The sequence below is a fragment of the Oryctolagus cuniculus genome, chromosome X, assembly GCF_051225735.1.
Source record: "Oryctolagus cuniculus isolate XC-2025 breed Fujian yellow rabbit chromosome X, ASM5122573v1, whole genome shotgun sequence".
Lineage (NCBI taxonomy): Eukaryota > Metazoa > Chordata > Mammalia > Lagomorpha > Leporidae > Oryctolagus > Oryctolagus cuniculus.
In genome coordinates this window covers 31,469,372-31,613,550 of record NC_142888.1, presented here as the reverse complement: position 1 = coordinate 31,613,550, position 144,179 = coordinate 31,469,372, and the positions used below count along the sequence as shown (strand labels likewise).

Here is a 144,179-nt window from a genome sequence, read left to right as displayed (position 1 = left end):
ATTACTGTGTGTGTTGTGTTCCTAAAGTGAATGAAGTTCCCCTAATGCCTGATAATTTCTTCTCCAGCAAGTCTCTGGTTGCAGTGAATGGTTGTGATTTTTTAAGGACCTCAAGTTGAGTTTCTCCGGAGTGTTTTTACAGGAACTTTTTTCATGCTTTTCCTCTCTTACTAAGGTCTTATGCATGCAGTTCTTGCTGGCATATAAGAACCCTTTAAGATGGAATTCCTGAGCATTTCTGTAAAATGTATTCGTTTCTGAGACAGACTGTCATGGGAGCTATTTAGAGCCCACATCACTCTGTTTGAGAGCTGCATGATGCACTTTTCCAAGCATATCCTTAACTCAAACTACAAAAGACTTCAGTTTGCAGAGTATTTTCAGAGCCTGGGCAATGTCAGCCAACTGTAGATCTTCAAGGTCTTCTTTTGGTTAGCAGCCCTCCAGAAGTACCACTCGAATTTCTGGAATAAGTTCTCAGTACACTGAAGCCCCATGGCAGGATTCCAGGTTCCCTGGCTTCCAGGAAGGCCCTTTTCTCTGTGTTGAAGTTACCCCTGCAACACACTTAAGTGAGAATGTTTGGAATTCCGAAGTTAATATAATAACAAGGCAACCTCTAGGTTTCAAAGATTTCAGTTCAAATGTAAACATCAGGAAAGTGAAGAGTTCAGTCTCCTGGGTTTTGGATTCATTACAGATGTGCAAGTCTTAGGGTGCATGGGGGATTCACAAAGTCCTCTTTCTCACTGAGGAATTCAGTTGGGGCAGGTACACAGTATCTATGCTGGATCCTGTGAGTGTTTGATGGGGCAAGAGTGTTCCCATGGTAATTCCCCGAGGTTAACCAGCTGTGACAGGGGAAAGTGATAGCCGCATGATTCATGAATGTGTATGACCACACTGTCCCAGGCCAGGTTCATGGGTCACATAATGACCAGTATCTGAGGTCAGGTTTCAGGTTGCTGCATGTTCTGTCCTCTAGCAAAAAGAAAGAGAAACAGTATGTGTCAACTTAAATAATACCCATATGCTTGATTCAACACCAGTTAGGAAGGGAATTTTTTTAAGAGCAGAAGATGAAAAATTGTTCCCCTTTGCTATTGCATGTGAATGGACTAGGAGAAAAATAGAAAGCTCATAAGTTTACTTGGATTTCATTGCATGTAGGCTGGTATCATTTAATTTATTTGGATCTTATAGAGCCTTTCAGATTCACAACTGGTTTACTGGGTTTGTGAATTGATTATTTTACAACTTGAATGATGGATGGGAACATTCCACGGTTCATTGTGGGAAGACTATAGAAGAGAAAACAATGACTCATGGTGTAAGGCCATAGGCACGTCAAAATCAGAATCTGTACCAATTAAAATAGCTTCCTCTTGAATCTCATATGACCCTGGGAAAGTGTATGATTTTTTTGCACCAGAATTTCAAAACATTTAAGCTTCTGTAATGACTGCTTTATTTAATTCCAAATGCATTAGCTCCTACAAATAGAACATGAGAGTGGGAATTGACCTAGTAAGTAGCATAGATCAAATGAGAGAGGCCCAGCGACTTGCCTAAACTAATAAGTGGCAAACCCCAAACTAGAACATCAGAATGCATGGCTTTGTCTTTTAAAGAAGACTGCCTTAGTTTTCATTTCCTTTGGCCACCCAAACAGTGTTAACATTTTGAGGTTATACATTTAAAAGCCATTCAGTGTGATATTTTGCTCCTTTTCTTATAATCAGTAGTACAACAAAGAAATGTTGACATTCTATTTTCTGCTCTGTTATTTACACATTGCATCACTTGAAGCATATGCAAAATCAAAGAAGACACTTTTGGGTGCTTCTATAGTGCTAGGTTCAAAAATCTTAGTGGAATACATATGTTTATAAATATTCTTGAATTTTTTGAATTAAACTAGCTGTATTATAAGGAACCACTATTTAAGGCAGTAATTGAAAAATTTGATTTCCTATAGGCATAGGCTTAGAATAAGCTGAAATTAAATTGGGGCAGATTTATCAACTGAAGTTCAAGAGGCATTGCTGAGCTAATCTTCACATGTTTCTATTTTGACAAACAGCTAATAAATTCTTTACTTTTATTCACATTCCATTAATGATAATGTTTAATTGAGACTGTTTAATTCTGCAGCATTAGTTTTGCCCTGTATGTTCATCTTGTCCCACAATTGATAGAGAAAGGTCTTGATTTATAACATGTGACGATTCCTTTTATTTAAAAAAATTTATTTTGGCATTTTATGTTCAAGTAACAGTATGATATTTCAACAATTGCTGAATGCCCTTTATTCTTTCTCAAAGAATAGAAATCCTACCTGTTGTCCATGACTTTGTTCAAAGAGTAGTTTCTTTTTGAGGCAGTATCGATTTCTGCCGCTCCATAAATAGCAGAATAAATTTCTTCCTTTTTGACATTATCAAGGCTGTTTCATTATACATCTATGCTAGCACTTAGTTAAATCTGCCTTCTGAATTCATTTATTTGTTGAATATATACTATGTTCCAGGCATTGCTCTAGGCCTAGGGATAGAATAGTGAACAAAATAGACAAAGTCTTCAATCCCATGAAGATTATATTCTAGTGGATGTGCACAGATAATAAAATTAATAAGTAAGGGAATTAGGGAGTACCAGCCAAAAGTGGGTTGCTCTATTGTATTGGGTAAAAAGAGAATATCTTTCTGGGAAAATGACATTTGATCAAAAACCATAAGGAAAGGAGGGAGTGAGCTATGCAGATTTTTTTTTTGGGGGGGGGAGCATTGCGTGCAGAAGGAATAACATGTATGAAGGCCCTGAGGCAGGATTCTGCTTGGCAAGTTTAAGGAATAGCAATGTGGACAACGATGTGGAATGAGTGAGGGGGATAATGGAAGGGGATAAGATTAGACTATGGAAAGGATTTGGAATTTTACTCTGAGTGGAAAGTGAAGTCATTGGAAGGTGTTGAACTGATGAGTGACAGGGCTTTGGTGTTGAGAATACACCATGGGTAGGCAAAAGGAGAAGGGGAGATAATGGTGATTTGCACAAGGAGTGATGAGATGTGCTCATATTCTGGTTATATTTTGAAGGTAGAGCAGAATTGCATAATTAATGAATTGGACATGAGGGATCAAAAGTCAAGGATGGTTCCAGTGACTTTTCCCAAAGCAGCTGGAAAAATGGAGTTCCCAGATACCAAGAAGAGGAAGGTGGTACATAGAGCAGGCAAGGGGGGTCAGAGATCATGAGTCTTGTTTTCTAGATTTGTTAATTATTCTTTTTATTTTAAATATAATTCTTAATTGGGAACAGTGTTGTGGCACAGTGGGTTAAAACACCATCTGTGACACTGGCATCCCATATGAGCAACAATTTGAGTACAGGCTGTTCCACTTCTAATAGCGACTCCCTGCTAAGACACCTGGGAAAGCAATGAAAGATGACTGGAGTGCTTGAGCCCCTGCTATTCAGGTGGGAGACCCAAATGGAGTTCCAATCTCTTGGTTTTGGCCTGGCTGAGCCCTAGCTGTTGAAGTCATTTGGGGAATGAACTAGCAGATGAGAGCTCCATTCTCTCTCTCCCTCTCTCTCTCTCTCCTCACCTTCTTTCTTTACCTCTGCCTTTTTTTTTTAATTTGACAGGTAGAGTTATAGACAGCGAGAGAGAGAGAGAGAAAGGTCTTTCTTCCATTGGTTCATCCCCCAAATGGCTGCTACGGCCGGGGCTACACTGATCCAAAGCCAGGAGCCAGGTGCTTCTTCCTGGTCTCCCATGCGGGTACAGGCGCCCAAGCATCTTCCACTGCCTTCCTGGGCCACAGCAGAGAGCTGTATTGGAAGAGGAGCAACCAGGACTAGAACCCGGCGCCCATATGGGATGCTGGCACCGCAGGCGGAGGATTATTCAAGTGAGCCATGATGCCGGCCCCTACCTCTGCCTTTCAAATGAATAAATAAATATTTTAAAAAATAATTATTAATTGAAATATCATATTCTAATCGAAAAGTCCTCAGTGAATTTTCACAAAGTAGCTGCACTTGTACCAGACATCCAGTCCAAGAAATGAAACACGATCAGAGATCCATAGATAGAGATGTGGATCAACAAGTCTGTCGTTTGGGGAGATATAAATATGAGATTTGGCAGCATAGAGATAGTAAAGTTGTGAAGTGAGATGCAGTCACCCAGAAGTGGATGTAGATAAACAACAGGTCTGAGAATAAAGCTGTGGGACTTTATAACATTTAATAGTTGGATAGATGAAAGGGAAACAGCCAAGGAGGCTGAGAAGGAGTAGATGGTAAAATAGGAGGAGACCCAGGAAAGAATGAAAACAAAGAAAGAACATCTATCAAGTACAGGAACTCTGGCAGGTATTGGGAACACAGCAGTGACCAAGGTCAACCAGGTCCCTGCTCTCATAGAGCTTGTCAAATGAAGGAGACAGACACATTAAAACAAAGTCATATGTATCAAACCCATTAGGAAATATAATACAGGTTCTGAGAAAAACAGTAGTGGAAAAATGTAAGGAGGGTCTGATTCAGTTGGGAATGGCTTCTCTGAGGAAATGGTATTTACGTTGAAGCTTTAAGGATAAAGAAGGATTTTACATGTTCAAATTTGGGGAATGTAATAGTTTCCAGGTGCTGCTATAACAAAATGCCATCAGATGGGTAGCTTGAGCCAACTGAAATCTCTTCTCTTACAGTTCTGGCAGTCGGCGGTCAGAAATCAAGGTGTAGCAAGGTCATGTTGTCTCTGAAGGCTCTAGGTAAGGTTCCTTTCTTGTTTCTTCCAGCTTCTGGTAACCCCAGGCGGTCCTTGTCTTATGGAAGCCTAAATTCCAATCTCTGCCTCTGAATTCACATAGCCTTCTTTCCTGTGTGTGAGTCTCTATGTAGTCTCCTTTTTATAAAAATTAATTTTATTGATTGGAAAGGTGAAGTCTCTCTCTCTCTCTCTCTCTCTCTCACACACACACACACACACACACACAGAGAGAGAGAGAGAGAGAGAGAGAGAGAGAGATTCCATCCCCTGATTCACTCCCAAAATGGCCACAATGGCCAGGGCTGGGTCAGACCAAAGCCAGGAGACAGAAGCTTCCTTTGAGTCTCCCACGTGGATTCAGGGACCCACGTACATGGGCCATCTTCTGCTGCTTTTCCAGGAGCATAAGTAGGGAGCTGGATCAGAAGCAGAGCAGCCAGGAGTTGAACTGGCACTCTCATAGAGCATGCTGGTGTCATAGGTGGTGGCTTAACTCATTACAACACAATATTGGCCCCTCTCCTCTTCCTATAAGTATATTAATTAATTATTGGATTTAGGACCCACCATGCATGTAGGATGATTTCACCAGAAGATCCTTAAAGAAACTAGAAGAAAAGATCTTGAATGCTTTAAATACAAAGAAATGATAAATGTTTGAGGAGAAGATAGGTTTATTGTGATTGAACAGTGCACAATGTACACATGTATCAAAACATCACATGGAACCCCATAAAAATGTACAATTTTTATGGCTCAGTTAAAAAAAAAAGATCCTTGGAGTAGCTTTGTGGCATAGCAGATTACCCGTGGCACTGGCATCCCATATGGGTGCACGTTTGTGTCTCATTTCTGATCCAGTTCCCAGCTATAGGCCTGGGAAAGCAGTGGAAGATGACCCAAGTGCTTGGGCCCTTGGCACCCACATGGGAGACCTGGAAGAAGTTCTTGGTTCCTGGCTTCAGCTTGAATCCGTCCTGGCTGTTGCAGCCATCTGGGGAGTGAACTAGAGGATGAAAGATTTCTTTTTCCCTCCCTCTGATTTTCAAATAAATAAATAAATAAATAATATGAAAAGATCCTTGGACAGTGACATCTACAAATGAGGTCATCTCCACTGAGTGGAGATGAATTTAGGGGACACTATTCAACCCACTATAGGGAATGGACACAAAAGATAGTATGTTTGAAGCCAAGGTATGCTGTTGCTGATTTGAACCTGCTCTCAAGAGTCAATCGTTAAATTTTCAGCAATTTGGCTGTCTGGTTCACTTTACATTGATAGCTTGAAATGGGTCACAGTTGGGAGAATTTGCATCAAATCCCCAGGATTGTTTTTAATTTTTTTTGTTGTTTTTCCTTCTGGAGTGACAGTTGTGAAACACTTTCCCTGTGCCACTGGTTTGAAGGCCATGAGTCCAAAAAAAAAAAAAAAATGGTGCTTCTAGTATGGCTGGGCCCTGATGAAGTGGATCTGAATGGAAAGGCCAGGGCAGGCCATAGAGAGTCTTGAGGATCGCAGCAAGGGTTTTGGATTTTAACTCTGCAGCAACTGGAGGATCCTTGAGAATTTTCATTAGGGGCCACTTGTGGCAAAGCAGGGTCAGATTTATGTCACTTCTCTAGTAGTTTCTATTTTTATTTTTATTTTTTGACAGGCAGAGTGGACAGTGAGAGAGAGACAGAGAGAAAGGTCTTCCTTTGCCGTTGGTTCACCCTCCAATGGCCGCTGCGGCTGGCGACTGCGGCCGGCGCACCACGCTGATCTGATGGCAGGAGCCAGGTACTTCTCCTGGTCTCCCATGGGGTGCAGGGCCCAAGCACTTGGGCCATACTCCACTGCACTCCCTGGCCACAGCAGAGAACTGGCCTGGAAGAGGGGCAATCGGGACAGAATCCAGTGCCCCAACTGGGTCTAGAACCCGGTGTGCCGGTGCCACTAGGTGGAGGATTAGTCTAGTGAGCCGTAGTGCTAGCTCTCTAGTAGTTTCTAAACCAGAGGACAGGTAAGAAATCTTTTGACAGGTATTTTATCATCATCTTTTTGTATCTCCTTTGAAGTGTTCCACATAATAGGCATTTGATAAGTGCTGGTTGATCTAAATGTGGTTTTATAAATACCATGCAGGTGGTCAAAACTGATAAATAAGCCAGCAAACATAATCAAACCATAGTGTATCACGGAGACATCACAAAAACTGTTCTGCCATTGTCATATACTATCCATTTAATGCACACGTATTTAGAGCTGACTGTCTACAGGCACTGTGGGGCAGAGCAATGAAGAAAGCACAATCCTACTGTCAAGTTGGGATCATTCTTTAAAGGATGCATTTGCTTATTTGAAAGCCATTGTGTGTGTGTGTGTGTGTGTGTGTGTATGTATGAGAGAGAGAGAGAGAAAGAGAGAGCGAGCTGCCATCTGCTGGGTCACTTCTCAAATGGCTGAAAAAGCCAGGTCCAGGCCATGCTGAAGCCAGGAGCTTGGAACTCCATATCGAGGTCTCTCCACATAGGTGGCAGGGGCTCAAGTACTTGGGCCATCTTCTGCTGCTTTCCTAGGTGCATTAGCAGGGAACTGGATCAGAAGCACAGTTGCCCTCCAAAAGGTGACTTAACCAGCTGTGCCATAACACTGGTCCCTTAAGTTGGAATCTTATAGAGAACATACAAAGCCTATCAGATAATCTTGAAATAAACTGGGTAACAAGGTAAACGTGGAAGGCTTCTTTGAATTTGAGGGGCTTGGGGAAGCTCCAACAGGAAGCAAACTTCTAATTTTTAAGATGTATTTATTTTGCAACCTTATTTGAGGCCAACAGACACACAGAGAGAGATGGAGACAAAGAGGGCTCCCATCCTCTGGCCTACTTCCAAAATACCTGCCAATGGCCAGGGATGAGCTGGAGCCAAAACTGAGAGCTGGATCTGTATCCAGGTCTCTCATATGGGTGGCAGGAACACAAATTATTTGAGCCATCATTGCTGTATCCCAAGGTGTGCAGTAGCAGGAAGCTGGAGCTGGAACTAAATTCTAGGCACTCTGATGTGTGATGCAGGCCTCTTAACTTCTAGGTTAAATGTTTGCCTCACAAGCACATTTTTAGAGACAGTAATGCTACATGGAACTATGCACTGAATTCATGATTGCCCTCCAAAAAAAAAAAAAAAAAAGATGGTAAGCAAGCTGGGAGGACTAAGGGGCTGGAGAGCTGTGTGCCTTTGAAATGACCCTGTCAGTGTGTTATATCCTCCACTCACCCACAGTCACTGTTTCTGTCACCTTTATTCCTTTTAGGCTGTGGTAGGCAGGCTTAGAAGGTGACTCGAAGTGAGCTTTGTCCCGGTCTAATCCTCTCCCATTAGAGTGTGAGTGAAACCCACAGTTTCATGATAGTGCTCTTGAGCTGATGGTCTACAGTTGGCCCTCTGTATCTGTGGGTTCCACATCTATAGACTCAACCAATCAAGGGTCAAAATATCCTAAATATGTCGTATCCATGCTGAACACGTGGACTTTTTCTTGTCATTATTCCTTGAGCAGTACAGTATGACTGCTATTTATACTCTATTAGGTAGTACAAGTACTCTAGAGATGATTTAAAGTATATAGGAGTATAGTATATACAAGTTCTATGCAAATACTATGTCGTTTTATTTAAAGGACTTAAGCATCAGTAGATTTGGATCTCTACAGGGCTCTCCTGGAACCAATGTCCCATGAACACTGAGAGTCAGTTGTATAGCAAAAATATTATCCTGGGTGGGCCTGGCCTAATCAGGCAAGCATGCTAAAAGCAAAAAGTGTCCTTGAGCTGTTTGAAGAAGAGGAAGTCAAAGATTTGAAGCACTAGCAAGATTCAATGACCATTGCTGGCATGAAATGGGGAGGCAGTGTCAGAGAGTAGGTACATTTCTAAGAGCAGAGCATGGCCCCCAGATGAGAACCAGTAAGGCAAATAAGGAAGTGGGGATCTCAGTTCTAGAGCCACAAGGAACTGAATTCTTCTAACAATTAGAATGAACTTGGAAGTGGGTTTCTTCCCCCAGGTCTTCAGACAAAAATCCCAGCCTTGATTTCAACCACCGATACCCTGAGGATAGAAGTGGCCACACTGTGGATGCTGACTCCTGATGTAACAGCACTGTGAACTAATACTTAGTGTTGCTTTAAGATATTGCACTTGTCATTTCTTAGCCCACAACAGAAAATGAATGCCAGAGCCTCCACTCTGAAGGACCAGCTCAGGAATAGCCCAGAGAAGTCTGTGACGAATCATAGTCACTTAAGGGGGCAGGGGTGACACTATTACTAGACGTCATCACATATAATCATGACTTCACGACTTGCCTGTGACTTCCAATCACATTTACGGCTTTCCTTGATGACACTTCTGGCCGTGCTATGACGAGCATGCTGTACTGTGGGCCATGCAGTCACTGAGGCAAATCGTTGCCACAGAGTAGGAAGCCACATGAAATGCTGAATCATGCTCTTGCAGAATCTGAGGTGCTTTCTTGGATGATAACTGTTTTCTTTTTGCAGGTTAAATAGGCACTTGAGGCTATAGTGCCTTGGACAGTGTCCAGACTTCAATTTGCTATACAGAAGCAGCAGCTTGTACAACAGAATCTAGTGACAAAATGAATTGCAATATTGATAGAAGTTTCTTTTTTTTTTTAAAAAGAGATTTACTTATTTATTTGAAAGGTAGAGTTATAGAGATAGAGAAGGAGATAGAGAGAAAGATCCTCCATCTGCTGGTTCACTCATGGGCCAGGTCAAAGCCAGGAGCCAGGAGCTTCTTTGGGGTCTCCCACGTGGATGTGGGGGCCCAAGGACTTGGACAACCTTATGCTGCTTTTCTCAGGCCATTAGCAGGAAGCTGGATCAGAGTGGAGTGGGAGTTCCAAGATGGCAGAATAGGAGCAGGACAATCCAAATCACACAGGGCAAAACTGATAAAAAGGAGAGAAGCTACATGCCTGAGACAAAGCCATGGAAAATTTGCAGTGGGAAACCCAAGAGAACAGCAGACTGAGCAGGTCCGTGCTGAAAGAGCAAATAAGAAAGGGAAACGGCAGAGGCTCAGACTGGGAAGGTCAGCTCCGGCCCCACCAGACCAGGTGAGATGGGAAACTGCAGGTCCATGGAGCTGCAGATAGCAGCAGGAGGGAGAGTTTGGCAAACTGCTCTTGAAGTCCCACATGGGGAAAAAAGAGAAAATACAGAATAACAAATAGGGAGATTGAGCACCTCCCTGCCCACCTCCCTCCCCTCCCATGTGGACTTGCAGCCAGCTGGGGGAAACCACTTTGCCCCTTTGTTTGTTTACATTTTTGGATGCAAGCAGGGAACTGCCACCCTTTCCTCCTGTGGTTGCACCCATCAATAGTGGGGGCTCACCTCATCTCACCCCCCACCAAGGAATGAGAACCACAACAATTCAGAAGAATTTCTTCCCCCACCAGGCAAGTGGTACAGCAAGGAGAAGCCCTGACTATCAGAAGCCCCACCACCACTGAGAAGTGAGCCGAGCTCCAGTAGGCAGGGCTCTGCACAGTCACTTGCAATGCACAGACCCATAGCAGCTCGTAACAGAGGGAACCGTCCCCACAGAAAAGTCTCCACAGGTTAGAGGTTCAGTTCATTAAGCAGGGCACACTAGAGCTGAACACACCAAGGACTAGCATCAGGAAGTCCCACAACTGTGAGGAAAAGGGCGGCTCACACCAACAGAAAAGAACAGCCTCCTCCAACCAAATAACCAAAGTTAAGCCACAAAGCCTCACGGGGGCCTTGCCTTGGATACCTGTTCCACTCTGGGATACCAAGCAGAATACCCTGGACACATCCAGCACACACCTCTTTGGTACTCACTGAAAGTGAGTCCCATTAAAACACAAAGACACAAATCAAGGAGAAAAGCAACCAGAACTATACACACACACACACACACACACACGCTCGAAAACAAAGGGAAAACCCCTAAATAAGAATAAAGAAGACACTATGAGCTCTCAAAAGGAACACTTCAGTATTTCAATAGTAGAAGGTGAAGATGAAGGGATCAAGGATATGCCAGAAATAGAATTTAGAGAATTAAACATCAAGTTACTTAGAAGCAATCAGAAGCAAATTCACAAACTAAATGAAATGTTTTCCCATGAAACTGAGATGTTAAAGAGAAGTCAGAATGAAATACTAGAAACGAAGAATTCAATAGATCAAATAATAAATGCAGTGGAAAGCCTTAACAACAGAATAGGTGAGACAGAAGAGAGAATAACAGAAATAGAATATAAAACTCTGGAATTTTTTCAGTCAGACTGAAGAAAAAGAAGGAGAAGGAGAAGAAGAAATTAGAAAACTAAAAAACGGGCTGGCACCATGGCTCACTTGGTTAATCCTCCGCCTGCGGCACTGGCATCCCATATGGGCGCTGGTTCTAGTCCCAGTTGCTCCTCTTCCAGTCCAGCTCTCTGATGTGGCCCAGGAAGGCAGTGGAGGATGGCCCAAGTGCTTGGGCCCATACACCCACATGGGAGACCAGGAAGAAACACCTGGCTCCTGTCTTTGGATCAGCATAGCTTCGGCCACAGCAGCCATTTGGGGAGTGAAGTAACGGAGGGAAGACCTTTCCCTCTGTCTCTCTTTTTCACTGTTTATAACTCTACCTGTCAAATAAATAAAAAAAGAAAGAAAACTAAATAACATAGTTGGAGATCTACAAGATAATATCAAACGACCTGATACACAGGTCCTAGGAGTTCTGGAAGGCGTGGAAAGAGAAAAGGGATTAGAAGGCCTTCTTAATGTAATAATAACAGAAAACTCCCGCAATATGGAGAAAGAAGGAGACATCCAATTGTAGGAAGTACACAGAACTCCCAATAGACATGAGCAGAAAAGATCTTCGCCACGACACACTGTAGTAAAACTCCCCACAGTAAAACATAAAGAAAAGATCATAAAATGTGCATGAGAGAAATGCCAAATCACATTCAGAGGAACTCCAGGTAGACTCACTGCAGACTTCTCATCAGAAACACTACAGGCAAGGAGATAATGGCAAGATATATTTCAAGTCCTAAGAGAAAAAAACTGTCAACCCAGAATACTGTACCCTGTAAAGCACTCATTTATGAATGAAGGAAAAATAAAGATCTTCCATAACAAACAGAAATTGAAAGAATTTGTAACTACCTGCCCAGCCCTAGAAAAGATGCTCAAGGATGTGCTACACACAGAAACAGGAACATCACTATGAAAGAAGGTGAACGCAAAAAATGGCCCAGTAAAAGTACAAAGGAAAACCAAAGTAAAAAATAAGGACTATTAATGGAAATATGGCAGGGCAAAGTCATTACTTAACAATAGTCACTCCATTACTTAACAAAGTCATTCCTTAACAATAGTCTCAATTCCCCAGTTAAAAGATACAGCCTGGCTGAATAGATTAAAATAGAAAATCCATCTATTTGCTGCCTACAAGAAACACATCTCACCAACAAAGGTGCACCCAAACTGAAAGTGAAAGGATGGAAAAAGATAATCCATGCTAACAGAAACCAAAAAAAGAGCTGGTATAGCCACCCTAATACCAGACAAAGTAGACTTTAACACAAAATTTATTAAAAGAGACAAATAAGGTCACTATATAGTGATTAAGGGGTCCATTAAATAGGAAGATGTGATTATTATAAATGTATATGTACCTAATTACAGGGTACCTGCCTTCTAAAAGAAATGTTAAAGGGTTTAAAAGGAGATATAGACTCAAATACAGTAGTGATGGGGGACTTCAATATCCCACATTCAGCAATGGGCAGATCAACCTGACAGAAAATCAGCAAGGAAACAACAGAGTTAATCAACATTACAGACCAAATGGACCTAACAGATATCTACAGAGCTTTCCACCCTACAGCCACAGAATACACATTCTTTTCACCAGTTCATAGAACTTACTCTAGGATTGACCACATGCTAACCCATAAAGCCAGTCTCAGCAAATTAAGAAAAAACTGAAATCATACCATTCATCTTCTCATATCACAGTGCAATGAAGCTGGAAATCAGCAATTCAAGAATCTCTAGAACTTATGCAAACACATGGAGACTGAACAACATGCTCCTGAATGAAGAGTGGGTCATTGGAGAAATCAAAAGAGGAATAAAAAAAATTTCTGGAAAGAAATGAAGATGACAATACAACATATCAAAACACAGCAAAAGCAGTGTTAAGAAAAAAGTTTATAGCAATTGGAGCCTACATCAAGAAATTGGAAAGGCACTAAATAAATGAGCTATCAATGCATCTCAAGGATGTAGAAAAACAATAGCAAACCAAACCCAGAAATAGTAGGAGAAGAGAAATAATTAAAATTAGAGAAGAAACCAACAAAATTGAAACAAAAAGATACAAAAGATCAGCAAAATGAAGAGCTGACTTTTTGAAAAAATAAGCAAAATTGACACACAATTGGCCCAACTAACCAAAAAAGGAGAGAGAAAACCCAAATTAATAAAATCAGAGTTGAAAAAGGAAATGTAGTAACAGACACCACAAAAATAGAAAGAATCATCAGAAATTACTACAAAGAGTTGTACACCAACAAAACAGGAAACCTAGAAGAAATGGGTAGATTCCTTGACACATACGACCTACCTAAATTGAAAAATGAAGACATATAAAACCTTAACAGACCCATAACCAAGACACAACACTATTCAGCAATAAAGATCCTCCCAACAAAGAAAAGCCCAGGAGCAGATGGCTTCACCACTGAATTATACCAAACATTTAAAGAAGAACTAACTCTGATTCTTCTCAAGCTATTTAAAACAATTAAAATGGAGGGAATTCTCTCAAATTCTTTGTATGGAGCCAACATCACCTTAATTCCTAAACCTGAAAAAGATACAGCTGAGAAACAGAACTACAGACCAATCTCTCTGATGAACATAGATGCAAAAATCATCAACAAAATACTAGCCAATTGAATCCAACAACACATAAGAAAGATCATCCACCCAGAGCAAGTGGGTTTTATCCCTGGAGGGCAGGGATGGTTTAACATTTGTAAATCAACCAATGTGATACATCACATTAACTAACTGAAGAATAAAAGCAATATGATTATTTCAATAGACAAGGAGAAAACATTTGACAAAATACAACACCCTTTCATGATGAAAATTTTAAGCAAACTGAGAATAGAAGGAACATTTCTCAACACAATCAAAGCAACATATGACAAACCCACTGCCAGTGTCCTATTGAAAAGGGAAAAGTTGGAAACAATCCCACTGAGATCTGGAACCAGACAAGGAAGCCCACTCTCATTGCTGCTTTTCAATATAGTCCTGGAAGTTTTTTTAAAAATATTTTTTATTTATTTGAAAGGCAGAGTTACACAGAGAAAGGAGAGGCAGGGAGAGAGAGAGAGGTCTTCCATCTGCTGGTTCACTCCCCAATCGGCCACAACAGCCAGAACTGCACCAATCCGAAGCCAGTAGCCAGGAGCTTCTTTTGTGTCTCCTACATGGGTGCAGGGGCCCAAGGACTTGGGCCATATTCCACTGCTTTCCCAGTCCTGGAAGTTTTAGCCAGAGTCATTAAACAAGAAAAAGAAATTAAAGGGATTCAAATTGGGAAGGAGGAAGTCAAACTATCCCTATTTGCTGATAACATGGTCCTTCCTATACATAGGGAATCCAAAAGACTCCACTAAGAGACTATTGGAGCTCAAAGAAGAGTTTGGTAAAGTAGCAGGATATAAACTCAATACACAAAAAACAACAGCCTTTGCATACACAGACAATGCCGTGGCTGAGAAAGAACTTCTAAGATCAATTCCATTCACAACAGCTACAAAAAATCAAATATTTTGTAATAAATTTAACCAGATGACAAAAATCTCTACAATGAGAATTACAAAACATTAAAGAAAGAAATAGAAGAAGACACAAAAACATGGAAAAATCTTTCATGTTCACGGATTGGAAAAATCGATATCATCAAAATGTCCATACTACTGAAAGCAATTTATAGATTCAATGTGATACCAATCAAAATACCAAAGACAATCTTCTCAGATTTAGAAAAAATGATGCTGAAATTCACATGGAAACACAGGAGAGCCTGAATAGCTAAAGCAATCTTATACAACAAAAACAAGGCTAGAGGCATCACAATACCAGACTTCAAGACATAATACAGGGTAGTTGTAATCAAACAGCCTGATACTGCTACAAAAACAGATGGATAGACCAATGTAACACAATAGAAACACCTGAAATCAATACAAATATCTAAAACCAAGTAATCTTCAACAAAGCAGCTAAAACCAATCCCTGGAGTAAGAACAGTCTGTTCAACAAATGGTGCTGAGAAAACTGGATTTCCACGTGCAGAAGCATGAAGTAAGACATTTCCTGACACTTTTTCACCAAAATCTACTAAAAATGGACTAAAGACCTAAATCTATGACCCAACACCACCAAATTATTAGAGAACATTGGGGAAACCCTACAAGACATCGGTGTAGACAAAGAGTTCTTGGAAAAGACCCCAGAGGCACAGGCTATCAAAGCCAAAATCAACAAATGGGATTACTAAAAATGGACTAAACACCTAAATCTATGACCCAACACCACCAAATTATTAGAGAACATTGGGGAAACCCTATAAGACATTGATGTAGACAAAGAGTTCTTGGAAAAGACCCCAGAGGCACAGACTATCAAAGCCAAAATTGACAAATGGGATTACATCAAATTGAGAAACTTATGCACTGAAAAAGAAGCAGTCATCAAAGTGAAAAGACAACTGAGAGAATGGGAGAAAATATTTTCAAACTATACAACTGATAAAAGATTAATAACCAGAATATATAAAGAGATCATGAAACTCAACAACAACAACAAAAACAATCTGGTTAAGAAAACCGACGTTTTTCAAAAGAGGATATCCAAATGGCTTACAGACATGTGAAAAAATGCTCAGGATCACTAGCCGGTATTGCAGGTGGCAGGTTAACCTGCTACACCACAGTGCCAGCCCCTGTAGAAGTTTCTAATGTGTGCAAAGGGCATAATGTAGCATAATGTAGCATTTGTGTGAACATATCCCAAAAGACAATTCCTTTTTTTTATAGAAAAGAGAAATTGATTTATTTATTTGGAAGGCAGAATTAGAAAGAGAGGAGAGACACACAGAGAGAGATATTCTATCTGCTGGTTCACTTTCCGAATGTTTGCAACAGCCAGTCCAAAGCGAGGAGCCAGGAACTCAATCTGGGTCTCCCATGTGGTAGCAGGAGCCCAAGCATTTGGGCCATCCTCTGCTGCTTTCGCAGGCACATTAACAAGGAGCTGGATAAGAGGGGAATCTGTGTTCATATGGCATACTGATGCTGCAGGCAGTAGTTTACCTACTGCAACATGTTGCTAGTGAACGTGTGTAGTTAACGCAGTGAAGTGTGTAGCTATGGTTTCCTTCACTTTTGATGCCTTGCTATCACTAAATTTATGAAGACTGCAGTGATGAACAGGATTGATGGATGATAGGTGGATCATAGCTGCCCTTGAGGTTTGTTTTTAGATGTTCATTTCTAAATGAATCTAAAACTCCTATAGATGAGTTCTGACTTGGATTTTATGCTACTTAGCCTTTCTCCTTTAAAGTTAAGTCTCTATAACAGTAATCAATCTCATTTGATTCTATGTAAAATCAATGCATCTGGGGGGTGTCAATGATGTCAGGATGGCTTATAGAGAAGCTTTAAAGGAAATAGAAGCATCTGCTCCTTCTGCCATGAAGATGTCCTCATAATAATATAATGATATTATCTTTCCTTGCATACCACTATCACTTTTTCAAGACTGCACATTCATAGAATGAATCATAAGCAATTATTTAATCCATTTCACAGACAGTGAAGATCAATAATTTCCCATCAAGAAAAAACAGGTCTAATCAAATATCTGAAACTTGATATGTGAATGAGAAGAGAATTATAAAGCAGAGCACAGGAGCTGGTTCTGTGGCATAGTGGGCTAAGACTCTACCTGTGATCCCGGATCCCATATGGACACCAGTTCTAGTCCCAGCTGCTCCTTTTCTGATCCAGCTCCCTGCTAATGTTCCTGGGAAAACAGTAGAAGATGGCACAAGTGCTTGGGTCCCTGCACCCACATGGGAGACCTGGAAGAAGCTCCTGGCTCCTAGTTTTGGCCTGGCACAGTCCTGACCATTGTGGCCATTTGGAGAGTGAAACAGTGGATGGAGGACCTTTCTCTATGTCATTCCATCTCTCTGTCTATAACTCTGCCTCTCAAATAAATAAATAAAATCTTTATTACAAAAGCAGAGTATCAGTGACAATGACAATGATCATGATTTTGGAAGAGGATTGGGATGAGAGGGACCTTGCTGGATGTGTAAGGTGGATCTTTAATCCAGAAATTTGCTTTTCTCATTTCATTTAATTTCTAGTGTTGGCTGATAAGGAAGGCCATCTCTTAGTTGATAAAGATAAATTCAAAGGTGGAAAATGAGCTTTATTAACTTAAAAATATTTCTTGCAAAAATATTTCATGGTACCTATATACTATATCCCTATATACTAAGTTATTTTAGAACAGAAATCTACCAACAATAGATGCTGGCAAGGATGTGGGGAAAAAGGGACACTAACCCACTGTTGGTGGGAATGCAAACTGGTAAAGCCACTATGGAAGTCAGTCTGGAGATTCCTCAGAAACCTGAATATAGCCCTACCATACAACCCAGCCATCCCACTCCTTGGAATTTACCCAAAGGAAATGAAATTGGCAAACAAAAAAGTGGTCTGCACCTTAATGTTTATTGCAGCTCAATTCACAATAGCTAAGACCTGGAATCAACCTAAATGCCCATCAACAGTAGACTGGATAAAGAAATTATGGGACATGTACTCTATAGAATACTATACAGCAGTAGAAAACAATGAAATCCAGTCATTTGCAACAAAATGGAGGAATCTGGAAAACATCCTGCTGAGTGAAATAAGCCAGTCTCAAAGGGACAAATATCCTATGTTCTCCCTGATCAGTGACAACTAACCGAGCACCCAAAAGGAAACCTGTTGAAGTGAAATGGACACTATGAGAAACAGTGACTTGATGACTTGATCAGCTCTTGTCCTGACAACTTAATACTTTATCCCTTTTAGTATTTTTTTGTTCTACTTAATACTATTGGTTGAAGTCTGTAATTAACACACAATTATTCTTAGGTGTTTAAATTTAACTGAAAAGTGATCCCTGTTAAATATAAAAGTGGGAATAAGAGAGGGAGGAGATGTACAATTTGAGACATGCTAAATCGGACTTGCCCCAAATGGTAGAGTTAGAAACGTGCCAGGGGATTCCAATTCAATCCCATCAAGCTGGCATGTACCAATGTCAACTCACTAGTCCAAGTGATCAGTTTCAGTTCACAATTGATCAGAATGATAGGATTAAGAGTCAAAAGGATCACATAAACAAGACTAGTGTCTGCTAGTACTAACTGATAGAATTAAAAAGGAGAGAATGATCCAACATGGAAAGAGGGATACACAGCAGACTCATAGAATGGCAAATGTCCCAAACAGCACTCTGGCCTCAGAATCAGCCCTTTAGGCATTTGGATCTGGCTGAAGAGCCCATGAGAGTATTTTAGGCATGGAAAGCCAAGACACTCTGGCAAAAAAAAAAAAAAAAAAAAAAAAAAAAAAACCCTAAATGAAAGATCTCTGCGAGTGAGATCTCAGTGGAAAGAACAGGTCATCAAAGGAGGTACCTTTCTCTGAAGGGAGGAGAGAACTTCCACTTTGACTATGACCTTGTCTAAAGAAGATCGCAGTTGGTGAACTCAAAAGGCTTCCATAGCCTTGGCAACTCATGACAAGAGCCTAGAGTGATTACTGACTCCATAAACAAGAGTGTCAAATTGTTAAGTCAACAACAGGAGTCACTGTGCACCTACTCCCCATGTAGGATCTCTGTCCTTAATGTGTTGTTCAATGTGAATTAATGCTATAACTGGTACTAAAACAGTATTTTACACTTTGTGTTTCTGTGTGGGTGCAAACTGCTGAAAGCTTTACTTAATATATACTAAATTGATCTTCTGTATATAAAGATAATTGAAAATGAATCTTGATGTGAATGGAATGGGAGAGGGAGTGGGAGATGGGAGGATTGTGGGTGGGAGGGAAGTTATGGGGGGGGGAGCCACTGTAATCCAAAAGCTGTACTTTGGAAATTTATGTTTATTAAATAAATGTTAAAAAAATAAGAAGTGACTTTTGAATGTCATTTATTTTGCAAATTGGCTTTTCCACATATTTTTTGCCTTTTTAGGCTTTAAGGGAAGCTTCATCAATTAATTTATATCCAGATTCCTTTATTCATTACTTGGGGTGAGGCATACTTAGGAGAACACTTGGGCGGGGATAAAGGAGATACAGGCCAATTCATTTGACAGTTATTAAGCCAATTGTATAGATAAGGTACCTATCCTCATGTAACTTACATTCCAGTGGGAGTGGGAAGAGACAGAGATTTAAGAAGTGAAATTTAAATAAGGTCCTCCAGTTTCTTTTTTTTTATAGTAAATATAAATTTCCAAAGTACAGTTTATGGATTACATTGGCTTCCCCCCCCCCATAACTTCCCTCCCACCCACAACCCTCCCATCTCCCGCTCCCTCTCCCATTCCATTCACATCAAGATTCATTTTCAATTATCTTTATGTACAGAAGATCAATTTAGCATATATTAAGTAAAGATTTCATCAGTTTGCACCCACACAGAAACACAAAGTGTAAAATACTGTTTCAGTACTAGTTATAGCATTATTTCACATTGGACAACACATTAAGGACAGATCCCACATGAGAAGTAAGTACACAGTGACTCCTGTTGTTGACTTAACAATTTGACACTCTTGTTTATGGAGTCAGTAATTTCCCTAGGCTCTAGTCATGAGTTGCCAAGGCTATGGAAGCCTTTTGGGTTCGCCGACTTCGATCTTATTCCAACAGGGTCATAGTCAAAGCGGAAGTTCTCTCCTCCCTTCAGAGAAAGGTACCTCCTTCTTTGATGGCCCCGTTCTTCCAGGTTCTAAAGGAGATCAGAATATGCCACATTGGCCTAAGGATTATTCTGATTTGATGGCAACTAAGAAATAGCAGACAAGATTGGCACTGTGGTACAGTGCTGCAGCAATGGCATCCCATATGGGTGCCAGTTTGAGTCCTGGCTGCGCCACTTGTAATCTAGCACCTGCTAATGCATCTGGGAAAGCAGCAGAGGATGGCCCAAATGACTGGGCTCCTGCACTCACATGGAAGACCCAGATGAAGCTCCTGGATCCTGGCTTCTGTCTGGCCCAGCACTGGCAGTTGCCACCATTTGGGGAGTGAATCTGCAGATGGAAGATCTCTCTCTCTCTCTGTCTTCTCTCTCTCTCTCTCTGTAACTCTGCCTTTAAAAAATAAGAAACAACAGCTACAAGAACTCTGTGACCATTTTTTCCTCTACTTGAAAGCAGGGCATAACTTTCCACTTATAAAGATTTCTCTTAGAGCCAGCACTGTGGCACAGCAGGTTGTGCCACTGCCTGTGATGCCATCATCCCATACAAGCTCCAGTTTGAGTCCCAGCTGCTTTGCTTCTGATCCAGCTCCTTACCAATGTGTCTGGGAAAGTAACAGAGGATGGCCTTAGTGGGCCCCTGCCATGCAAGATACCAGGATGGAGTTCCAGGCTTCTGACTTGGCCCCTGCCCAGCCCTGGCCATTGCAGCCATTTGTGAAGTGAACCAGCAGATCTCTCTCTCTCTCTCTCTCTCTCTCTCTCTCTCTCTCATAGCAGGATGAGAATGACTCTTTTTGCTGGAGACAGCACAGCCTTGAGTCTGCATAACCGATCTCACTAGAATATCCCTTATCTATCATTAGTTTCTACATTCCCACAATTTGCTACCCCTAGGAGCCCAAACCCCTTCTCCTTTGTTTAGTTAGTTCTCCATAATTCATCACACTTTTGTTACAATGGTATATAAACCCGTTCTAACTGCCTCCTTGAAGCTTTCCCTTCTTTTCTATCTCCTCCATTCCTATGTATATAAAACCAAAATCATTGATTAAATGTATATGCCTTTTTCTCTTGATAATGTCTTTTGTCAGTTTAATTCATATGCCTCAGCTACTAAACATGAGAGTAAAGGAGAAGTTTTTTTTTTCCCTACAGTAGTGATAACTGTTATGAAGAAAGCAAGAGGCAGAAATGAGATAGTGGATGGAAGAAGGTGACTTTAGATAAGGCAGTTAGGCAATGTTCCTCTGAGGTGATGACATTTTAGTGGAGAACTGTAAGATGAAAAGGCATGGGCCATACCAAGATCTTAAGAAGTGAATTTCAGGCCAGTGCCGCGGCTCACTAGGCTAATCCTCCGCCTGTGGTGCCAGCACCCCGGGGTTCTAGTCCTGGTCAGGGCGCCGGATTCTGTCCTGGTTGCCCCTCTTCCAGGCCAGCTCTCTGCTGTGGCCCGGGAAGGCAGTGGAGGATGGCCCAAGTGCTTGGGCCCTGCACCCCATGGGAGACCAGGAGAAGCACCTGGCTCCTGGCTTCAGATCAGCGCGGTGCGCCAGCTGCAGCGCGCTGGCCGTAGCAGCCATTGGAGGGTGACCAACGGTAAAGGAAGACCTTTCTCCCTGTCTCTCTCTCACTGTCCACTCTGCCTGTAAAAACAAAACAAAACAAAACAAAACAAAAACAAACAAACAAACAAACAAAAAACAAAAACCAAAAAACAGAAGAAGAAGAAAAAGTGAATTTCAGGCAGAAGAATTAGCAAGTGAAAACTTCCTGTGCCAGATAACAGGAATATTCCAGAGGGAGAAGAGGCCAGAGTGGATAGAATGGAGTACACAAAGTTGAGCTAGAAGATGTCAGAAATGTCAGGCAGAGTCAGACTATGGAGTCTTACAGGCATGTGGTTCCTAAAATGGAGCAAGCATCAGAATCACCAGGAGGGCCCATAAAAGCAGTTTCTTGGGCACCATCGCTAGAGTTCCTGATTCTGGAGGTATGGGGTAATCTTCAGAATTTGCATTTCCAAGTTCACAGGCAATGTTGCTACTGTTGGTCTAGGGAGTGCTCTTTAAGAACTATTATCAGGGTAACAGAAGGGCATTTGTATCTTATTTCAATAACAGTGGGAAGCTATTAAAGTTATTTCAAGCAGGATTTTAAACAGGTTTGAAACTATTTTTAAGAGGTTCATAAAATGTCACCCCCCCAAATATGTCACATTAGCTATTGATTATTTTGAACTAAAATGAATTGAGAACCAGCCAATGCAGTAAAAGATCTTTACCTCCCCCTCAACTGCTTAAAATAAAATTCCCCTTTGGAAAGGAAATTTACATTTATAAGAAAATCTTCATTAGTAAAGATATCTGTCCCAGGGAGAGAATTATTCCTAGAGGACTTTTATCACCTAACAGATTTTCGTCTGAATAACAAGGCAACTTTTTATGCAGCATATATTTTCTCCCCTTACCCTTGCCTGATTTGTTTCCTCCTGCCCATGTCTTAATCCATTTTCTGTTGCTATAACAAAATACCCAAGGCTGTGTACTTTAAAAAGAAAAGTTGTTTATTTAGCTTACAGTTCTGGAAATTGAAGAGCATGGTACTGGCATCTGCTTGGCTCTGGTGATGGCTCATGGCTGATGGCATCACAGTGAGAAAAGCACATGTGGAAGGGTTCTTATGGTGAGAAAGGAAGCAAGAGGGCAAGCTGAGACAACTGAACTTGCTTTATAATAACCCATTCTCACAGGAATTGATCCAGCCCCGTGAGACCTACATTAATCCTTTCTGGGTAAATGACTCCATGACCTAATTAGCTTCTACCAGGCCCTACCTCTTAAAGCTTATACCACTTCAACACCACTACACTGGAGAAAAAACTTCCAGTACATGAACCTTTAGGGAACACACTCCAATCATATCCAAACCATAGCACTCCAGAAGCCCAAATCCATATTCATTCCTATAGCTTGGAATAACATGTAAGCCTTAATCAATTGCTTATTTCCTCGAGTTTCATATTTTTGTAGAAATCCTGTGAGTAGTTTTGCAGCTAAAATAGTTTTTTCCTATTAATGAGTCTAAAGTCAATTTAAGTTGTAGACCAGCCAAATGCCCTTGAAGGGTAAAAAGAAGCAGTTGTTCCTCCCCTAGGGTTCAAATGATAACAAGGTCCTGCCTTTGGTGCTGCATGGAGAACAGACTGCAAGCAGAAATGAAAGAAGAAACCATCATATTTAGTTTTGGCTGAACTTCTGGTAATCGAATATGAGGCTTCTTCCTACTATTGTTAAAGACAGACTAAGTGATCTAGATATAATTAAAGTGGCAAAAAACAGATTTTATTCAGGACTGTTACAGTAAGGGAAAAGAGACCTCAGTATGGGACTGGACTCAATTCTGAATACAGCAAGGAAAAGCTGGAAGGTATAGTCAAAGAGTAGGGGTGCAGTCAGAGAATGAAAAATGACTAACAGGAAACATCAGAGATAAAGAGGATTCTGGCAGAATTCTTCCTGGAGGGTGATCAGACATCACCTGGGAGGTGGTGGAGGAGGAGAAATCTCATCAAATATTGAGGCGGATCAGATGTAGATGATGGGGAATTCTGGCCAAACTGAATTTAGCAGGATTCTTGCTAAAGTTGAGTTTTTCAAAGATGGACATGAAAATTCAAGAGTCCAGTGCTAATTGGGAAGAGGATTCAGAGGAGCTCGACTAAAGTTTGGTTAAGAGAGATTCTTGTCACTTACATAAGTACAACTTCATGCTGAAAACTCATCTCTCAACGAATTTATCCTACAGAAACCAATATCTCTCAAATCAAGAATCTAGCCACTTGCCATCTGAACCATCTTGCATATGCATAGCAGTGCACCTTCAAATTTAATTCAGTGAATATATATCGAACTTTTACTCTGTCCTAAAATAAAGGAAATACAAAATGAATGGAGGACAACTAGAGTGAATACAGCCAGTTGGGGTATAAGCTACCTGTCCATTTCAGCATAGTATTCCCAGTATCAGGCATAGTATCTAGCATAAAGTAATTTCTTAACATTTGTTTAAAAATTCCATGAATAAGTACAGATCTTGGAATCAGATGGACTAAGTTCTTATCCTACTTTGCTACTTCTTGAATGAAACCATTCACATCACTGAGCCTCAATTTCCTAATTGAATATTGAAGATCGTAAATAAAACCTTCACATGGTTGTTAAATTATCTCACGTATGTGCTGTGACTGGGAGAATTTATGAACAAAGATTACATTTTTGGGGTTCAAACAAAGGAAACCACAAATGTAGTTGTGGGATCTGGTAAATGAAAGACAGATACAAGCAAAGGAGAAGGAGGAGGCAGGGAGTGTTGTAGGCAGGCATGGCTTTACAAAAATTAAATATTTGTTAAGTTGAGAACCCAATTTTGGCCAGAGGTTAGATTTTTAGACTGAACTTGAATGCCTTAATCTTGAATTCACTTATTCATGGAGTTGTGTAACTTTGATCTTTCAAGAAATAAAGCACTCTGTTAAAGGCTCAAAAGGCTTTTGTCAGAAGAGACCAGCAAGCAACTCTTAAAACTCTTTTGAAGTAGAAATTATTCGAATTATCCAAGATTTCACCAGCAGGGGAGAGAGTGTGGTGAGGCTCACCTTAGAGGCTGTCTTTGATTACACCTCTAAATGCTGATAACAGCTAGGAATTTAACTTAAAGATATTTGAACACAATATATATGTACTGGAAGAGTCAATATTTGTATAATTTTTTGATAGCACAATTAAAAAAGACCATATGTGGAAAAGAGGTGTGTGTGTGTGTTGCCATATATATGCAGGACACTTCTGCTTCTAGTCTGATACTAGTCAGAAGAAACATACCTGTTCCTTTGGGAAGCTGAAGATGAGGGTGGGAGTTAAAGCAGCTCCGTTTTCTGAAATATTTTAACACCAGTCCTCACATATTTATAAGAACAGAGAAGCCAATAACCTTACAGTTTTGTGCTTAGGACATTCTTCTATGCCTTGCTTTGGTAAGAGATTGGTGGTAACCTTCAAGTGTCTTAATTTTGAAATTTTTGAAACTTGAACCTGAAATCAGTAGAAATTTTTCTGAAGATTTTCAGGGCAAGAGTAGATTCATTTCTTACAGGAATGGTATCTGTCTTAAGCTTTATGGGTGTGGACTATATCAGGATTTTAGGGTATATAAACAAAATGGCCTATCAAATATCAAGAAAAAAAAGTGTGTGGGAGGGGGCTTTTCTTGGGTATTCCTCAATGAAATTCAAATATCCTGGGAGGAAAATCATGGACAACATAGAAACCCCCATTCCTTGCTAAACAGCAAGCTTCCTGAGGCTGCGTAACTTTCTAACAGCCCATAATAATCATTTGCCTATGTGTTGCCTAGTAAATTCAATTCCATAATAGTTGCCTTTACAAAAAAAATGTGATGAGCTGTCTTTCCAGGGTCCCTGATAAAACTGGACAGAACTGGCCACAACCAACATGTAACTGGAGACTGCGAAGATTGATTTAGACTGACGGGAGGGTTACCTTGTTGTTCATTACAACATTACATAACAGGCCTCCAGTGCCATTCAGCAGCCATCTGTGAACATAGCATGCATAGACAGAAGTGATTTGTCAATGCACATGCTTAGAGGATTTTCCCCGCCCCTTTCCTCTGCACCTATCCCACCCTGTATTTCTGCTTCACCCTGTCCCACCCCAATTACCCTAACTCCTGAACCCCAACACCTCTTTCTGTAAGGGGAAATTGAGTTGGGCTCTGACATGACCCGCCACTTTCTCTTACAGGCCTATAGTTAATAAAAATGTTCTCTTTCTCAGGAGGTGAATTTAGTGTTTTCATAAAAGTTATAGTGTATACACAAGTAGGAGAACCTGCCATCTGATAACAAAACCATCATACATTAAATTCTGACGAATTAACAGGGATTGAGATTGACACATAGAGTGGGCATGATGAGAACCCATGAAGGAAAAAGGGGCTGATATTAAAAGCAGTCACCTGGTGCCAGAGGATAAACTTTGACCATTTCCAAGCTTGGCCTGGAGCTTCTCCTTCACCCCAGACATGGCAGACACTACATGATAGTGGGAGAAGTTTTGGGTAATACCCAATTTACTTAGACTGAATACTGGCTCCATCCTGACCAAGCTTCTTTTTGTTTTACATTGTATAGAATAAATATTCACTCAATCTGTTCTCTTGACATCTCTCATGTGTCCATGTCTAACAGCTATAGAATGTGTTTTTTGCCTCTGAAATGTTATATTCTAGGACTCATTCTCCTCATGCCTCTTCTAATCTCACTTCCTGAACTCAAGCATAAAAATAAAAGGAAAATAAAAGCAACCAGGAAAGAGCTTTCAAAAATGCAGTTGGGAGGAAGCAGCACTTCTGCACATCTTCAGCTAATGCCTAAAATATGAACTTTGGTTACCTCCACCTTTTGACTATGGGCATTTGGAAGTGGCCCCACTGACTGGACAATTGCATAGTGCCTACAGGATTAATTTGCATACCAAGAGGTTATCAGACTCTTGTTGTATGGACATTTGCATTCTGTTGATATATTATTTTCTTTATTTCCCATCAGTCACATAGCCCCTCTTCCTTCTCAGCATTCAATAGCCCATATAAGTTCTCACTTTTACTGCCTTTCTTTGAACACTGATTCGAGCTATCTGAATCTATCTCCTGAATTGCAATTCCTAAAAACATAAATAAACCTGTTTTACTTTTATAATTTCTCAGTTTGAATTAACACAAGACTTGATTGAGTCAATACCTGGAACAAAGGAGCCTCCATGTAAGAAATCAATCCAGAGGCCAGCGCCGCAGCTCACTAGGCTAATCCTCCACCTAGTGGCGCCGGCACACCGGGTTCTAGTCCCAGTTGGGGTGCTGGATTCTGTCCCGGTTGCCCCTCTTCCAGGCCAGCTCTCTGCTGTGGCCCGGGAGTGCAGAGGAGGATGGCCCAAGTGCTTAGGCCCTGCACCCCATGGGAGACCAGGAGAAGCACCTGGCTCCTGCCTTGGGATCAGCGTGGTGCGCTGCAGTGCGCCAGCTGTGGCGGCCATTGGAGGGTGAACCAACGGCAAAAGGAAGACCTTTCTCTCTATCTCTCTCTCTCACTATCCACTCTGCCTGTCAAAAAAAAAAAAAAAAAAAAAGAAAGAAAAGAAAGAAAGAAATCAATCCAGAAAGGAAAACCTGAAAGGCAGATACAGCTGGTGAACTAGGGAGGTCATAGAGTAGAAGATACCCTTTTCAATGGCTGGGGCCTGCAAAATCAAACTGATGAAAGAGGTTAAAGAGAGGAAAAAAAAACAGTTTACATACTTACTGGAGTTTCACAAAAAAATGAGGCTCAAGGAGGCATCCAGATGATTGAGGCTTATACACTATCTTTGGCTAAACAATGGAAAAGGAGCTTTGGGTTTCTGAGTAGGGGAGACATGTTATGAGAAGGTGAGAGAATGTATGGTAAATAAAGGTTGTCTTGTTATGCAAATGAAAATCTCTCAGGTGATAAGAACTGCCTCCTCTAGAAGTTCTCTTTCTTCTAAGAGATATCTTCAAAAATGGAAATGTCCTTTATAAATGTAAAACATCCTTTAAAAGGGGACATTTATATTCTATTTTTAGACAGCTAGGGGAAGGCACAGAGCTTTTCCTGCATCTGTTGGGTATCAGTTGCCTTTAGCTCAAAATAACCCATATGGCAAAAAAGCATATTTTGGGTTGGCATGCTCTGGTACCTTTCATAGGCAAGGAGCTTGGGCTGTGGAATCTAATAGAGCCGGATCCAAAATTTAGCTCTGCAATATTGTTGTGGTCTGTGATATATTACTGTGGGGAGGACCCCCTTACTAGACTTAGTCCAAGTTCTTATCTGCATACAGGAAGGAATTCAAGGAGGTGATGTAGAGAGAGGTGAGCTGGAAAGCAAGATTTATTTAAAGGCAAAGGGTAAGTACACACTCAGACGGAAGTGCAGGCAAGTTCAGGGAAGAGAATGAACTGCAGTTACCAAAGTTCATGGTCATCCTTTTATAGGACAGAAGATGGTATATTGGGCAGGGCTTAACTGAATATTTAAATAAGTGCAGCATGTTGGCAGGACCTGAGTACCATCCATTTCTGTGACACTGTTTTGGAAATTTCAGAAGTGTCATGGCGTCTGGTCCATCATGGGTCTGCATCAAAGTATTGGAATCTAGAAAGTGTCATGACATCCAGTGCATGATGGGGAGTGGCTGTGCTGAGTCTGCAGCCATGTTGGATATTTCCAGCTGGCACAACCCCAGCAGCTGCACCCACATGGAAGAGGGTGGGATTCACCTGACATGGGGCTGTGGGTGCCAGTTCTCAGTTCCTCACTACTTCCTTGCCTATAGCAGTATCAGACACTGCTGTACTACTCAAGCTTAAGATAACAAAATGACTTCAGTATTTCAGTAAAAAGGGATGGTAACACATAGGCTTAAGAGCTTGTTAGACTGTTGGGACTGCTAGAGAGGTGAAGATGAGGGAAGGCCACTACTAGCTCTCAGATTCACTGCTAGCATTCAGAGACTTAGAAAGTTGCTTCTGCTGTCCAGAAAGGGAATTACAGGTTGTTACTCATGATGACAGCTGTTGGCAGCATCAGGGAGGGTGACTAACAAACAAATGCTTAGAGGCTGATGAAAAAATTCATATCTACTGATGTATAAAGCTCTACCTGCTGGTTCCTTTTCATTATCTCTTTTTTTGAAAGATTTACTTATTTATTGAAAAGTCAGAGTTACACACAGAGAGGAGAGGCAGAGAGAGAGAGAGAGAGAGAGAGGTCCTCCATCCGATGGTTCACTCCCCAATTGGCCACAACATCCAGAGCTGAGCCAATCCAAAGCCAGGAGCCAGGAGCTTCTTCCGGGTCTCCCAAGCGGTGCAGGGGCCCAAGGACTTGGGCCATCTTCTACTGCTTTCCCAGGCCATAGCAGAGAGCTGGATCAGAAATGGAACAGCTGGGACTCGAACTGGCACCCATGTGGGATGTTGGCACTGCAGGCAGTGGCTTTACCCCCTACACCACAGTGCTGGCCCCTCATTATCTTTCATATCTTACACAAATCCATTTCATTAGGGAGCCAAAAATAAATTCAGAATACTACTGGCATGGGAGTCTGGGAAATGTGGTTTCTAGATGTCTAACTTCTGACAACCATGAGTACACAGAAAGGGTATAAGAATGGTAAATGCCAGTGCTGACTATGTCTAGCACCACAAAGTATTTGTCCTTGAACCTGTGTCCTCATAGAAAGCATAGTATTCATACTGCAGTCATCACAAAAAAAAATTTAAAGTAACTGTCTTTGTCTGTTTTGTGTTACTATAACAAAATACCTAAGACTGGGTACTTTATAAGAAAAGATGTTGATTTTTGCTTATGATTTTGGGGTCCAAAAATAGACATCTGCTCAGCTTCTGGTGAGAATTTCATGTTGCTCCATTCATAATGCAAAAATGGAAAGCTGAGCAGGCACATGTGGAAGTGAGGTGCAATGCAAGAAAGAGGCAGAGGGGAGCCTGACCCACTCTAACAAATCACTGTCATGATTACTAATCCAATCCTACAAGATCTGACTGAGTCCACAAGCCCTAGTATCAAAAGAACTAGCCTAGTCTTTCCAGAAAGAAATTAATCCTTTCATTAGGGTAGTACCCTGATGACTTAATCACTTCCTACTAGGCTCCACCTCTTAAAGATCCTACCATTTCTCAATATCATTACAATGGGGTCCAAGCTTCCAGAACATGAAGTTTTGGGGGATAAACCACATCCAAACCATAGCACTGAGACTGAATTCCCACATGGTGCCTTGAATGCAGATGCTAGATACCAAAAGATCCTGGTCTCCCATGGTCTCCCAAAATCTCCCTCCCTTACCTGCTTTCGCTAAACTTAACTCACTGAATTTAGGGAGTGGAGCCGCAGGCCCTACAAGGTCCCCAGTCTATTTTCCCCTATAGATAACGTCTTGATGTTTAGTCTTATCTTGAGGGGTTTCTTTTCCAGGAACTCCAGACCCTGAACAAAATGTAACTACCCCCACCAGCCCATAGATTGAGCACAGCTCACTTTACCATCATCAAAATTCCCTAAATAATACAATATCTGGGCCAACATAGTGATATAGTAGATAAAGCCACTGCCTGCAGCACCAGCATCCCATATTGGAACCAGTTTGAGTCCCAGCTGCACAATTTCAGATCCAACTCCCTGCTAATTTTGCCTGAGAAAAACAGCAGAAGATGGCTCAAGTGCTTGGGCCCCTACCACTCATGTGGGAGACCTAGATGAAGCTCCTGGCTCCTGGCCTTGGCCTGGCCCAGCCCTGGCCATTGCTGACATCTGGGGATTGAACCAATAGTTGGAAGACACCCGCCCCCGTGTCTCTCTCTCTCTCTCTCTCTCTGTGTGCATGTGTGTGTTTCCCCCCCCCTCTCTCTGTAACTTTGCCTTTCAAATAAATAAGCAAATCTTAAAAAAGAGAACACAATATCACCAACCAATTGAAGGTGATCCATGAGCATTTCAGACCAACTGTTGTGGGGTAAAGGGGTCCCCAGCTAGATTTATTCCAAGTTTTTCTCTACATGAGAGAAGAATTAAAAGCAGAAACATAAAGTGCAAGAATGGGAGCAGGATTTATTTAAAGAGGTAGTACACACTCAGAGATGAATGTGGTCAACCTCATGAGGGAGAATCACCACTGCCCCAGTTAAGTCACTCCCTTTATCAAGACAGGGGTGGTACCCTAACTGAACATATGTGTAATGTGGAGTTTGAGTGGGGTTCAGTGTGTGGGGGATCTCTGGGAAGGTTTCATGGCATCTCCACGTGGAGCTCAGCACACACGTGTTCATTATGGCATCTTTGGCATTTTGGAGGAGGCTCAGGTGCATCATGGGAAAGGGGGTATGCTGAATTAGCATGAAAGGAGGTGGGGTTTTAATAATGTAGGTGCAGGGCCATGGCAAGGAGACAGCTGGCAGCCTCTTAGCTTCTTTCTTCACTAACTAGCTCCCTGTCTATCCCATATCACAGCCAGGAGCTTGGACATGATCTGAACTTGCACCTTTCAATCCCAATTTCAATCTACAAAAACCTTCATCCCTAACCCCTCTGGAAGCCTGAGAATTCGGTGATAGCTATCTAGCTACTTGCTGTGTGCTTTGCAATAAATACCTATTTTTTTTATCACCACCCCAGTGTCCGTAATTGGCTTGCTGTGTGAAGTGTGAGCAGACCCAGTTTGGGGGATTCTATAACCATTCAGTTTTGGGGGTGTCCTACAACAGCAATAGCTGATACATAGGCCAAAACCCAATCGTTCCTTTTCTTCCACTGGAAAGTCATCATTTGATCCAAGAAAACCACAAACACTTTCTGAAAGGAACACACCAAAAGAGGACTTTTGTGCTGCTTAAATTCTTTTTTTAACTGTAAGAATAATACATGCTCATTGGAAAACTTTTGAAAATGCTGTCAAGGGCAAAATGCTCTGAACAATTAAGGAGATGACTTTATTCAGGCTGCTGCAATAGGGAGTGTTTATTACTTACTACTTCATCAAGAAAGAACACCTGAGATTTTATACAGGCAAGTGCCAAACGAAGTCTTGAGGAAGAGTGGGCAGGGAATCTTACGGAAGTCATGAAAAAGGGTGGAGGTGGGTTTTATTTGTGAATACCAATGACAGGGTAGTTCCCCGTACCTACCTTTTCTTGGAACATAAAGAGATGAGCAATTCTTAACTGTTGCTACTTTCTGGGGGCATAGGCCTCAGATAAAATGCAATGTGGTCAGTCCCCTGTTTTGTTCAAGATGGACATCAGGAGTTGCTTTTACAAGTCAGTAATTATAAAATTCCCGAGTAGTAGAGGCAGAATCTAAAAACTAAATCATCTTTTCAGGACTGTTTTTGGTATTGTTGGGGCTAGGGACATACCACCCCAAAGTATGACTGTAGGAGACCAGAATATGCTATCACAAAATGAATCTTTGGGGCATATTGATTATTTTAAGAAACTGCGGACACAAGAGTTGCTATAGAAACTTGCCCTTTTGTCAAATAAATTTACATCTACAAAGAAATCCTCCCTTTATTTGGGTGTCTCTCTCTTTCTCTGCACCAGGAAGACTACACTTAATCACTGGAGACTCTTACACAATGGAGAAGGCATGACTTACATCTGTATAATATGGGTTACTTTTGTTTAAAGTATGTTCCCTGAATCTCATTTTTTTAAACATTTATTTACTTAATCTGAGAGGCAGAGTTATAGAGGGAGAACTCTCTGTTGCAGAGACAGAGAGAAAGGTCTTCCATCTGCTGGTTCACTCCCCAAATGGCTAATCTGAAGCCAGGAGCCAGGAGTTTCTTCAGAGTCTCTTACATGGGCGCAGGGGCCCAAGGACTTGGGCCATCTTCCACTGCTTACCTAGGCCATAAATAGGGACTCACAGTGCTGGCCCCCACACCCTTCTTTCTTTGTTTCAGAAGACAATATTATGTAAACTTGATGCTTAAACTCTTTCCATGAGATTTATTATAATTTTTCTCATGTGTCTGAATTTTCTCCCATATATACATGAGAGATGCATGTTAATAAACTGCTATTTGTTTTTCCCTCCTTAATCTGTCTTTTGTTACAGGGGAGTCCCAGTTAAAAGCTAGAGAGAAAATTATTGTTTCTGTCTTACAGTGTTGCCTGGGTAAAACCAGTTGACCCATCTGTTACCGACATGATGGAGAAGGCAAGTTGTTTCAGAGTTTCAGAGATCAGGCTTTTGAAATGAGGGATGCCTAAGGTAAAAGAGAGGAACGTGGATACGAAAATAAAAGATTATGTTAATCTAAAGAGCCAGGGGTTGAACCCTGAAGATAACCAGCTCATTGGATTCCAAGAAACAGATGGAGGAAAATCTTTAGCTCCAGAGTCAGGACAATTGTAGTTATTCAAAAAATTCTTTGTTGGCTTGTGATGAAGATGTCAGAGAAGTTTCAGGAAACATAGGTGCCACAGTTGTTTCTGACTACTGCGCACGTACTCCCCATGGAGGCCAGAATTACCTGAGTAGCAGTTGCTCAGGCAGCACAATCTACTGATGTTCTTGAAGTGCTCAAGCTATGATGTCATGTTCTTGGTGATTTTGTCCCCAGTCTTGGATACCTCTGACGTAAGAGCTTGTATAACTCAGGCACTTCCTTGGAATTCTTAGTTATCTGAATAGTAACTTGTCCGGGCAGAATTCTGACCCATGCCTGGTCTTCTGTGATAGTGAGTCCTTTGAGGTTTCTATCTAGTCTTTGGGATTCTGCCTGAAGTTTCTTTGGGGCCCAGGGGAAAAAGGACAGCTGCAACAGATCCTAGAACTTCTGTAAGGATCTGAAAAATCGGGCTTTAGTTCTTAGTGATATTGAGTCAGACAGGAAGCAGGAAAATTGGAAACGTTTGTTTGGAGGGTTGTAGCCAGATATTGCAGGCAGCTAGAAGAATTAAAAATTGAGTAAGAATTGACAGTCTGGGCCAGGTAACAGGGTCAGTCCAATTTTCAGGTAGGGACCCCAGCTGGTTTTTTCAGAGGGAGAGGAAGTCAATTAAATCTCCACCAGACATCACAAGTGGCATACCTATCAGTTTGCTGAAATTCATACACACATGCACATTAGTGCAAAGACAGTGAACAGAACTAGAATCCAATGACCCAGAAGGGTGTGTTATTGATGATGTAGAACTTTCCATTGATATGTAATTTTTCTCTACAAAGCTAAAAAATGTTCACTCACCAGTTCTGTGAACATTTGTCATATAGTTGAATATTCAACTAATGAATATTCAGCTCAGCATCCTGACTTAAATTTATGTGCCTTTTTCTCAATTAGAAAGGAATTCTTTAGAAGGGGAAATGTTATATATGAGTGGAATGGCACATCACTCTGAAAACAGAATCTATTTTTTAATGCCAAAAAAATTAGCAAATGAAGTTTAAAAATCAATCCGATATAAATTGGGAAATAGAGAGGAAGGAAATGATACTACAAAATGCCAAATATTTATGGACTGGGCTCTCAGAAGTGACTTTCCACTTACTTGTTTTTGCATCTCTGCAGTAGGAACATGGACCTCAGCACTGAGAAGTGTGTTATTTGAAGCATAGGAATGAGTGCGTTTTAATCCTAATTGGAAACAGTGTTTTGTCTGCCTGGCTGAAAGGAGAAGCTGAAGAACACAGCAGCCATTGTTCCTGATAAATCGGTGTTTGATCGGCCAACTAGAGCCCATGGGCCAAATCTGGCCTACCGCTTACTTTTATAAATAAAGTTTTATTGGAATACAAGTGTGCCCATTTGTATATGTGTGTGTGTGTGTATATATATATACATACAAAATATATATATATGTGTGTGTGTGTGTATATATATATATATATATATAATTTTCCCCCCATGGCTGCCAGAGATCTTAGGGTCCACATAGCCTAAACTGTTTACTCTCTGTCTCTTTTTGAAACATGTTTATTGATCCATGATTTTATATTAGGGACAATTTTGAAACTGAGCCCCTACACAATACCTTTAATGCAGAGGCTAGATACAATAAGCTCCTAGTCTCTCACATTCTCCCAGCCTCCCTCCCTTAGCCTAAAGTTTCTTTGCCCTGCTTTTGTGATTGCAAATCAACCACTCACTAAACTTAGCTCACTGAATTGAGGGAGTGTTGCAGTCAACCATACAAGGGCCTTTATCACCAGCCTCATGAGGTCATTCATTGATTTCTCCCATAAATGACATCTTGATGTTTGATTTGTCTTGAGGGCTTTGTATTCCAGGAACTCCAGACCATGAGCAGAAAGTAACGGCCACCTGCATGTAGCCCCCAGACTGACTGAACCCACTTTGCCCATTGAAATTCTCTAAAGAACACAGTATTGCTGACCAATCAAAGGAAGACCACAAGCACTGCCATCTAACTAGGAACTTGGACACTACTGAACATGCACCTCTCTGCCCCAGGAATCTTTACCACTAACCCCTCAGAGCCTGGGAGTTAAGCACTAGCTACCCAGCTGCTTGCTCTGTGCTTTGCAATGAACACCTCTTTTCTTTTCTTTTTTTAAAATATTTATTTATTTATTTATTTGAAAGTCAGAGTTACACAGAGAGAGGAGAGGCAGAGAGAGAGAGAGAGAGAGAGAGAGAGAGAGAGGTCTTCCATCTGATGGTAGAGCTGTGCCGATCTGAAGCCAGGAGCCAGGAGCTTCTTCCGGGTCTCCCATGCGGGTGCTGGGGCCCAAGGACTTGGGCCATTCTCTACTACTTTCCCAGGCCATAGCAGAGAGCTGGATCGGAAGAGGAGCAGCTGGGACTAGAACTGGTGTCCACATGGGATGCTGGCGCTTCAGGCCAGGGTGTTAACCCGCTGCACCACAGTGCGGGCCTCCCATGAACACCTCTTTTCTTTCACCACCCTGGTGTCAATGATTGGCTTGCCGCTTGATGGGCAAGCAGATCCTCTTTTGAGGGTTCTATAGTAACTCCTGCAACCGGTTTTGGGGATGTTCTATATCAATGTTTGTCCCTAAAGATTAAAATCTTATAAAAGATTAAAACTCTCATACAAATAAAGACCAAGTATATAAGGATGTATTGGACAGTGTGGCTATTATTAATAAACTTCAGTTGAATATACCATTCTCTTTTTGAGCTCCTAGTAGGTGCCAGACTCCATGCTGGCAACATACTCTCTGCCCACCAGGGGATTTTCTATCAGGAAAACTGGTGGCAAGAGAGCTTGTAAGCTGAGGCAGCCAATGGAAATGTTGGAGCAGAGAAGCAGTTGAAGCTCATCAGGGAAGGATAGCGAAGAAGGAAATGATAACACATAGGAACGTATGGGAGAAAAGGACATTCCCTGCATTCATTTAACAGATGTTTACAGCATGTGTAGATGCTGGGGGATATTTTTGGTGTACCAAATAAAATTTCAGTCTCTATGGAACTTACGTGTTAGTGTTAAGTGATTTGAAGCAAAAACTGTCCTCGTTGGAGACTGTGAGGCATTCTGGGGAGACAGTATTCTTTCTTCTGATCTGGAAAAGTAAACAGAGGTCAGCTCATGGAGGGCCATTAGTGCCAAACCAAGAACTGTGCTTTGATTTTCATTTTGTTTTGTGCAGTTTTGTTTCTTTCTGGCCACAGAAACTCCTGGAGGTTTTGGAGATGATCTGTGTGCTTTACGTTCATAGAAGAAAGTGCCTTAGAAGATGAATTCCAGCTTTCTATGACAGAGCAGGGAGAACTTGGGGAAGGGAAGAAAATCAGAGGCAAGAGTTAAGGACCCGAACTAGGATATGAGAAATTGCAACAGAAAGGGAGAGAGAAGAGGGAAAAAAAAAACCACCGACAGAATTACAGTTATTAGCAATTGGTAGAACATTTTCAGGGGTTTAAAGCCAGAGAGGCTTTTTGAAAAGAGTGGAAGCCTGGGGAGAGAAATTGAGGTGTGGTGTATAAGAGATGAAGTCCCCCCACTCCCCCTCCCTGCTTCTGTCTGCCAAAGGACAATCCAGCACTTCACAGTGCCACAGCGTGAGCTTTAGTTGGATAAGTCCATTACACTAATTATTAAAAAAAAAAAGGTGGTTCAGGGGCCGGCACTGTGGTGTAGCAGGTAAAGCTGCCATATCCCATATGGGCACCAGTTCTAGATATAATTGAGTGCCGGCATCCCATATGGGCACCAGTTCTAGTTCCTGCTGTTTCACTTCCGATCCAGCTCTCTGCTGTGGCCTGGGAAAGCAGTAGAAGATGGCCCAAGTCCTTGGGCCCCTGCACTGCGTGGAAGACCTCGCTTCTGATTGGCCCAACTCCAGCCATTAAAGCCATTGGGGAGTGAACCATCGGATGGAAGACCTCTCTCTGTGTGTGTGTGTCTCTCTCTCCCTCTCCCTCTCTCTGTAACTCTGCCTTTCAAGTAAATAAAGAAATCTTTTTTTTAAAAAAAAGGTGATTCAAACAAGCTGTTCTCATCTCTGATCTTGAACTTTTCAGCTTAAAAATGATTTAATCATTGTCATATATTTAATAGTTTTGAAACCTATATTTTCCATTTTAATTTAAAATAAAGACAGCTATACAGTACTTTTAGGAGTGGAATATATTATCAAGTAAAAAATAGCACTCAATCATATCTAAAACGTAGTGAATTAATATGGGTTGGATTTGGGTTTTATTTTTCACACTGATATTTGGTTTCTTTAGACTAAAGAAAGCCTCTGTGATTTTTGTAATGACACTTTTCCATGCTGTTAACGATGGCATTGTCCTTTGAAAGTGTGTAAGAAACAGCTTTGCAGACCTGTGAGGGAACAGTCAGCCCTGAACACAGGGAGGCAATGTTGCTTAAGGGGAAGCATCAGGAAGGCATGGGGTTCTGCTGTTTCTAGTTGTGTTAGCCTCTGTACAATTAGCCTGATAAGTTATTTAGTCTCCTGATGCCTCTGACTCCTCATTTTTAAGATGAACATAAAAATACCCATTTCAGATGGTAGCCACCAGAGTTAAATGATAAAGCACAGCTCAAGCAGCTGGTACAGGGCCTGGCCTGTGACCAACACCAGCGATTGCTCCATTTCTGCTGAGTGTTGTCAGCCAACTGGGTGAACACTGCTATTGACGCAGGCTGTTGTTTCTTGCACTTGTTAATACAGTGATGAGGAATCTTGGTGTGAATGCTGAAGCTCCTTCTAGAGATGTCCGCCTTCAATTTTCATTTCCTCCTTTTAGAATACCATGTTAGGGACTGGCAATGTGCACAGTGGGTTAAGCTGCTGCCTGTATTGCAGGAATCCCATATGGGAGTACTGGTTCATGTCCTGGCTGTTCCATTTCTGATCCAGCTTCCTGCCAATGTGCCTGGGAGGCAGCAGATGATGACCCAAGTGCTTGGACCTCTGCCATCCACATGGGAGACCCAGATGGAATTCCTGACTGCCAGCTTTGGCCTGCTCCAACCCTGATCATCATGGTCATTTGGGGAATGACCCAACGGATGGAAGAGCTCTCTGTTTCTGTCTCTTTTTGTCTGTCTCTCTCCATCTACCTCTCTCTCTCTCTAATTGTGATTTTCAAATAAATACAATTTTTAAAAAAAATAATACCATGTTAACTCTTCTGTCTCTTTTTAGGTATGGGAGAGAGAGAGAGAGAGAGATTTTTTTTCTCTTGACAAGCTTGATTTTTTACTTTTCAGTAGGGAGCTGTTTCTACCTTTCCAAGTCTGGTTAACCATCCTTACCAAAGCTCAGCTATGAAGAAGGTGAATTTGAGGCTGAGGTCAGGATGAGATATTTATGGACTAATGTTTTATCAAAGACCATGTGAGTTTGTAGGTCATCCCTATGAGTACTGGAACAATTGGAATTATCCCCTCCTACTGTGGAAGTTGGAGGATAATCTTCCAAGAGTATTTACATCACCAGGTGATATAAAAGACCATTCTTTCCACATTCTGTAAAAGCTCTGGTCATTTAGCTGAAGGACTTTCCAGTTGCAGTTGTGTGTATTTGATGGGGAGAAAGAACCCCTTAAACTAAATATTTAAGAGCTAGTATAGAAAATAAGCCTTTTTCCTGGGAAAGCAGTGCAAGATGGCCCAAGTCCTTGGGCCTCTGCCCCCGGTTCCTGGCTTCGGATCGTCGCAGCTCTGGTTGTTGCGGCCATCTGGGGAGTGAAACATCGTACGGAAGACCTCTCTCTCTCTCTCTCTCTCTGCATCTCCTCTCTCTTTGTAACTCTCTCTTTCAAATAAAATAAAATCTTAAAAAAAATAAAAATAAGCCTGTCATTCCCCTACACTCCCACCCACACAAGAAAAATAATGTTAAAATATATAAGAAAGGAGGCTTGTTCTGTTGTGCTTTTTTAAATTGTTCAAAAACATTTTAACATAAATATAAAAATTGTACATTTTTATGGGGTATCATGTGAAGTTTCAAAATATGTATACACTGTGCAATGTGCAATCACTGGGTAAATATATTATCAAACACTTAACATTCCTTTATGGCATAAACATCCCAAACCTTATCTTTATGGTTTTTTTCATGTAGAAATATACAGTGCATTAACATTATCTCCATTCAACCTACTTGGGAGTAGAACCACAGAACTGCTTATTCCTACCTAGTTACAACTTAATACCCATTAGCAATTGGATTCTTTTTAAAAATGCACTCCCTTCTAGCTCCTTGGGTCCTTTTGATCTTGTTTACATGAGGTTTGGGAATTTATAAGCAAACAAGCGAGGGTTATTTGCTATGGGCAACTGCTTGTCTTCTGGTGCTTGTGATATGAGGAGTGAGGGAGAACAAAGAAAGGGTTATGGCCTTGTAAATCATCTCATTTTGAAAATGAGATGATTCTGGTCAAAGCCAAAATATTAGGAAGGAAAAAGGACTGAATCTTGAAATTGCACCTTTAGTTAAAAATAAACCTTTGTTCCACGATTGGAGAAATAATTGACATGATCAGTCATATAGATATCAGTTGCCTGTCAAAGCAAAGTTGTTGCCTATGTATTCTCCCCATCACATTTTCAGAGAACTAGAAAATCCTCCCATGCTGTGGATCATTAACCTTTGTGATAAAGAGAGAAAAAGAGATGTGTCTAGACATGATCTAGAAAGGGTTTCATGTTTTATGCCTGCCTTGAGTTCACAGCACATTGTGTTTGAGAAGGGTTAGCTGTGAGAGGAAACTTGTAAACTTTGTTCTCAGTGCATCTCTTATTTCTGTACTGTTTAGAGCATGCTCTTTCCTAGGAGCTCTTGGTACAAGGAAAAGCAGAAAGTGATCCTGTTCACTCTCACATGTATTAATTAGGGTGTGTTCAGCTTCAACAATTCTCATAACTGAGTTTTGAGACCAATACTAGCTGGTCTGTTGTAGCAATTGTACATACTAATTTTCTCTTCCAACATGATTTCATTTGCATTTTGTTCTCCCTCATGAGTATTGCTGGAGGATAACATCTCTTCAAAAACCCCTTATCTTCCCAGGTACTTTTTTGTGAATTAACTAAACCCATGTTTAACTCAACAAAACACTTCAGTTGATTTGCCTAATTGCATGAAAATAGCTTTGCTCTTTCTTAGTGAGAAACAATTCTATCTCTTTAATTTAATATCAAAATCCATTATTAATTTCTTTGTTATTGTGTAAGGGCCTAATTAATGACCCAGCAAAAGTTAGTCTTGAGAGTGAAGCGAGCGATCTTGTCGAAGGTGCCTCAAGTGAGGGAAAATGTGACATCCTCCCTCCGAGAAGCAGTCATGGTTTAAACATGCTGGTTTATGTTCCCTGAGATCTAGTTTATTTTTCAAGCTTGTGCTTTTACAGTCTGTAAACATTCCTCTCAGCTCATGTATACATGACACATATGCATACACCCCCACACAATGCAAACTAACATAGTTGGCTAATGACATTAAGCAACCGGACAGACTTTTTTCAAAGTTGAGGCAAGTTGTCTGATACTTAGTGGGAGGAAAGGACAGTGAATATGATCCATTTGCTGGTCAAAACCAGGCATGAAGGAACAGATCCCACAAGTCCACAGCAGCCATCCTGACTCTTGCTGACACATGTCACAGATTTCAACAGGAGAAAGACTTTTCCTCAAGGATGCTCTGATAATGCCTGGGAGCAATTGTGGAATGGTGGTTCTGGGAGCCAGAAATAGATATGCTCTTCTTGTAGTCATTTCTTGCTCTCACAGAAACAATATATCCAATGGTTAATTGACTACATCAGTCTTTATTTGTAGAAGACACTGTGAAGTATTAACTTAAAAAAGGCATCTCTAAAAACAAAGAAGGTCGACCTTTACAGTGAAAAGGGACTATGCTAAACCCATTGTCCGTATTTTGGCAGATACTTGATTTAAATATTGACACTTTCCACTACTGAATATAAAAAGAAAAAAGCCAGCAGCAATGTCATTGGTTGAGATGATATATTTCTATTATTATTTTCAGCTATTTTTAGTTTATCTTATTAATACTACCTATATCATTATGATATGATAACAAGTTACTATTTTATATTATGTGAGAAGTTAATGCTCTTACTCATCTTCAAAACAAAGCTCTCTTCTACTCATATATTGACTATCAGTCAGACTACTACCTAGCAAAAAATATTTGCTTTTCTCAATTCATTCAATCAATGACACTTTATAAGCACTCACTAGGGTGAGGCACAGGACCAGGCACATTAAAGAATACAGTTTGGGGGCCCGCGTTGTGGTGCAGCAGGTTAAGCCCTGGCATCACTTATGGGCACTGGTTCAGTTCTGGCTGCTCTGCTTCTGATCCAACTCCCTACTGGTGTGCCTGGGAAGGCAGGAGAAGATGGCCCAAGTGGTTGGGCCTCTGGCACCCATGTGGGAAACCCAGAAGAAGCTCTTGGGTCCTGGCTTCAGATGGCCTAGCTCCAGCCATTGGGGCCATTTGGGGAGTGAACCAGCAGATGGAAGACCTCTCTCTCTCTCTTTGCCACTGCCTCTCTGTAACTCTGCCTTTCAAATAAATAAATAAATCTTAAAAAATGCAATTTGGAGTTTTTCTATTTTCTGCTCCTGGAATATATGTTGCTCTTTTTTAATTTTTTAAATTTATTTGAGAGGTAGAGTTACAGACAGTGAGTGGGAGAGAGAGAAAGGTCTTCCTTCTGTTGGTTCACTCCCCAAATGGCTGCAATGGCTGGAGCTGCACCAGTCCGAATCCAGGAGCCAGGTGCTTCTTCAGGGTCTCCCATGTGGGTGCAGGGGCCCAAGCACTTGGGCCATCCTCCACAGCTTTACCAGGCCATAGCAGAGAGCTAGATTGGAAGAGGAGCAGGTGGGACTAGAACCGATGCCCATGAGGGATGCCGGTGCCAGCCCCAATCTTGCTCTTTTCTATCTCAATTCTTTTTGTTAATTCTGTCTTGTCCACCTTTAATGTCCTCTTCGCCACCTATCTAAATCCTACCCATTCACTTAGGCTTAGCAAATCCTTTCCAAAATATTTCAGGGCTCAGTGATTTCTCCCTTTATAATATTCTTCTGCATTTAGTTACTGATTAGCTCTCAAACATTAATTACTGATGACATTTCTTTTGCCCAATAAATGAAGGGACTTCAAAAATCGAACTAAAAGATAAGTTTGGGTGCAAAATATTTTGAAACTCATGCATGATTTTTTTCATAATATACATTCTCTGTGCACTTTTTAATGATCCCTTGTATTTTTGTTTTGTTTCACTCGCCTACATAGGGAGCCCTTTGGGCAGGTGAACATGAGGAGAAGGGCAGAAACAATAGATTTTATTGTGTTCCTTATAGTGACTTGTTCCCTGTACAGTCCCCCTGAGAAGTAATTTGGGAATTCATGGAAAACAATGATCCTTGGGGTAAAGTTCAAAAAGGGTTCAAGGAGGTGAGACTTGATCCGTGCTTAGAAGGCAAGATGAGATTTAGGTAAGGAGAGAAGGTGGAGATGGTATTTCAGAAAGATGTTGAGTGGAGGGCAAGTGTGAATGAAATGGAGGACTCAGAGTACATCAACCAGAAATGAATACTCTTAGAACTGCCGAAGCCTGCCAAGAAGATGGATGGCTTATGGAGCACACTGGTGTGTTAGCTTCCTGAAGCACAGCATTTAACCTCAGAAAATGGCACAGAATGAGTAATGCCCCATGTGACTATTTCTCAGGGGCTATAAATGCCAAAGCATTTACAATACTGAGTCTTTCTGTGCAGACTCTGCTATGGTATACCACTTTGCTAGGATATACTTTTATTCTACCTCCTTTTTCCTCACTCTGATTAAAAGGCTTATTTAGACTTTTAGGGAAGTGAATTCTAAGGTTTCTCACTTCATCATGGCAAAAACTATCAATGAGTCTCCCACGAAGATAAACAGTCCTTTGACATGTCCTGGAAGAGGTGCCAAGCCTTAGCTGGGGGCATGCAGAACATAGAAGCAATTACTGACCAGTAAACAAGTATTCCCATCAATTTCTATGGAGGGGGGTTCTTAATATCAAATGAGAGCATGAAATTTTGCTTTCCCCTTTCCTTGGGTGTTATGATGAAGAATTCCTATGGAGTGTTTGGAAGAGGGAAGTTGATAATCAGGTAATTATAATAATCAGCATTAGGAGAAGCTGTGACAGTTGAGAAATAAAGGATTTATGAACCAACACATTTTCACTTAATTAGTTAAGGGAATTTGAACCATGACTTGAGCTATGAATTCATTCAACTTGGAAAAATCAAAGTTTTTTAAAGATTTATTTATTTATTCGAGAGGTAGAGTTACAGACACACTGAGAGAGAAACAGACAGAAAGGTCTTTCATCCTCTGGTTCACTCCCCAGATGGCCACAACAGCCAGGGCTGGGCCAATTCGAAGCCAAGAGCCAGGAAATTCTTCTGGATCTCCCACTTGGGTGCATGGGCTCAAGCACTTGGGCCACCTTCTACTGTCTTCCCAGGCCATAGCAGAGAGCTGGATTGGAAGTGGAGCAGTTGGAACTCAAACCAGCGCCAGCATTGTAGGCTGAGGCTTAGTGTGCTATGCCAAGCACCAGCCCCAAAAATCTCAAAGTCAATTATTAATTTTTATCCTTGTAGAGTGAAATTTTGTTCAGTTGGACATCACCAATAAGAATTTTATGGTACTCAAGAATGAGAGGCTAGATACTTAAGGGAATAAAAATATATCAAATATTTTCAATTACCTGTCATTAGGGATGTCCAAATTACAAACATACTTTATCTCTTCCTTGAAGTAGATCCTCTAACGATTTTTTTCCTGGAGGTCGGCATTGTGGTGTAGTGGACAAAACCACTGCCTGTAATGCCAGCATCCCATATGGGCACCGGTATGAGTCCTGGCTGCTCCACTTCCTATCCATCTCCCCGCTAATGGCCTGAGAAAGCAGAAGAGGATGGCCCAAGTCCTTGGACCCCTACCAACCATATGAGAAACTTGGAAGAAGCTCCTGGGTCCTGGTTTTGGTCTGGTCCAGCCATAGCCATTGTCGTCATTTGGGGAGTGAACCAGTGGGTGGAGGCTTTCTCTCCCCTCTCCCCTCTCCCCTCCTTCGCCCTTGCCCCTGCCCTCTCCTTCTACCTTTCAAATAAATAAATATTTTTTAAAAAAAATATTTTTTCTACACAAGTTGCTAATAAAGCTGAATTGCATGAAAGGTCATGTGTCTGTCCTGTATTCATTCATTCATTCATTCATTCAGCAAATATTTACTGAGTACATACTAGGGCCAGGCACTGTTACAGCTGGGGACATACTAGAAAAGAAAAAGAATGTACTGTCACGAAGCTTACTTATTTTTTTTTTTTTTGACAGAGTTAGTGAGACAGAGAGAAAGGTCTTTACCCCACAAATGGTCGCTGTGGCGGGAGCTACGCCGATCTGAAGCCAGGAGCAAAGTGCTTCCTCCTGGTCTCCCATGCGGGTGCAGGGCCCAAGCACTTGGGCCATCCTCCACTGCCTTCCCCAGGCCACAGCAGAAAGCTGGACTGGAAGAGGAGCAACTGGGACTAGAACCTGGCGCCCATCTGGGATGCTGGCACCACAGGCGGAGGATTAACCAAGTGAGCCACAGCGCCGGTCCCAAAGCTTACTTATAAAGAGAGCAGATAATGGACAAAAGCAAAAATGGCTAACTGTGTAATATAAAGTTGATGTTTTATAGTTTTATTTAAAAGAAGATTAGAGAAAATTGAGGGAATAAAGTATTACAAAATAGTGGGACAATAATAAATTTTGGCAGGTTGGTGGGTGATGGCCTCATTTGAGATGGGAAACATAGAATTATAAAACTTTAAGTGAACATTTTATAATGATATTGGGGCAAGCCAAGGCGTTTACAGTACTGAGTCTCCCCACCCATTAACTTGTAGTATCTACTCATACTCATTCAGATTTTCTTTGATGAAATTTCCTACTTTGTTTAACATAGGTCTTATTGATTTTTGGTCAAAATTATACTTAGGTTTTAAACAGGTTTGCCACCAGTATAAATGGAACAGGTTTTCCTCACAGTTCTTCTTTAACTAAGATTGACATGGGAAAGCTATTGATTTTCTGATGTTTATCTTGTGTAGCTTAAGACAGTTATTTAGCTGTCTTTTACCTGGGCTGCCTTGGGTTTTCTCGGTAGATAATCATATTGCTCTTTTTTATTGCATTGGCTGTGTTCTCTGGGGCACAATGGAATCATAGCAGCTGTGACGATCATCTTCTTAAAGTCCTGACGTGAGTAGGAATCCTCACCATGTTTGTTTCACTAGTATATGATACTTTCTGTTGCTGTCTAGAAACACTTTTCTCCGAGTTCTTTTAAGTATTCAATTATTTATTTCCTCAGAGTTTTTAGCAGGGTTCAGTGTTAAATTTTACCATAATCTTTTTGGTGACTTTTAATGATGACAGGAGATATTTTTCCCCTCATCTAATGTAAATATATAGTATGAGATTAATTTTTAAATGCTGAAACACTCTTGCTTTCCTAGGATAAATCCTTTTTGATCAAAATAGATTGATTCTGTAATGCATTTGGCAATGTATCTACATTGTTACTTGTGTTCATTAGTGAAATTGGTATATCATTTTTGCACGTGTACATGCATGTGTGTGTGTTTATCTTGTATGGTTTTGATGGCAAGGTTTTACAAGTTCTACAGAATGGATTGTGTGACTTTTAGTGTTTAATTTCCCAATTTAAACTGGAGCTTTGCAGTAACTTCTTAAAGTTTTGATAGAACTTTCCTCTGAAATCACCTTTGCCTGGCGTTGTTTTGGAAAGGGTACAGTTTTGAGTGACTTCCAATTTTCCTGTGGTCATTAGAGAACTCTGTTGCTCTGTCTCACTTTCAGTCAGTATTTGAAACTTGAATGGAAGAGCTTATTTGTAAGCACACATAAATAAATATGCCAGGAAAACGATTGGTAGACAAGGATATATAAAGAATGCTTCTAGTGGTGATCTTGTTTAATCAGGTTTTATTTGTTTGCTCTGACTCATCTTATCTTTATTCAAATATTGATGAGAGGTTGAATGGAATTTTACCAAATTCAAAATTATGATTTTTCTCTGGGGACAAAGAAAATAAGGAGTGGAGATGTGCAATCTACATGTTTGGGCATATAATAATTTATTTGGTCTCTATTTGTAAATAATACATAATCTCAGTTTCTGTTTTCCCTTTAACTTGAGTTACTCAGTAGAGTTTTTAAAAAATTATTTGTAGCTTCCAGGTGCATGGCTCCTTTTTGGCTATTCCTTTGTTGTTAATGTCTAATTTTATTGCTTATTGTGAAATAGTAGGCATGCATGATATTGACATTTGGAATTTGTTGAGATTTTCTTCGAGCTGTAATGCACGGTTTGTTTTAGTAACTGCTTTACTAATTCAAAAGAGTAAGTAGCCGGGGCCGGTGCTGTGGCATAGCAGGTAAAGCTGCCGCCTGCAGTGCTGGCATCCCATATGGGCGCCGGTTCGAGACCCGGCTGCTCCACTTCCGATCCAGCTCTCTGCTATGGCCTGGGAAAGCAGAAGAACATGGCCCAAGTCCCTGGGCCCCTGCACCCATGAGGGAGACCCAGAAGAAGCGCAGCTCCGGCTGTTGCAGCCAACTGGAGAGTGAACCAGTGGATGGAAGACCTCTCTCTCTCTCTCTCTCTCTCTCTCTCTCTGCCTCTCTTTCTCTCCGTGTGTAATTCTGACTTTCAAATTAATAAATAAATCTTTTATAAAAAAAAAAGAGTAGTTAGTAGCCTCCCTTTTTTGGATTCAATATTCTATATGGTTTGTTAAGTCAGACTAATAATTGGATTCAGATCCTTCGTATTCTAATGTATTTTATGTCACTTAATTTGTTTCTATATGAGCAAGGGTGTGAAGTACCCATTAGGATTCACTCCTCAGTTCAACAAATATTTATCAAGGATCTGTTATGTGCTAGGCTGTTTTAGGTGCTGGATAAATAGCAGTGAATGAAACAAAGACCATACTATGAAGAAACTGACCTTCTTGTTGAAGGAGATAGACAGTACACAAATGAACAGAATTACCTATACTTCTTCAAGCGGTAAGAAGAAAAACCAGCAGATACAGGGGTGGTGAGTGACAGGGATGTTCAAGGTGGGAAACGGGTGTGGGAGTAGGCTTCTCCGATTAGATGGTCTCTGAGCAGGATAGACAAGACAGATGGGGAGTCCAGTAGGAAGAGGTGAGACTCAGCATTCCAAAAGGGGGTCCAAAGATCATAAAGGGGCAGGCTTTTGGCACAGGAGTTAAAGTGCCCCTTCACAGACCTGCATGCCACGTCGGAGTGCCTGGGTTTGAATCCTTGCTCGGCTCCTGATTCCAGCTTCCTGCTAATGCACAGTTTTGGCAGTAACACGTGATGTTCCAGTACTTGGTTCCTTGCCGTGGTGTGAGAGACCTGGATTGAGTTCCAACCACCTGACTTCAACCTGGGCCAACCCTGTCTATTATGGACGTTTGAGGAGTAAACAAGAACATGGAAGATCTCTGCCTTTCAAATGAATAAAACTAAATAAAACCATTCAAATATCCACGAAAATCCCATATATGTGCTTTTAACTTCATCTGTTTGTGTAGAACCTTGAAATTGCTCTCAGGGGTTCTACACTTGAGCAGGGGTTTAAATGAAGAAATGGGGAAGGCATGTAATTATCTGGAGGAAGTATGTTCTAAGCAGGGAAGACAGAATGTGCTGAGGCCAAGGTGGGCATGTGCTTGTGAAATGGCAGAGCAAGCCAGAGGGAGCTCTAGGAGCCAAGGTCTGGGAGAGGTAGTCCAGGGCCCCAAAGGTCAAAACAAGGTCACAGCTTTGGATTTCTACTTTTGCCAACATTTTTCCTTGTATTTTCTTTTCATCACATAGTTCAATGTTCAGCACTCTTAAAATATTTTTGATTTCTACATACAGGTTCAAGACTGGTATAGCTTCTTTGTAGACTGTACTTTTTAAAAAATGATTTATTTTTTAAAAATTTACTTGAAAGAGTGACAGAGAAGGAGAGACAGAGAGAGAAAGAAATCTTCTATCTGCTGGTTCATTTCACAAATGGCTGTAATGTCCAGGTATGGGCCAGGACCCTGGAACTCCAACCAGTCGCCCACATGAGTGTCATGGGTCCAAGTACTTGGATCATCTTCCACTGTCTTCCCAGACACATTAACAGGGAGCAGGATGGGAAGAGGAGCAGCCAGGGCTTGAAACAGTGCTATATGCCATGCGGGTGTTGCAGCAGGTGGCTTAACTCACTGTACCACAATACCGACCCCCAACTGTACCTTTTTAAATACAATTTTTTAAAGATTTATTTATTTATTTGAAAGTCAGAGTTACACAGAGAGAAAAAGAGAGGCAGGGGGAGAGAGAGAGAGAGAGAGAGAGAGAGAGAGAGAGAGATCTTCCATCTGATGGTTCACTCCCCAGTTGGCTGCAATGGCCAGAGCTGCGCCGATCCAAAGCCAGGAGCCAGGAGCCAGGAGCCAGGAGCCAGGAGCCAGGAGCTTTTTCCAGGTCTCCCATGTGGGTGCAGGGGCCCAAGCACTTGGGCCATTTTTTACTTCCTTCCCAGGCCATAGCAGAAAGCTGGATCGGAAGTGGAACAGCCGGGTCACGAACCAATGCCCATATGGGATGCTGGCGCTTCAGGCTGGGGTGTTAACCCGCTGTGCCACAGTGCGGGCCCCAAATACAATTCTTTGCTTAAAATTTTGTGACTCGATTTAATTTCTCTGAAATTACTATTGATAATGCTTAAACAGAATTTTCACAGTATAGTTTTTTTTTTTTTTTTTTAACAGGCAGAGTGGACAGTGATAGAGAGACAGAGAGAAAGGTCTTCCTTTGCCGTTGGTTCACCCTCCAATGGCTGCCGTGGCCAGTGCACCGCGCTGATCCGAAGCCAGAAGCCAGGTGCTGCCCTGGTCTCCCATGGGGTGCAGGGCCCAAGCACTTGGGCCATCCTCCACTGCACTCCCTGGCCACAGCAGAGAGCTGGCCTGGAAGAGGGGCAACTGGGACAAAATCCGGCGCCCTGACCGGGACTAGAACCCGGTGTGCCGGCGCTGCAAGGCAGAGGATTAGCCTACTGAGCCGCAGCGCCGGCCCCACAGTATGGTTTTAACATTTATGTATTGTTGATATTTCTGAAATTTTCTCAGAAATGTTCAAGTTCTTTTTCAAATTTTAATCACAGTATTTTTTTATGTTAATGAGTCATTTGAGTTCCTTGTATATTCTGGATATTGACCTCTTGTCAGATGCGTAGTTTGCAAACATTTTCTTCTAATCTGCAGGTTATCTCCTCACTCCACTGATAATTTCCTTTGCTGTACAGAAGCTTTTTTTTTTTACATTTTTATTTATTTATCTGAGAGGAGAGTTACAGACAGAGAGAGGGAGAGAAAGAGAGAAAGGTCTTCCATCTGCTGGTTTACTCCTCAAATGGCCGTAGCAGCCACAGATGGGCTGATCCAAAGCCAGGAGCCAGGAGCTTCTTCTGGATCTCCCATGTGCGTATAGGGACCCAAGCACTTGGGTCATCTTCTACTGCTTTCCCAAGCCATAGCAGAGAGCTGGATCAGAAGAGGAGCAGCCGGAACTAGAACCAGCGCCTGTATGGAACACTGGCACCATAGGCAGAGGCTTTAGCCTACAACACCACACCATAGCACCAGCCCCATAGAAGCTTTTTAGTTTGATGTATTTTTGTTTGTCAATTTTTGCTTTTGCTGCCTATGTTTGAGGGTCTTATTTAAAAGAATCTTTACCCAGAGCAATGTTATGAAGCATTTCACCTAAATTCTAGTAGTTTCATAGTTTTATATAGCCATAATGGATAACAGTATGGAGGCGCTTCAAAAAATTAAAAACATGACCACCACCATATGCAGCAGTTCTATTACTGGGTATATGTACAATGGAAAGGAAATCAGTATGTTGAAGAGATATCTACATTCCCATGTTTACTGAATAGAATCAACCTAAGTGTCCATGAGTGGATGAATGGATAAAAAAAGATGTGTGATGAATACACAATGAAATACTATATAGGCATGAAACAATGAAGTCCTGTCATTTGCAACAATATGGATGAACTGGAGAACCATGATGTTAAGTGAAAATTAACCAGTCACAGAAAAAATACTGCATGTTCACTCACTTGGAATCTAATAGAAATGGTCTAACAGAAATGGCGAGTAGACTAGTGGCTACTAAAGGCTGGAGAAAGGAGTGGAGAGGGAGCATGGGGAGAAGTTTGCCAACAAGTAGAGAGTTACAGGTTGATGGTAGGAAATGTTCCAGGGTTCTGTTGCACAGTAGGGTGACTATAGTTACCAATAGTGTATTGTATACAGTTGTGCACACCATAGCAATGTTTCAATCAATGGCAGAATGCATATATGGCAGTGAACCTGTAAGATTATAATGGAGCTAAAAAATTCCCATCATCTAACAACATCACAATTTTCATAATGTCATAGCACCATGCTTTACTTATGCATTTGTGGAAGTGCTGGTGTCAACAAAGCTACAGTGCTGCCAGTCATGTAAAAATATAGCACAAACGGGGCCAGCACTGTGGCGCAGTGGGTGAAAGCCCTGGCCTATAGCACTGGCATCCCATATGGGCACCGGTTTATGTCCTGGCTGCTCCTCTTCTGATCCAGCTCTCTGCTATGGACTGGGAAAGCAGTGGAAGGTGGCTCAAGTCCTTGGGCCCCTGCAGTCATGTGAGAGGTCCAGAAGAAGCTCCTGGCTCCTGGCTTCAGATGGGCTCAGCTCCAGCCATTGCAGTCATTTGTGGAGTGAACCAGCAGATGGAAGACACTCTCTTTGTGTCTCTACCTCTCTCTGTAACTCTTTCAAATAAATATTTAAAAAAAAACCAGCACATGTAATTATGAACCATACATACTGCTTGATGATTATAATAAATGACTATGTTACTGGTTTATATATTTACTATACTATGCTATACTTTTTATTGTTACAGTGAGTATAATTGTCCTCCTACCTATATAAAAATTTATTTTAAAATAATATGCCCTATTATGCTGGTAGAGGCCTTGTGCATCTCATGTTTACCATGTCTCTTGATTGCATTGAGCGACCATGTTGAGTGACCTATATCATCCAGGCTTGTGCAAATACACTCTGTGATTTCAAGACAATGAAATTGCCTAATAATGCATGTCTTAGAACATATCCCATGGTTAAACAACACATGTCTATATTCAAAATAACTAGAAGAGAGGATTTTGTATGTTTCATTATAAAGAAATGATAAGTGTTGGAGGGGATGGATATGCTAATTGTCTCAACTTGAACATTACACTATATATGTATATATATAGGTATGTATTGAAACATTACACTTTACTACATATAATGTACAATTAATACATCAATTAAAATGAAGCATTAGAAAAGAACAGAAGAAAAAATGTCAGAATCCATTGCTCATAGAAAGATCAGATTTAACTTGTGAAAATTCATCTTGTTTTATTTTAAAAATGTTTTATGTATTCAACCACAGTGCAAAATGTATTATTTTAAAAGTTTTTATCATGGTCAAAAAATGAAAAGATATTGGACTATGTAAATTGTAAGTGAGCAGAAGGATAACACCTATTCAAATCGTATGTTTCTCTTGAGGTGTTTATGTTGAACATAAAGTTTCTTCTTTCTTTCCTTTTTCTGTCTCAGGGCCTATTATGGTCAAATTTGTATTTCCCCAAAATTCACATGTTGAAGCCCTAATTCCAAGTACCTGGGAATGTGATTATATTTGGATATAGAGACTTTAAAAGGTTGATTAAATTCAAGTGAAGACACCATGGTGTTGGTGTTGTGGTGCAGAAGATTAAGCCCCTGCTTGCAAGACTGTCGATCCATATTAGAATGCCAGTTCTGGCTCTCTGCTATGGCCTGGGAAAGCAGTACAAGACTATCCAAGTCCTTGGGCCCCTGCACCCACATGGGAGACCTGGAAGAAGCTCCTAGCTACTGGCTTCTGGCTCTGGCCTGGCCCAGCCCTGGTTGTGGCAGCCATCCAGGGAGTAAAACAGCAGATGGAAGATTCTGTGTGTGTGTGTGTGTGTGTGTGTGTGTGTATGTTTTCCTTCCTTTCTGTTGCTCTGGCTTTAAAATAAATAAATAAATAAATATATATATATATATATTTAAAGATTTATTTTATTTATTTGAAGCACAGAGTTACAGAGAGAAGTAGAGACAGAGAACCATCGCTGGTTCACTCCCCAACTGGCCACGACGGCTGGAGCTGAGCCAATCCGAAGCCAGGAGCCAGGAGCTTCTTCTGGGTCTCCCACGCAGATGCAGGGGCCCAAGGACTTGGGCCATCTTATACTGCTATCCCAGGCCATAGCAGAGAGCTGGATCAGAAGAGGAGCAGCCTGGACTAGAACTGGTGCCCATATGGGGTGCTGGCACTTCAGACCAGTGCTTTAACAGGCTGCGCCACAGCACAGGCCCCCAATATATATTTTTTAAGAAGAAAAATCAGAAATGCACACGCACAGTGGAAAGACAGTGTGAACAAGTGGAGAGAAACCTCAGGAGAAAACAACCCTGCTGGCACCTTCACTTTCAAGATCCAGCCTCAAAACTACTCTTGTTTAAGCCAATCCATCTGTGACATTTTGTTACAGCAGCCATAGCAAACCAATACCAGGCTAGAGACTGATAGTCTATTTTTGAGAGAGAGAGGACAGGAAAAGACCTGGGGCAGCTAAATATTCTGTCATTTTCCATCTAAAGTTCTTGCATTCAATTCAGTTATTCATAAAGGAAGGTCCATAAGCTCTTACACCAAATGTGCCTACTTTCCTACAGTTGCTCCGTCATTTTGATATGATGGTTTTGGCTTATTCCACCTCTTTAAGATTCAATTTCCTCAATTATAAAGCTAGACTAATTTATTTACTATAATGCTTACATAAAGATTAAATGATATAATTACCCAGAACTCTCAGAAGTCAATGTTGTAGTTTTTCCTTTTGTCATGGTTTGTTGATATATATCAGTGTTGTGTGCTCCTTTTGTGGCTGGTAGGATTTTTATCTTTCTTTCAGTTGAATACTGTATTTGGGTACCATTAAATAAAATGGTTAAGGGGTGGAAAGTGGGATTGAGAGAAACTGAAAATACCAAAGTTATTTGAGTTAATATAGAAAGAGTTGGCTGACAATTAGGGGGTCATGATCATGTGATGCCAAACCAACTCTTTTTAAAAAAGATTTTATTTATTTATTTGAAAGGCAGAAAGGGAGAGGGAGGGGGAGGGGGAGGGGAAAGGGGGTAGAGAGAGAGAGAGAGAGAGAGAGGTCTTCCACCTGCTGGTTCACTTCCCAAATGGCCACAAGGCCAGAGCTGAGCTGATCTGAAGCCAGGAGCCAGGAGCTTCTTCTGGGTCTCCCACGTGGATGCAGGGGCCAAGGACTTGGGCCATTTTCTACTGCTTTCCCAGGTGCATTAACAGGGAGCTGGATCAGAAGTAGAGCAACTGGAACTTGAACCAGTGCCCATATGGGATGCCAGTGCTGTAGACCAGGGCTTTAACCTGCTGTGCCACAGTGTCCGCCCTCTCCACACAAACTCTTAACATTAAGAGAATGATTAATATATTGATTAAATATCTAAATAATAGTAATTAAATGAACAGAAGAACATTGAATTAATTTCTTTTTTACAATTTTGAGATAATTGTTGATTCACAAAAAGTTTGAATAATACAGAGGGGCCAGAAGCACCCACATCCTGAATGGGCGCCGATTCAAGACCTGGCTGCTTCTCTTCTGATACAGCTCTCTGTTATAGCCTGGGAAAGCAGTAGAAGATGGCCCAAGTCCTTGGGCACCTCACCCGTGTGGGAGACCCGCAGGAAGCTCCTGGCTCCTGGCTTTGGATTGATGCAGCTCTGGGCGTTGCAGCCAATTGTGGAGTGAACCATCAGATGGAAGACCTTTCTCTTTCTCTCTGCCTCTCCTCTCTCTGTGTAACTCTGACTTTCAAATAAATAAATAAATCTTTAAAAAAGGAAAAAGAAATAATACAGAGCGGCTGGCGCTGTGGTCTAGTGGGTAAAGCCACCACCTGCAGTGCTGGCATCCCATATGGGCACCGGTTTGAGACTCAGCTGCTACACTTCTCATCCAGCTCTTTGCTATGGTCTGGGAAAGCAGTAGAAGATGGCCCAAGTCCTTGGGCCCCGGCACCCACATGGGAGACCTGGAGGAGGCTCCTGGCTCCTGGCTTTATATTGGCTCAGCTCTGGCCATTGCAGCCAGCTGGGGAGTCAACCAGTGGATGGAAGACCTTTCTCTCTCTCTGCCTCTACCTCTCTGTAACACTGCCTTTTAAATAAATCAATAAATCTTAAAAAATAGAAATAACACAGAAAGAAATTGTGCATATACCTTACCTAGTTTCATTAATGATAACATCTTGTAAAACTGTGATACAAGTGGGCAAATTCATAGGGAGAGAAATATAGAATAAGGTTAAGTAAGGGAAAGAGGGAGGTGTTACGTAATGGTTTTAGAGTTTTTGCTTTGAGTGGTGGAAAAGTTTTAGAAATAAATTATGGTGATTGTTATACAAACTTTTGAATATACTTAATGCGAAGAATTTTATACTTCAAAATAACCATAATGTTAACTTCACATTATGCATATTTAACTAAAATGATTTTTAAAGACCTCTTGTTATAGACTGAGTGCTCATGTCCCCCCAAACTCATATTTTGGCTCCCTAATTCCCAATGGGAATGTTTTTGGAGATGGGTCTTTTGGGAATTAAAGTCTTGATGATGGGGACACCATTATGAGAACAGTATCCTTACAGAAACAGGAAAAGAAAGCAGAGGTCTTTTTTCACCAAGCAAAGACATAGTGAGGAGATGGCAGTGTGCAAACCAGGAAGACAGCCTGTGTTAGTTGACTTTTTTATTATAATAAAATACCTGGGGCTACTAACTTGATCAACAGGAATGTTACCCTTAGCTCACGGTTTTGGAGGTTGAAGTCCAAGGTTGGACAGCCCCACTGGTTTGGCCTCTGATGTGGGTAGTGGATGGCAATGACAAAGCATATGCAGTGGAAGGATCACATGGTGAGCCAGGAAGCAGAGAGCAGTTGGGTCCAAAGCAGGCTATCACAATCAACGCTCTTGCAAGCACTGTCTTCTGAGAACAGTGACCTAAGGACCTTCCACTAGGCCCACATCCTAAAAGTTCCACCATCTCCCAACAGTGCCACCCTAGGGACAAGGCCTTTAACACATGGACCTTTCAAGAACACTGGACATAGAAATTGGTATCCAAACTATAGCAGAGACCTCCGATGACAACTGAATCTGTGGGCACCTTGATCTTGTCCTTCCCAGCCTTCAGAACTGTGAAAAATAAATGTCTTTTGCCTAAGCCATCCAATCTATAGCAGCCTGAGTGGACTAATACAAACCTATAGTACAATATCAAAGCTATAATACTGACATTGATGGCTGGATGGTAAGGGACTAGAAAGGAACATGACTTGGAAAATTGCTGACAAAAAAATTTAGAAAAGAAGGATGTGGAGAGCTCTCTGAATGGGCAAATGCTGCTCCTCCGCACGCGGAGGAGCCGCACCGGACCGGGCGCTTGTTGTTCCCCTTTTTTTACAAGTCCTTTCTATAGTAAAGTAAGAATAAGTAAACAGCAAACTCCCAAAGCAAGAATGAGTAGAGAGAAATGAGAAAGAACGAAGTAACGAACTTCCCCGCGAACTCTCCAACGCACTCTCCAACCAACCCACACCACCATGCCGTCTCTCTCCTCCTATATAGTCCTCTCCACCAATCCCAACTCGGCTGCCCACACGCCGAGCACGCCGCTCTCCTCCAATCAGGAGCAGCTCCTGCAGCTTGTCAAGTTGGTGAGAGGCAGCTGGGTAGAAGCTGTTTACTTCTCTCCCAGCGCCATATTGTGGGAGAGCAGATGCATAGAATAAATCTTAATTCCAGTAACAGTATAGTCCGAATTGCTCCCCACAGGCAAAGAGCATGAGGATATTTGTGTCCTATGTGAATGAACACCAAAAGGTGACCTCTGTGGATCAGATGACCTGTCATGTGGGCACTAGTGACGCTCTTTCCCCAGCCACCCCTGTATTACATATATGTGAGGTGGAAGCTCTGGTCCTCCTTGGTCCCATCAACACTTTCCCAAGGCAGACAGAGCACTGATTCATGTCACCACAGTAACTCCTAGTGGGAATGTATGCTCGGCCCTTCATTCGCTCCCACTGACACCAGAGAGAGGGCAGCCAAGGGTTGACTCCTTCTGACTTTGAGCATCAGAGCGAAGGCTGTCGTTCAGCTTTGTGCTGGGCTCCTGCAGACAGCAAGAGAGGGAAAAGGGAAAGTGGAGTGCCAACAAACTCCACCTCTCACTACCTCCTTCTGCCTCACCCATACCTGGTAGAGATGGAAGTTCGTCTTCCAACTGAGCCCCACGAATATTAAGGGAGGGAGGAAGCAAAGCTTGGAGTAGCTCACTTCACGCCATCTAATTCTGCCTTCTTAACACTGGATGGAGTTGGCGGCTCAGCTCCCCATGGTGATATCAGAGATAGGGTGGGCACAGAAGAGCCTCATTTTATATCACCTTATTCATACGTCTTGTTGCTCTTGGGTTGTTGAGGAAGTTTAGGTCCTTTCTGGGTCCCGCCGACATGAGAAGCTGGGGAATAGTATATACCTGAGCGCTGACCAGATCTGACTGGCCTTGCTTTGTTCAGTTTCATTGATGCTAGTTGCGGGGTGGATACTTAGCTTTCCCACTGCACGACCCTGCTAACACTTGGGGTGAGACGCGGTCAGAGAACTGACTAGCCACATTTCTCTCTGCTCCCTTACGTCTTACTAGTACCTTGTGGATCCTGCAGACACTACCATGTTGGGGAATCACACGGTAGCCTACTTCCATTCGGCAGAGAATAGAAGCTCAACTCTCCAGTCAGTCTCACCAGTAACTCAGTGTGGGAATCAGAACATCAGCAGCTTCTGCTGGGTAGGTGTTAGAAGATCCTACAGAAGGGGGAGTGCAGTTTTACTAAGATGTGTGGTTGGTATAGGGCAGGTACTGTCAGAAACGTTGTTCTGCCATTCTTTACTTAGTCCTTTAGCTAGGGCTATCAGGTTTTACTTGGAGTTTTCTTTTTGATCTGTGCTTTTTGGCAGTTCTGGGTGGGAAGCTTCTGCAGTGCCCTATCTGGAATGTAAGGGAGGCAATAAGGAAATCCAGGAAATTCAGTGTTGTGTTGTTCTTCAAGTCCAAGGTTCATAGGAAGTCTGCCTTCCTCTTTCAACATTTCAAAGTCTTCCTGTGCTTATTTGTTGTGTTATGTACAGGGTTTCTTAGGAGAATGCCCAGAAAGGAATGGGACACTCCATCTGGGCCAGAAACAGAAGTTCCACGTGATTCTTTTTAACACAAGTGTATGGAAAGTTTTTTTTGAACTTTGTTTCAAGATGCAGAATAATCAATAAAGTACTAGCATATGTACTTAGGTTAAAATACATACACATAATAAAATGTAAAATGAAAAACCATGAGAAAATATTTGAGATTTATCTAATCTATCATCTGTTTATCCACCTATCATCTATAGATCTGACAAAAGATTAATCTCCCTAAAAAAACAAAGAGATCTTTAGAAATTAAGAATAAAAATACTAAAACCTAGATGGAAAAAAATGGGCAAAAGGCACAGAATGTTCAAGAGAAATGCAAATGAGCATTTGAAAAGTTGCTTACTTTCACTCATCATAGAAATGCCAGTTAAAACAGCATTGCCACCATTCTTCACAAATCAGACTGGCTAAAATGCCAGAGTGTGACAACCTGTGGAGAAACAAGTACTTTCATACATTGCTGCTGGGACTGTAATATGCTACGATCCCTAAGGAGAGGAATTTGGCAATATGTAACAAGATTACATCTACCTCTTGACCTAACAACCCACATTTAGGAACTTACCCTGGAGGCAAACCTTCGTAATTATGAAATAATAAATGCATACAGTTTTTTATTATAGTATTTAAATATTATTTATTTGAAATGGAAGGAGGGAGGGAGAGAGAGTGTGTGTTTGTGTTTTCTTTCATCCATTGTTTACTCACCAAATGCCCACAACAGCCAGGAGCCAGGAACCCAATCCAGGTCTCCCAAGTGGGTGGCAGGTACCCAACTACTTGAGTCATTATCTTCTGGTTCCCAGGGTGTGCATTAGCATGAAGCCATATTAAAAACGGAGGAGTTGGGACTCAAACCCAGGCACTTTGATATAGGATTCAGGCATCTCAAGCAGTGCCTTAACTGCTGTGTCAAATGCCCATCCCTGTGGGATAGTTTTAATAGTAACGATTGGAAGCATCAGAAATTGCCACCAATAAAGGACTTATTGAAAAGATGAAGTTGTGGCCTCATAATGAAGTACTTTACAGGCATATAACAAGAATGAGAAGCTGTCTAGGAACTGACACAGAGAGTATTTTATGACAAAAATATGGAGGTACAGAGCATGTATATATTGATTTATCTTTTACATTTAAAAGAGGAAATAAGAATATATGTTTGATATTTTCTCCACAAATACTGGAAGATTAACCAGAAACCAGAAGAAATAGTTATCTACAGAGGCTTTGGAAGGACCTAAGGAGGAGAGAGGATAAGAATCAAAGAGAGGGGTGCGAAGGGGTGGGCACTGTAGTGCAGCAGGTTAAGCCACCACTTGGGACACACGCATACTATATCGGAGTGCTGGTTGTGGTTCTGGAGTTGGCTACTCTGAGCTTTCAATTCAGCTTTCTGCTAATGCATCTGGGAAGTAACAGATGATGGCTGAAGTATCTGAGTCCCTGTCACCCATACGAGAGACTCACATGAAGTTCCTGACTCCTGGGACGGATTTCCTGACTCCTGGCTTCAGACTAGTACACCCCTGGCTGTTGCCAGCATTTGGGGAGTGAACCATTGGATGAAAGAGCTCTCTCTGTGTGTCACTTTGTCTTTCAAATAATAAAGAAATCTTAAAAAGAAATTCAAGGGAGATTTCTGAGTATGCCATTTTAAATAATCCTGATGTATGAAGTATTTAACATCCAAAACACAAAATCAAATAAAAAGGAAGATAATCCAAACCCTAAAACTGAAAACAGATGAAATTAACTCCAGGTCAAAGGTAACAGAATCATACAGAGACAGAAACCATTTAAGATAATTACAAATAATTCAAACTTCACTAAAGTGAAAAAGAAGTGAAAAAGAATCTTAACAATCAGTTGGTAGTCTTATTGTTAGTAGTAACATTGTTATTAAAATTTTGAAATATATGTAGGTATATATATATAAATGCATATTCTAGATGAAGCAAATAAATAATTCTCTAAATGATGAGGAATCAAAATTTGCTTTTAAAAAATTTTTTTTGACAGGCAGAGTGGACAGTGAGAGAGAGAGACAGAGAGAAAGGTCTTCCTTTGCCATTGGTCCACCCTCCAATGGCTGCCGCAGCCGGTGTACCGCGCTGATCCGAAGCCAGGAGCCAGGTGCTTCTCCTGGTCTCCCATGGGGTGCAGGGCCCAAGGACTTGGGCCATCCTCCACTGCACTCCCTGGCCACAGCAGAGAGCTGGCCTGGAAGAGGGGCAACCGGGACAGAATCCGGCGCCCCAACCGGGACTAGAACCCGGGGTGCCGGTGCCGCAAGGTGGAGGATTAGCCTATTGAGCCGCGGCACTGGCCCAGAGAAATCAAAATTTGTAAGAATGAGGAATATATGTATAAAACAAACCCTATGATGTTAAATTTAAGGGGAAAATATCTGTATGATCTTGTCTCAGTCCATTTTCTGTTTCTATAATAGAATATCCAACACTGGATAATCTATAAAGAAAAGAGGTTTATGTAGCTCACCGTTCTGGAGGTTGAAGTTCAGGATTGGTCAGCTGCATTTGGTGGGGTCCTCATGCTGTATCAACTCATGGTGGAAAGTGGAAGAGCAAGTGGGTGTGTTCAGAAGAGAGAACATGAAAGGTGTGTTTTCTTTACAACAACGCACTTAACTGTTTAGCAGTAACTCAGCCTGTCCTATAAGAGCAAGAGCTCACATGAGAAAGACATTGATCCAGTTGTGAAGGCTCTGCCCCAATGGTCCCCATGTCCAATGAGATCCTCCTTCCCAACACTGCCACTTTGCTGACAACACTTCAACTTGAGTTTTGGTGGAGACCAGCCACATCTGAACTATAGCAGATCTCATGATTCATATATATGCAAATACTATACACACATATTTGCATATATGCAGCGTCCTCAAAAAGGTCATAGAAAACATGTGTTATGAAAAACTATGCCTGGATTTTAAAAATTGTATTGCACTAAAATGATCTTACCTTTTATATCTACCTTCCACAAATATTTTAAAGCTCTTATGTATATTTCTAGGACTGGTGACATAGTTTCTACAAAATGAAAATGCAAGGCCACTTGTTAAAAGAATAGTAATAAAATGCCTTTAAAGTACTAAAATTTTAAAAAATTCTTTTTCCCCCCAGTCTCTCATTTCCTCATTTTGTCATTTGCTTTTATTTGCTATTTAATGTTGTTCTAAGAAAAGTTAGAATGTCAAATCATTAACATGAATTTTACCTTTCATCTTCCTATTGTGCTGTATTAGTCTTAAAAGCAAATATAAGAGCATTTATCTTCTATGAGGAATAACAGTAATCTCCCAATTCATATTTTGTGACTTTTCCTGGAGACTGCCTGGAGCTCACTGGAAGAAATTAATACAAAGCAGATTCTGAAATCTTACAAGGAGGAGGAAAGATCTCCCTAGGCATAGCATTTTCCCTTTGCATGGGATACTCAAGGAACAAATATAGAAGCTCATAGATAGCCAAGGGCTCTGCCATGTAACATGAGACATATGTGCTCTTGCTTTATCCTACTGGTTGTCAATTTCCCTCTTCTGCCAGCCTGTATACTGATGTGATATGCCCAGCTCTGAACTGGGCAGCCCACCCAGCATTTTCCCTTCCCATGTGCCCACTATCCCAACCCAATGGCGAATGAGAAACATCCAAGTGTGTTGTAGCCTCCATGCTGGGATACACTAAGTATCTGAATGGTGGTGGGTGATAGGCTACCCATGCCTCATCACCTGCTGAATATGATGTGATGGTGCCAGCCAAGATGGGCACTCTACCGCCATGCCTATTTCCAATGATGCAGAGCAAACTCAGTCTTTGCACTCACATTCAAGCTCCCAACTTGGAGCAAAATGCAATAGCAGTTGCTGGGAAGGCTTGGAGACAGAGAGACCAGGCAGACTCAGGGGACAAAGGAGTAGGCCCTGTAAACCCATCTTGGGGAGATCAGGGAGTTAGTCATGAGCCAAGTTTCCAAGCCCCTGGTGCTCTATTGGATTCCATTTTTAAAGCACAAGTATAAAGTTTGAAATCACAAAAAATTTCAAAATAGTTATTACAAAGCATTAAACCACAGGCACCAGACTGTATTAGAAATAGGAAGCTGGCCCTTCATTGTAAAAAGCATATCTTGAAACCGGATCTTGGTTTCTAAATACTATTTTCTGGTAAAAGAAAACCATGCTTCTGGGAGAAGTGGTTGATTATTGGCTTGGTACAGGCAAAATACAAGGTAAGGCTAGGGCTTCTTGTACCAGAAAACAAGAAAACAAGGAAGCACCGAAAGACGTTTTGTCGTGACAAAAGGACATGGGCGATGGACAGAAGGGGCTGTTACTGGCCAAATTTCTGACAATTGAGCATCAAGAAGAATAATGACTGTAATTGCTTCTAATCAGTAACTAAATTAAAATTGTGAGTCCATCATGATACTCCAACAAGAGAAAAACTCATTAGTGGTTGGCGATGACTATTATACCAACACTTTATCCTGAAAATTGGTAATTAAAGGAAAGATTTAAGAACTTACCCTGACTTTTTAGAACAAACTTTAGTTCATTTCCTGTTTGGCTTTTTATAGAGCAATATCAGGTAACAATTGCAACTGGATTTGTACAATATCATTATATTGTCATCTTCCAAGCAAAGAATCCATTCAGGCAAAGATCACTAATGACTGCTAAGACAATTGGGTGACTGATGAAGGCAGTGTATGTATGTGGTGCCAAACCATTGTTCTTTCAGTTATTTTTTGATTGTCAAGGGAAAAAACCTAGCTTGGCTGTCATTACCTTGACCCGGTGATCACACTTAACATCACTGGTAATGAGACATCCTGGTGTTATGTGCCTTCTGGGGTGATGAAATGGGAAGTGAACAAAATAACCTCTATTGTCATATTCTTGCCAAAAATGTTTAACCTGAACATAACTATACTTCTAGACCCAGGGTGCAACCTACAGGTATCTTAGTCTACTAGGGCTCGCGAAACAATGTATCACAAACTGAGGAGGAAAAATAACAGAAACTTATTGTCTCACAGTTCCAAGTCTGAGATTAAGGTGTTGGCAGCATTAGCTCTTGACAGCTGTGAGAAAGCAGAACCCATTCCAAAACTCTTGTAGGGCAGGAGCCCGGTGGCTGGGAGTCCAGTGATTTAAATTGACAGAAGACATATGATCAAGAGCAAAAGATTTAATTGTATATACAGGGGCTGGCATTTTGGTGTAGAGGGTTGAGCTGCCGCCATTTGGGTGCCAGTTCAAGTCCAGGCTGTTCCACTTCTGATCCAGCACCCTGCTAGTGTGCCTGGGAAAGCACTAGAAGATGGCCCAAGTGCTTAGGCCTCTGTCACCCATGTGGGAGACCAGGAGGAAGCTCCTGGCTCGTGGTTCCTGGCTTTGATCTGGCCCAGCTCCTGCATTGTGCCCATCTGGGGAGTAGAACAGTAGATGGATGATCTCTCCTTCTCTCTCTCTCTCTTTTTCTCTGTAACTCTACCTTTCAAATCTATCTATCTATCTATCTATCTATCTATCTATCTATATGAAAACACACACAAATGGATTTTGCAGAGAAATGTGACTTGAGGAAGGAATTTGGGGCTTATGTTACATACTCTCGGGCTAGACAAAGATAAAGGTGGTTTGGGCTTCTTGGGAGATGCTAAGTTATAGAGTGGAGGAAATATATGGTAAATAAGGCTGTCTTGTTATGCACTTAAGAGCCATCTAGGTGTTTAAAGTATTTCTGGTTCAGAGATGGAGACTTCTTAAGAATGGGAATTTATTTATTTTTTAGCTAGAAACCTTTTATTTAGTGTATACAATCTTCATGCCTTTCATATATACAAGTTTAGGAACATAGTGATTCTTCCCATCCTACCCTCCCTCCCGCCTGCACCCCCACCCTCTGCTAATTGCTCTTAGCTCAAAACAATCCTCATGCCAAAGTGGCCTGTTTGAGGTGGCGTATTCTGGTCCCTTTCATTTGCTTCAAGTTTCTGGTGCTTTGCTGGCAATCCTGCACATTCCTTGCCACGTGTAAGCATCACTCTGATGCCTGCTTTATGTTCACAGGGCATTCTCCACGTGTGTGTGTGTCCCCGTCAATCTCTACATTTCTTTTTATAATGACACTCATCATCTTGGATTGGGGGCCTACCTTAGTCCATTATGACCTCATCTTAACTGATTATATCTGTAGTGACCTCAAAGAAGGCTACATTCTGAGGTACTGGAGGTTAGGACTCTAGCATACAAATTTTGAGGCATGGACACAATTCAAATCTAGGGGATAGAAGAACAAGAACATCACCACAAAGAATTAATCAGAATAATTCAGAATGTAGAACTTTTTACAATGTCTCTTCAAAAAGGCATTGTAATTAAAATAGAGGGACTAGTCCAAAGCTACATAAAAAACAAGTATATAGGTTGTGATTGGATCCTACTATTAAAAGACAGACTAGAAATTCAGGTGATTTGAATATGGACTTGGTATTCTGAGAGTTATGTGGTATTGGAAAGTGTTGTTGATTTTCTTGGGGGTAATAAGTGTGTGATAAGAAAATGAACTTATATTAAGAGTTGCAAGTTGAATTATTTGGGGTGAAATATGATGTCTCCAATTTACTTTTTCAAAAAATATTTATTTGAAAGTCAGAGTTACAGAGAGAGGGAGGGAGAGAGAGAGAGATCTTTCATCTACTGATTCACTCCCGTGATAGCTGCAAAGGTCAGGGCTTGGGCCAGGATGAATCCAGGAGCTTAATCCAAGTCTCCCACGTGGATGGCAGGGGCCCAAGCACTTGGGACATCTTCCACTACATTCCTAGGCCATTAGCAGGAAGCTGTATTGGAAGTGGAGCTGCGGAAACACAAACTGGTGCCCTTATGGGATTCTGGCATCAGCATTGCAGGCAGTGACTTTACCTGCTATGCCCCCCAGCTCCAATTTACTTTTTTTTTTTTGAGATTTAAAAGCAAGATTTATTAGAGTCAAAGACCTCCAGCCAGAGCAGTGTAGAGAGGGTTCCCTTGGAGGAAAACACTTCACCCCCTAAGTGCCCTGTGGTAGTGGGTTTTTTAAGCACAATTTTGGAAAAGAAAACTTGAGAATCAGATTGACATTCAGTTACAAAGCAGGAACAAAGCCTATCAAAAGACCTGGTATGTAATCGTTTATCCTGTCTGGTTTGCTCATGATAAAGCAAAAAAGCCATCACAAGGATGGTATAGGTAACTTGTTTTCACAATAAACTGTGAGTTCTGGAGGATGGAGTCACCATTCCTTTGCTATTCTCATGTGAAAATTGGTATTCCTAAAGAAATGCACCCCAATTTCTACTGACTGCCTATTAACCCTTCTGACTCCTCACATTCCCCCTCCAATTTAATTTTAAATTGATCAGCAATACCCGTCTATCATCTATCATCTGTCTGTCTGAGGGACCTTCAAAAATTTCATGGAAAATGTATGTTGTAAAAAAAAAGGATGCATGCATTTCAAAAGTTTTTGCACTAAAATAAACATTTATTTTCATTTTCCACAAACTTTTTGAGGTACCTTCATGTGCGTGTATGTGTGTGTGCATGAAGCAAATCTGTATATATAGTTGTGTAGAAGATAAAGAATCTGTATCGAAATGTTAACATTTGTTAGATTTAAATGGTGTATATATGGGATATTCAGTGTCTGTATGCTTGAAAATTTTCATGACCCAAAATTGACAACAAGTAAAGAAAGTAGTTGCTTGTTTCTTTTTGAAAAATTTGCCCACCTTTGTACTGAAAATGGAGTGTGGAAAAAAAATCAATAGTGCTAAGGTGTAGAAGATGAAAACTCAGGGAACAAGAAAACTTTGTTACTGGCATTGTTGCTGTACAGTTGGGTTGGTTTCCAAGTGGTCCCTTCCCTAAAAGGCTCTATTCCAGCGAGTTGGAGGTTAGAACACAAGGCTCTCAATCAGGAGTGATTTAAGGACCCTCAAAAGTCTTGCTGAACTCCATGTATCTCTCCTACCAGCTTCCCATGTGGCCTGAAATTCCTGTAACCTGGGTCAATTTTTAGGGATCAAGTATTTTCTCAATATGCAGAGCAGGGGGAAGCCCCTTTTTGAAAATGAAAATCTGGGAGGGGGCCTGGGCCCATTAAGTAGGAACAATGGTGTGAGGAGCCAGCACCTGCCGCTAGGCCTGCACTTCTGACAGCTTCTTCCCTAACCCTTTACCACCACTGAGATTGGACAATATGTGCTCTAGGAAATGGAAATCAGACAATGCGTGCTCTAAGAAACTTCTTAGGTGACGATACCATTTCAAGAATGCTTAGTTTCGGTGAATAAAATGGAGTGTATGGGGTCATTGTTGTTTATACTTTGTAAACTGGGTGGCCTTTGAAAGCTCCTTAGAACACTTCAAAGGAAGCCTCCTCCACTCTTCCAGCCCCTCACCCGCTTCCCTTTGTTACTGAATTCTTACTGACCCCAAAGTTTTTCACTGAATTAAGAGTTTCCAAGGGGCCTAAAAAAATACCTGAGACAATTAGAGAAATGAAAACCAGGAGGTCAAGATGAATCGACCCTTGGTGGAGGATTTACATAAATAGGTCCTAACCTCTGGCTGTGAATAAAAGACAAAATGCCCCATTGGGGTCAGAACCACAGTTCAAGGGCATTTGCTGGGCCAAGCCTGGCTTCTCCACTATGTGAGGAATCCTAGGAATGCCACTGATCATTGTGTGCTGGCAGGGTGCAAGGGTTTGCAGCCAGGCGAACAGAAACCCAGCCCTGCCCACCGGGTGAAACTGCAGCTCTCCCACGCAGTAACTGCAAGCCACGACTGTGGGAAACCGCTAACAAATCCCTCCACCCCAAACTGGTTGAAAGAATTGCTATAGAACCTCCAAACTGGGTCTGTTTGCCTGACATGCAGCAAGTCAATTTTTTTTTCCACTGGGGTGGTGGGAAAAAAGCAAGTGTTTATTGCAAAATGCAAAGCAAAGAGGCAGGTAGCTACTGCTTAATCCCCAGACTCCCCAAGGATGTCAAGGCAGTGAATCTTGTAGTTCAAAGTTGGAGATGGGTAGTGCCTGAGGAGCTGATGTATGTGGGCCTCTGATTGGTTCACCATGCCTGTGACAGTCTTTTGATTGGAGTAAGGGAAACGGTTTATTGGGGAAAACCCAACAGACCAGAGGGGTGGGGCAACGAAGGGAAAAAAGGGCTGCGTGTCTGGGAAGGGGTCTAATATACCTTTTCCAGGGGGCGGGCAGGGAAATAGGAATTAGCCTATCCCATTAGTTTGGGGGTGGAGCTTGGCACAGGTAGTTTGGGCCATGTGGCTACCTGGCTTTCAGCAGTGGCCGTGGGAACCGCGGCATAGGATGTAAATCAAGGTGCAGATCGCGCCATAGATAAGACTGCACCATTTTCCTAACAGTCAGTGATAGGGGTCAGTGTGTATCCTGTGGGATGGCAAAGGTGGGTCCCAATCTGTGTCCCAAGGGTAGAATGAGTATTTGTTTCTTTAAACAGGGCCTGTGAGTTCTTGCAAAAGCTCTGTGGCTAGCATTGAGATGTTAACTATAGGGGCAATTCAAGTCTTTATGAGTCAGGGTCTCTTTACCCTTGTGTCACTCCCTTATTTAATGAGTTAATCTTCACAGAGGAACTGCAAGCTAAGCAACAGATACTGGGACCTGATAAAGTGAGCATCAAAGCCACCAAGGGTAAGAGGCTTGGCTTCAGTCCCCTCCTCTTCCTTGTAGCTCCTTAATCCTGATGTGCATAGGGGTGGTGATCATTCTAGCTGATTCTTGCTGAAATAGGGCTGCATAGAAATTTTCAAGACTAGAGGACAGGAAGCTGTAGGTATTTCTTCTTCAAAAAAAAGTCTTCATCCCAGAACCAACTGAGGAAATTTTCTGCATCATCATGGAGTTTGTCTCAGTTTGTTTTTGTATAACTTGTCTTGCAGGTGTATCATCATTTCACAGCAATGATTAAATCAACAGCATACTAATATTCCTATACCTAAGATGTAAACTAGAAATATTAGTGCTTTCATCTCCAGGGAATTTCAGTCTCAAGCCAGGAGGACAGCCATTGATTAAGGTTTGATGTGGCGTCAGACATCACATTAATCTGAATGTGCCTATCTTGGAGAGCTAGGAAAATGTTCCCATAGCTACTGGGGCTGTACACGCAACATCTTGTTTGAATAAGGGCTCAGATTCCTCTCTTTGGTGACTGAAGGTGTTTGAAGCCATTTGGTTTTAGAAGATTGCCTTCCTTCCTCAGTAGAAAAACTTTAGTATTTAACAAGGAAGACCCTCTGGTCTCCTAAATAGCCCAGCAGGCCTGCAGCAGCATAAGAGCATAAATAGTATAAATGTTGACTCTCTTAACCTCTTCCGAGGCATAAGGCATGGATAAGAGCTTTGAGTTTAGCTTTTTGAGTCGAGGTACCTGGTGGCAATGCTTTTTTGCTTTCAAAGTTTCCTTAAAGGTTAATGTTGCGGGAATGTGTTTCCCAGTTTTCATTCCAGGTTCTTGCCTCTGCATGAAATAAGAATTCAAAGCCAGAGGCATATGTAAAGTGCAGTAGTAACAGCAAGATTTGTTGAAGGTGAGAGAGTGCGTATGCATTCAGAGTGCAGGCAAGTCCACGAGGAAAGACACTTGCCAAGAGAGGGCAAGAGAGAAAAGCACTGCCCACAAGGAGACAGCAGGAGAAAAGGCTAAAAAGGGCCATGCACAAGTCCAGTGGTCCCCTTTATGGGAAAGAAGGTGGTGCCCTAATTGAATATACAAACAGCCTGGCATTTGGACGGGATTTAGTGTGCATCGTTCTTTTGGGAGTTTCATGGTGCCTTCATGTGGAGCACTATGTATACCTGCTCATAATGGCATCCCCTCCTTCATCATGTAGGAGACTCCAGTGCATCATGGGAAAGTGGGCATTCTGGATTGGCATGTAAGGAGGCAGAGCTAAGGTGCAGGGCTAGAGATAGAAACTGTTGAATATTCTCTAACTCATTTGTTTGTATCTGACTTCTTGCCTATTCTGGGCCCCATATCTTTGTTATTGCATATTCAGCTTTTCAGTTTCCCTAATCTATGAAGTGGCTTTCCTCTATGAAGAATTCTGGTTCTGAAGTATCTAAGGGGACATTGGTCAGAACTGGCCTGCTAGACTATACAGCTCGATAACCTGTAAGCATTCGTGCCTAGGCTCCCCAGAAGGGTCTGGAAGCAACATGATTATATTTAATGATGATACAGTTTTTAGAGTTATGTTGAGGTTATGAAATAATACAGTTTGGAATTCTGCCAAGTGTCCAGAAGTGAGTCGGTTTCTTTCTTGTTGTTCCAGGAGTGGCAGCTCACAATGAGGTAGGCTGCCCGAGAGCCACTACTTTGGCTCCTGCAGTATATCACAGGTGGCTGCTCTTGCTCTCTGGTAAGCTGGTCAGCCCTGGGTGACGATGGCCAGATTCTCTGAAGAATGCTCCATTGGCTGTTTCATTTTTTCTGATTTTGAATCAATATCCTCAGTCCTAATATTTGTCTCTTGTATACAAAGAAGTCAAAGGACTTTCTGTGGTATGACAACCCCAGTGTGAATGCTGCATATAGATTCTAACATAAGATGTGATGAAATCAAGAACTGTGTTTACTTAGCATCTCTCTTTTGAAATTGTGGCCCTCGAGAGCTTGTAGCTCTGGCACAGTCTTTTGAAATAATTACTGTCAGGTAATCGTGCATAAGGACCCTTTATTCACAACTTCTTGGCTTTATATATTTTAGTGTAGGGCTGACATCATCTTAATTTTGATTTTCCCCCTTGTCATCCTTTTCTGGAAGTGTCATTGATCAACCATTCTATAGCTAGGTTATGTTTGTCCCTCATTGCCAGGATGGAGTTGTCCTGGTTGTTAGTCTGTACTGGTTCCATACTGGGGAGTTGGAGAATGACTGACAACAGAATCAGTTTCAAAACCCTTTTTGCCACATTAAAGCAGCAAAGAGGTTTTAAAAGGAGGGGTTCTTGGGTTAAGTTTATCTGGAGTCCATTGTTAAATTTAGCTTTATCAGTTCTGTGGGTGAGAGACATCATCTCAAAGTACTGGGCCAGCATTATCTCTGGGAGTTGTACTTCCATAGAATTCAGACAAGCAACAGGCATAATGTCCAAAGCTAACAAGAGCACAACAAATCAAGTTTGTGTCTCAAAACCAATGAGCAGAGTTGCAATCTAATAGCATCTTCTTTATCAAAGCACTGGAAATTTTTAGTTCACCTGCTGATCTTTTTGTCAGAAGCTTGATTTACAAATATCTGTTAGTCTTTTCTGATTGTAAATGTTTCCAGAGAAGAACCAGAACTTTAGGTGATAAAAGACTTAAAATCATCATGATTTGGATAGCAGTTCAATAATCGGCAAGGAGATTTAATTATTTTCGTTGCATAAAACATCTTAGAAAGCACAGCCATTTTCTGCAAAAATATTCCATCCTTTCAGCTCTCTGGGGCTAGGATGGGAGGAGTCAGTCTTATGGAGTTTTGAAAGATCCCTAGGTTCTCTTTTCAGTAAGATTACAATGATGACTGATAAACTCCTACCAGCAACACCAACCTCAACAGACATCATATAATCTCTAGAATATTTATGTTGCATCAACAGCAGATCTATGTAAACAGGATTTAATGTTGGCATCATTTCATAATCCAATGATGCCTTCTATACAATTCAAATAAACCTAATTAGGTATTGTTTCCACAAGATGAGAGCTATATCCTTTGAGGATCTCCAGGGGCCTAATTAGAAATACTGGAAATCTCACAGTCAAAGACTTAATTTAGAATTTTGAATCTGAAAAACCCCTGTCAAAGATGTCAGAGGTTTAAAACATTTCGTCAAAGTAAGATCCCATAGCATTGTGAAATGATAGTCTTCCATTCAAATCAGGGTGTTTTAACCAGAGCTATAGACCAGATTTAATCAAAGTTATAAAGTAATCACTCAAATATTTCAAAATAAGTAGATATCCAAAATCTATCTTAACTCTTTTAACACTCAGCTTTCCCTAAGTAATCAGAACCTAACAAAGACAGCAGAGAACACAAGAAATCATCTTACAAGACACACATCTTTATTTTGTTGGCCAGTCACCAAAAAGGCAAAGAAAAGCCTCAAATAAAAGAATTGGCACATGAAACCATCCCCATTACTTGGAACAATTTAAACACATCAAAAAAGGCCAGAAGAAAAGAATCAAGTTATCCTGTTATCTTAGATTTTTAAAAGAAACATTTTTATTTTCAGGTCATAACAGAGTCAGAATCAGGGAGGAGAAAAGAGCTTACAGGAGTGGACTAGAAAGTTCAGGAAAAGAGTCCACAATTAAACAGAGGCTATTTAAAGGAGGAGCTTAGATGTTTTGAAAGAATTAAAAAATGTAAAATTACAGATCAAGACTTTTTGCATATATTTATTAACATATCAATATTTTAAGAAAGCCTTGTTGCTTTAACACAGGGGACTAAATTCTAGTTTTGTATCACTGTGCCTTTGACGTTAATGCTCAATTTTTAGAAAACCGTATAAATCATTCCCTTCTAATCTCAGCCAACCTAGTCTCAAACAAGATTCATCTACAAACCTTCTACAACCCTCTTATATCCCCTCAGTTCTTTATCCTATATGGTTCCTCTTTCTTCTTGTGGAACACCAGTTGTCTTACTTTACTACAAAAAGTACTCTCCTTTCCCCTTAACCAGAACGTAGCTCTCATGTACCATAGCTTCACTTACAAAAATGTCTTACTTTTTACAACATAGAGTTGTTTTTACTCTTTTCTCCTAATTTTAATGATCATAGATTGATTAGAATTATTTGTTACTCTTAGTAACTTATTTTTTAGTGAAAACCTAGCAAGCAATTTTGAACTATCGTGTATCAACACTCTATGAAACCATATTTACTAACAGACCCAAGGTCTGTTATAGAATTTGAGAAACCCAGGAGTACCTGAATTTATATTTAGAAACAGTCAGCTCTTTTACATTTACCCAATTCATTTTTATCAGTTAGACTTAGGTTACTTAAGAAACGGAAATATTAGAAAAGCATGGTTATTTTCTTATCAACAAACTCCAAAAGCTAAATTGTCGTGCTTTATAAATAGGAAGCAATGAACATTTTAACATACCTTTACCTGGATTATTTGTTCTTAGGTTAAAATTATATGTTTATAATTCTAAATATCTACCGAAAATAAGTATAACTTTTGCTTTGCCAGGAAACCCAGGCATAAATATATGTTAACAGTTTTGAAAACAACTTTGTTTTAATCAACAAATTTAAAACAACCTATCATGAGATTTATTTAAGTCACATGAACCAAAAGGCATTTGGGTTAATTTTGGTTTAATTTATGTGGTTGCTTATTTATCTATATGCCTATTAAAAATATAATTATTTAGGAAATTTTACCACAAAGATAACAAATGGCATGTACAAATGCATAACAAACATAACGGTTCTCACTGCAGAAAAATTATGAATACAACATAGACCACATAAATCATAAGAGACTTTAGACAAATGACAAATACCAGAGTGGACTTAACCTGGACCCCAGCCTTCTACAGGGGTTGATTGGAGGCATCTTGGCCATTAAGCTCAGTCCTGTCTCTGTTTGGGGGCAGTGGGTTTCCTTACCAGGGCACAATGAGCCAATTTTCCAAAACCCATAAAGGGTTAATGCAGATTTCATGAAGGGCCAATCAAGACCTATGGAAAGGCCGGAAAGGCCAACCAGAGAGGCAAGGAGGGAGATAAAACTGCTTCTGAGGTCACTCACCCAGAACAAAGTTATAAAACCGGTTTGTCAGGTTATAAAGCAATCTCTAAAGGCAGGTATCTCTAGCTGCAAAAGGGAAAGTCCAAATTAGCACAAGAGATAGTCCTTCACATCATTGTGCACAGATTGTTATCAAAGGTCAAAGACATTTCCACACTCCAAGCCAAATTCAAGCCTCATTTTTTCCACCCAAAAAAAGTGCCTTAGACCAATGACATCCAATTATCAGCCTGTCAGTAGAAGGCTTCCCCTGAGTCTAAAAGTATTCAGGCAGCTGCAGGCCAGCCACACAGGGTGCCTTCCCACCAGAGGCTGGGCAGGACATCCACTTGGGACTGTGGTCCCTTTGTGGTCACCATTTTGGTAAACTGAGCCTGCTTACCCGATGCACAGTAAGCCAATCACCGACACTGGCTGGGGTGGCGCTTACTGAAAAGCACAGAACAAGGAGTCGATTGCCAGACTCCCTGAGGGAGTAAAAGCAGTGAATCTTAGAATTCACAGTATGTGGACCGCTCAAGTGTGGGCCTCTGATTGCTCCACAGTGGTTGCGACCTTCCTTTGATTCATCTATGATCCGGGCCAGCACGCTTCCTGTGGAATGGCAAAGGTGGGCTCTGGTCTGTGTGAGTCTAAGGATAGACTGGGGATTAGTTTCTTTGGTCAGGGCCTGTTCTTGCAAAAGTCCTCTGAATAGTGGCTGCGTTAAGGATAGTGGTGATCCTAGTCTTGATGATTCAGAATCTTTCACCCTTAAGTCACTCCCTTAGCTGAATGAGTTAATCTATACAGAGGAACTGAATGCTAAGAAGAGATATTGAGTCCCAATAATGTGAATGTTAAAGGCACTGGTAGGTAAGCTCCACTTCAAAACCAGCAAATGGAGCAAGAATCCAGAATTAGCACCTGGTATAATGGGGAATTGGCCTTTTCCTGAAGGGGGACCTAATTCTTGTTTTGTAGTGGTATTAACTTGGAAGGCTAGAGGGCAGCTGGGTGGGAGAGGGGTATATCCCCTAAGAAGAACCACTTTGTTCCCTTTGTGGAGATAGATATCTGTCCCCTTACTAGATCAGATGATCTAGTGTCAGTCTTTTCTATGTTAAAGGCCTCTGCCATGTCCCCTCCTCTTATAAGACTATTGACAGATCATTTCCAGAAAAAGTAAAATCATGCCCCTCACATAGATATAAAGATGAACATGTATGATTTGTTTTACTCATATAACTGAGTGAACCAAACACATGTCATATATGTTAAGAAAAAAGCAGCAATTCAGATGCATAAGGGGTAAGGAGACATGGAGATGAATTGCAAATGGAGGCAAACTGTTTATTGTCTTTCCCACCTTGGGACAGCAGGAACTGATTGAAGCAGACAGAACATAATTTGTATATCTATCAGTGACCTACAATTTTCAGAGTGGTAAAACAGCTCCAGTAGAACCAGAATTAGATAAACCTAGGCAGCAGATGCTATAGGCACTGTTCCATTAAAGTGTGGATTTCCTTTTATGAGGACAAAATATTTTGCTGTCTAAATATGAAGGTGCATAGAAAATTCATGGAATAGAAAGATAAATTTATTTTGGCATGAAATTTTTTTTTTTACTTATTTGACAGGTAGAGTTAGAGAGAGAGAGAGAGAGAGAGAGAGAAAGGTCTTCCTTCCGTTGGTTTACCCCCCAAATGGCTGCTACGGCCGGCGCTGCGCCACTCCGAAGCCAGGAGCCAGGTGCTTCCTCCTGGTCTCCCACACAGGTGCAGGTGCCCAATTACCTGGGCCATCCTCCACTGCCTTCCAGGGCCACAGCAGAGAGCTGGACTGGAAGAGGAGCAGCCGGGACTAGAACCCAGCACCCATATGGGATGCAGGCGCCACAGGCAGAGGATTAGCCAAGTGAGCCACAGCGCTGGCCCCGGCATGAAAAATTTGAAATGCACTCATAGTTTTTCATGATATGTCTTTTTCATGAACTTTTGGAAGACCCCCTTGTATATGTGGACTTCAAAAAGGTTTTGCACCAAAATAAGCTTGTCTTTTAGTTCCATTTTCCATGAACTTTTGGAAATATCTTCATTGCTGGAAGAGAAGTGACCCCTCTATGCCTTTATCTCTAATTCTTCTTACTTCCAAACACACACACCTTTTTAATGGAAGAGAATGTGATGAGCCTGAGAATCTTCGGTCAAAGTTGACTCCTAAATCTCCACATGCTCGACCTTATTTTATTTTCCTGTCACATGCAAATACACCATGACTGCATTGTTCCTTGGGGACGTGAGGGTTACAAAAAGGCTGTCTTGACCATGTCATCCCACTAGGAAAATGAGATGAAGAAGTTGGTTGCCCTGTAGCTGTTTTGGCTAGCACATGCCCTAATGTTGATAACCAGCCTGGGCTTGAAACTAAGACCCTACATACAGATGCTACATACCAACAGGTCCAGGTCTCCCATCATCTCCTAGGCTCTCTCCCTTAGCTTAAAATTTTTCTTGTCCTGCTTTCACTAAACTTAACTCACTGAATTTAGGGAGTGGGCCAGCAGACCTTCCAAGGTCCCTAATCACCCAACTCGTTAGGCTATTTATTTCCCCTATAGATAATATTTTGATGTTTGATCTTGTTTTGAGTAGTTTCTCTCCTAGAAACTCTAGGCCCTGGGAGAAAAACTTGTTTCCCCCACTCTACCCTGAGCCGAATGTGAAGGACAAGGGTGGCAGTAGTCCAGCTGGTCTTTCCCAGAATCACCATCCTGCACCCCAAAACCTACTCTGGCCTTGTGGAAAGCAGCACAGCACATAGGAGACCCCAAGGCAGAGGGGAATACTTGCCTGCAAGAGGCTGCTTACTTCCCACAGCCTTGGGCACTAGCATAGGACAAGGCTACTAAAAGGAGGAAACTGCACAGGGGCAGCAGTCAGTTGCAAACCAACCCTGCTCAAATCCCTCTGCTTCCCAACTGCTCTGAGGAGCTCACAAGCCTCCAGCTTGACCCAGTGGCCCCAGGAGAGTCTGGCAACCCAGTCCAGGCACAGCCACAAGTATCCAGTTCTAAGCACAGGAGAGACAGGAGCCAGCATCTCCTTTGCAGAGGAGCTAAGAGCAGAAACAGGGGTGGTTGGGTTAGTTCTTGGGGGAGGTACTATGTAGCCCTTAGACTGACTGGATCCCATTTTGCCATCAGCAAAATTCGCTAAAGAGCACTTTATTGACAACCGATTGAAGGCAGGCCAAAACACCACTGACCAACCAGGGACCTGGACATATATAGAACTTCAATCTGTAAGAACCTTCACCCATAACCTCTTGAGGAGCCCAGGAATTAATCAATAGCTTCTTGACTCCTTGCTTTGTGATTTGCAATAAATACTTTCAGCACTCCAGTGTCAGTAATTGACTTGCTGCACATCTGACAGGTGGACCTAGTTTTAAGGGTTCTATAGCAATTCCTCCAACCAGTATTGGGGGTGTTCTATACCTGGTTCATTTGCTAAGCATCTCCAAAGTGACCCATTGCATCATGTGAAACAAAGTACAGTGTTATTTTGAATTTTCCTGCTTAGAGGATATGCTTTTATTTCATATTCCATCAAAGTAACTGGATTTCTGCCATTCTCTTGGGAGGCCAAGCATGAATTCCCAGCTGCTAGCTTCTGTCTGGCCCAACCTGGGCATTTGGGGGAGTGAACCAGCAGAGGGAAGGTACCTGTTTCTCTATCTCTTTCAAATTAATAAAAATTAAAGGGGAGATCTGATAAACTTTCTGAAAGGATTAACTCTGATCTGATATCTAAAGTAAGAGATGGAAATCTGAGCTCTCTATATGGAGATCTTTCCCCTATACCTAAGTAAGGAGGCTGAAATTCAAAACAAAGTCTTAGTGGGAAATTGATTCTCATTCCTGGATTTGTTTTCTTATTTTTCTATTGTAGCAGAACAAATATACTCTAAAAAGCATTTGTTTTCGAATTTGAGTAATCTTCTTCCAGGTTCATTTATTTTAAGACAAACAAAACTTCCAAACCCACTAGCCCAGGTCTTTATTGCACAGCCTCTTCACATTTTACCCCGGAGCAGTGATTGTGGGACCACTGCAGGAATTTTACTCTGTTATCTAATGAACAAAGCCAAGGCTGACAATGCTGAGAGAGCGTGAGAGAGAGGGAAAAAAAGATATCACAGGGAAGCATACTTCTGCAGAGTTCTATCCAAAAGCAAACACAAGGGTGCTTCCAAAAGTTCATGGAAGGTGGGATTAAAAGATAACTTTATTTTGATACAAAAGAATTTGAAATTCAGGCATAATTTTTAAATAATACACCTTTCCATGATCTTCTTGAAGACCCCTGGTAAGTGCCCTGTTGTTCTGTATAGCACAGGACAGATTCTCATAACAGAAATACTGCTCTCAGGAGTGCTCGTGAAAGCCCGGTCTGTGTAGAGAAATGTGTGCTGGGTTCTCTTCACATTGGCATGCGGGTATGCAGGTGTGTGTGAGCAGACATTCCTTTCTGACTCATTACCCACTTAGCCCCTGCTCCTGAGCCCCTGAGCGCTGGAGGCACTTTTTTCCAGCTTTCCGTGGGCCAGGAGGGTGGAGACAGATGGTATCTTGGCACTCTCCGAAGAGAAGCTGACTGTGCCCCCTTTGCACTTTCCTTTTGTGGCTAGTCCTTTTGTGGCTAGATTTGCTGCCAAGCTCTGTTGAATGTCTCCCTCTCCAGTATCAGGAAGAGAACCACTTCAGAGACAACCTTTAGCACTTGAGATGCCTCTTATCTGCATAACACATCTTAATAAATAACTTTTATTTGCCATATCTTTCCTGGTCACTTTCCCATGATTTAACCCCTTCCAAGAAGCTCAATCTCTATTTCCCAAAGCCAGCCATAAATCCTAGAAAGATCCCTCTCTCCTATGTACCTCGAAGACCCTCACTCCAGAGAGGTCCTCACCCATAGCCAGAGGAAGGAATGATGAAGAGTCTGAGCAGATCGATCTTGCTGGGTCACTTCCCCCTCCGTTCTGTTGCCATGCGATCATGCCCTTTTGTCCAATCACATTTGTACATGGCTGCCCTGTCTTCATCAAAGAAAGGATCTTTGTGTCTCGTTTCTGAAAGCTCCTGAGCTACATAAAATGTTGAATTTATGTGTCATGCTTTTCTCTTGTGAATCTGTCTTTTATTATAGAAGTGTTGGCTGTGACCATTTATGATGGAGAGGAAAGGAATTATACCTTTCTGTCCTATCCAAATTCTAGCTTTCTCCTTGACTCACATCTCTTGGTGAACTCCTGTGATTATGTAATGAAATCTGTGGTTTTTTCATTTATTTATGTATTTATTTTGCTCCTGATCATCTGTCTCCCGTCAGTCTGATTTGCAAACTCTATTAACTGAAGTGGGCTTCCAGCATGGCCCCCAGAGGCCATAGCAGATGATGCCAACTTCCTCTGTCTCAGTAGAAGACTCAGGGACCTTGCGGGGGTGGGGAGGAGACGATGTGTGTGTGTGTGGGGGGGGAGGGGTGGAGAGTCAAAACCAGGAATGGAAACCAAGGAAGAGAAGAAAGCTCCAGGAAGGGCCTAAGAACAAGGGACCCTACGTTTAGCATGGTAGGTTCTGAAAAGAGGCTGAGAGGGAACAGAAGCTGAAGAAAGGAGTCCTATAGTAGGATTCTGCCCTTGTGCTTTGAGTTCATGTTAGTGTCTTGTTGGCTTTTGTGTCCTATTTTTTCTGCACAGTCTGCAAAGGAAAGATGAGATTTGTTTCCTGTAGATAATTGGGCTCAGGAAATGCTACCTGAAAATATAGCAGCTTGGCATATTGAAGAGGACAGCAGAAGACGACTACTTTAACCTCTCTCCATCCTTTTTCCCTGAAGCAGATTGTAAGACCCTCCCTCGAGAGGTGCCTTTCCTATACCTGGAGGAAAAGAAAGGGCACTCTTACCCATGAAGATAGAGGGACACGGAGAATCAACAGAAACAGATCATGTTAACCCACCCTCCCCAGTTTATTAGCAATAGATAATTCCCTATCATGTTTCTCTGTGACTGTCTACCCTTCATCAAATCTAGCTTAAAAATACTTAAGTTTACCTGTTTCTTTGGGCCTTCATCTCCTTACGAAAGGCTTTTGTGTCACACAAAGCTGACATGAAATATATCTGTATGCTTTTCTTTTGTTAATCTTTTATTATAGGGGCCTCAGTCACGAGCACAGGATAGACAGAGAAAAATATATTTCCCCTACATGGGTCCAAGGACAATCCTTACCATTAGTAGTGCTTTGCTTGACTTTGACTGCCCAAGAAAAGTTTGTGGATTTGACCTTCCCCTTCTATCAAACCTGTAGTTAGCATTGTGCTGGAAGAACCACAATTTGAACTCCCTCTAGAGGCTCCTCTAGCACCTTGCTTATTCTGAGCTATATCAAGTAAGATGCTGCGGCTATGATCACAGCTGTCCAAGGTGTGCTTCCTCAAGGGCCACTGCTTTGTACCTTCATAGTGCTACCTTAGGAGTTCTGAACGTCCAGGATAATTCCCTGGATTCAGGCATCCCTGCTACTTCGAATATTCATTTTTTCCTTTCCCCAGCATGGAGTTGCACAGATAGAGTGACTATATACCATTGACTGTAAAGTCATGGTCAATTGAAGAAAATAACTTCTATCCCAAGTATCCAGGACTAATAACAGAGGTCCAGGGATCCTGAGCTGTTAGAGACAGGCACCAGGTTAGTTTCCCAGTGAAATCAAGAAGAGAGGAATCATTAGGGGAGCCATATTTATTGTTCATATTTTATATTTGCTGTTTAATTCTCTGCATCAAAACATGGAAATTCACACTGGTTCTGGATAGCATGTGATAAACCATGGCATTGCCACCCACAGCTCTTTTCTCTCTTTATGACTGGTTGTTTTCACTGAAGTGCACATTTGGAGTTTTGCAATACTTGACACATAGGTCATATAGAAGAGTTTTTCATTTGTCAAAGAAATGGGAATAAAGCAACAAAATTTTGTGTCTGGAACATTCTGGAGGGGTATCAGTTTATCACAGTGTACAGGTATTCCATGATCAATTTTATTGTCTACAGTTTTCCTCTGTGAACACTTTCCATCAGATTCCATTTCTCTGTTCCGTGGAGAGAAATAGTTGCACTCAAAATTTGGTCTCTTGGATTCAACTTATCACTACTTCGTGCTGGTGCCTTTTTTAAACCTCAAAGAAGCACAGTGACAAGCTCCAAATGCCTGTTTTTCTTCTGCTTTGGCCCATGCAGGTACCCAAGGCTCAGCACATGTACAAAAATTTTGAAAGACATGGTTGAGTTTGTAATGTTTCACAGACCTGTACTGGAATTTGTATTTGTGACTAAAACAGGTATGGTGTGTGCGTAAGTAAATTCAGAAGCAACAACAACAACAAAATAAAGATTCCAATAATTCAGGGGAACCCACCGGATTCTGTCTGTCTGCCTTCCACCTTCTCATTTCTATACCTCCTAGTGTCTGGTGATCATAAAGGTGATTGAAGCCCTGGGCGTTTTGCTTTGTGGGTGCCTTAGTTCTGGAGATAGAGAATCGTGAGATCAGATAAAGCCATGTGAAGGGTTGAGAGCTAGCTGGAATGACGCTGAGGGCATGGTTTATGCTGGTGGAGCATTTCCTGTGTGCCCTTTGAAATCTCTGAACTCAGCGCTTCAAAGTGAGAGCTAGCTTATTCTGCCTTTTCTCTGAGCAAATATATTTACCACTTATCAATTTTTTGGTCACCCCTACCCTTGACTGACTTAGCCAACATTGATTTATCTAAGCAAAAGCATTGTTCTGACTGAGTCATAAGTTACACTTTTACCTGACATTATCTGGCCCTTCAGAAATGGAAGCATAAAAATAATGGAGGTTCTGTGTATATGTCTCCACATACACGTATGTGTATGTCTTTCTGTTTGCTTCATTCATTAAGTTCTTGATACTTCCACTGCTTTCTCCCCCACTTCACCCACTCCCACTCCTGGGAGCTTCTTAGAGGGTTGTGTTTACTCATGAGCCAATGGGTAATTTTTCAAGTTGAACTCTGTGAACATCAGTTATAGATGCTTGTTTTTCAGAAGTTCCTCTTTCCAAAACTAGGTTTTAGGTCAGAAATTTGGGTTTCTCTTGAGAGACCCGGTGTGGCAAAAGGAAACTGTAGCTGATCTCTAGGTGTGTGCTTGTACTAATTAGCTGTACAATCACAGATGGATATAGGTCAATAAAAGCTGTTCTTTGTTGCTACAAAGAATCCCTTGTAAATACATTATTGGACAAGAAGGTTTCAACTTTGTAAGTGCCCCTTGCAAACAGTGCCCTGTGCCATACTTTAGCATGTGCAAGAAGTTATATATCTGGTTTCAGCTGGCCTGGGCTTTTAAATAAATATTTATTTATTTATTTATTTGAAAATCAGAGTTGGGGGGGGAGAGAGAGAGAGAGAGAGAGAGAGAAAATCTTCCATCTGTTGATTCACTCCCCCAAATGGCCACGAAGGCCAGTGCTGGGCAAGGCCGAAGCCAGGATTCGGGAGCTTCATCCGGGTCTCCCACATGGAAATAGGGGCCCAAGCACTTGGAACATCCTCCACTGCTTTCTCAGGAACATTAACAGGGAGGTGGACTGGAAGTGGAGAATCCAGGACTGTAACTGGTGCCCATATGGGATGCCCGTGCTGCAGATGATGGCTTAACCTTTTGTGCCACAACAGCAGCATTACCTGCATTTTATTTTGTTTATTCGCTTATTTTTCAGATCGGCACCTATACTTTGCTTTACTTTGGGGCATCCGCATAGCAGGAAGTAGCCTTAAAACAACAATAATAACAGCAACAAAATCTTAACAACAATAAGTTAATAAAACCAAAGAAGGCTAATGTTTTTGTAGATAACTATTTGAATTAATCCCTGTTATGGTGTGTCTAACACTGATCAAGACATTGTAAAGGATGCAAAAAAGACATGATCAACATGTCTTAAGATGTTTACACTCCTGTTATGGGGTGAAGTTACATGCTCATTGAGTTTAGCAGATACCAACCAAACATTAAGATTCTGAAATATTTTTAAAATACACTTCTGTCTTATCTATTTCACTTAATAATTGCATATGGAGACACCCTTTCTTTTACTTGTAAATGTATAATCTACATATTTTTTAAAAAGATTTATTTATTTGAAAGGAGAGAGAGAGAGAGAGAGAGAGAGAGAGAGAGAGACAGATCTTCCATCTGCTGATTCACTCCCCAAGTGATTTCAACAGACAGGCTAAAGCTTTGGATAGGTTGATGCTAAGATCCTGGAATTCCAACCAGGTCTTCCACGTGAGTGGCAGGGGCACAAGTACTTGGGCCACCTTCTGCTGTTGTCCTGGGTGCATTAGCAGGGAGCTGGATCAGAATAGGAGTAGCTGGTACTCAAACTGCACTTTGATATGGAAGGCTGGTATCGTAAGTAGCAGCTTAACCTGCTGTACCACAATGCCAGTCCCTAATCTTTGTAATTAAGTGCCAAAGCAGAGCACCCAGTTGAAAAAGTCATTATTTAAATTCACAGGAGCTATCTAGGTATATTAATCTATGGTGGCTGGAGATTTTGTGACAATCTCTATTGAATGCTGGTTTGCTGCCCGTGTGGACTGTAGGAGACTCTGGGAGAACAGAGGAAAGATGGGGAAAGATCTGGATCCTAAAGAGAAGGTGATATGCCCTTGACTAGGCTTCCAAGGTCAGCATCTGCGCTTTCCTCTATTACCTGTCTTGTAAGACTGGAGGGCAAACTGGAGCCCAAAATACGGAATCTCCAAATTGTTTGAGTGTCAAGATAAATAAAAGAAAATCATTATTCTCCCTACCCACCCACTTCTTGCTCCTTTGCTCCCGCCCTTCCTCTCTTGTGTTCAGGAGGAAAAGCTTTCCCTCTAATTTTTTAGACTCAAATACCTGCATCTTGCAAATTAGACTGACAAAAGACAAATTAACAGGAGAAAAGGTACACATTCATTTAACACTTTTATGTTCATAGAAGTTCCTAGAAAAGATGTGAAAGGCAAATATCTGGTTATAATAGGAGCTTATGGATCCTTTTTAACAAAGGGCAGGAAATTGTGAAGAAATGGCTTGGCAAAAGAAAGGGAGTCTGGACTTCTAGGACAGTACGTTGTGGAAATTCTTTAGGAAATATATGGGCAGAACTAGTGGAAGGCAAAGATTATTTTAGTGAAGTATTTTATGCAAACTCATCTCAGTACCAACTCTCAGTCTTCAGGGTTCTCAGTAGAGGGAGGGATTCTTTCTCATTGGAGTTATGCTCTTTATAGGCAGAGAAGAGGATGACAGAGAACTTTCACAAAACCTGTTTGTTCTCAGTTGTTTTCTGTTCAACATAATCCTTAAGCTAAAGTGACATATATTGGGGTGGCATATCCTGATCCCCTTCACTTCCACTCTTTTTGTTTGCTTGTTTTGGAGATGTGTCTGGGTATGGGGTAAAGTGCTGGAAAGGTGTGGATCATAAAATCCCTAAGAAGCTGGTTTGTATTTCATGGAAAAAGACTCCACCTCTCAGATCTTCTTTAGATTCCTTCGCCGCAGAATTTATACTGCTTGTGGCTGTCATAGCCAGCCTTCAAGTACAGGTCAGTCAACTTGGTCATCTCACACATGATGATGCCTATGAAAGCATTTATAATCCAGAAAGTGCTAAGAAAATTTGGATGAAATTATTTCAGTTTGTATATTATTAAGCCTTTCCAAAGTGACTTCTTCGCTGTTTTCTGTAAAGACAGTGTTGCTCTCCTCCCCTCTGTCCCTTACCCTAGGTCATTGGGAACAAGTGGAGCAAGGAAACGGATTTTTTCTGGTTCACACTGAAAATCAAAAGGGGCCCAGTTCTTCTTCAGTCTAAATCAGTCACTCTCATTTATTTATGTTTTTTTTTATTGTTTGCCTTGGTTTACATTGTAATCTGCATCTGTCTGCATGCAACATACTCTCATGAGCAACCTCTATCAACAAACCTTAGTTGGATTCAATCATTGCTATAGAGATAACCTTGAATCTGCTCTAATCTGTGAAAGATCACATCACTCAGAAACTTCCATACTTTATTATTATTAACAAATTACTTATGACTCACCTCACACATGACCCCAGTAACAATCATAATTGTGACTGTCCCCGGCCTCCCAGTCTGGTAATCATGTGACTGAATTATTCTCTCGTCCTTTGTATTGACTTCTGTTCTGCGAGGCTGTTAGATTCCTGCAGTTTCGTAGGTTTCTATTCAATCCCACAGACGTTGAGCATCTGCTATACTCAAGTGCTTAGAGGGGCTCACGGGCTGCAGACCTACAGCAGACCTGGTTGCCACTTTCGTGATGTGCACACTCTAGGGGCAAGTTGCTTCCACAGAGCTCTCCCAGCTCCCTCTCTCCTTCCGTTGGTCCCCTCTGGTCCCAGGTTACCTCTTTCTCTCACCACAGAGGTCCCAGTGAGGCTTGCAGGAGACCTTGCAGAGACGCCGGAGAGTCCTCTTTACTCCCATAGCTTTCTGGATCTACTAAGGGACATTGTATTGCATCTTAATCTTTATGCCAGGGGCCAGGTGCTTATCCCACTTAATCCTCCTAACCTATGAAGTAGATGCAGATGAGGAAACCAAAGATTAAAAAGTCAAGTAACTTTCTCAAGGTCATATAAGCAATAGTAGAAGACCTCTGTCCGTTACTAAGCGGTTTGACTCTAGAATCAGTTTCCTAAACTAAGAGTTAAGTAACACTTGGTATCTATGGTCTGTTAACCATCGATAAGTATGTGACATTTATGCAGATATGTTATTTTGGCCATGATTATTTGAAAACACTCTACTTCTGCTCCTCCGTATCAATGATTCATTACATAGGATTTTAAGAATATTTTATGCCAGCTATATCTACTGAGATCTTCATACATTCATGACAAATATTTTTAAAAAATACAAACGAATCTGTATTTGTGTTGTACTCCCTCCACCCCAAAGGTGTACCAGGTGTATTAGCCTGATGGGAAAGTACATTTCTCACAGCGTCCATCAACCCATTGGTGACATACAGTCCCATTCCAGAGCCCACACAGTAGATTTGAGCATGGGTTAGAGCCCCAGAATCTGATAAAATGCTTTTGTGGAGAAACAGCATCCACTCTGTATATGAAGAGCCTTGGTTTTGTTTTGTTTCTGCGATAATAACCAAGGGACACCTGATATAGCAAGTAAGGTGGAATCAATGAGGGACATTTCACAAATAGAGACATCAGTGCTAGCTGTGTGCTTAATCTGTAGCACCTACCACCTATGACCCTTCATGAAGCTGTGAATCCTGCAAATACAAATGGATTTTTCAATCCACTTTGCATTTAAAATTGCCCGGATCTGGAAGAAATTGGTGGTTACCATGGTAGCCAGCACACAGAGCAGAACATTTTTAATGTATTATTTTCTTTCCATGGACTTCAATTAATAACTCGTGGGGAGCTTCTACAGACTCTGAATATGCTTAGATTCAAAGGTGAACAAATGAGCACATAATCTCTCTCCCATCTATGAAAGGCTAAGGCCAAGGACTGGACTGGCTATACAGGGGACCTGGAGGGTTTCTGGGCCTCTATATATTTCTGGTGTAAGAGATGTTAAGAAGCAACTAGAGCTGGTGAAGGAAAAAAGCCCCAAAGGAATACATATCTGCCATGTTTTCAAGAATACACACGCATACACAAAAAGATAGGTCTAGTGTTGGAAAAAGCAGTACTTAGCTTCCTGTTTAAAAGCCTACTTATGAAATAGGATGTCTCTTGTGCTTTCCATTTCTCTGTTCTTCCTTTACTGCCTTTTTTGGGTAGTATATTTTCTAATATACCATCTTGATTTCTTCACAGATTTTTAGGTTACTTTGAGTTTTTTTTTTTTTAAATTCAGTGGTTTCTCTAGGGTTTACAATATGTATCTTAATTTATTAGAATGCACTACAGAATTCTGGTAAACACAGTGACATTTTTACAACAGAGCTTCTTAACCTCCTCCCCCACTCCTTCTTTGGGTTACTCTGTGTAGCAAGGAATTTAATTACCCAAAGAGAGAACCAGCTTTTGCTCTTAACTTCTAGGAGGTTATCTCAAAACCTTTGGAATACATACTAGAGAGGACATTATTTTTTTGTGAGGGTTGGCCATACTAGAAAGTTTAACAATGTGATTTAGAATAGAGAATTGCAGTCACACAGTATTACTTTGACCTCCTGAGGTCCTGTAAACTGAGATTAACTGTGTGGGCAGTCATTGGTGACTACATGATGGTAGACAGCCAGTAACAACTCATGACCCCATGGCTCAGATGAGATTCCCTGATGGGTAATACCTTGTGTGTGTTGCATACATCACTGAAAAGCAAGAAAAACTGTCCATGAATACAGGAGAGAAGACAACAGAAGCTCTGCATTGAAATTTTCCTAGACTTCACCTCATGTGCTCTTCCCTTGGTTGATTTAAATTTGCATCCTTCACCTTCATAAACTGTAACCATGAGCACAACAGCTTTGGTGAGTTCTGAGTCTTTCTAGTCTTTCAGACATGAGGGTGATTTTGGGAAACCCTTAAATTTGCAATTGATGTTCAAAGTGAGGGCAGTCTTTTATAGCCTGTTCCTTCCAGTTGTGCAGCTGGCTGATTTTTTGTGGCTTTTATTGTCATGTATAACTTGACAATATATATTACAATCCAGCAGTTTGGGATTACACTTATTTTATGTAATCTTATATATTTTAATAATGGTCCGAGAAGTAAGCACAGGAACTTCTTAGGAATGAAGGTTTATTTTAGCTTACAATTTTGGAGATTCACAGTCCAAGACTGGGTGTTTCCAGTTAGTGTGGTGTCTGATGAGGCTGGTAGAATGCATGTGGAGAGAGAATCATATGGTGAACCAGGAAGCAGAGAGAAACAGGAAGCACATTCAGCTTACATATAACCAACTGTCTCCCAAGAACTACATTTGGAAGACAAGCTGCTAATGACTTAAAGACATCCCATGAGGGCCACCTCTCAGATCTCATAATTAGATCAAATTTCTACCCTTAAATCGGTATCCATTAACATTAGACTTCGTGGTTTAAACATCTACATGACTTTAGGGAGACAAACCCTGTTCAAACCACAACATACATTTATAAAGAATTTTATATTAGCTTACTTATTTGCCATTTCTGGTACTTTTCATTTCTTCCCATGGTTTTGAGTTAGCCATCTGGTGTTATTTCCTTGCCCCTATATAGTTTCATTTCCTTGTCCCTATCCCCATTCAGAACAGCTTGTTGGTTGCCTAGAAGTTGTGCTGATGCCCCTTGAGCTACAAAGACTTCCACCCTTTGTTGTTGGATCTGTGTGTGGTTTGGGGATTAGTTTCATAGTTGAGAGAATTTACAGGTATGTTCTGCGTTCAGCCGGGACCTGGAAGCTCACAAGTACCCTCTCTGGATGCTCCAGAGAGGGCATGGTCTTATGCACCTGCACAGCCTTCTGGAGCACCAGGGGTCAGTGTGATTTTAGTAGGGGCCTTTTTGGTTGTCTCTCTGCCTGAATCTCTCTGTTTAACTCTGGCTGGCCTGCCATTCTGTTTGCCCGTAATAGTATCATAGAACTAATTAGTTTTAACTAATGGCTAGCTGGTATGATCTCTATTTTTTTAAAAGCAAAGTCGTAGGTGCCAATGCTGTGGCATAGCAGGTAAAGCCAGTGTCTGTGACACCGGCACCCCATATGGGCGCCAGTGCCAATCCAGCTCCTTGCTAATGCACCTGAGAAAGCAGCAAAAGACAAACAGATCCCCCCCCCCCCCCAGTTTTCTCATTGTTTCTCTGAGGAGAGGATTTGGATTTGCTGAACTTAGACAGCCATGCTGAAATGTCCATCTCCTTATCCCAAGCTGTTTAGATGGCAACCACTGAATACTTCCTGTTCTTTTTTTTTTAAAGATTTATTTATTTATTTGAAGGAGAGATACAAAGAGATATTTTCCATTGGCAAGTTCATTCCTCAAATGGTTGCAATGGCTGGGGCTGGACCAGACCTAAGCCAGTAGCCAGGCACTTCTTCATGGTTCTCCATGTGGGTGCAGGGGCCCAAGGACTTGGGTCGTCTTCCACTGATTTCTCAGGTGCATTAGCAGGGAGCTGGATCAGAAGTGGAGCAGCCAGGACATGAACTGGTGCCCATATGGAAAAAAAAAACTTCTTATGGAAACTTGTGGGTTAGTTCCCTCCTGGTTTATCCTCTGCTGAAGCATACTGTTTGCACCCTTGACAGAGGTAGGTGGTTTTTTTTGTCACACTTTGAGGGACCTCCCCCAATTGATCCTACAAGTGAGCTTTTGCACATTGGCCTTGTCCGTCTGCTTGGCACGGTGTATAGAATTTGTGCATCTCTAACTCAGAGAAGATGGACAATGACAAAAGATTGTGCATATCTGTTTTGGGTTTTTTTGTTTGTTTGTGGTCCTGCTCAAACTCCCCTGACCTTTACGTACCTCTGGTTTTCAAATGCATAAATAAATAAATCTTTGAAAAAAAAACTAGACGCTGACTACCCTAGACATTTTTCTTTTAGAATTTGTAGTTTTTTGGAAAAAAAAGAAAAGAAAAGTTAAGAGTTGAGCCACAGCTAAGCTGGCCTAACCTGGATATGTGAAGGGGTGCAGGGGCAACCACTATCACCAGTCTGAGCATTGCAGATCCTGATGAGATGCTGCCTTTTTCCATTCACCCATACATTACCCTTGCTGTGATCATCCTCAGCTTTCCCTGCTACCAAGGAGACTTCAGTAAACCATAGCTCTTTCCTTGTGCCTGTGACCACTTTCTTGACTAATTGCCAAGCTCAGAGGATACTTGAGTGGTGATGGGACTTCAAAGGGTTCATGAAAAAATGGAATTGATATCGGGGACCATTACTCAAAATTTTAGTAATTATTTTACTACTAATATCTCGAGGGTTCTTAGGTAAGAATTCTAAATATCGGCTGCTTATAAATGAAACAGGCAACATGGTACAGTTTCATGTTTATTAAGAGAGAGAAATACACAGGAAGCAAGGGCTTTATAAGAGGGAGCAGGAGCTTAGACATTTAGCAGGCTTTTCCAGGGAGTAGACCGGAGCTGCAAGGCAGAGGGAGCACGTGGGCAGGAGAACACATGGACAGGAGAGCACATGGGCCACGTGGGCGGGCAGCAGGCGGCAGGGGAGGCCAAAAGGCCAAAACAAGAGAGGGCTCAGGCGCTCCAGGCCTTTTAAAGGGGCGTGGTTATGTAGTCTGATTGGCAGATGGGTGTACAGGTGAGGTCAGGTAGGGGTGTGAGATCAGGGGGCAGGATGAAGGCGTGATCTCCAGCTCACAAAAGTAATCAATTTTAATCCTATCTCTCTGCCTATATCAAAATGAACAGATACTACACTCTTTATAAGAGGGAACACCATTCCCAGGTGTGGGCACTGCAGCTGGTACACCAATGTCTCAATTGCAGTCTCAGCCTGAGGAGCAGATGCTGATTGGAGCAGGGAGAAAGAACTCCAGGCTCCAAGGCACATCAGCTTCGCTAATGATTCACAAAACCCTGCAAAATCAAAGTAGGTTGTTAGGGTTGAAAAAAATCAAAATGACTGTGTGTCTTCGTCAGAGTTACAAAGCACTGCCCACATACACATGCGAAGGAGCACTTTCAACCTCTGTTTCCTTTGCTTTGGCAAATACTGAGCTTTGATGTGTTCTTTAGAGCAGTTGCTTCCCCAGATTAGAAAGATTTGTACTTTCTCACATCCTTCGCTCAGGCTGAGCGTGGCTAGTACATGGCTTGAATCAACACAATAACCAGACCAAATCAAACCAGACAGAACTTCAACAGTTCTGAGAGAACATGTAGAAACTAGCTGGTTGGGAAATGAGTGTAAACTCTTAATCTGTTAAGGAATGGGTTCTGAGTTGATTCATGCAAACGAGTGACTAGGAAAATGAAGATCACAGCTGGAATGGTTGGCCTTTGTTTTTCCTCTGGTAAAGTCATGATTTGTGTGCAGTGTGCAGCACTGGCTTCACAGGATTTTATGGGGATTTAGCTAAAGGCCACTGATCAAAAGAATTGCTTGAATTTTGTATCTTCTTCAGCAACCAACATGTTAAAAAAGATAGATCTTCTCTATGTGTCCTCATGAAATATGCTCCAAACATCAAGAAAAGATAAAGCATTCAATTATTGGAATACTCCCATCAGCCTCTGCACTCAAAAGCTTTTCTATAGTATCTCAGGAGTCTGACCTTTTTCTGGTTCTGTTTTATTTTTTTTAAAAATGCAAACCACAAAACATCTTGCGCCACACTAGGGATCATGGTCCTGGTTTAGAAAACTCTACTCAAATGCAGCCTCCCAGAACACACCTGGAAATACTTTATTAGATTGGGGATCCCAACGCTCTCTTCCTATCCCGTACCAGGATTCTTGTCACTTGATTAGTAATGGTCACATTTGTTGTAATAGTTTCTTGTTGTGATCACTTCTCGACCTTTAGGCAAAGATCAAGTGTAGTAATAATTAAGTGTAGATGTACTAGTAGTAAATGCAGTAGATGTTGTTCAATTGACCTCTCAATTAATTCATTGATCAATTTTCTGTGCTGTAACACTGGTGCAATAAAACTGCCTAACATGGTTGTTTCTATGAGAATTAAGATTGGATGGGTGGGCCGGCGCTGTGGCAAAGTGGGTAAAATTGCTGCCTGTGGTGCCGGTATCCCATATGGGCACCAGTTCGAGACCTGGCTGCTCTACTTCTGATCCAGCTCTCTGCTATGGCCTGGGAAAGCAGTAGAAGATGGCCCAAGTCCTTGGGCCCCTGCACTCACGTGGGAGACCTGGAGGAAGCTCCTGGCTCCTGGCTTTGGATCAGCGCAGCTCTGGCTGTTGCAGCCATCTGGGGAGTGAACCAGCGGATGGAAGATCTCTCTCTCTCTCTCTTTCTCTCTCTCTCTGCCTCTCTCTGTGTAACTATGACTTTCAAGTAAAATAATAAATAAATCTTTAAAAAATTGGATTGATTAGATAACCTGGAACAGGTTTGGCACATAGCAGATGCTCAAAAAATGTCTAGTATCTTCAACTTAAAAAAATGCAACCCACCCATTTGAAGCATTTACTTGGTGATAATATATGGAAGCTGAAGTCCAGCCAAACTCCTTTACTTCACTTGTTCATTATCTCAGAACTTTGACACCCAGCAGTGCTACTGAGATTCAAGCTCAAGGCTACCCTGCCTTATGTTTTTGGTGCTGGGACCTCCATGTAGCTTTTGGTAGCTCTTCTTTTGAGGAGCTGTTCGGCAACAACTTCTTGGGAGTTAGGAGAAATACAAATTCTTGGGCCCCATCCCAGCCCGATGAGATCAGAAGCTTGAGGGAGGGGGCCCAGGTAGTTTTGACAAGCTCTCAAGGGAATATGAGAACCATGGCTTTCAAGTGTGAACCTTGGAGGAAGCTGTGGAGAGGGGAGATCTTGCCTTCTTTCTTCTGAGGGGTCACTATGTTTTCTTTCCCATCTTCCTTATCCGGGACAAAAAAAGGACAAGGGGACACAAGAGACAAAGAAAAAGAAAGCTCCCTTGCCAATGCTGGTAAGAGATATCACTCAGCCCCTGAGGGCCCAGGTCTTTCCTCTTTCCCTGGGGTTTCTGCATTGCGGTTCCAGTGTGTCCTCTTTGCGGGTGTGTCCTGGGCACCTGCAGTCTTGTTCTGGCTGTTGGGTTTTCAGCAAGAGTCACTTTGGCTCACATCTCTTTTTCCTTATTATTATCAGGGTCAGGCATATTTCCGCCCCAATGCTTAGCTTCCCCACCCTCTCAATATGCCTGGCCTCTTACTTTTGCTCCTTGGATCTTGGAGCTCTAGTCACAAGAACACAGGAAAAACGGGATGGAATGGAAAAGGGGGAGAGGGCCACATAGTAAAATGGAACCGCCCTGGACTTTGATGTTCAGTGGTGAATTATAATGACCATTTTTCTGTCTCTTCTTGCCCTGGACTTCCACTCAGGTTATTGTATCTGCAACACCTTCACAGTTCCTGCTACCACCTCCTCTGTGTCCAGACTCCAGGAGATGCTTCTCAGGAACTGGTGCCCCATCTGTTGATGAGAAGATTAAATCATCAGCTACAAGGGACACCTGGACATATTAGGCATTGCTCTGCTTTGGATATGGTTTGGGTATGTCCTTCAAAGCTTCATCTGCTGGAAGCTTGGTCCCCAGTACAGCAGCGTTGCAGTGGTGGAACCTTTAAGAGGTGGGGCTTAGTGGCAGGTAATTAGGTCATGGAGGCTCCACCTTGTGAATAAATTAATGCTGGTTTCATGGAGTAGGTTGGGTATTGCAGGAGTAATCATGAGAGAGCGGGTTGTTAAAAAGCAAGGTCACCCCATGCGCTTCACCCTTCTGCATGCAATTGGTTTTAATTCTGTTTATCGGCCAAGTGATGCAGCGGGTACCATGCTCTTGGATCTCGAGAACTGTGAGCTACACAAATCTTATGTCCCTATAAATACCTAGCCTCAGGTAGTTTTTTAGCAACAAAAATCAGACTGGGGGTAGGTATCCTCTGGGAGGGGAGTTGAAAAGGCGGGATATGATCTCCCCTAGATTAGAGGTTTCAGAAAGCAAAGCAAAACAAAGCAAGTGCTAAGCTAAAAATGAAAGAAGTGTTTCCTTTTCTCAGCACACTTCTGTGCCACCAACCTCTGCAAATTTCTACTAATTACTTACTTTTGTGAAAAGGGGTTCCATCTAATTGTTGCCCTAATGATTGGGAATAAGGAGTGAAAGTTGGACAAGTATGCCATCATATAGATTATTTTTTGTATTTTTTAAAATATTTATTATGGAGAATTTTAAGCAAGTAAAAAAGCACACATACTAGTACTGCATCATATATTGTTTATAGTGTTTTTTTTTCTTTCCCTTCATACTACTTGTTGAGCTCCATTACTTAAAGTAGAGTTAACTTTATGTTAAGTATCCTGAAAGTAGATCATGGTAAAGTTTAAAAAATAAAGAATGTTACACAGCTATAGTTTTATTTATTTATTTATTTATTTTTGACAGGCAGAGTGGACAGTGAGAGAGAGAGACAGAGAGACAGAGAGAAAGGTCTTCCTTTACCGTTGGTTCACCCTCCAATGGCCGCCGCAGCCAGCGTGCTGTGGCCGGCGCACCCCGCTGATCCGAAGGCAGGAGCCAGGGACTTCTCCTGGTCTCCCATGCGGGTGCAGGACCCAAGGACTTGGGCCATCCTCCACTGCACTCCCGGGCCACAGCAGAGAGCTGGACTGGAAGAGGGGCAACTGGGACAGAATCTGGTGCCCTGACCGGGACTAGAACCTGGTGTGCCAGTGCTGCAGGCAGAGGATTAGCCTATTGAGCCGTGGCGCCGGCCACACTGCTATAGCTTTAATGACCCATGATAACTTTAAAATTTACTGTTTAAGGAAGAATTGGTCACTTTTCCATTCAATCATTGTTTATAGCCATTGTCCATATTTCCACTAGACTAGGGTGTTTTTGCTTTTTATTTGTTAAACTTCTTTTTTGGCAAAGTCTTTTTACTGTAGTGTAATTTTAAAATATGTTATCTCAAAAACTAAAAAAAAAAAAGGGAGGAGAAAAAGGGGTGGGAGGGAGAGAGGGAGAGGAAGGGAAAGAGGGAGGAAGGGAATATCATTATGTTCTTAGAATTCTCTCTACAAATCACAGTGAATCTGTTAAAAACTAATAAAAATTAAAAAAAAGAAAACCCACCTGCCATCGCTCAAATTCAACTGTCAATTCATGGGCAATTTCATTTTATTTCTTGAAATTGATTTGTCATTTAATGTATTTTCTTGTTCTCTGTACTTCCGGCAAAATATCATTTGAACTCGAACAAGAGACTTAATCAGATTTAGGTCTGACGCTTGATTTTTTTTTGGGGGGGGGGGCACAGAATATTTTTTATGCAGCATTGCATATAGTAGATTTCCCCAAACAAATATTGAGGATTATAGACCTGTCAGTTATTTTGAATTACACAAATCTATATTTTATCTCCACCACAGCAGGTTCTTCGGAATCTGTAGTATCTCCCAGTATATTTTGAAATGATTTTAATATTTCAGAAATTCAGCATTTTTTTCTCTGTGTGTGTATCTGTAGCTGGGGTAGAGAGCATTAGGATCGAGACTAGTCCAAAGGCTCATCAGTAAGCAGTTCAGTTCTTTGCTCTTTGACTTTTTTATTTGAAAATGCTTCTAGAAAAGTCTTCCTGAGGTGAAATCTAGCATTAGTCAAACAAACAAAAAGTCATGTGATTTTCATGAGGGTTCTAGCTCAGAATAGTGACTTCATCTATAGCAATAATTTTATTTAAATGCTCTTTAAGAATGTAATCCGGCCAGCGCTGCGGCTCACTAGGCTAATCCTCCACCTAGCGGTGCTGGCATACTGGGTTCTAGTCCCGGTCGGGGCAGGATTCTGTCCCGGTTGCCCCTCTTCCAGGCCAGTTCTCTGCTGTGGCCAGGGAGTGCAGTGGAGGATGGCCCAAGTCCTTGGGCCCTGCACCCCATGGGAGACCAGGAGAAGTACTTGGCTCCTTCCATTGGATCAGCGCGGTGCGCTGGCCGCAGCGTGCTGGCTGCGGCAGCCATTGGAGGGTGAACCAACGGCAAAAGAAGACCTTTCTCTCTGTCTCTCTCTCTCACTGTCCACTCTGCCTGTAAAAAAAAAAAAAAAGAAAAAAAAAGAATGTAATCCACAACTTCAGGTGACTAATTACAGAAGGATGCTTCTTATGGCCTTTACCTTCCTAAAAGTTCAACCGGAAAAACACCTGCTCCAACTTAAATTTGCAAGCAAGTGTATGTCCATGCTGTCGGGTCACATGAAAAACAAATAAGGTGTTAATAATGTTTGATCACAAAGGGTGAGCACCTATCTGTAAGGCTGATTGAAATTTCTATTAAATTCAAATGTGAGCTTGGAAAAATATTTCCTCAGTTGTTTTAGTTTCTATGACTGCTGTGACAAATTATCACAAACTCAGTGGCTTAAAACAACATACATTTATAATTTTAGGAGTCCACAGGTCAGAAGTCCATTATGGTTCTCGCTGGGCTAAAATCAAGGTACTAGCTAGGCTGCATTCCTCCTGGAGGCTCTGGGGAGAATTCAGTTCCTTGTCTTTTCCAGCTTCCAGAAGTCAACTACATACTTGGCTAATGGGCCCCTTCCTCTAGCAGGTTGAGTCCTTTCCTACTTGCATCATTTCAATCTCTTTTTCTGTTTCTCTCCTCCACTTTTTTTTTTTAGAAAACTTTTATTTAACAAATATAAATTTCAAAAGAACAACTTTTGGATTATAGGGGTTTTCCCCCCATAATCACACTCCCACCCACAAACCATCCCATCTCCCACTCCCTCTCCCATCCATTCTTCATCAAGATTCATTTTTAATTATCTTTATATACAGAAGATCGGCTTGGTATATATTAAGTAAAGATTTCAACAGTTTGTACCCACACAGACAAAGTATAAAGTACTTTGAACTACTACTATTCAAAGTACTTTATACTTTGTGTGTCTGTGTGGGTGCAAACTGTTGAAACAGTAGTTTTACTGTTAATTCTCATAGTACAACACATTAAGGACAAAGGTCCTACACGGGGAACAAGTGCACAGTGACTCCCGTTGTTGATTTAACAATTGACACTCTTATTTATGATGTCAGTAATCACCCGAGGCTCTTGCCATGAGCTGTCTAGGCTATGGAGGCCTCTTGAGTTCACAAACTCCAACATTACTTAGACAAGACCATAATCAAAGTGGAAGTTCTCTCCTCCCTTCAGAGAAAGGCACCTCCTTCTTTGATGGCCCGTTCTTTCCATTGGGATCTCACTCACAGAGATCTTTCATTTAGGTCATTTTTTTGCCACAGTGTCTTGGCTTTTCATGCCTGAGGAACTCTTTTGGGCTTTTTAGCTGAATCCAAATGACTTAAGGGCTGATTCTGAGGCCAGAGTACTGTCTAGGGCATCTGGCATTCTATGAGTCTGCTGTGTATCCTGCTTCACATGTTGGATCATTCTCTCCTTTTTAATTCTATCAATTATTATTTGCAGACACTGGTCTTATTTATGTGATCCCTTTGACACTTAATCCTATCTTTATGATCAATTATGAACTTAAACTAATCACTTTACCTAGAAAGATGGCATTGGTACCTGCCTCTCTCCTCCACTTTTAAGGACCCTTCTGATTACATTGAATCCACTCGATATTCTAGGATGCTCTCCTTGTCTTAGAGTCAATCAATGAATAATCTTATTATAATCCCCTTTGCCACATCAGATAACACATTCACAGGTTCTTGGGATTAGGAAGTGGATGCCTTTGGTGGGCTATTGCTCTACCTTCCATACCAGCTAAATAATGCTTGAGATATTTCTAAATTTCGTGAAAGTAAAATAATTGGCTTAAATACTTCAATATTTTTTTCTGTGAGTTGTATCTTATTTCTTTAAGAAATATAGGACACAAATAAATAAGCTTGTTTTAAATGAACAACCATCATTATTATTATTCTAGTTTATATCAAATAAGTATGAACATAATGTCAGTGTCTTACATCCTTATTTCTGTTTATTGCCTTTTATTTTCCAAAAGGAACTCTGAAGTTAATATCTGTTTGAATTGCTAATTTATTTATTTTTAAATACTTATTTGTTTATTTACTTGAAAGGCAGAGTGGCAGTGAGAGAGGGAGAAAGAGAGAGACCTTTCATGCACTGGAGCAGCTGGGACTTGAACTGGTGCCCGTATGGGTTGTTGGTATTACATGTTGCTGCTTAACCTGCTGTACCACAATACTAGCCCCTTATTTCTTATTCTAATCTTATTGCACCATCTAGTAATCCCAGTATTCTTTTAATAGGAATGTTGGGAGATAACATCCTTGCTTTGCTTTGCTCCTGATATTAGAGGAAAACATTCAATCTCTCATCATTAATTATGAGATTAGCTGTGGGGTTTTGTAGTGTTCCTTTCAATTTCTATTTTGTTGAGAGTTTTTATTTTTTTAATTTTTATTTATTTATTTATTTATTTATTTATTTTTTGACAGGCAGAGTTAGACAGTGAGAGAGAGAGAGAGACAGAGAGAAAGGTCTTCCTTTTTCTGTTGGTTCACCCCCCAAATGGCTGCTACAGCCGGCGCGTTGCGGCTGGCACACTGTGCTGATCCGAAGGCAGGAGCCAGGTGCTTCTCCTGGTCTCCCATGGGGTGCAGGGCCCAAGCACTTGGGCCATCCTCCACTGCACTCCCGGGCCACAGCAGAGAGCTGGACTGGAAGAGGAGCAACCGGGACAGAATCCGGCGCCCCAACCAGGACTAGAACCCGGTATGCCGGCGCCGCAAGGCGGAGGATTAGCCTAGTGAGCAGTGGCGCCAGCCCTGTTGAGAGTTTTTGTCACGAATGGATACTGAGTTTGGTTGAAAGCTTTTTTGCATCTATTAATACAATAAAAAGTTTTTTTATTTAGTCTTTTCAAACTTTTATTTATTTGAAAGAGAGAGAAAGAGAGCTCTTCCATCTACTCGTTTGATTCCTGAATACCTCCGACAGCTAGGGTTGGGCCTGGTTGAAGCAAGGATCCAAAAACTTAGTCTGGTTCTCCCACATGAGTGGCAGGGACCCAATTACTTGACCAATCATCTGCTGCCTACCAGCGTGCATATTAATAGGAAGTTGGAATGGAGAGTGAAGCTGAGAGTTGAATCCTGGCTTTTTGATATAAGGGGTGAATGTCCCAGGCAGAGGCTTAACCACTGCACCAAATGCCTGCCCCTTATTTAGTCTTTTAATATGTTTATAAAAACCTTAATATTGAGTTTTTAATGTTGAAGCAGCCTTGTATTTCTGTGATCAACCTCACTCAGCCTTAACATATTGCTTTTTTTTGCATCTACATTCATGAGAGATATTGGTCTAGTTTTCTTGTAACATCATTGCTTTGTTTTGATATTAGGGTAATGTTAACCTCATAAAATGAGTTGGGAATTGTTCCCTTGTCTTCTGTTTTCCAGAGATTGTATGGGAGTACTTCAAAAATTCATGGAAAAGTGAAATTAAAAAGATAATATTACTTGTATAATATTGATATTGATATTCCTGGATATTTGGTAGTATTTTTCAATGAAATCATGTGGACCAGGAACTGTTTTGCAGAGAAGATTTTAACCTATCAATTACATTTCAATAGATATTGAGCTATTTGAGTTATCCCTTCCTGCTTGAATGATATTCAGTGGTTTGTGTCTTTCAAGAAAATGGTCCATTTCATCTAAGTTATAGTCATTTAACTTAATTTCTTCTAAGTTTATAGTCACAGTGATATTTGTACATTCACTTATTAACTTTCTAGTCTTTGGGCTCTTGGCTGTGATCTCTCTTTTATTCATGATATTGATAATTTGTATATTCTCTTATGTTCTTGGTTAGGCAAGCTCAACGTTTAATAATTTTGTTGATCTTTTCAAAGAACTAGCTTTGGAGTTTATTGATTTTTCTCTATTTTTTATTATTTCTTTCCTTCTGCTTACTTTAGGTTTAATTTTCTCTTCCTTCTCTAGTTTCCTAAAGTATAAGCTTATGTTATAGATTTTATTTCTTTCTTCTTTTCAAATATTTGAATTTAATAATATGCTATACGTTTGCTTCTGAGCACTGTTTATTCAGTATCCCACACAATTTTACATTCTTGAAATTGTGGTAAAATGTACAGAGCATAAAATTGAACACTTTAACTGTATTTAAGTGTACAATTTAGTTGTAATAAGTACATTCAAAATGTTTTACCAGCATCACCACTATCTACTTACAAAACTTTTCTTCATCATTCCAAACAGAAACTTTTACCTACTGAAATACTCTATACCTATTGAAATGCTCTATTCCTCTATCCTGTCAGCACTTGTAACCTTCTATTCTACATTTTATTACTACTAGTTTGCCTATATATTCCTTACATAAGTGGAATTATATTTGTCTTTTTGTGTCTGACATATTTCATTTAGTATGGTGATTCCAAGGTTCATCCATGTTGTACTATCACATATTTTTATATAGTGTATCTTCATTCTGTGAAAAATATTTGAACATTACCCTTTTTTTTTATTTTTTGACAGGCAGAGTTAGACAGTGAGAGAGACAGAGAGAAAGGTCTTCCTTTGCCGTTGGTTCACCCTCCAATGGCCGCCGCGGCCGGCGCGCTGCGGCTGGCGCACCGCGCTGATCTGATGGCAGGAGCCAGGAGCCAGGTGCTTTTCCTGGTCTCCCATGGGGTGCAGGGCCCAAGCACCTGGGCCATCCTCCACTGCACTCCCTGGCCACAGCAGAGGGCTGGCCTGGAAGAGGGGCAACCGGGACAGAATCCGGCGCCCCGACCGGGACTAGAACCTGGTATGCCGGTGCCGCAAGGCAGAGGATTAGCCTAGTGAGCCGTGGCGCCAGCTGAACATTACCCTTTAGACTTATTATTTCAACTAATAGCTTGTTTAGAAATGTGTTGTTTAATATACAAATATTTTATTTTCAAGGCATCTCTTTTTTCTTAAAGGTTGATTTATTTATTTGAAAGGCAGAATTACAGAGAGGCAGAAGCAGAGAGAGATCTTTTATCCACTGGTTCACTCCCCAAATGGCCACAAAGGCTGGAGCTGGGCCAGTCTGAAGCCAGGAGCCAGGAGCCAGGAGCCAGGCAATTCTCAGTCTCCCACGTGGGTGCAGGGGCCCAACAGCTTAGGCCATCTTCTACGGCTTTCCCTGGTGCATCAGCAGGGAGCTGTATCGGAAGGGTATGTCATATGGGATTCTGGTACCACAGGCGGATGCTTAGCCTACTATACCACAGAGCTGGTCCCAACATTTTTTTCTTAAATTAATTGATTTTTTTTTAAGGCAGACCTAGAGAGAGATGGAAAGGAATATTGAGAGGTCTTTCATCTGCTGGTTTACTCCCCAAATGGCCTCAACAGTCAGGGCTGGCCCAGGCCAAAACCAGGAACCAGGAGCTCTACATGAGCTTCCCATGTGAGGAGCAGGGGCCCAAGCATGTGGGCCATCTTCTGATGCTTTTCCTAGGTGCATCAACAAGGGTCTGAACAGGAAGTGGAGCAGCTGGGACTCAAATTAGCACTCATATGGGATTCTGGCCGTGGAGGCAGGGGCTTAACTGGCTGCACTATCTTGCTGGCCCCCAAACATCTTTCTGTTATTGATTTAATTTCATTATGGCATGATAATATGTTTTGTATGATCTCTTTTTTAACTTTTTTAAGTTAATATAAATTTCCAAAGTACAGTTTATGGATTACAATGGCTTCCCCCCCATAACTTCCCTCCCACTCGCACCCCTCCCATCTCCCGCTCCCTCTCCCATTCCATTCACATCAAGATTCATTTTCAATTATCTTTATATATATAGAAGATCGATTTAGTATATATTAAGTAAAGATTTCATCAGTTTGCACCCACACAGAACATAAAGTGTAAAATACTGTCTCAGTACTAGTTATAGCATTAATTCACATTGGGTAACACATTAAGGACAGAACCCAGGGTTAATTGTTAATTTTTTATATCTCCTAGAATGTGGTCTATTTTGGTAAGATACTCTAAGCATTTGGAAAGAATGTACATTATGCTCTTGTTGGATGAGGTATTCTGTAAATGTCTATTTGGTCAAGTTATTTGAAAGTGCTGTCCAGATGATCTATATGATTTTCTGATTTGTTATATCAGTTACTGAGAGGGAGTGTTGCAGTTTCCAACTGTAATGTTGGATTTATCCTTTGGTTTTTTTCCCCAATTTATCCTTTGTTTTTATTTTTTATCAGTTCTTGATGCTATGTTGTAAGGTTGTTTAGGAAGTCTTCACTTATTTTGAAATTTTGCTTATTTATGAATGATGCTGAGATATATTTGAAAAACATGCACACACATGCACAAACATAATCTTTCATTGATTTCAATCAATATCTGCAGACTACAAAGCACTCACAATTTCTCCTTCAGCTTGGAACATGGAGTATATGCCTTTTACAGATATGGTAGACCTGTGCGATATGTCCTTGGTCTCAACTCTCTTTTTAGTCCTGGGCTCTAGAAAGATACACAGTACAAGCTGCACTTCCCTTCAGCTGTGTTCCAATTAGGGTTCTCAATGAGTCTTCAGGACGGTGTCATTGTTTGGAAAACTTTTTCCCTTGAGAATAAAACATAGCTGCTGGCTGATGCCGCGACTCACTTGGCTAATCCTCTGCCTGTGGCACCAGCACCTTGGGTTCTGGTCCCGGTTGGGGTGCCGGATTCTGTTCCGGTTGCTCCTCTTCCAGGCCAGCTCGCTGCTGTGGCCAGGGAGGGCAGTGGAGGATGGCCCAGGTGCATGGGCCCTGCACCACGTGGGAGACCAGGAGGGAGCACCTGGGTCCTGGCTTCGGATCCGTGCAGAGCGCCGGCCATGGCGGCCATTTGTGTGGTAAACCAATGGAAAGGAAGAACTTTCTCTCTCTCTCTCTGTCTATCTGTGTGTCTAAATCTGCCTGTCAAAAAAAAAAAAAAAAAAAACTCATATCTGCTGTTTCATGTATTAAATACTGTTGTAAGTTATTTTCTACTTTTCCCATCAAAAGATGAGGGTTATATCCCTTCCTTTTGAATATGGTCTAGCCCAAGACTTCATTTGACCAGTAGAACTCAGCATAAGTGTTACTGTGCAATGTCTCAGGCTGGTCCGAAGAGTTCTGCAACTTCTATTTTTTTATACTGGTCGTGTTCCCTCTTGCAACCCACTTGCTGCTGTGTTAGAAGATGGCCAAGTTACAGAAAGTGGCCATGTACTCTATACAATGTTCTAGTTGACAGCCCTAACCGAGTTTTTAACTAATAGCTACCATCTACTGCAAATATGTGAGTCACTTTGTATATTTCAGTTTAATCAAGGCTCCAGATGTCTACGCGCCAGTAGACATTATGTGGATATACATCAAAGGATTACTCTTGCCAAAAGAAGAGTTTGGTCCTTGTCCAGCTTCTGAGAATTAACCTTTAAGCCCCTGGTATACCCTGCATACCAGATAGATTAATGTGTAGACCCTGGGCCTTGATTTCAGAGAGGCTATGCAGAAGCCTTGCCTACATGACTGGGCTCCAGAAAAAACTTTAGGAATGAAGGCTGAGTTTATCTTCTGTGGTTGGCAATATTTCATACATGTTGCCACACATCATTGCAGGAGGAGTGAGATCCCAGCGACTCCACTGGGAGAGGACCACTGGTTGCTCAGTCTTTTTTGCACTCTACCATATGTGCCTCTTCCCTTTGCTGACTGTAAGCTGTATCCTTTCAATGTGATAAGCCATAAATATGACTTTACTGGGGTCTGTGGGTCCACCACATTGAACCTGATGTTGGTGTAGGGACCACAGAATAGCAGTAGAGTAGTACTGCTCAGCTGAGCCTAGCCAACGTAGAGTATTGCAAGCAACAGTAAACGCTTGTTGTTTCTGCCTAAAATTGTTGAGTTTTAGAGTAGTTTGTTATGCAACAATGGATAACTAAATACCTGTCTTCTCTGCTCAATTTTAAGATTTTTGAGAGCCAAGATAACTGTAGTTTCCATAGTGCTGGTGTAGCACTTACGCCTTGCAGGCATTCCCTAAACATTTGTTATATTGAATTGTTAAATCGGAGTACATACATCTTCAGGGACTGACATAGACTGAGATAGAGGACTTGCATAATGATTATGCTACTCCTTCGGTGTGAAAGCTAGAGATAATTGCAGTTTTTTTGAGTTATACTAGTAAAGAGTCATTCTTTTCTCTCTCTCTGGAGAGTTATACCACAGTATAAAGAATACTGCTTGGAATATATCAGTTCAAGTCCCAGTTCTGCCTTTACACACTACTTCTATGAACTTGGGAAAGTCTTTCCACCTTACTAAATCTCACATTGAAGCAGGGCTAATGATGGCAATCCCACCAGGGTGGCTGAGAGGTTTTCATACACACAAAGTGCTTTGAGAGCAGTAAAGTGGTATGTGGGTATCATTGTGTGTGTTGATGGTACTTGGTGTTTATAATTTTTAGCCCTTCTATCACATTGTCTATCACAAATACTTTTCAATGTGGCCAGCATCTCAAGAACATAGGGAATGTGAAAATCTGGAAAATAACAATAAAAGAAACTTTTAAATAGTAGTTTTCCCTCTATTTTTCTTACTTCTTCAGCTCCACAAACTACTCCATTTGAAGTTAAACAAAACAAAACAAAGAAAAAGAACTGGAGAAAAATACTCAGAAAAGGTGGCATGAAACAGAATTTCTTTTCTCCCAAGCATGCCATGTTTCCTTACCTCACCCATTCACCTCTCTTATCAACATGCCTTTCAGTTCAATAAAGAACTACTGCAAAGTGTTGACAAGATACTGTTTATTATGCCTCAACAACCTTAGTAAACTTTGAGCCTTCCTACTGAGTCAATTTTGATAGTGTTAGGTGGTGATGCCCCAAGCACTTTGGAACTAGGCCATTAGGCTTATGGGAGCTGGTTTTGAGTTCTTCAAGTTGATACCTGCAGCTCAGAGAATAGAATCCAAAAGGGCTGCCAAAGCCTTTCTGTGAATCTCCTTAAAGATGCTGTAATTCCCCAGGGCCACTCCAAGTGTACTGCTTTGATGCATGTGCAAAACATTGCTTGTCTTTCTGGATCTCACTGCTGCCCCTTGCACTTACATGCATCCTATCATGCTTCAATAATTTTGAGTATCTGCCAGCTTCTAATATAATAAAATGAAAGAAGATCAGAGCTGGAAGGCACTTTAGAAATCGAGACTTGGTAATTTGAGAAGAGTCAAGGACAAGAAGCAATGGCCAATAACAGGAGTGTGTGAGGAGGTTCTAAGAGCCCATCAAGTAAAGGTTTAAAGCAGAGCCTAGAGACAGAGATAGGGACCATAGAAATGAGGAACATTCAAAGCAAGTTAAAAATATGCCAGATAAAAATCAGGATTAAAAATTATCTGACAGCTTAAAGATTTAGCTGAATAAGAGAAAATTTCCATCAGTAAGTAAAAAAATATACTTTCCATAGATTCCAAATCAACCAGATATAACAGAAAGTCTGTAAAACACTTAGGTTTCTAGGGAGATCAGAATGAGTCAATCATAGGACAACGTTCTCTGTAAGGTAAAGGCAGTCTTAGGTTGTGTCAATGAAGCCAAGAACAAAGGAAGGAATGGTCCCACTCTCCTCTGCATGAGTTATGTGTGTAAGTTGCATATTTTCTTAGCACCATATTTTAAGCTGTGTAAATACATATGACTGTGCCTAGACAAGGATGTAGAATGGTGAAAGTTTCAGAAACTACTGCACTTGAAGAATGGCAAACTAAACTGGGCAAGTTGCTAGGTAATGTAAGGCAGATCAGTATTTTCAATAATGTGAGGAATTGTCATATGAAAGAAGGACTTTTAAAAAAGATTTATTTATTTATTTGAGGGACAAAGTTACAGACAGAGGAAGAGAGAAGTCTTCCATCTGCTGGTTCACTCCCCAAGTGGCCACAATGGTTGAGCCTAGCCAATCTGAAGCCAGGAGCCAGGAGCCAGGAGCCTCCTCCAGGTCTCCCACGTGGGTGGCAGGGGCCCAAACACTTGGGCCATCCTCCAGTGCTTTTCCCAGACCATTAAACAGGGAGCTGGACCAGAAATGGAGCAGCCAAGAAGTGAATCTGCACCCATATGGGGTGTCAGCACCGCAGGCATCCTACTACACCACAGTGCTGGCTCCTGGATTGGGCTTATTTTGATGAGTCTTCAGGATAGAATTTTGATAATTGGATGGGAACTGAAATGGGAGCTCTAGTGGGAGAATCATGGCTCAGCGAAGGTGAGAATTCTACAATTGTTTAGGAATGAAGAAAGAGATGGTATGAAGAAGGTACACTATTCATTGGGAGAGTGCTAAGAAAGATGCTGAATGACCACCTGCCAGGAATTCTGCAAAGTGGATTTCTAGTCTGCCAGAGGGAGGGGGTGAACCATGTGATCTTCAAGATCCCTACTGTCTCTCAAGTTTCCTGATCCTAGAAATTCAGAAATTTCCAATGGTAGCCTAGTACTCCAGCTTGCCACAGAATTAGGCTATGGGCTGGCCAGCAAAATATCTAGCAGGCCAAGTGTCAGGACAGAATGCTATACAACCCAAGCACAAAGGTCCTGAACTTCACTGGGCCATAAGCTTCTCGAGGGTAGGCATAGTGTCTTATTTGCTGGTGTTGCAGTACCTGGCACATAAAAGATGCTTGCAAAACTGTTTGCAGAATAAATGAATGAACAAATTAATGTTGGGCCATATATTATTCATGACATATTTGGTGGCTTAAAGCAACAGAAATGTATTCACTCCCAGGTCTGGAGGCTAGGAGTCTGCAATCAAGGTGTTGGCAGGGCCATCCTCCCTAAGAGGGTTCTAGAGGAGAATTTGTTTCTTGCCTTTTCCAGGTTCTGGTGACTCCAGGAATTCTTCAGTTTGCAGGTGCATCACTCTAATCTCTGCCACTGTGGTCACATTGTTTTTTCTTCTGTCTTCCTCCTCTGTGTGACTCCTAAGTATACTTGTCAATGGATTTTTTAGGACCCGCTCAGATAATCCAGGATCATCTCCATGTCTCAAGATCATTAATTTAATGACATCTGAAAAGATCCCTTTTACAAATAAGATAACATTCACAGATTCTTGGAATTAGGACATGAACATATTATTTTGTGAACTACCATTCAATCCAATACACTCATTTGAAAAAAAAAAGATTTATTAGAGTTTGGTGCTGTGGCATAATGGACTAAGCCTCCGCCTGCACCACAGACATCCCATATGGGCACTGGTTCTAGTCCCAGCTGCTCCTCTTCCATTCTAGCTCTCTACTATGGCTTAGGAAAGCAGTAGAAGATGGCCCAAGTGCTTAAGCTCCTGCACCCACATGGGAGACTCAGAAGAAGCTCCTGGCTCCTGGCTTTGGATGAATTCAACTCCAGCTGTTGTGGCCATTCGGGGAGTGAACCAGTGGGTAGAAGATTCTCTCCCTCTGTCTCTGTCTATCTCTCTGTCACACTGCCTTTCGAATTGACTAATAAATCTTTTTTTAAAAAAGAGTTTTTATTTATTTATTTGAGAGGTAGAGTGACAGAAAGAGGGAGAGGCAGAGAGAAAGGTCTTTCATCCACTGGTTGACTCCTCAAATGGCTACAATGGCCAGGGCTGGGCCATCCTGGTCTCCAACATGAGTGGCAGAGGGAGAAGGACTTGGGCCATCATCCACTGCTTTTCCAGGTGCATTAGAAGGGAGCTGGATTGGCAGCAGAGCAGCTGGGACTAGAAGGCACTCCGAAGTAAGATGTCAATGGCCCCAATAAACCCACTTTAAAAAGAGATTCATTTAGGGGCCAATGTTGTGGCATAGAAAACAAAGCCTCCACATACAATGCTGGCATCCCATCTGGACACTGGTTTGTGTCCTGGCTGCCCTGCTTCTGATGCAGCTCCCTGCTAATGCACCTGGGAAAAGCACCAGAAGATGGCCCAAGTGTCTGGGCCTGCCACTCATATGGGAGTACTCAGATGAGGTTCCTGGCTCTGACCTAGCCCAGCCCTGTCTGATGTGGCTGTCTGGGGAGTGAACAAGTAGATGGAAGATTCATATTCTTTCTCTCTCTCTCTCTCTCTCTCTCTCTCTCTCTCATTTCTCCCTTTCTCTCTATGTAGTTCTTTCAAATAAATCATTAAAAAATACATAAAAATATTTATTCATTTATTTATTCATTTGAAAGTCAGAGCAACAGAGGGAAAAGGAGAGACACAGAAAGCAATAGTGAGATCTTCCATCTGCTGGGTCACTCCCCAAATGGTCATAACAGTCAGGGCTGGGCCAGGCCAAATCCAGGAGCCAGGAGCTCCATTCTGCTCTCCCACATGAGTGGCAGGGCCCAAGCACTCGGACTATCTTCTGCTGCCCTCTCTGGTGCATAGCAGGAAGTTGGATGGGAAATAGAGCAACTAGGATGGCATTGCAAGTGGTGGCTTAACTTGCTGCATTACAATGCTGGCGCCCAGTGCACTCATTTGGTTAAAAGATTTTATTTATTGATTTGAAAGTCAGAGACAGGGAGAAAGAAAGATTCTTCCATCTGCTGGTTTACTTCCTAAATATCTGTGACAGCTGGGTCCTCAAATGCTTGCAATGGCCTAGGTTGGACCAGGCAGAAACCAGGAGCCCAGAAGTCCATCTGGGTCTTCCAGATAGGTGGTAGGGACACAATAACTTTTTAAAAATATTTATTTGAAAGGTAGAGTTACAGAGAGGCAGAGATAGAGAAAGAAGAGAGAGAGAAAGAGCAAGAGTGCAATATCTCCCATCCACTGATTCACTCCCCAAATGGTCACAACAGCCAGGGCTGGAGCCATGAGCTTCTTCCAGGTCTCTCACATAGGTACAGGGGTATAAGTACTTGGGTCATCTTCTGCTGCTTTCCCAGGTGCATTAGCAGGAAGCTGGATGGGAAATAGAGCAACCAGAACTTGAACCAGTGCCAATAAATGATTCTGACACACTGAAGGTGGTGGCTTCACTTGCTATGCCATAGCTCTGGCCCCTGACACAAGAACTTGTGCTATCACCCCAAAGTGTATGTTAGCAAAAAGCTGGATCAGAAGTGGAGTGGGGACTCCATCTCAGTCACTCCAATATGGAATGCAAGTGTCCTGAGTGACATCTTAACAGCCACACCAAATACCCTCCCCCACTATGCTAATTCTAAAATTTAAAAAGATTTTACAAACTTCTTTGGGAGGGAGGTAGGGAGAGGAAGAGAGAGTGAGAGAAAGAGCTGAGAATTCCATCCAACACTCCCACATGGGTGGCAGGAACCCAACTATTTGAGCCATCACTGCTGCCTCCCAGGGTCTGCATTAGTAGGAAGCTGGGGGGCTGGCACTGTGGCACAGCGGGCTAAAGCCTTGGCCTGAAGCGCCGGCATCCCATATGGGCGCCAGTTCTAGTCCTGGCTGCTCCACTTCTGATCCAGCTCTCTGCTGTGGCCTGGGAAAGCAGTAGAAGATGGCCCAAGTCCTTGGGCCCCTGCACCCACGTGGGAGACCCGGAAGAAGTTCCTGGCTGCAGATCAGCCCAGCTCCAGCCATTGCGGCCATCTGAGGAATGAACCAGCGGATGGAAGACCTCTCTCTGTCTCTACCTCTCTCTGTAACTCTGTCTTTCAAATAAATAAAAATAAATCTTATTAAAAAAAGAAAAAAAAGTAGGAAGCTGGTCAGGAGCTAGAGCTTAATACAGGTTCTCTGATGTGGGACACAGAAAAGTAATGGAAGTAACTGAAAACTGTTGACATCATTAGTCATCGGGGAAATACAAATCAAAATCACAATGAGGGGGTGGCCTTGGGAAGCCTTCATCTCTCAATTAGAGTGCCTGGTTTGAGTCCTCACTCTTCTACTTCTGATCCAGCTGCTTGCTAATGTGGAGCCTGGGAGGCAGCAGGTGATGGCTGAAATACCTGGGTCTCTGCCACCCGTGGAGACCTGGATGGAGTCTCCAGCTCCTGGCTTTAGCCTGGCTCAGCTCTGGCTTTTGTGAGTACTGGGGGAGTGGCTGACTGGATGGAAAATGTCTCTCTGTATGTCTCTCTCTTTCTGTATCTCTCTGCCTTTCAGATACTATGAAAATAATAATAAGAAATCACAATGAGACATAATCTCCCCTCAGACAGAATGGCTATTGTAAAAGATAACCCACCTTATTGTAGACCAATTCACGATAGCAAAGATATACAATCAACCTAAATAACCATTAACTGATGAATGTCTAACGAAAATGTGGATATATAGATATAGATATAGATATATTATTCAGCCATAAAAAGAATAAAATTCTGATATTTGCAGCAAAATGAATGGAGCTGGAGATTATTATGCTATGTGAAATAAGCCAGATACAGAAAGACAAATTCCACAAGTTTTTTCTCATATGTGGAAGTTCATAGAGAGAGAGAGAGTATAAACATTTGTGGATATCATATAGATATAAATATTGTCTTCACTGAATTATATCCCCTAGATAATAATATACCCTTCTTTCCTCACTTTATGATCCTTGTTATAAATCCTGTAATATGTGATACTAATATCCCTGCTTTCAACACAAAAATGTATTGAATGTGTAGCATGTACGACTGCCTGGGAATAAAAAGATGAATCCAATAAAAAAAAGTAAGAAATCACAAATGCTGGTGAGGATTCAGAGACAAGGGAACTCTTATACACTGTTGGTGGGAATGTAAGTTAGTATAGCCATTATGGAAAACAGTGGCAATGTTCCTCAACCTGAGAATAGTTATATAATATGACTCAGCTATTCCACTTCTGGGCATTTATCTGAAAGAAGTGAAATCAGCATATGAAAATGACACCTGTATTGCCATGTTCATCACAGCAGTACCCACAATAGTCAAGATATAGGATCAACCTAGGCACCCATCAATGGATAGATAGGTAAGGAAAATATAAACACAATGGAGTATTATTCAACCATCAAAAAGGAAATTCTGACATTTCTGGAAAAATGAATAAAACTAGAGGCCATTATGTTAAGTGAAATAAGGTAAACACAGAAAGACGTATGTTCTCTCTCATATGTGGAAATCCTAAAAAGTCCATCTGAACTTTGAATGCTGATTACAAGAGGCTGAGAAGGATGGTGGGAGGAGGGAGAGAGAGAGGAGGATTGGATAAAAGGGTATCAAAGCACAGTTAGATGGAAGTAACAGGTTTGGGGGTCCGTGCTGTGGCGCAGTGTGAAAAGCCTGCACATGGGCACCAGTGGGAGTCCTGGCTGCTCCACTTCCAATCCAGCTCTCTGCTAATGGCCTAGGAAAGCAAGGGAAGATGGCCCAAGTCCTTGGTACCCTGCATCCGCGTGGGAAACATGGAGGAAGCTCCTGACTCCTGGCTTTGGATTGACCTAGCTCCAGCTGTTGTGGCCATCTGGGGAGTGAACCAGCAGATGGAAGAATTTCTCTCTCTCTCTCTCTGCTTCTGCTTCTCCATAACTCTGCCTTTCAAATAAATAAATAAATCTTTAAAAAAAATTAGAAGCAACATGTTCTACTGATGCATAATGTATTGGAGCAGCTATAGTTCATGTTGCTGTATGATTTGTATGAAGAACTGGAAGAGAGGAGCTTGTAGGCTATAAACACAAAGAAAAGATCAGGAAATGGAGAGACTAATTGCCTAGTTTTAATCAGTTTACATTGTATTTATGTTTTGAAATGCTACAACCATATCCCGTAAGTACCTACAATTGTTATGTGTTACTTAGAAGACAAATAAAATGAAGAGAAGAGGGAGTGAATTTGAAAGAATTTAGGACAAGGATTGTCAATAAGCAATGCCTTTTTTAGGGAGCGTAATAAAAATGACTTTTGAGAACAACAGCACATGTCTTCCCCAAATTCACAGAAATAAATGGGGATACTTTGGCTGAGAAATGTGTCCTGGTATGGGCAGAGGGAACAGATCAGTGGGATTTATATTTGTACCCTGATATAGAGAATTGTTATACATGACTCCCCTGCTAGACTATACTCTTCCACAAGAGGCTGAGGATGTTTATACTTGTGGCAAAGTATTGTATATGTTTATTTCACTTATCCATTATGATGAGCCCAATGTATAGGTGAGGAAACTGAAGTTCAGTGAAGCTGAACAATTTACCTACTGCACACAGCTAGTGAGTGGCAGGTGTGGTATCTGAGCCTTAACTTGGGAATAGATGCTTGTTTACATTCCTGCCTTATGATAGCAGGTGCCACAAACACATGTGCTGGTGTGGGTGTGCACATATAAACGATTTGAACCTGGAAACAGACTTCAAGTTAATAATAATCTTGAGAAGTTGAAACCATAACCATATATTAAGAGTTACATGAGATGCTTCAGTCATTTAAGGGATTTTTTTTTAGAACCAACCCCAGCAGAATTTAAAACCCAAGGATGTGAAAAACTGCAATGAATCAAAGAATGACACACCTTTGTCTTTTATCCTAAGGTTAATAGCAGCCATTTGCTTTACATTGATGTCTTTTACAAAGTGGTGGATGAAATCTGACTCCATAAATCAAAGGACCACTTTTCTTGTCTGGGATTTTAGTGAATTTGTTCAGGGCCATTTTTTTTTTTCTAAAATGGATACCCAAACCACTCAGAAAACAAACAGAGACCAAGTGCTATTAGTGGGATCTCATGATGGTGCTAAAAGCTCTAGCAGTGTCTCTCTCACTGCTTTTATACCGATCACAAAGTTGGCTTTATTTTGGGGGTTGAAGCTAAATGTTAGTCTAAGTTGTCTTTGAGAAGAAGGAGGAAAGAAAAGAGAGAAATAAAGGTTGAGGTGTGGGAGTGAAGACATTTAGACTCTCAAATATCTAGAGTGAGCAAAATCCAAGTGCAGCTAAGCAAGATATTTAAAGAAAATGTTGGGATATTCTATATTCTCTTTGGGTTTTGCAAGCAGTAAGTCAAAGATGTAAAATAAATGACAGAATAAATACTGAGAAAATACAAACCCAGATCTTTCATGATGCTAGTGCATCTTCAAGGAACGGAAACTAATTTTAACATGATCTTTAAACAGCCATGGTTGATAAAATTCTAGATATTTGTTATGTGTTGGGCAGTATTTTTTGTTGTGTATCATCTCATTTAATTATTGGAAAACCCCCCACAAAGTAGCCTTTTTTTTTTTCAGGTGAGGTACCTGGGGCATAGAGAGAGAATTTATGCTCCCCAAGGTCCTGTGGCTTTTAAATAAACAGTGGAGCTGGAATGTGAACTCAAGCAGCCCAAAACTTGAACTTGCTTTCAGAGATGAGTATGTTATATTGCTTCCCTGTATGCTAACATCAGAGACCAGGACAAGTTATAAAATATTTTCGGAAGTGTAGGGTTGCATAAACTACAATTGTGCTAGCTTTTTTATTCCTTGCCTTTCTGAATACATTTCAGAAATATTTGACTCACGCCTTCCTGCTGGGTTTTTTAGCTCAATGGCGCTGGACCCCGTTTTGCCTGACTTTAATTCCCAGTACCAGCATAGTTGGTTGCTGTACAGAGTGTAAGGGAGGAATTTTTGCTGATTGAATAAATGGTCCAGTTCTTTATTTCTCTTTGTTAATGGGGAGAAAGTCAAGTGGCCGAGGGACAATACATTTTTAATTGATTGGTTTCTAAAACTATGGTACCCTGCCCTGATAGTTCTTAACGCTTGTAATATCTAATTTTTCAGGAGGCAACATTTGCTAGCTGCCTTAATTTAGGCAGAATATCGGCTCTTTGATGCAAATTATGTTTTCATATTCATAGGGTTCAAAAATGTACCTTTTGAAATGTTCACGGGGTGTTATTTTAAATGTACTTTAAAAATGCTGTGCTCAAAGGAACTAATTTTGGCTTTTACTTTTGGCAGACAAGCTTTTCTTAGGTGTGGCTGAGACTCTAACAAACCTACCCTTCCAATACTAACCCAAGGATATTTTGAAAAGTTCATGAAAAATAGAATTGAAAGAAAAGTTTATTTTGGTACCAGAATCAAAAACAAACAAACAAAAGTAACCAGATTTGGGGCAGGCGTTGTGGCATAGTGAGTTAAGCTGCTGTTTGAGATGCCTGCATCCTATATCAGAGTGCCTGATTTGAATCCTGACTACAGCTGCTTCTGATCCAGCTTCCTTGCTAACGCACACCCTGGGAGGCAGCTGATGTTGATCCAAGTACTTGGGTTTCCACCACACATGCAGGAGACTTGGATGGAGTTCCTGGCTCTTCGCTTTGGCCTAGCTTAGCCTCAGATGTTTCAGTTCCTGGCTCTTGGCTTTGGCCTAGCTTAGCCTCAGATGTTTCAGGCATTTGGGGAGTGAACCAGCAGATGGAAGATCTCTGTCCTTGTTTCAGCCCCTCTGTCACTCTGCGTATCAAATACAATAAATAAATCTTTGAAAACATGGAATCCATTCTAGCATAGCTTTTTCATAATGCACATTTCTATGAACTTTTTAAAAATGGCATCGTCCTTTTTAAAAATATTTATTCTTGTTTATTTGAAAGAGGGAGAGAGGGAGAAAGAGGAAGGAAGGATGGGAGGGAGCAGGGAGAGAGAGAGAGAGAGCACTAGTATGAACTCCCACCCACTGGTTCACTCCTCAATTGTCCACAACAACTGGGATTAGGCAAGGCTGAAGCCCAGAACTCAATCCAAGTCTCCCACATGGGTGGCAGGAACGCACAACCTGAGGCATCACCACTGCTCCTCAGGGTGTGCATTAGCAGGAAACTGGAATCAGGGGGATCCAGGACTCAAATCCAGGCATTCAAAGAGGGGATGTAGGCATGCCAAGCAGCTTAACATTATGGAGTCTTCCAGTCCATAAGCATGGAGTGCCTTCCATTTATTTAGAGTTTCTTTAATTTCTCTTGGTGATGGTTTATAATTTCTATTTTACATGTCATGAAATTCATTTCTTAAATTTCTTCCTAAATTCTTATTCCTTTTGGTGATAATACAAATGAAATTGTTTCCTTAATTTCACTTTTAAATTGTTCATACTTCATATATGTAAAAATACACTTGATTTTCTTAATTTGATATTGTATCTTGCAACCTTGCTGAACTTGCTTATTGGTCTTAATAATAGAGTTTTTGGGAATTCCTTGGGATTTTCTCCTACACAAGGTAATATCATTTGTGTAGTTTTACTCCTTCTTGTCTCATCCAAATGCTTTTCTCTTATATGATGGCCCTGGCCAGACTTGCAGTGCCATGTGGTGAGATGGACACCGTTTTCTTGTCCCTGCTCTCACAGGGAAAGCATTCTGTCTTTCACTATGAAATATGGTGGTAGCTCAAGGTTTATTTATAGATGCTTTTTCTCAGATTGAGGAAGCTCTCTTCTATTTTAAGAGTTTTTTTTCCTATCATGAACGAGTGTTGAATTTTGTGAAATGTGTGCTCTGTATCTGTTACATTAACTGAATTTTGGCTTTAACTAAGCTTGCATTTGGTTATGGTGCATAATCCTTTTTATATCTAACTATATTTGGTTTGCTAATATTTTCTTGAAAATTATGAAGTCTACAGGCGTGAAAGATCATAGTCAGTAGTTTTCTTTTCTTGTGATGTCTTCATCTGGCTTTAGTATCACAGGAACATTGGCCTCATAGAATGAGTTGGGGATTTTTCCCTCCTTCTCTATCAGAAGAGTTTTTTAGGATTAGTATTTTTTTCTTTTTTAATTTATTTGACAGGTAGAGTTATATAGATAGAGAGAAGGACAGAGAGAAAGGTCTTCTTTCCATTGGTTCACTCCCTAAATGGGCCGGCGCTGTGCCGATCCGAAGCCAGGAGCCAGGTGCTTCCTCCTGGTCTCCCATGCGGGTGCAGGGGCCCAAGCACTTGGGCCATCCTCCACTGCCTTCCTGGGCCACAGAAGAGAGCTGGACTGGAAGAGGGGCAACCGGGACTAGAACCTGGCGCCCATATGGGATGCTGGCACTACAGGTGGAGGATTAACCAAGTGAGCCACGGTGCCTGCCCATGGATTAGTATTTTTTTCCATCTTTAAATGTTTCCTAGAATTTACCAGTGCATTCATATGGTCTTGGGTTTGGTTGCTTTGGGGGAAGATTTTAAATTGCTAATTATATTTCTTTACTTAATACAGAGCTACTCAGATTTCCTGTTTGGTTTTTAGTCAGTTTTACTAACTTAGATCTTCCTATATAGTTGTAAATTTCATCTAAATTGTTTCATTTGCTGTGATAAAGTTGTTCGTGGTATTCCCTTATAATTCTAAGTTCTGTAAAGTCAGCAGTAATGTCCCCTCTTTCATGATGATTTTGGTAAACTGCATCTTCTCTCTTTTTTTCTTAGTCTAGCTGAAGGTTTATCTGTTTTGCTGAGCTTTTCAAAGAATTAATTTTAGTTTAATTGATTTTCCTATAATCATTTTCTGGTTTGTATTTCATTGATTACTACTATAATTTTGGCTATTTTCTCCCTTTCTGCTTGCCTTGTGTTTATTTTGCTCTTCTTCAAGACTCATAAGGTGAAAGACTACCACATTGATTTGAGATCTTTCCTGTTTTCTGATGTAACTATTCATGGATAAAAATTTCTCTCTTAGCACTTCTTTAGCTATCCCATACACTTTGAGATGGTGTGATTTTGCTCTCATTCAGTTCAAAAACACTTTCCTTTTATTGTAATTCCTTCTTTGATTTACAGGTAATTTAGAAAAGTGATATTTAATTACCAAATATTTGTGGATTTCATTTTTTTTTCTGTTTTTTAGATTAATAACTCCATTTTTTGGAATTCCATTGTGGTTCACAGAATATACTTTATATGATTTTAATTCTTTCAAATTTTTTGGCTTTGCTTTTCTTTCTTAGAATATAATTTATTCTGCAAATTTCTCTGTTGTGGTTTGATAGAATAGTCTATCAATGTCAGTTAGGTCAAGTTGTTTGATAGTGTTACACATATAAGACATGTCAAGTTCATAAATCCTTACTGACCTTTTGTCTAATGATCCTATCAATTATAAATGGTCAAATATTAGAGTCTCTAAATTCATTGTTAAATTTTATATTTCTCTATTTTTGTGTGTTGTGCTCAAAATAAAGTCTCCCTAAAGATATCTGAATTGTAATTCCTGGAATCTGTGAATACATTACTTGGAAAAAGAGAATTAAGGTGGGAGACTGAATTGTTATATAATCAGCTGACCTTAATGATATCTGAAGTAGCACTTGGTATAAAATGAATCATCATCTCCTCTGGCCCACACAACCAACACCAAATTAGAAGGCCATGTGCTGTGTTTATAGAGTAAGGGAACAAGATCCAATATCACATTCATTACGTCTAGAAGCAAAAGATTTGGGCTCTTTTTCAGCTTTCTCTGTGACATTGATCAAACTACTCAAATTCACTGAATCTTGATTTTTCCTTTTTAAAATATTTCATGCCAGTTTCAGGATAACACACATTAACTACTTGAGCTCCTCAGATAGATGTGAAGAAATTAGCGATAAGGGGCCAGTGCTGTGGTGTAGTAGGCTAAGCCTCTACCTGTGGCACCAGCATCCCTTATGGGTGACAGTTTGAATCCCAGCTTCTCCACATCCAGTCCAGCAATCTGCTGATGGCCTGGGAAAGCAGTGGAGGATGACCCAAGTCCTTGAGCCCCTGCACCCATGTAAGAGACCCAGGTGGAGCTCCTGTTTCCTGGCTTCGGCCTGGTCCAGCCCTGGCTGTTGTAGCCCTTTGGGGAGTGAACCAGCAGATGAAAGATTGTCTTTCATACTCTCACTCTCGCTCTTGCTCTGCCTTTCAAATAGATAAAATTAAATTAAAAAAAGAAATAGAGATAAAATAATCTAATACTCGGACTGACAGTGTGGCCCGGTGGGTTAAGCTGCAGCCTGCAGGTATCCCATATCAGAGCTTAGCTGATTCTTGCTAATTCACCTGGGAACTGACTCAAGTATCTGGGAGACCTAGACAGAGTTCTGGGCTTCTGGCTTTGACCTGGTCCAGCCCTGGTCATTGTGGCCATTTGGGGAATGAACCAGTGGATGGAAGATCTCTCTCTCTCTCTTTCTCTCTCTCTCTCCCCCATCACTCTGCCTTTCAAATAGATAAATCTTTTTTTAAAGAAACATTATTAAAAATAATCTAAATCTCATTTTAGGCAATAAAGGAAAGGTAGCACTTTTTTAAAACATTCTCTGCCTGGGTATTGGGAGGCAGCAACTTTTGTTCACCAAATGCCAAGGGTTAAACATGGGGAAAGCTTGAGATTGTTTTGTAGCTCACAACAAATGACATTTGCGGTCAATTCTGATTGCCTTTCCCATTCCGTACACTTAGCTCTGAGGGAGAATTGCCACACTCAGGCTCCTGAAAACCTTTTTGCTGCCATGGTGAAGCAGTACTTGCTCCCCCACCTGCAGCTCTGCAGCGTTTTGACACGGAACATTTCAGATAAGAGTCTCTCATTGCTTCTATGACTTTCATACTGAGAGTGAGTCCCTCTGAGAATCCAGCATCCACTTCTTTTTTCTGAAATCCCTGTGTGTTGAAAATTTGGCCTGCTCCCCAGCGCCTTCCCCTCCTTCCTCCACTCCTGCTAACACATACCTACTCACACAGTATACACCCGCACAACAACTCCCACATAGAGTGTGGGCTTGTGAAGCGGCAGACTTTTTGCAAATCACACATACAGATCTCAAGGCAATCTCTAGTTACATAAATCGCAGGGGCTGTTGCAAAATAAAAATGTGGGGCCCCTTGTTCAAAAAGTAGAAACAAAGTCCCATTGAAGAAAAGGACTAAAACTAAAGCTTTGTCCTTTCTTCCCTCCCTGGTCTCTTTCTTTTTCAACTTTTCAAGGTAGTTTTCATTTGCTATTTATTTAATGTCAACTTAACTAAAGAAAAGTGAAAACTTAAGTTGTCAGTAGGAATCTGACCCAACATATTTGTGTTACCCAAATGTTATTTTAAGATATAAGGACATTTAACCTGGGTGCACAATCACCAAAATTATGTAATTAATATTTGGTAGTTCATGCATGCATATGTATTTCATTCTCACACGACAGAAAACAAAACCAAATATGAAGTGTCCTCCAAAAGTTCATGGAAAATGTGTATTATAAAAAGACCATGTGTTGGGGGCCAGTGCTATGGCATAGCAGGTGAAGCTGCCACTTGCAGTGCCAGCATCCCATATGGGCCCCAGTTTGAGTCCTGGCTGCTCCACTTGAGATCCAGCTCTCTGCTATGTCCTGCAAAAGCACTGAAAGATGGCCCAAGCACTTGGGCACCTGTACCCATGTGGGAGACCCAGAAGAAGCTCCTGGCTTTGGATTGGCCCAGCTCTGGCAGTTGCCACTATCTGGGGAGTGAACCAGCATACCAGCATATGGAAGACTCTCTCTCTCTGTCTCTCTCTCTCTCTGTAACTCTACTTCTCAAGTAAATAAACAAATCTTTTTTTTTTTTAAAAAAAGACCATGTATGGATTTCACAAATTTTTGCACTGAAATAAACTTACCTTTTATTCACCTTTTCCACTAACTTCTTGAGGCAGCCCGCTATAATTTGACTCCTTGACTGTGCACACGATGTACCAACACTATCTTTGGCAAACCGATGACTAAGGAAAACTTGAAAGGAAAAAGAACAGGTTGCCCTATCATTCCCCTTCCTTCTCTGTCATTATTTTCAGAGTGTGTGGCTGGCTAATAAAGGGGAGTGACAAAGTCAGGATAGGTGATGGCAAGGTCCCTTGGTTGCTTGTGTTTCTTACAACCTCCCTGTCGTCTAGCAACTTCTGGTTCAAATGGTAAATGTATAGGGCTATCAGTACCCTTACTTACTCACTCAGACATGTGAACCTTTGTCTCAACTCACTTTTTTTTTTTTTTTTGGACAGGCAGAGTTAGACAGTGAGAGAGAGAGATACAGAGAGAAAGGTCTTCCTTCCATTGGTTCACCCCCTAAATGGTTGCTATGGCCAGTGCGCCGTGCCTATCTGAAGCCAGGAGCCAGGTGCTTCCTCCTGGTCTCCCATGGGGTGCAGGGCCCAAGCACTTGGGCCATCCTCCACTGCCTTCCTGGGTCACAGCAGAGAGCTGGACTGGAAGAGGAGCAACCGGGACAGAATCCGGCGCCCCAACCGGGACTAGAACCGGGGATGCCGGTGCCACAAGCAGATGATTAGCCAATTGAGCCGTGGTGCCGTCCTGTCTCAACTCACTTGTAGTCTCATTGAACTCTTTGTCTCCTAACTCTTTTTTCTGAAAGCTTTGTTTATTTATTTATTTGAAAGGCAGAATTACAGAGAGAGAGAGAGAGAGAGACAGGGAGTGGGGTGGGGAAGAGAGAGAGAGAGAGAGAGAGAGAAACCTTCTATCTGCTACTTCATTCCCCAAATGGCCAGAACTAGGCCAGGCCAAAGCCAAAAGCCTAAAACTCCATCCTGGTCTCCTCTGTGAGTGGCAGGGGCCAAGTACTTGGGGGCCATTTTCTGTTGCTTTCCCAGGTACATTAGCAGGAAGCTGGATCTGAAGTGGAGGAGCCTGGACTCAAACTAGTGTTCATATGGGATGCAGGCAGCAGCTTAACCCGTTGTACCACAACGCCAGCCCCAGTGTCACAGATCTCTTGATGCAGCATGTATCTTCTGGAAGTCTGTGCTCATGAGGTATCATGATGGTTCTATGTAGTGTGGTGACAAGGACTAGCAGGTACGCATGTCACCCGTACCTTCCTTGCTCATGCTCATGCTTTGTTGTTCCATCTGACTTCACTTAAAAACAACACATTGAAGATGAAGTTATTAAGAATTTTTTTTTTTTAATTTTTGACAGGCAGAGTGGACAGTGAGAGAGAGAGACAGAGAGAGAAAGGTCTTCCTTTGCCGTTGGTTCACCCTCCAATGGCTGCCGCTGCAGCCGGCGCACCGCGCTGATCCGATGGCAGGAGCCAGGATCCAGGTGCTTTTCCTGGTCTCCCATGGGGTGCAGGGCCCAAGCACCTGGGCCATCCTCCACTGCACTCCCTGGCCATAGCAGAGAGCTGGCCTGGAAGAGGGGCAACCGGGACAGAATCCGGCGCCCCGACCGGGACTAGAACCCGGTGTGCCGGCGCCGCAAGGTGGAGGATTAGCCTAGTGAGCCGCGGTGCCGGCCGAAGTTATTAAGAATTTTGAGTAAGCAACAACATAGCATCAAGCCAAACACAAGGTTCTTCTGCATGCGGGGCCCTGTGTGTCTGCCAGGAAGGTAATCATGTCCTTCAACTTCCTCCTCTTCAGCAGGAACATTGGGTTTGCTACTTCCTCTTGGAATCACTTTTCTAAGCAGTTTATACACGCGTGTATGTCTTCACCGTTGTCAGCTGACATGCCACGGGACACGCGCTCAAGCAGGATTGCTCCTTCTGCTCCTTTGTCCCCACAAACTGCACCCACACTGTACCTCTTGGGGGCTTACTGGAGAAGAATACCCCAGCCTTCTGCAATCCCTGAAAGCACTATGAGGTTATGTTGTTGGATTCAAAGGATAAAAAAACACCCTGAAGGCTTTGACCTTGCTGTCACCCAGGAGGCCATGGTCCTTCCCTAAAATACAAGTGGTTGCTGGAAAGTATTCTCATCTCATCTCATCTCATCTCATCTTTTTTTGCTTGTGTTTAATTACTAATACAAACACATTTATTTGTTTGAGAGAGAAACAGAACCCATCCATTGGTTTATCCTTCGAATGTCTACAACATCCAGGGCTGGGCTGTGCTGAAGCCAGGAGCTGGGAATCCAATCTGGGTCTCCCATGTGGGTAGTGGGAACCGACTTACTTACTTACTTGAGCCATCACTGCTGCCTCCCAGGGTCTGTGTGAAGAGGAAGCTGGAATCAGGAACCAGAGCTGAGTATGGAACCCAGGTGAAATGCAAGCATCTTAATTGTATCTTAACTGCTAGGCTAAACCCCCACCTACCTCTCTCTCTCTCTCCCTCCTGCACACACACACACACACATATGTATATGTGTGTGTGTGTGTGTGAGTATGTGTGTAGCAAACCACTAATGTTCTTCTCACTTGTGTAGTCTGTTTAAAAGAATTCCCACTTTATTTGAAAGTCAGAGAGACAGAGAGACAGACACTGGTTTACTCCCCAAATGATTGTAATAGTCAGGGCTGGGCCAGGCTGAAACCAGGAGCCTGGAACTCCATCTGAGTCTCCCTCTGTAGTAGACTCAAGTATTTGAGACATCTGTTGCTGCTTCCCAGGCTGCACATTAGCAGGAAGCTGTTTCTGAAGTGGATTAGCTGGGACTTGAACCTGGCACTCAAGTATGGAATGTGGATATCCCAAGAGGTGACTTAAGCTGCTGTGACAACTGCCTGCCCCTATTTTTTTTTTAAAGATTTATTTATTTGTTTGAAAGTCAGAGTTACACAGAGAGAGGAGAGGCAGAGAGAGAGAGAGAGAGAGAGAGAGAAGTCTTCCGTCTGCCGGTTCACTCCCCAGTTGGCCACAACAGCCGGAGCTGAGCTGATCTGAAGCCAGGAGCCAGGAGCTTCCTCCAGGTCTCCCATGCGGGTGCAGGGCTCAAGCACTTGGGCCATCCTCCACTGCCATCCCAGGCCATATCAGAGAGCTGGATCGGAAGTGGAGCAGTTGGAACCTGAACTGGCGCCCATATGGGATCGTGGCACCACAGGCAGCAGCTTCACCCACTATGCCACAACACTGGCCTCAACCGGCCCCTATTTCTTATATTTTTAATAAAAGTTTTATGGAGAGGTGATTTACACATCTTAAAATTCATTCTTTTGAGTGTAAAAGTAAATTCTTTTTAGTATATTCATAAAGTTATATAACCATTATCACTAGTTCCAGAACATTTTCATCATCCTCCAAAGAAATCTGATATACATTAGCAGCCATTCCCCATGCCCTTCTCCTCCAGCCTCTGGAGACACAAATTAATTATCTATCTCTGTGGATTTGTTTATTCTGGATTTCAACAAAAATGGAATCAAACTATATGAGTCTTTTATGCCTTGTTTCTTTAGCTTACATATCTTCAAGATTCTATGACTGAATACTATTCCAGGGAATATATATATATACAGTCAGTTTGGGGGTTGTTCCTATTTGTTGGCTGTTACGAATAATGCTGGAATAAACATTTCTGTATATGTTTATGTGGACACATGTTTTCAGTTTTCATGGGTATACAACCAGGAGTGGAATTACTGGGTCAAATATTTGGGAACTTTATGATTAACTTTGTAAGGAATGGCCACAGTGTTTTTCATTGTGGCTGTACCATTTTACATTTCCAGCAAAAAGTATGAGGGTTCTTGTGGGGAGCAACCCGGACTAGACTAAGTTACTGGAATTAAGACTTATTCTATGCATCTGCTCTCCCACAATATGGCGCTGGGAGAGGAGGAAACAGCTTCTACGCAGCTGCCTCCAGTTCAACCAATGACCTGCAGGAGCTGATCCTGCTCCTGATTGGAGGAGAGCAGCGTACTCGGCGTGTGGGTAGCAGAGTTGGGATTGGTGGAAGAGGACTATAAAGGAGGAGAGAGACAACATGCACCAGGAACATCTAAGGGGAACACCTGAGGAACACCTGAGCAGCCCCCAAGAGAGCCGGCCGGCGGTGTGCTGCTCCCCCGCGGAAGTGGGGAAAGTGGCAGGGGGCACCGCCCTTCCACGGAGGTGGAAGGACGGCAGCCAACCCGGGAAGAACCAGCAGCAAACCCGGGAAGGGCCGAGCAGACAAAAGAACAGTGCAGGGTTCCTCCACGAAGAGGGGGAGCGACAGGTTCTAGTTTCTCCCCATCCTTGTCCACATTTGTTATCTGTCTTTTTGATTATAGTCTTCCGTGTAGGTATGATGTGATATCTTATCATGGTTTTGATTTTTGTTTCTCTAATGACTATTATGTGCTTATTGTCCATGCATATATTTTTTTGAGAAATGTCCACTGTAATCTTTGCCCAATTTTTAATTGAGACATTTGGTTTTTATTTATAAGTTGTATTTTGTGTTGTAACCTCTTCTGTTAAGTTGATTTTTTTAATTCCTTTTTCTAAAGATTTATTTATTTGTTTGAAAGTCAGGGTTACAGAGAATGAGAGACACAGAGAGATCTTCCACCTGCTTGCCCATTCCTTAAATGGCCACAATGGCCAGGACTGGGCCAGGTCAAAGCCAGGAACCAGGAAGTTCTTCCAGGTCTCCCACACAGGTCCTCCACTGCCTTCCTAGGTGCATTAGTAGAAAATTGGATGGGAAGTGCAGTAGCCAAGTTTCGAACAGGCACCCATATGGGATACTGGTATTGCAGGCAGCGGGTTTTCCTTCTATGCCACAGAATTATTTTCTTAATTTCATTTCACATTGTTCATTTTTATTGTAGAAATATAAATGATTTTGTATACTGATATTGTATACTGCAACCTTGTTGAAATTGTTTATTAGTCCTAATAATTTTGATGAAAGTCCTTATGATTTTGTGTATAAGACCTTGTCCTCTGTGAATAGAGATAATTTTACATATTTTTTTCTAGTATATATGTATTTTATTTATTTTTCTTATCTAATTGCCCTGGCTACAACCTCCATTACAATACTGAATAGAAGTTGAACATCCTTGTGTTGTTCCTCATCTCATGGGGAAAGACCTCAGCCTTTCACCATTAAGTATCATGTTAGCAATGGGATTTTGTAGATGCCTTTTCTTAGAGCCCTTCTATTCTTTTTCTTGATTTTTTTTAATAATGAAAGAGTGCTAAATTTTGTCAAATGCTATTTATGCATCTTGTGAGATAATCATGTGATTTTTGTCTAATATTTTATTAATCTGGCATATTATGCTAGTTCATTTGTAAAAGAATATTTGATTATTTATTTATATGAAAGACATGAGGGAGAGAGAGAGATAGAGATCAAGAGAGAGAGAGAGTCTTCTATCTGCTGGTTCATTCCCCAAATGGCTACAACAGCTTGTCAGGGGCAAAGCTAAAATAGGATCCACCTGGATCTCCCACGTGGATGGCAGGGGGCCAAGGACTTGAGCTATCATCCTCTGAATCCCAGGTGCATTAACAGAGAGCTAGAATAGAAACAGGCCAAGTCTAGAACTGGCACTCTGACATGGGATGCTGGCATCCCAAGTGGTGGCTTAATCTATGTGCCACAATGCCTGCCCCTAGCTGCATTCTCGTGATAAATTCTACCTGCTCATGATAATAATCACTTTTATATGTTGCTGGTAACTTTGCTCATATTTATTTTTGAGGATTTTTTGTATCTAGATTCATAAAAAGCAATATGCTTAGTAATTTTTGTGGACTAATTCTGTTAAATCTGTATTGAGCATTACATATGGCTGTTGAAGCCTCTGCTTAGTGGAGGAGTCAGCTATTGATGGAATGGAGATTTTCTTAAATACCTTGATCCAATAAGTCTGCTAGACTTTGTTGAAGGGCTCTGTAGATGTGTTGGGATTTGCTTTGAATGAGTCTGCAGGCAGTTTTGCACCTCTGCCTTAACCATTACTTCCTGTTTGGGCAGAGCCTCAATGTCAGCCAGAGATGAGAGTTTGTAGCCTTCTGAGTTTTTCCTGGACATGTATGCAGACCACCACTTTCGTATGACCTTCTAGATTCCTAAGACTATGTTTGAGCTTCTCAAGGCCCCTTATGGACAGATTATTCTCTAGTTTTTCCTTTTAAATGTTTTAGGAAGCTTTAACTGGTACTGCTACCCCCAGGCAGCTGTGATGCTAAATGATTGTCAATTACCTGGAAACCCTCCTAGTACCCCTGTAAAATTTCCTCTGGCTGCTTTGTGTCATGGTAAGTCAGTCAGGTACATGTTTCATGCAATACTCAACCTTTATTCTGCTGTGTCACAAATAACAGATGGCATACTCCCATGGGTGCACTCAGGGTCATGTATACCTACTTTACAGTCCCTTGGCTCTTCCACCAAGGAACATATGTTACAGAAAAAGTTGGTCACTGTCTCAGCTTGGGTTTCCCCAGGAGAAAACCCTGAGACAAGGATTAGAGTGCTGATGATTAATTTTTGCAGGCATCCCAGGGTGGAGGGTATAAAACTGAGAAAGGAAGGAAGCCACCAAAGAGTATGTCTGCTAGCAAGTTGCCACTGTGGACAACCGGAGTATAGTCCTACTGGGGAACTCTATGAGTCAGTGTAAGGGACACCTCACGGTTAACCTAACCAAAGAGATAGGAGGCTGGAGTGTCTTTTTCTTTCTTTTCTTTTCTTTTCTTTCTTTTCTTCCTTTCTTTCTTCCTTCCTTCCTTCCTTCCTTCCAACAGGCAGAGTGCATAGTGAGAGAGAGAGACAGAGAGAAAGGTCTTCCTTTTGCTGTTGGTTCACCCTCCAATAGCCACCGTGGCCGGCGTGCTGCGGCCCACACACCGCGCTGATCCAATGGCAGGAGCCAGGTACTTATCCTGGTCTCCCATGGGGTGCAGGGCCCAAGTACTTGGGCCATCCTCCACTGCACTCCCTGGCCACAGCAGAGAGCTGGCCTGGAAGAGGGGCAACCAGGACAGAATCCGGAGCCCCAACCGGGACTAGAACCCGGTGTGCCGGCGCCACTAGGCGGAGGATTAGCCTAGTGAGCCATGGCGCTGGCCCATGTGTATCTTTCACTTCCTATGCATCATTGGTTGTGGTTTCCTAGAATTTCGGTTTTGCCGTTCATAGGCCCTGCCTGCTCTGGTTTCTAGAAAAACACTCTCAAACAGAAAGTTGCAGATACTTCCAGTAAGAAGCCTTTACTAGGTAGAGATGAGGGCCAAAGGTATTTGGATAGGGCAGTAACAGTGTCTGCTATAATGCTAAAAAAATTATTGGGGGGCCAGTGCTGTGGTGTAGTGGGAAGATCCACTGCCTGCAGTGTGGGCATCCCATAGGGGCACCAGTTTGAGTCCTGGCTGCTCCACTTCTAATCCAGTTCCCTGTTAATGTGTCTGGGAAAACAGTGGAAGATAGCCCAAGTGCTTGGGCCCTTGCACCAGCGTGGGAGACCTGGATGAAGCTCCTGGCTTCTGGCTTCAGATCGGCCCAGCTCCAGCCAGTCTAAAAGTTGAGGCCATCTGGGGAGTGAACCAGCAGATGGAAGAATCTCTCTGCTTCTGCCTCTGCCTTCTGTAACTCTGCCTTTTAAATAAATAAATAAATCTTTAAAAATATCATTGGGGTAACTTCAGATTTTGCATAGTAATAATTCATATATCTAATTATTTTTTAAGATTTATTTTATTTATTTGAAAGACAGAGTTACAGAGAGAGGTAGAGACAGAGAGAGAGAGGTCTTCCATCTGCTGGTTCATCCCCCCAGATGGCCACAACAGCCAGAGCTGTGCTGATCCAAAGCCAGGAGCCAGGAGCCAGGAGCCAGGAGCCAGGAGCTTCTTCTGGGTCTCCCACACGGGTGCAGAGACCCAAGGACCTGGGCCATCTTCTACTGTTTTCCCAGGCCACATCAGAGAGCTGGATCGGAAGAGGAGCAGCTGGGACTAGAACCGGCGCCCATATGGGATGCCAGCACTGCAGGCCAGGTCTTTAACCCACTGCACCACAGCACTGGCCGCATATCTTATTATTTGAATCTTAGTAGTGTAATATATTAGTATAATGTGATACGTCTCACAGGAGGGATTGAGGCTTACTGCTTTCTAAAAGACACTAAAATACATTGTACTAGGGATTTTGGTGACAGTTACACTGAGCTAGTAATTTTAGCAACTATAATAAAGATGTAGTTGGTCAAACAGGCTTATACCAGTATAATGAATTCACAACAGACTCACTTGTTATACAATTAATTAATAATCATGTTCTTCTGTAACCATATTTCCACTGACTGGTTACAACAGATAAATAGACTTTGGCCAGAGATTTTAGAGCCTTCTGCTTGGAAACACTCAGCAGCAACTCTGTCCTGCTGCTCACACAGAGCTCGGCCAAATTGTTTCCTGAGACCTTCTTTTGTCTATTGCCTTTAGCTCACCTCTGATATCCCATGGTGGGTAGTGTGGGAATGCCTTCACGGAGCAGGGCTGCAAATTCCAAGAATTCCAGTGTTCCAGGGATAGGAAGGAGACCTGGGGTCTTATAGATTCTCCCCAGGGCTCAAGCATTCAGCCCCTTGATGTATAGCTATGTCTAATGCTGAGGCAAGCACATTAAGCCACTATGCCTATCTCCAATTCTTTTTCCAGGGCAGTCTGACTACCAAATATTGCCAGTCCTTAGTCAAAGCCCAGGGTTATGAGGACAGAGACACTTGCTCTACTCCAAATGGAAATGCTTCTCTAGTTAACATGGGGTCTCCATAGACTTTCCTTGCAAAGTAAAAACTTAACCGCTTGCTTTTAATAAACCGCTATTACCTCCTTCCATATATTCTTCCTTTCCGATAGACTTCTACAGGAAATATTTATTTGCTGTCACCAGTGATGCCCTTGGAGAATCTTTCTTCACTCCCTCACAGACACACACACACACACACACACACACAGAGAGAGAGAGAGAGAGAGAGAGAATCTTCCATCTGCTGGTTCACACCTCAAATGTCTGCAATAGCCAGGGCTGGACCAGGCCAAAGCCAGGAGCCAGGAGCTAGGAGCCAGGAGCTTCTTCTGGGTCTCCCACGTGGATGCAGGAGCCAAGCACTTGGGCCATCTCCCACTGCATTCCCAGGCCACAGCAGAGCTGGATGGGAAGTGGAGCAGCCAGTGCTTACATGAGATAATGGCACTGAAGGCAGTGGCTTAACCTGCTGTGCAACAGTGCTGGCCCCTCTCACAGTTACTTGTGACAACACATTCAGACAACACCTTCAAAAGCTTGAAGGCTATTACAAATTTCAAGGTGATTATTTCATTTTGGATTCACACATCTTCTCCCTTTCCTTGATTCTCCTCATTATTAATTTATGGTGGGGATCTAGCAATATGGGCCTTTGGAAGGGGGCTTCTAGAGAAACCAATTTGGCCTTGGTGGGTGGCTATTAGAGGCACTAAGGTAGCCCATTGTCAGCTCAAGAGTGGTACTGAATCAAACTTGTGGGGCACAGCACTGAGATATTTTGTGTGATGGGAAATTCTGGAATTCCTATGAGTAGAGGCTCCATGGTTATAAGAAATCAATATATTCAACATCTTAAGCATGGCAAGACTTAGGCAATATATGAAACTATTGGCCAAGAGTATTAGTTCCAAAGGATGATGGGTAAGGTCATAGATTTGAAAGTCACAGATTTGTTTTGAATCATAGGCCCAGCCTGTAGTAATCCTGATATTTCAGGGACATGCCAAATCTCAGTTTCCACATCTATAAAACAGGAACAGTAATAGTATTTATTATTATCATAGACTTGAGGGATAGGTTCCATGAGACCTAGCACATAGTAAGTGCTCAAAAATATCAACTTTATAGGTCTCCTATCTTACCTGAGAATCTGGTCAGTCAAGGAAACAAAGGCAGAAGCCATCTCACTATAGCAGGGAGTATGATCATTTAGGCACAACAGAGACATAGGCATCAGGGCTTCACCAGGTAACAGAGCTGGGCATCTAGGTCAGAGCTCTCTGTCTCTCTCTCTCCCTCTCTCCTCAACCCCTGTCTCTTCCTCTCTCTCTGTCTCTTTCTCTATCTCCTTCTCTCTTTGTAACTCTGCCTTTCAAGTAAATAAATCTTTAAAAAATGAAATTTAAAATCAAATCTGGCAATATACCCTCTTTTTAGGGATTAGATAACTAAAGTATAGAGCTTATTCTGACAACTAGATAGAATTAGAGCTAGATCAATATCCATTTTCTTTAGAATCCTAGACTATTTACATTAATATTAATCTTATTTAACTTAAACTACTATATTAAAGAAATTCAATTTGCAGTAGAAAACTTTCTATTAAGCATAATAGAGAGTAAAAATTTAAAAGTATAATTAATTCACCTCACATCCAGATATCTAAGAGGACAACGAGCAGAGTCTATGTCATCAAATGTAAAAAAGGAGAGTTTGAGGACATAGCTCAATAGACATCAACATCGGGTGCTTCAAGTAAAAAAAAATGGTGGCCTTGTTTTGCCAATCAGAAGGTTGTTGGTGACTTTTTCCAGGGTAGTGATACAAGATAGGACAATGCAATAGGATGGAAATAAGGAGGGAACAAAACATGGAGACAGTGCATGGAGACTATTGTTTAGAGAAACACATAGTGTGAATCGTATACTATCCGGAACAAAGATCAGGGGATATCTATTCTGTGTTTTGTAAGCTTCATTTGTAGGAAGGTAAGTGAAGGTAGAGACATTTTTGTTTTGTGTATATTAAATCCATAACAGCTGGCAGAGTACCTGATACATAGTATGTGCAGGAGTTGAGGATGTGTCACTTCAAAATATGGCAATTGATTATTTCGAGCTGAATGCACTTGAGAAGCAGCAGGTGCAGAAAGAGCAATGTGACCTGTCTTTTACTACCTTCAGTGAGCCATAAAAATTCCTGTGAGAAAGATGCTTTCCTTGTACCAAGATGAGAAGTTAACCCTTATCACCAGTGCCTGGGAATTGATGTTGTAATGGGCCTATATAAATAAAGTCACCACAATAACCCTTGCACCAGTTTTACCTCCCTCCATATAACTCCTAAGTCTTTTTAAAGAATGTACTGCCCCTGGCCAGATCCTATTATCTTGTCATTTCTTCAAAAATTTATTGTTCTTTGTCTAAAATATATAAAAGCTTTTTTGCTTTGGCCATTTGTTTGGATCTTCACTCTCTTGTGAGGATACACATGTACAATGTAAAAATAAAACCTGTATGTTTCTTCTGTTAATCTGTCCTGTATCAATTTGGTTCCTAGACTTAGCCAAGGACCATAATTAAGTAATTAAGATGGGGCCAGGTGTTTGGTGCAGTGGTTAAGATACCGCTTGAGATGCCAGCATCCCATATTGGAGTGTTTGGGTTTGAGTCTGGGCTCTGCTACAGATTCCAGCTTCCTTTTCATGTGCACCTTGGGAAGCGGTGGTGATGGCTCAGGTACTTGGGTATTTGATATCCATGTGAAAGACCTGAATTGAGTTCCCTGCTCCTGGCTTTGGCCTGACCCAGCCCTGGCTGTTGCAGGCATTTAGCGGGTAGGAGTCGGAAGTGAATCAACAGATAGGAACTCTCTGTCTCTCTGTTTCTGTCTCTTTCTGTCTGTCCATCTATCTCTGTTGCCATGTATCTCAAAAAAATTAAAAAAAATACTAGAATGGGTAGAGTTGATTTTTAAAAAAGATTTATTTATTTATCTGCGAGGCAGAGTTACAGACAGAGAAAGGGAGAGACAGAGAGAGAGGTCTTCCATCCACTGGTCACTCCCCAAATGGCTGCAACTGCAAGAGCTGGGCTGATTCTTCTGGGTCTCCCATGCGAGCGCAGGGGCCTAAGAACTTGGGCCATCTTCTATGGCTTTCCCAGGCCATCAGCAGGAATGCTGGATTGGAAGTGGAGCAGCTGGGACTCAAACAGGTGCCCATGTGGGTTGCCAGTGCCACAGGCAGATGCTTAACCTATTATGCCACAGGGCTGGCCCCAGTAGAGGTGATTTTTAGCCCCCTTTACATACATATTAAGAACTATTTGAAATTTCACCATAGGCAAAACAGAGGAAAGAGAAGAGACAGAGATTTCACAGGTAAGTGGCTCAAAATTACTACAATTGGCATAATATGAGGAGGCTTTTTTTTTTAATTTTTTTGACAGGCAGAGTGGACAGTGAGAGAGAGAGACAGAGAGAAAGGTCTTCCTTTGCCGTTGGTTCACCCTCCAATGGCCGCCGCGGCCGGCGCGCTGCGGCCGGCGCACCGCGCTGATCCGATGGCAGGAGCCAGGAGCCAGGTGCTTTTCCTGGTCTCCCATGGGGTGCAGGGCCCAAGCACCTGGGCCATCCTCCACTGCACTCCCTGGCCACAGCAGAGGGCTGGCCTGGAAGAGGGGCAACCGGGACAGAATCCGGCGCCCCGACCGGGACTAGAACCCGGTGTGCCGGCGCCGCTAGGCGGAGGATTAGCCTAGTGAGCCACGGCGCCGGCCTATGAGGAGGCTTTCTGATTCTGAATGACTCCCCAGGAGCAGGGTCTGGGCTCTCCTTGCTGTCGTTCTTATGTCATATCCTACTACCCTAAACCATGGAGTGGGTGAGGAGGGCAGGTCATACATGGATGGGCATGTGATCCAATGTTCTTCCTATGACCTTACTATGACCTGGTCATGGATAGTGAAGATACTCTCCTTTGCAGGGCTGGAGCCATCAGCATGGGAGTTCAGAACTCCAATCATGCTCTCTGGTACATCAATTAAGGCCACCTATAGTAGGAAAGATCAAAGCCAAAATGTGGAGATAAGCAGAGTTTGAAGCCTTGGAACAGGCCAGTCCATCTGTGGTTAGGTTACTTGACGCACTAAGTACTCCCTCTCCTCTAGTCTGTTTTCCTTGAGTTCATCTGAGTTGAGTTTCTGGCACTTGTTCATAAAGGAGCTGGAGAAAGACAGGGCAGCCATTAGAAGCCCAATCTTTCCCCTATAGCCTATTGTCCACCTCTCATACAAGGTGCTAGCAATAGACCTGGATCACTCCTTGTCTCCAAAAGAGGACAGATGGAAACCACAGCTGCCTGCTCTTGTAAATAAAGTTGTACTGGAACATAGCCTTGTCCATTTATTTACATATTATCTATGGCTGCTTTTATCTTATGATAAAAGTTTAAGGGTTATGACAGAGACTATATGACCTGCAAAATCGTGAACTACTTACTGTCTAGCCCTTGATGGAAAGCTTGACTGGCTTACAGAAAAAGACAGTCGGGGAAAGAACAGATAGTGGGTGCTATTGATGCTTCACCTAGATTCCCTTTTCTTGTTAAATTTTTATTCTAGCTGTATGACTGTTGGCTGATAACTCATAGCTGCTTCTTCCCTAGTGATCCCCTTCTTCAGAGAAAATTGCCCAGTAACATCCAGGCCTGCCTACTAAACACCTTGGCCAATGTACAGGAGTACAGTGTGTGCTCCAGAACTTCCCTGTGGGATCAGGCTGAAGCTAGTCTGCTTAGATCACAGGTCACACTCCTGCCAGTTCTCCTTGTCCTCCGCCTAGAGTCCTGCATCACGCAATGATTTCAATAGGAATTCCTGTGACAGCATTGCTCCTAGGCCTCCCCTCCCACCCCACACCACCACCAGGGCAGAGGGCAAAGGATCTTTTTGCATGTATGGCTTGTTCTCTGAGGCAAACTAAATGAAGGAGGGTCATGACCTTTCTAAGTTCCTGGCTAGATGGTTAGAATTAGAGAAACTACCCATACATATGTTCTGATGTCCTCTTTCTTTTGCCCTTGTATTCCCCTGCAGGTCAAGGCCCCTTCTTGATCCAAGGTACTTCAAACTTAAATACAAAAGATAAAAATAAACTGCCTTTTATGAGAAGCCCTGCTATCTTTTTTAAAGATTTTATTTATTTATTTTAGAGGTAGAGTTACAGACAGTGAGAAGGAGAGACAGAGAAAGAGAGAGAGGTCTTCCTTCCATTGGTTCACTCCCCAGATGGCCACAATGGCCGGAGCTGCCCTGATCCAAAGCCAGGAGCCAAGAGCTTCTTCCCAGTCTCCCATGTGGGTGCAGGGGCCCAAGGACTTGGGCCATCTTTTACTGCTTTCCCAGGCCATAGCAGAGAGCTGGATTGGAAGAGCAGCAGCCGGGACTAGAACTGGCGCCCATATGGGATGCCGGCACTGCAGGCAGAGGATTAACCTACTGCGCCACAGCTCTGGCCCCAGTCCTGCTATTTTGACTGAAGTCATTGATCAGTCAGGAAGTTAGACTGTCAGATTTTCTCCTTCCTTCTTTATAAAAATTTTTTATTTGTTTTCATTTTGAGAGAAAGAGGGAGAGATCAGTCTTCTATATACTGGTTCACTCCCTGCATGCCCCAACAACCAGGGCTGGGTCAGTCTGAAGCCAGGAGCCCAGAACTCAATCTGGATCTCCCATCTAAGTGGCAGGAACCCAAGTACTTGGGCCATCACCTGGTGTCTCCTTGGGTACATATTAGCAGGAAGCTAGATTGGAATCAGAGGACCAGGACTCAAACCCAAGCACTCCAATGTGGATTCAGGGGTCCCAAGCAATGCCTTAACCCCTGCACCAAAAGCCTACCCCCTGACTTTCTGTCTTACCTTTGACCTCTCCCATTTAAGACAGAGCTTCTTAATGATACGGTATTCTGATTCTGTGCATGCTGGATTCAGCTGAGCAAGGAGATCTCTGAGTAAAGCTAAGTTTCTCAGCGTTTTATTCACAGCTTGTTGTCATTCATTTCAGTATTCGCTCAAGTTGGCTCAGAGTAGCTGCTTAATGCTTGCTTGGGAATGAGTAAGCCCGTGCCCTGCTGCTGGGTGGGGAAATGTAAGACTGTGTGAACCTCCCGTGTGTTTGTAGCCTCTGGGAAGAGGGAAGAGATCAGACTAGCTCATTTCCTCATAGACACAGGTGTTCCTCAGATCTGAACTTGGCCACAGGCGGGTGTGTGAATTCCTTGTGCAGGAGCGGCCAGCGGCTCAGGGTGGGGCAAGGGCGTGGCTAGGCAGAGCTCAGGAATGCATTGTTCTAGAAAATTTGTCCAAATAGTTTCTGGGCCTCCCTTTTCCTTGACTGGTTGTAGTTTCAGTAATAGAAAACCTGCCCATTAAAGGTTTGCTTTAACTACTATTGCCAGAAGACTCTTGGGAAAAAGACTAAGCCATTTCATTTCCTTGCTATATTTGGGAGGGCCATTGCCAAGGGCCTACTCTCTGGACAGCACAGACTGAAACCCAATTCTTATCATGAAAAGTAGTAATATTCTGAGCAGGTCATGCCTCTAAATGAACACAGGCTAACATTTTCCATTATATATATAAAAAAAAAATGAAACAGACCCGTTTTTTTTCTTGCTTAGGATTTTTCTTCCTTTCCTTCCCCACTCCATCCTCTTGCCCCTTTCTTTTCTGTCTCCTGGGAACTTTCCGGAACATCAGCTGGCATTAGACAGCTAACAGACAACTGCCAAAGCTTACAAAGATGAGTTAATGATCCTGAGAAAGTGCCGTGAAAATCCACCTTTCCCAACCCTTCCAACCGCAACTTTTCAAGCGGTTACAGATAATGCAAACTGCAACCTGAGACAGAACCAAAATCATAGACAACTCCCTTCTCCTTGCTCTCTAACAACGCCAGTGCTACTTCAGTTTAGGGAGTTGTCTCATTCCAAGGTGCTCCCCGATGCACATCAGCCAGATAAAGTCTTTGAGCTCTGTTTGAGTCAATTTCACTACTTTTTTTTTTTTTTATTATTTTGACAGGTAGAGTTATAGACACTGAGAGAGAGAGAGAGACAGAGAGAAAGGTCTTCCTTCCGTTGTTGGTTCACTCCCCAAATGACAGCTATGGCCGGCGCTGTGCTGGCCCGAAGCCAGGAGCCAGGTGCCTCCTCCTGGTCTCCCATGCGGGTGCAGGGGCCCAAGGACTTGGGCCATCCTCCACGCCTTCCTGGGCCACAGCAGAGAGCTGGACTGGAAGAGGAGCAGCCGGGACTAGAACCTGGCGCCCATATGGGATGCTGGCTCTGCAGGCGGAGGATTAGCCAAGTGAGCCATGGCGCCAGTCCCTTCACTACTTTTTCTATGCTGTGACTTGAATGAAATCTGGATGAGCCCAGGACTCTGCTGTTATTTCAGAGAAAGGCAGAATGTGCTGAGGAATGTCTGCATCCTCCCTTTCTGGGGACCACTGTTGAGTTGAGAGGTAAGTCCTGGCCCTGATGCTCTGCTTAGGTTTTAGGCTTTGATTCTTTGTAAGGGTTAACCTATTGTCTGACAGGCCACTGCACCTAAATTTTCTTCAGCTTTTAATATTCTATGGGCAAACAGAGGATTAGATGATGCTCTTAAGGTAGGACAAGGACCTTCTCTCTTTTTTCTATCTAGGGCTTCTTTTACTATGGGAAACACAATCTACCCAATATCCAGCTCTAGTGGACTCCCAGGGGCTTATTCTCTGCCACTGTGGTCCTGTTAAATTCCTCTCTAAATGGTGGGACTTCAGGAAAGGCAGTACAAATGGTCCCTGTTACTTCTGATGGTTGAACTTAGAATTTTTTGACTTTATGATGTGAAAGCAATATGCGTTCAGTGGCACTGGACTTAGAAGGTTGAGTTTTGCTGTTTCACAGGCTAGTGTGATCCCATCCTGTCTGACATGCTGGGCAGTGGCAGTGAGCCCAGCTCCCAGATAGCCCCCTGGATCTTAAAAGGAAATCACGACCACTCTGTGGTACACTGTGCTGCACAGTTCGGATGTGCCGCGGGTTGGGGAATCACACGCATGTTCCACTTAAGATATTTTCAATTTCTCGTGGGTTTATTGGGTGTAATCTCACTGTGTGTTGAGGAGCATCTGTATTGAATTACAATGCCTCTTTGGGGATCTTGGGACAAGGCAAAAACTGTACATTTGCCTGTTGCCTTAGAACCAATGAAGATAAAATAGCTAACTTACCATGGGTGGCTTTCTTTAATTGATAAGAAGTTGTTGCTGAGAGAAGAAACAATTCAGGCAAACTCGGGCCTACACAGGTCTCTTAACCAACCTCAGCCTCCTCCCTTCACAAACACCTCCGCCCTCCATCTAACTGTTTCTGCCTCCTCTAACCCTGCTTCTTTCTAGCCTTCCTGCTTTTCTGATCCCTGCTCTTCTTTCTGCCTCTCTCTTTTTCTTCCTCTTGCTCATTCCAGATCCCTGGCACCTTTAGACCTTGCTCTTCCTAGGTTCCCTCCCCAGGAGTTCCTGACTCGAATCCAACAACACCTCAATAACAAGTTACTTTCAAACCCTGGCCTTGGGTTGACCTCCAGGCTGTAATCAATGATTTTCCAAATCCTCAAAAAGAAAGAAATGTATTAAGTTATTCAGGATGCTTGGAAGGATATATGTTCCTGAGTCCCTCAATCTCTATCTTTTAGTAGAATCAGGGGATCCTTGAACCTGGTTCAGTAAGGTCAAATGGCTACCATAAATGAGGAGCTAGCTAACACCCCTCCCAGACATAGTAAAGCTTCAGAAATAGGGCAATTTAAAAAGGGCTTATTTATTTATTTATTTGAAAGGCAGTGTTGCAGAGAGAGAGGAAGAGACAGAGATGATAGAGCTAGAGATAGAGAAAGAGAGATAGAGATAGAGACAGAGAAAGAGATAGAGAGGGGTCTTTCAACCACTGGTCCACCCCCTAAGAAGCCTCAACCTCCAGGGCTGGGCCAGGTGAAGCCAGGAGCCTAGGACTCCATTCAGGTCTCCCATGTGGATGGCAGATACTCAAATACTTGGGCCATGCTCTGCTGCTTTCCCAGGTGCATTAGCAGGGAGCTGGACTGAAAGTGGAGCAGCTGGGACTAGAACTGGCACCCATATGGGCTTAATCCACTGTGCCACAATGCTGGCCCCAGAAGTTTATTTATAAGGTTTTTGTCCCCTACATGGACTGGGGATCAGTCCAGTCTTATTAATACGGGCATGGGGGCTGGTGCTGTGGCATATTGGATAAAGCCGCTGCCTGCCATGCCGGCATCCTATATGGATGCCGATTCAAGTCCTGGCTGCTCCATTTTTGATCCAGATATTTGCTCTGGCCTGGGAGAGAAGTAGAGGATGGGCCAAGTGCTTGCGCCCCTACACCCACATGGGAGACTGGAAGAAGCTCCTGACTCCTGGCTTTGCATCAGCATAGCTCTGGCTGTTGTGGCCATCGGGGAGTGAACCGATGGATGGAGGACCTCTCTCTGTCTCTCTGTCTCTCTCTCTCTCTCTTTGCCTCTGCCTCTTTGTAACTCTGCCTTTCAAATAAATAAATCTTTTTTTTTTTTTGATAGGCAGAGTGGACAGTGAGAGAGAGAGACAGAGAGAAAGGTCTTCCTTTTGCCGTTGGTTCACCCTCCAATGGCTGCCGCGGCCGGCGCACTGCACTGATCCGATGGCAGGAGCCAGGTACTTATCCTGGTCTCCCATGGGGTGCAGGGCCCAAGCATTTGGGCCATCCTCCACTGCCCTCCTGGGCCACAGCAGAGAGCTGGCCTGGAAGAGGGGCAACCGGGACAGAATCCGGAGCCCCGACTGGGACTAGAACCCGGTGTGCCGCAAGGCGGAGGATTAGCCTAGTGAGCCGCGGCGCTGGCCAATAAATAAATCTTAAAAAGAAACTCGGGGGGCTCCCACCCTGGGCCTGGCAGCCCCAGCCAGGGAGGGGGCACAGCTGCGTTCCTGGAGCCTCCGGAGATGGCAGGTGGGCACTGCAGTGGGGGACAGTGGTGAGATTGTCCAGCTGAACGTGGCACGGACCAGATTTAGTACCTCAAGACAAACTCTTACATGAATTCCAGATTCTTTTTTTTTTTTTCCAGTTTACTGAGTGGAAGAATTTCAACACTTCGAGATGAAACTGGTACTATATTTATTGACAGATCCAGCAGCATTTGTATCCATTTTCAATTTTCTTTGAACCAAAGAACTAGACCTAAGGGGGAGTGAGTCAGGCATGAAGCAGAGGTTTATGAGAATCACTGCATTAGTAAGAAGGCTTCTCTTACGTGAAGAATTGGAGCACTCATTCTGTGGCAGTGAACTTTTTCATGGTTACTGGCCTCCACCAGGTATTCCTAGTCTTAAAATAAACAACCCAGGTAGATCCTCTGCTGATTCTAGGAATGGACTAAACTCCTCAGAAGGTGAAGCCCGGGGAAATGGCACACAGTCTGTTCTTTCTGGAACTGGAGAAGAGACGGTTAGGTTAGGATTTCCTGCAGATCCACGAAAGGTGTTAATAGTAGCTGGTCTTCATAATTGGATTGTAGCTGCATATGCCCATTTTGCTGTATGTTACAGAATCAAAGAATCTTCAGGATGGCAACAAGTGTTTACAGGCCCATATTTAGATTGGACAATTGAACAAGCAGCTTTAAATACAAAAGTGGTTGGAGGTCCACATAGAGACAAAGACAAAATGGTTGCTGTTGCCTCGGAGAGTAGCATCATTCTGTAGAGTGTTCAAGATGGTGGAAGTGGAAGTGAGATTGGAGTGCTCAGCCTTGGTGTTCCTGTAGATGTTCTCTTCTTTATTGGTAACCAATTGGTGGCTACAATTCATACAGGGAAAGTGGGAGTGTGGATGCTGTCACTCAGCACTGGCAGGTTCAAGATGTTGTTCCTATAACTAGCTATGACACTGCTGAGTCATTCCTTCTACTGGGATGTAACAATGGATCAATAAATTATATAGATATGCAGAAGTTCCCTTTGTGGAGGAAGGATAATGAACTTCTTGTGATGGAACTGTATCACAATCCTTCAAATGCTGCTATTACTGCTCTCAGCGTTCACCCCACACCCAAAACAAGTGTCAGTAGTAACTGGATCCACATTGCCTATGGTACAAGCTCTGGAGCAGTGCGAGTGATTGTCCAGTACACAGAGACAGTTGGGTCTGGACACGACAGTTATGCAGTTCAGAGGAATGATCTCTACTCAGCCAGGTTCTATGCCTTAGCATCATTCAAAATATTGAAGAGACAGAAAGCCATGGTAGCTATTCTTCTGGAAACGACATAGGTCCCTTTGGAGAGTGAGATGATCAACATGTGTTTATCCAGAAATTTGTTCCCATCGCCAACAAACTATTTGTGAGACTCTCGTAGACTGGGAAAACACTATGTGAGATCCAAGCCGTTGGTTGTACTACAATATTTGCATTTACAGTGAGAGAATGCAGTAGGACGGGCTCAAGGCCACCACACTACTTGTTCGAAGGCCATACAAATGGTAGTATTCAGATGTGGGATCTGACCACTGTTATGGATATGTTTGCAACAATGAAGATAAGGATGTAGGCAGTCCAGCTGAAGAAGAGCTACTCAAATTACTGGAGCAGTGTGATCTCAGCACTTCTCGCTGTGCTGCTCCTAACATCAGTCTAGCAACTTCTGTGGTTCAGCATAGCTGCCTATGAGAATTAAATTCTAGTCCTCAGCTTAAGCACCATGAATCCATCCATGAAGCAGCTACTTACGGTTCCATGAGGCCTTACAGAGAGAGTCCTTTGTTAGCAAGGGCAAGAAGGACTGAGAGCTTTCACAGTTATAGGGACTTCCAGACTATTAATTTGAACAGAAATATGGAAAGAGCTGTCCCTGAAAATGGTAACTTGGGCCCAATACAGGCTGAAGTGAAGGGGGCACCAGGGGAACGCAATGTAAGCTAAGAGAAAGTCTCCTGGAACAGAAAGTAAAAGTTGGAGAGAATTGGATAGTGGATTGGAAGCACCTAAAATAGCTGAAGGGTTTTTAGAATCCAAGAAAAGGTCATCAGAAGATGAAAATGAGAACAGAGTTGAGTTAAGGAAGAAAGGAGGATTTGAAGGAGGAGGATTCCTTGGAAAAAAGAAAGTTCCCCATCTGGTATCGTCGCCAAGCACTTCTGATAGAGGTACTGACTCACCAGGTACTGCGTCCCTATCTCCCACAAAGACCACTCCCTCTCCTCGGCATAAAAAAGTGATTCTTCAGGTCAAGAATACAGCTTGTGAAAACTCTCCAAAGGAATTGTTCTGTAAAATTTACATGGAAGTTATAACCACACTGGATTTCAGTACATTAGTTTTTACACTAAAATGTCACAACATTGGACTTCATTTAGTTATCTTTTTAACAGAATTACCTGGAATAAAGAGATAGAATAACCATGTCTCTGGAAGTTTTGGAAGTGTTTTTTTTTTGTTTTAGTTTTACATTTAACAGATCATTTGTAAAACAGGAGTCCACTTACCATTGGACTGTTCTTTGTTGGTTTTGGAAACATAGGACCGCATCTTGATAGAATGATGCCCACGTAGATGAGTGTCACCTTGGAGCATGAGAACCAACAGACTGCATTCCTATCCTTGATTATGCCTGAGACTTGTCTTGCAATGTTATCTTAAGTGAATCACAGAATTGTCTTTGGAACTTGGCCTCTCAACTTTCACTGTGATTGAAAATTGTTTACCAGATATTTGATAAAGTGCTATGTGTGTGAAAAAAATCATGTAGTTCAAAAATACTGTAGACATTGAATACCAGGTTCCACTGTATAGTAAGTCCTGTAGGATAATTTTATTTAATTGTGGGTCATTTTCTGATTATTATTGTTGGGAGTTCTTAAATCTTACCAAGCATCACCAGTATTAAATGCCAAAAGTTTATTTAAACTTGAAAGAAAGTTGGAGCAATTTCTGTATTTGAAATAGTGAAATAAAAATAATGATCAAGGGCAAAGCTTTGTGTGCTTAGAAGGAAAAACTGGACCATTACTGATCTGCGGTGTTTTGGAAGCTACCATGTATATTTTTTTTCAGTGTTAATAATCAAGATAATTGTGACCATTTTGTTGCATTTATGGACTTTTTTGTTAAAGGTTTTGGCTGCTGTAAAAAGTGTTATTTTGAATTAGAAGAAATTTTTTATACTTTCCCTATTTAATTTTCAAGTTTCTGCAAATAATATTGTAAATTTAAATCATTAAGCATTTATTGGTGAATAATGTATATATTCCCATTCCAGGAAATATAATAAGTGAGTGAAGTTGAAATAAATTCTTTAACGTTAAAAAAAAAGGCATGATGAGTCTGTCCCTAACGTTAGGAACTGATTAACACCACTACAGACCTGTGTTCTCCACTCTTTATCGTTAATAGTCTTACTCCTGAAACATCAGATGCTGTTCAGAAGCATAACATAGGCCAGCAGACCATGCCTATGCACAAATGACACATCTCAGCCCAGCATTAGGAGAATAACATCATGCACAAAGATGAAACTCGCTGGCAGCATCACAGCTTCACAAATACAACACCGTTTCGTCTCTGTCTCCTGGGCCCCAGAACTTCTCAACATGCCATTCTTTGGGGTATTTCCATCGTGCTTCCTTCCAACAACTCACTCAGATGGGATCTGGAGGCTCCTGAAGAACTTTTTCTTTATCTCCCTGACTAGAGTGATCCAGTACACCATCTTATGGTGGCTTGCCTTGACTGCCCTGTACTCTTGTATCTCCAACTTTTCCTCCTTGGCATCACCTCAATATTCTGCTTTACTTTCTTCAGTCCCCAGTGGCCGCATGTAGAGCTTTACCTGTTCTCCCACAACACCAGTCCTGATTGTTACATCTCCTTGCCAAATTGATACTCATCAATACATTTTATATATAATATGTGATATATATATGTATATATAAATGTCCCTTGTTTTTACAGCTTTTCATTAAAGTCTGTTTTATCTGATATGAGAATAGTAACTCCTGCTAATTTTTGGTGTCCATTCATATGATGTATCTCTCCACCCTTTATTTTCAGTCTGTGTAACTTTAGCTGTGCCATGAGTATCTTGTAGACAGCATATAGCTGGGTCATGTTCTTTTATCCATTTGGCCAACCTATATCTTTTGGCTGGGGAATTTAATCCATTTACATTCAAGGTTAATATTGATAGGTAAGAACTATCTTCCGTCATTTTTGTTGATTGCCCACTGTTTTATACAGTCTCTGTTTCTTTCCGTCAGGCTTATCATTTGTCTTTGTGTTTTTGTAGCTTTCTGTCGTGATGAGTTTGTATCTTCTTCATTTTCTTTTTTGTGTATCTGCTCTGTTAGTGAATTTTGTAATGTTGTGTGTGTCCATGGTAGTTGACATCATCTTTTTACCTCTTTTTCATTTATTTATTTGCATGTATTGCATAAAAACAACGTTAGGAACTTTGCAATTCTTTCCACCATTACTGCCCTCCCACCTGCACTCCTACCCCTCTTCCTCCTCTCTCTCCTTTTCCCAGTCTTGTTTTTTACTAAGATCTATTTTCATTTAGCTTTATACAGGGAAGATTAACTCTACTCTAGGTAGAGTTCAACACTTTGCATGAGGAGGCAAAAGAAAAAGAAAGAGAGAAAGAAAGAAAAACAAAAACAAAAACAAAAACTGTTCCTCAACAGTCCAGACAAGGGCTGTTCAAAGTCATTGCATCTCAAAGGTAATTTTGCTTTTAAGAAACTTAATTATCTTTAAAAAAAGAACCCAACAATGATAATCTTTTGCAAGCACTTAAACATAACTATAATTTGTGAGACATAAGAATATCTTCCGTTTAATACACTAAAACGAAGTAATTCTTTGAGAACAAGTTTTACTCTTAAGTCTCATAATACAACTCTTTAAGGACAGAGGTCCTGTATGGAAATTAAGTGCACAATGACTCCTGTTGTTAATTTAACAATTTACACTCTTATATATGACATCAGTTATCACCCAAGGCTCTTGACATGAGCTGCCTAGGCTATGGAAGCCTCTCAGATCCTCAAACTCCTTCAATATTTAGACAAGGCCATAGGCAAAGTGGAAGCACTCTCCTCCCTTCAAAGAAACATCCTTCTTTGATGACCATTTCTTTCCACTGGGGTCTCACCCACAGAGGTCCTTCATGTAGGACATATTTTGCCATAATGTCTTGGCTTTCCATGCCTGAAATGCTCCCCTAGGCTTTTCAGGCAGACCAGAATGCCTTAAGGGTTGGTTTGAGGTCAGAGTGCTACTTAATGTGATTGTCATTCTATAAGTCTGCTGTATGGACTGCTTCCCATGTTGGAGTATTCACTCCTTTTTAATTCTATTATTATTACCAAACACTTGGTCTTATTTATCTGATCACTCTAACACTTGGTCCTATCTATATGATCACTTTAACACTTAATTCTATCCATATGATCTCTATAACACTTAAATTGCTGTTTTTACCACCCAGCTTAAGGGGATTTGAGGTCCCATGGCAAGATTTTAAGCTGTACCCTTAGAAGTAAGTCTATAGAAATGTATGCAGAACTACACAGCTTTACCAGTTACAAACTTCATACATTTCATAAATATAGCTTTAGGATCATGGTGATTCTTTTCTCTGTGCCCACCTTCCCACCTACACTCCAACCCCACCTTCCTCTTCCTTCTCTTATCCCTTTTACTTCTAATGTAACACCCCTTTCAGGATTTCTTATAGGGCCGATCAGTTTTTGCTTGACTTTGAAATGGACCTGGGCTTCCAAAGGTGTATGTTAAGTCCTTAGGGAGTCAGGTGTCAATCACATCAGGTTTTGTGATGGCTGTAGCCATGTTCCTTGTGTTGTGTGACACAGAGGGATCTGTCCCCCGTCCTTCTAGACAAATCTGAGTGATGTTGGGGTTTGTGGCACTCATATGTGTGGCCCCAAAACAGTGTGATGTGGAAGGGGAGTCTTCCCTAGGTCCTGTTGGGTGAGCATGGGTGATACTGGGACGACAACTCCTAGCCCCTGTCCTGGGGGTTATAAATAGGACTTTGTCCCAGTCTTATGGGGTGAATACAGGATATGCTGGGGATTGTGCACTGGAAGATGTGGGTCCAAAGCAGTGGAATGCAGGTAGCATTATCCCTAGGACCCACAAAGTGGGCTCTGGTAACTCTGAAGAATATAGTACTAATAGTTCTGGAACTGCAGATCAGGAAAGGTATCTTGCCCAGGTTCCTTGGTAGAAACATAGGTTTTATTGGGGATTGTGCATTGGCAAATGTGTATCTACAGCAGTGGAATGAAGGTAAAGCCTTCCCTAGGTCCCACAGGGTAAGCATAGATGTTCCTGGGACACATAGAGCCAACACAGTCTCAGAGCTGCCAAAAGCAGGGGAGACCTTACTCAGGCCTCATGTTTCATGCCTAGGTTATGCTGGGGATTGTGCACTGGCAGGCACAGGTCTGGAGCAGTGGAAAGCAGATAACGGCATTCCCAACCCACAGGGAAAAGCTGGGTACTTTGTGGAATATAGTTCCAACAGTCACAAATCCAGAGCTTCAGAACTCAGGGGATACCTTAAGCAGTTCCTACATGATGATTGCACAGTGTACTGGGGATTTTGCATTAGCAGGTGCAGGTCTGGAGCACAGTGATGGAGACAAGTTCTTCCTCGGGCCCCATGGGGGAGTATTGTGTCTCTGGGATTTATAGAATCAACAACCTTGATCCCAGAACCACCAGATGCAGTGGCATCCTTACCCTGGTCTGATAGGTATAATGCCAGTTATGCTGGGGATTGTGGACCAGCAAGTGTCAGTCTACAGCAGAGGAATGTCTTAGCAGTGAGTGTGAGTTACTCCAGTGATATAGCACCAAGAGCCACAGTTCCTGAGTTGCAGGACACAGAAAGGACTGCTCATAGTTCTCACAGGGCACACAAGGGTGACTCTAGGGCTTATGTCCTGGCCACCCAGCACCCTGTGCTAAGAGATGCAGAAGGGGACTTCCTCATGCCTGTCCTCTGGCTTTGTGTGTTGGCTGATGCCCTAAAAAAGCAGTGGAGGGGGCCAATGCTGTGGTGTAGCAGGTAAAGCTGCCACCTGCAGTGCCGGCATTCCGTATGGGCACCAGTTTGAGTTTTGGCTTCTCCACTTCTGATCCAGCTCTCTGCTATGGTCTGGGAAAGCAGTACAAGATGGGCCAAGTCCTTAGGCCCCTGCACCCACATGGGAGACCTGGAAGAAGTTCCAGGCTCCTGGCTTCGGATTGGCCCAGTTCCGGTCCTTGCAGTCATTTGGGGAGTGAACCGGTGGATGGAAGGCCTCTCTCTCTCTCCTCTCTCTCTCTCTCTCTGATTCTGTCT

At 42.0% G+C, this 144,179-nt stretch overlaps 1 pseudogene across 1 annotated transcript; it reads left to right on the top strand.

Moving 5' to 3' along the window:
* The first annotated feature begins 45,187 nt into the window (after positions 1 to 45,187).
* On the top strand, positions 45,188 to 140,079 carry LOC103351826 (BTB/POZ domain-containing protein KCTD3 pseudogene; annotated as a pseudogene). Its single transcript, XR_016228256.1, has 2 exons — positions 45,188 to 45,333; positions 136,878 to 140,079. The product of XR_016228256.1 is annotated as a BTB/POZ domain-containing protein KCTD3 pseudogene (transcript).
* The last annotated feature ends 4,100 nt before the right edge of the window (positions 140,080 to 144,179 follow it).